We start from the raw sequence: 121,896 nt of genomic DNA, 5'->3' as shown, positions 1-121,896 counted from the left end.
CGGTACAATGTATTATGTGATGAATTGCGCTCAAAACAAGCGATGCTATGAAAAGATGCAGTTTAGGCTACAGGGTGATGAAAGTGCACGGTTATTAGCTTGATGCTCCTTTCCAATAAATACAGAGGGACTTTGTTTGTATGCTAGTGACATGATGATCGGTGCTTAGATGCCAATTAACAAATAAAATTGATCTTTCTCTTCTCAATTTCATCATTTAACCTAACCTGTCCAGCAGTGTTGTAGTACTCTCGAGTCCGGTCTCGAGACCACGTGTTGAGTGTCTTGGTCTTGTCTGTGTCTCGAATACATTTTGATTGGGTCTTGACTTTGTCTCGAACAATGAGGATTGGACCATGAGGACTAGTAATTTCTTCCTGAGACCAGCGGAGGAGAAAACTCATACTTATTAATCCCTGTTCAGTCAACACATAAAACTGATTTGCCAGGCCAAATACACGCTTCTTTCATGACACATTTATAAAGTATGGTTCATACTTTACTCATAACATTCCTGTACTTTATTTGTTGAAAGATACCCTCAAACCTTGCCACCCTTGTGGAAATTGTCTTACTCCACTAGTATGAGAGACTGAACAAAACATTTTTTTGTCATGCACTAACTAAGGGAAGAGCGCTGGTTGCTTTAGTGATAATTTGTTGAGTGGCTCTCTATTTCTCAGCATGCATTTTTTTAAACCAATTTGAATGCCTAAAGAATCCATATCTACATTTTATTTTATTGTGGTGGCGATCTGACTTAATTACAATCATGGTATTGACTGTCTCGCTTTAGGTAGTCTCAAACTCAACAGTGCTGTCCAGTGTCCACTTGATAAGCGAACTGTTGTATAGAGTGCATGAGCAAACCAGCAAATTAGCCTTTTATTACAACAGTTTGTGTGACAAAATTATCGGTAGAGTGGAAAATGCAATGTACACAGAATTTTATTCGCAACAATCAGCCAGATGGAAACACACCTCTATTGGAGAAATGCTCATATTTTTATGCAGGTTTTATAATATTCTCATTAAAATCTGTCGCGAATTGGATGGAAACCTAGGTAGAAACAGTCACTCAATTAGTTTACAGTATGTAAAAAAATGGTTGGTAGGTTAGTTTAACCAACCATCTAAACTTCGAATTACCGACCGGACATCCTATTAACATGTTGTAATGACCTGACTAGATATTAACATGTTGTAATGACCTGACTAGATCATAAAGAAACAATTGTCCAGACAGAGGTTTGAGTTTACGAATTGACGGTTTATTAAACCAACTTTACACAGCCTACTGTTTGGCCGTAGCCCACGCCAAATAAATGAAAGATAACCCACAAGTTAATCGTGACCTTCTCTTGTGAAGCCCAGACGTAGGAGAGAGAACAAAGGCTAAACCTGGTCTTAACTTCCAATGCTCCATCCCCCTGCCCAACCCCCCTCCACGCCACTCCGCCAACCGCCAGGATGCCTGGCATCAGAACATTCCAGGCATTCCCGTGATTGGCAGATAGCAGGTTGATTGGCATGTCGGACCCTGGGAACACTGGGTACTGGTAAGTACAACACAATCACCTACTAGCCTAACACAAAACACACAGCTGTCTGTGCGGGTCGCTTCAATGTGTATAATGGCAGGAATGGGAATAATTGCAGGAAATTTGCTGTAGAACTGCATGATATTTGTTTTAAAATGCACTTTTGTTTTAAAAGTTGCTTTGTTATTGTTTCAACTGCTGATTGGCGCTTTAAAGGGGGCTCAGACAATGGGCCTGATTCACAAACAGAAAAGAAACGTAGAAAAACGTTTTAACATATTTTTTTATCATTGACTTTCTAAACTTTTCAGAATGCTAAGGAAATGCTACCTGTCTATCAAGAAACATTGTCATTCTATGACTCCTATCCAAAGGTTGATGATATCAATGTGTATGGGTTTTTGTGCTACGTTTTATCACAGTGTGGAGTGGGATACCACAGTGACTGAATATTCATGTCGCGTTGTACAAAAACTCTCAACATAATTTCTATGTTCAGAACCTTAAAAGTCAACAAGGCACCTGACACTACTGGGCAAACAAATTGCATTACAGTTTTGGTAAGTAGTTAGTTCATTATCTTTGCAAACATGGCAATATATCTCGTTATTTGTTCAATTTGGTCTTAGCCTTAGTTTTACAACTTTGATTATGAACGTGTGAAAATGTATTTTTAAAGCTTAAACATGTTCTAGGTTGCCATCTTGACTCTGCAATTAGTCCCAAACTGTACTTGGAAGTGACATAACGCTGTAATTATACAAACCAGATGTAAGAGGTTTTTGTAAGGATATGTTCCACAGTGCGTATAAACTGACATTTGGAAAAGCCATCGATCTCATTGTTAAACCCAGTAAGTAAATTCTCAATTTGCAATAATGAACATGTTAATTAGGACATTTGTGAAAATCAAAAATATGTAGGGGGATGAAAGTGTGTTAATTTGATACAAGTAGCCTATGTTACAAATGTTTTGGTAGAAAGCCTTATATTTGAGATGAGATTTGCAAACAGACTGTGAATGTGCAACAAAAGTTTTAGTTTTGGACCAAGCTCTCAGTTATCACACTATATGTTTTTGAATATTTCAAATGATTTATAACATTGCTGTGCTATTGCTGTCTCGTACCATGTCTCATGTAAAATATATTTATCTCAATGAGCCTGCGCTGGATAGATAATGGTAATGATAATCATTCAGTATTTCAGTATATTAACCACCTACATCTACCACACCAAATGGTTTTATCTTACAGAAAATACATAATGTTGGAAGTTACAAGTTGATTTGTGATGTGGGGACAGTTCTAATTTTCTTTGTCTGATCATTTAAATTACTGAAATACTTCAAGCAAACTGTCCATCAGATTACACAGAATTTTAAAAAATTCTGGATATTAAAATAAATATCAGTTAGACTATTACTGGACTATTTCGATCAGGGAAGGACAACTGCCCTTTTGAATGCTCAAGGATCAATTCTACCCCCCAAAAAAGATACATTAGTAGAATACACAAAGTGCAATTTCTAAATGTGGCTGTGAATCAGCAGTTTTTCTCTTGTTATGTCAGTCACTGATAGTCAGTCAATTAGCCCATGTCCGCTAACATTTTTTAGATTGCTAAATTAGTTTCGTGGCCACCTATCTAAACTTTTTATCATGGTCGAATCACTGGCCGTGGGACCCTCATTGATTTTGTTACTCAGTCTCACATAGATATCAATCATATTAAAAACGGCAAATATTTCTCTACACCTTATGGCAAATGTGTAGATTTGCGGAAAATCGTCTGTAAAACATTTTATTTTCCTCTTTCACCCCATGGCAAAATGAGTAGAATAACATGACATTTGTTATAAAATTGCTAAATCATTTCTCCACCACATGGAACAATGTGTTAAATTGCAGCAACTTGCTTTAAAACTGCAACATTTTCTCTACACCACATGGCAAAATGTGTAGAATTGCACAAACTGTACTCTAAAACTTGGAAAATGTATCTTTGCTGTCACAAAGATTGTTTTGCTTGCAATGTGGGTACACAGACCCACGAGCAACCGCGGTGCCATTATGATGAGTCCAGATTTTGTGTGGCCCCCATCAAAGTTGCCCATCCCTGATTTATATCATATATTTGTACCTGTTTTTTTTATATATTGTGTGACATAACATTTTTTTTGTGTTTCTGCATATTTACCAAGATGTTTAAATCAACCTAACCCTATTGTATTTTCCAGATGGAACTCCTGTCCGCCCAACACTGTCCATCCTCACCCCACTACACAAGATAGAGAATGATGACCAGCCTGAGGTGTGCCTGGCTACAGGCTTCTTTCCTAGGATTGAAAACATGAATCTCACCCTGGGGAATAATGTTACTGTCCCACGCAAAACAACCAAGGCAGCTTTATCTTCCACACGTACCTACTTCTTTGCCGGATTCTCCAAAGAGAATATCAAGCGTTGTGAGATGGATGGCGTCGTCAAGAAGCGTGTTGATGATGGTGGTTTTCCAGATGTGTCTAACGGTAATCATTTATATACAATAATATCTCACATTATTACTGTGGCTTTGACCAATGAATTAAGTAAGTATATTCATCAATGAACATCTCAATCATTCATGGAGAATGGTAAAGATGGCTGTAAATGACACGACGAGAAATAACTTTTAATAATCACTTACTGGCTTTCAGATAAGACCACGGCTACAACTGCTTCTGACAATTGCGAACATGAACGCCTCAACAATGCTACTGCCACCAACTATACCGGTTGGTGATATTTTGCTACACTAAATAAAAACATGGTGTAAAGTCAATTGTACTGCATGATGCACACATGTTTAAATTTCAGCATGTCTAAGTGTGCAAAACACTGAAATGACACAACATTTGTTTTTTACAGATTATACCAAGATGAACTTCACATCCTTGGTTGTGTATGGTTTGAGAGTGCTGTTTGCCAAAGCCGTGGCATTTAATGTGCTATTTACTGTCAAGGCCCTGGTGTTCTAGGTAAGTGAAATTAACTCTGTTTTAGTTCAGATTGTTGACATAAATTGATTAAATGACAGCTGTAAAGAAAATATATAATCTATAATAATTTGCTTAATTGCATTACAGAATAATTCGCAATTCTATTTACAGACCTATTTTCACTTGGACTCCTACTTTTCAGTTCTGCTTTGCATCCAGTTTGTGAAACCTGCCTTGTGGTTTTATCGAGAGCTTCAACAGTATTAGTATCTGACTTTTTCAGGGTTGAATGCTGCAATTCCTCTGCTTACACTTTGGAAATACTAGATACTAAATACACATGTTATGCATGTGATTGTTCGGTATTAAACATTAGGTTACATGTTATATTCCATATCATTTTATATTGTGTTATGTTATTTCTATTGACTTGTATTATATCTTTAACTGCGAGTTGTCATCAAAAGTGTATAAAGACTCCAAAAATGATTTCAAACAATAATGCAATTGTGCATTGATCAAGTTGTGTACGTGGATACTTTGCAGTTGTTTCTAAATGCACAAAACCTGTCAATAGAGAGTTTAAACCACATTTTCACCAGTACATTGAAACCATATGAACAGATAAAGATCTATAAGACACCTTGACTTCCAAGAAATGGCTCCATCAGTTACTTTATTCGCATGTGTGCTCAAGAAGTAACAATAGCGAGAAACACACATGATAGTGAGAAACACACACCTTATAATGGTTGATGAATTGTATTATGAAAATCATTTGTAATTACATGTGTGTCTAATATCAGTCAAACATTTTAGAATCGTATATATATGAGAGCTGTAAATGTATTGAAATAAACAGACACAGCTTTTTTTATTCTAATCTAAACCATTATGAACGTGAAAAGGTGGATGTCTATCAAATGACTAAAATGGTCGGAAAGTAGTAGTCAGACTCCGGTTTACCAGAAACATTTGCTTTGGACTAATCATTAGGCCTTCAGATTTAGTAGAGAAGTGCACATTTTAGAATATGAGATGATGTTGCCCTCTGCTGGTTGTAAATGTGTTTTTCTCCGTTGACATTGTGACCACTAAATCACCTGAGCTCAGTTTTTCAAAAGTTATCTGTCTGGATTTCGCCTATTGGATAGGATTAAATGCATAGAAATAGACTGACAGGAACGGGAATCCCCATTCAAGTCAACGATTTGTCCGTTCTATTCATTCTATTTCTATGTACCTAATCCTATCCGATAGGCCAAATCCAGAAAACTTTTGAAAAACTGGGCCCTGAGTATTGCTTCACTGCGTGTATCTTAATTGTATTTTCTTGATTCTTCATGTCCTCCCTCCTTGTCTCCTTCTGGTTCCTTCTCTAATGCGTTTTGAGAAGGAGGCATAGAGAGATGATGTGAGGAAAAATGTCATGCAGTATTGTTGTTTTCAGTTGTGTATCTTCTATATATGATCAATTGAACCACCGTAATACATTTTGCTTGTGAATTTGAGCTTTTTGGTGTTCAAGTGTTTTATTAAATTAATAAATCCATCATATTTTTCATGTTATTGGTACATTTTGGTGGAGATGCACATGTAGTACACATCTAGATGCCCTATGAGCCCTGGTCAAAAGTACTTCACTATATAGGGAATAGGGTTCCATTTGGGACTCAGCCTGATCTTTTCTCCATCCACATGGTCGAGTAGCCAATAACTGGTCCTCAAAACTATGGTGTTGAATGTCTCAACCTTTCCTAGGTCTACCTGATCTCTTTCAACACTGAGACTGGCACACAAGACTATGGTCTACGTCATGTAGGCCACAGGTGAGGCTTGGAATTTGTGGTCTCTTCTGTGGAGCAATAGGCCAGTAGGTCAAAAGTATGTACATTATATATCTGATATCCTGATCATTTCCTGCAAGACAAAGAAGTATGATAAAGAGAAGTATAAATGAGTCCTGAATGGAAGAACATGCCGGTATTCAGCAAAGAGCACACAAAGACTTAAAGGTACTTTATTTAATGACAGTTATCCAAAGATCATATAGCAAATATTACACATTCATTTGAAACACAGTTTAGAGGTGCAAGTGTATGTATGTAAGGCAATGTAAATAATGGTGGATTGGTGACACAAACTGTATTTCTTTTGGAGAGTTTTGCAGTGTGAGAGCTTTTCCTCAGCCAAGGACTTCATTTCTCAAAGGAACAGAAGAGCTGCAGTCATGTAAGTGCAACAAGAGATTTATGTAGTTATGTAGAGGTCTTGTAGGTGGAATATATGAAAATCACTAAGTGGATATTTACACCATCTTATACTTACATGTGCACATTGCAAGATATAATACTATAAATGATGCATTGAAACAAAATGATGCATTGTGAAGTATTGTACAGTATGTTATTGAACCACATTAATATTGCTCTGATTATCTGAAGTTTTTAAGTTTTTGTTTTTCAATTCTTGTATGTGACTAAAATACTGACTGAGATTGCTTGGTATATCTTGAATAATGCCTTTGACTTGACCCTAAAACTGTTTTGTTGACCCTGTAGTGAAGAAGAGGATTTGTGTACAGGAGTGTAGCACTGTGGTCGGCTGGCTCTAACAATAAGCTGATTTTGGGATCTGGAGTGAATGTCATTGTGCAATCCCGTAAGTATTACTTATTGTTTTCAATATTGTGTAATTTCTCAGCTATGTGTTGCAACAGTGGAGAATATAGCTCTCTCTGAAATTCATTTTACGTTATTGGGAATAAACTGTTTGTTAAAATCTGCTCTTCTGCTCAATGTTTAATACTTACTACTTAAACATTTTCAGTTTTAATTTCATAACACATTTAGATTTTCCTTTTCCATGAGACTTTTCTTTTCTAAGCGGATTTGGAAATGGTCCATTGTCAGTACAGAGTTATTGTCCTGGTCTGTATCTCAGTGTGAATGCTCAGGGGGCAGGAAAGATACATTTTGGGAATGGAATCAAAATGATTGTGGGAACACGTAAGTTTAATATTTTTTTGCTTAATCCTAAAAAGTCAACAAAACTGTGTGTGTTCATACATTTTTCATATATATTTGTTTTAAATATATTTTCCCGTTGGTTAAGATGAGCTTAATAGTGAAAAGTGAATTCAAATTGTGACTAAAAATATGTAGTCAGGAAGTCAAGGCAAATCAGGTTATTAAGTGAGCAAAAATATTCTGTCACAAGTGAAAACATTTATTTTGCACATGGGACTCAACTGTTTGTAGAGAAAGCTGAGATTGTTTAACATCACTAAGCTAGTAGCCTAAGCTAACTACAGTGTTGGCTTTTGTGGATAAAGGGCAGAATATCTATAAAGTTGTTTTGTTGAGTTATTTCAAGATATATCTGAGAATGAGTTAAAAAAATGCATTGTCTCATGAAGTATTACAATATTGAATAGGTGCACAACAAACTGCTGTAATTGTACTGCAGTTTAACACTGTGTGACTACTGGAACAACAGGAAAATTAATATTTGGTAGTGGAACCAAACTGTTCATAAATACTGGTAGGTGATGTATCCATCATCATCATTTAAACGTATTTGTATCTTTTTAGCATTGATTTAATACCGAATCAGTTTGGACAGGTTCAGATTGTAACTTTCAACTGTTTTATGCTGAGATGAGGTGACCTATGCATTTGGAGTTTTTATACTGGTGTGTCAGGCTGTGTGAATGATGCTGGTACAAAGATAATTTTTGGGAGAGGCACAAGGCTACTAGTATTAAGTGGTAAGTACAGTTTACTTCAGACAGAAGGTCAAACTGCCTTTTTGAATAATATCATGCAGTCCTTGTTCAGTATTTTCATGGTTTTGTATGTCTATAGGCATGTAAGAAAGGAAAAGAGGCTTTCATATGGTGTTGCTCAGAGGTTTGTGTGAAGTTCTACATAGATATAAGGACAGATATTAAGGTTTCATCATGGCATTATGAAATAAGTTTGTTTGTGGTAACTTTATTAGGCTTAGCTGATAAAGAATGCCAATTCATACAGTAGAATGTAGCAAAATGCATTATAATATTACTGAAAAGCTGATTTGGAAATGGTCATTTTTAGTACAGAGTAATTGTCATGGTCTGTATCTCAGTGTGAATTCCCAGGGGGGAGTAAAACTTATTTTTGGGAGTGGAACAAAAATGATTGTGGAGACACGTAAGTTTAATATATTTCTCGCTAAAATACTGAATTAAATGTATTCCCAACAGTAAAATATATGGTATTATTTGGATTTAACCCCAAAAACTCAGTTAGTAATGTTCTCTTAAAAAGTTAACAAAACTCTGTGTTCCTACGTTTTACCTTTTTGGATGTTGTTTCCATTGGGTAACCAGAACTTAATAGTGAGAAGTTACTTAAAATAGTGACTTAAAATGTCTAGTCAGGAAGTCTGGGGAAATCGGGTTTTTAGTGAGCAAGAATACACTGTGTGACAAGAACAAGTGACAAAATTACTTTTGCACGCGGGACTCAACTGTTTGTCGAGAAAGGTGAGATTATTTAAAGTATAACGTCACTGGGACTTTTACTTAACAACTACCGTAATTAAATACACAGTGAGATACACAAATTAGGTAACAGTAGCCTAAACTAACTACAGTGTTGGCTTTGTGTGGATAAAGGGCAGAACATCTATTCAAATAACAACCTAAAGTTTGTTTGTTGAGTGATTTCAAGATATATCTGAGAATGAGATAAAAATGCATTGTCTCGTCTGAAGACTTACAATATTATATAAGTGCACAACAAACTGCTGTAATTGTACTGCAGTTTAATGCTGTGTGACTACTGGGGCAGCAGGAAAACTTGTGTTTGGTAGTGGAGCCAAACTTTTCATAAATACTGGTAGGTGATGTATCCATGATCATAATTGCAACTTATTTTTATATATTTTTGTACTGATTTTATACGGAATCAGTTTGGACAGGTTCAGATTGTATTTTTTAACTGTTTTCTGCTGAGATGAGGTGACCTATGCATTGGGAGTTTATATACTGGTGTGTCAGGCTGTGTGAATGATGCCGGTACAAAGATCATTTTTGGGAGAGGCACAAGGCTGCTAGTACTAAGCAGTAAGTACAGTTTGCTTTAGAAAGAAAGTCAAAGTGCCTTTTTGAGTAAAATGTTCAGGATTTTCATGGTTTTGCATGTCTATAAAGCATGTGAAGAAAAGAAGCTTTGATATGATGTTGCTCAGAGGTTTGTGTGAAGTTCTACGTAGGAATAAGGACAGAAATGAAGGCTTAATTATGGCATTATGAAATAAGTCTGTGTGGTGTAGCTTCATGATGACTGTAGGCTTACATGATCAAGTATGCTAATTGAGACAGAGTAATGTGACAAAATGCATTACAATATTGGTGGTACGAGTGGATTATTTACCATTTACTGTAATTGACCTTGTTAGAATGATTACATATTGGCAATTGGTGTACCCTCTAACACATTTACATGTTAGAGTATTTGGTAAGGTGTGTAGCTCAGTGTGACTGCCCAGGGGGGATACAAGCTTATTTTTGGAAGTGGAACTAAAGTGATTGTACAGACACGTAAGTAAAATCTGTAATTCACTGTAAATATACTGTACATGAAGTAGAGGGAGTTAATTTTTTTTTTAAACATCACACTATTTTAAAGCACTATTCCATTATTTTGTCTTGTTCGAATTCGGCATCTGGTTTTTAACTGGTAACAAAATACTGTGTGACGAGGGAATAGTAACAGGCTTATCTTTGGAAATGGAACCCAACTGTTAGTTGAATCTGGTAAGTAAAACAAAATACTGTGTGAGGGAATAGTAACAGGCTTATCTTTGGAAATGGAACCCAACTGTTAGTTGAATCTGGTAAGTAAAACAAAATACTGTGTATTTCTATAACTTCCTAAGAAGTTGTTCATGAGAAATAAGGACATTTAGAAAATGAAAAGAAGACCATCTAGTAAAGCATGTTGTAAATGTATTGCAATCTACCACTGTGTGTCTATCTCTGGAGGGAAGCTTACATTTGGAACAGGAACAAAGCTAATAATTGAGACAAGTAAGAACCTATATTCATTAATAGATTTTTTTGATATCTTTAAATGTCCGTTGGATTTTAAACTAGAAACAAATATCTCCCTATAATGAGTTTATAACAGAATCAAAAAGTCTTCTTGGTAAGGGGTTATGCCTGTATTCATTCCAATCATTTGATGAATTGATATACAGAGAGAGCATCAATTGAATTGTTTATTTTGTTCAAAGTGGGTGCTGCAACTACTGAGCTCTGGTGTCAACCCCAGCAATTCAGATTTTAGGGGTGCAGTTGAGCTATTTGTATATGTGCTTGAACCAGTGAAATTAGTCAAACAAACGTTTTTACCTTATATAATATCTAAGAAAGAGAGATTTACATTTTTCATGAGAAAACATGTCAATATGGCATTCTTGATTATGTAATGATTATGTAATCAATTGGAAGGAATTGACCTACAACAGGCTAAAATAAACTTAAAACATTGCTATTAGTGAATATCATGATATCTATATTAGTTGTTATATTCTTCATTCAATCTCAATTTCTTGAATACAAACTATGAGCAGCTTTTCAGCGTAGACAGTGTACAGTTTATGTTGTGTGGATTCATGTTGTGTGACAACTGGAGGTGGTTTTGGCAAATTTATCTTTGGGACAGGCACCAGATTACTTATTGAATCCAGTAAGTTCATACATTTTCCCCCTTCACTCAGTCATCAGTATTAAAATGCATTTAATATTTGAAAATTGTAGTGAAATATTAGTTTATACTAGGCCTATATAAAAGAGGCTGAAATAGATTTGAATATACTGAAAGAAAGAGGTAGCTATTGCAACGATCAATAAGCAACGATCTATAAGCAAAATCCCTTCCCAACTGGCACACATGAAATAGATTCAATTGAATTTTTATGAAAGCAAATTGTGCCCGGGATATTTTTCAAAACAAAATAACTACCCCAAAAACATAGATTATGTCAAAATATGCTTCAATGTGTTGTGCTTCAATTAGAATCAGATAGTCAGTCAATCAAAACGGTGTGTTTAAAAATCACTCCATTATTAATTGCTATAGTATATACCACTGTGTGTCATATGGGAATACATTCATACTTGGTCAAGGAACAAAGCTGATCATTCACTCAAGTAAGTTAAAATTCATTAATAATATGACATTAATCATTGTGTCATTTAAGAATACAATAACATAAGCAAAATACAAAAACTAACCATATAACAGTGTTTTCACTGTATGTGAATATTGATTATGATGCGTTAGAAGCTCTGCTGTTGGGGTTCTGCTGTTTTTGTTAAGCCTTTAGTTAGTGTGTGAATACTGGCGGACAAAAGCTGATCTTTGGAAGTGGAACAACAGTTTTTGTGCAATCAAGTAAGATTTAAAACAGATATTAATACAGTAGCTCATACTTATACCAATCCTTCACCTTAAAATGATGTTCCAGTCTGACCACGTATATATGTTGTAAAATGATAGTATTACTCCCAAAGAATTCTAAATGCAATATCTTACATTTTCCCTTGAGATAGTTATAGAAATAAGCTTCCCAAATGTTCTCCAAAGAGGACCTCTACAAGTGGCATTGATCATTATCCTGATGAAATGCTGTAGAATATGGTTTAATAGATATGTTACGTCATTGAAATAAGATCACAGATCCACAATTCAGATAAAGACAAAATAATCATACTTTTTTTGACTATTTTCAAGGTATTATTTCAGTGAATCGTCCACTTATTTATTAGAAGACATTCTAGGTTTATGCTATGTGGGTTCTTGATGTGTGACTGGTGCAGCCAACAAAATCATCTTTGGGACAGGCACAAAAGTAATAGTTAACTCAAGTAAGTTCATTTTCAATATTGTGCCAAAGATTATTTGGACAATTCACACCATGAGGTAATTAATTAAAATGCAAAACAGACATTTAGACCTTAAAAGTTATCCAAAAAGTGCCAAATTAGTCTTTAAGTTGTCTTTCTGTTGAGTGATTCACACAGTTTCAATTGACTATATACAAGGTATTGTTTCACTGAACAAATCAATTCCCTAGCAGATGAGAGCAAAATTTTGCTAAGAGGTTTTTGTAATGTGGGTTCTTGTTGTGTGAATACGGGTGGATTCAAAATCATCTTTGGGACAGGCACAAAATTAATAGTGAACTCAAGTAAGTGATATATTTTTTTATCAGTCCATAGTTTTGTAAACTAATGCATAACAAGTTAGTGTATGCAAACTGATAGAATTATTCAACCAAAATGTAAAGACCATTTGTGTCCGAAGTTGTGACCATGAGTAATTGCTAAGGAATATAACACTGTGTGACAAGCACCAACAAGGTCATATTCGGTCAAGGAATAAAGCTGACTATTAACTCACGTAAGTGCAAATCAATTTAAAGGATTAATCATGGTTGTGCAATTTAACAAGTGTGCAACCTTTCACATTATAAAAACAATATAATGTTAGTATTTATTAGTGGTATTTGGAAGTAGAACAACAGTGTTACGGATAACCAGATTCTCAACTTCAGAAAGACAAAATAATCAGGCAAAATCATTATTGGGGGGGAATCTAAACTGTGTAAGAGTTTCAGTGTATTTTCCAGTGAAATGCTCTTAGCCTTATAAGAAGAACTTGTAGTTTGCTAAATGGTTTATGTAATGTGGGTTCATGTTGTGTGACTACTGGTGGAGTCAACAAAATCATCTTTGGGAAAGGCACAAAATTAAAAGTTGATTCAAGTAAGTTCATTAAATTAATCACATTAGTGACTAAATCCTTAAAGTGGCCTATTTACATAGATTTACACATGCAGACACCAATTACAGTACAGTAACATGTTACATAGTACTACAGATTTTATACCTGTTCGTTTTTTGTGCTAATTAATAATGTGCTATTTGTTTTTATTCCAACTATCAGTAGTCAGTCAGAGTTGGGGCCGATTACACTTCATTCCAGTCAATTCAGGTGGTAAAATAAAATGTCAGATCAATAATTAAAAAATCATATTTGAAAATAAATATCCCTTTTAATTTATTGAATTGTAATTTACATTAATTTCCTTAATTGACTGAATTTACCTCATTCTTGTAAGCAAAGCCCCTGTACAGTTTATGTCATATGGATTCATACTGTGTGACTACTGGAGGTGGTAACAAGATTGTCTTTGGGACAGGCACAAGATTAATAATTGAATCCAGTAAGTAAATTATTTTTTTGTGTCATTGTGCCAATAATCACTGTCTAAAAACTGTACAAGATTCAACAGATTTAACACAAGTTAGGATAAATACCTGGCTATTGCATGATCGAGGTTAATAAAAAATAAAAAAAATCCATGATGTTGTAAACTAATGTAAAACAAGTCCATGTATGCAAACTGAGAGATTTAATTAACCAAAATCTAAAGACCATTTGTGTCCAAAGTTGTGTCCATGAGTAATTGCTAAGATGTCTAGCACTGTGTGACAAGTGCGAACAAACTCATATTCGGTCAAGGAATAAAGTTGACTATTGACTCACGTAAGTGCAAATGCAATTTAGTAAAATATTGGATTAATCATGGTTGTGCAACCTTTCACATCATTACAACTATTGTATATGAATATTTATTAGTGATATTTGGAAGTAGAACAACATTGTTACGGATAACCAGATTCTCAACTTCAGATAAAGACAAAATAATCACCCAAATATTATTTGAATGTAACAAAAAGCACTGTAGTTCCAGCTTTTTAGTTGTATATTGTTGCAGCTCACTAAGATCTGTCTTGTTATTGTGTAAGAAAAGGTCCTTCATAGATATTGTTTAAGGCAGATGCATTGTGTGACTCTGTCAAGCAGTAAAGCAATCTTTGGAACAGGGACCATACTAATTATTGAAACCAGTAAGTATTACATCATTTGTCTAGTGCCCCAAACATGCAGAAAATAAGTAGTCCAATTAACCAAGTCATTGTTTAATCTGAAAACAACATCATATGAGTGATTAGTAACAGTAAGGCTCATATTATGAAGTAGTTAATGGGAAATACTGTGATTACAAGTCAAATGTTGAGTTAAGGATCCATAAATCAAAGTACTTTTGCTTTATAGTTTATGTGCTGTTGGTTCATGTTGTGTGACTACTGGAGGTGGCCAAAGTAAAATGATCTTTGGGACAGGCACACAATTAATAGTTGACTCAAGTAAGTTCATTTTTAATATTGTTTTAATATTGGGGAAAACAATTCAAATCTGAGTTGATATACCATAAAATAGCCTACTCAATTTTATCGCATCCACATAGCATATTGATTGAATGTCCAATATTACTCATATACTGTAATTGGAACAAAAGTTACTTGTAGTTCTAGCTCTGTTTTTAAAATGACATATTGGTGAAGCTGACTAAGATCTGGGCTGTTGCTGTGTCCGAAAATTTGGATCAGTGACCAAACTGATTATTAAACCAGTTACATTGAGAATAGCTTTTGACCACAAAACACGTAGAAAGAAAATAGTTAGTGTCTTATCCCTTTGGTCCAACAAGCCAGATCATTGTTTAATAGTATTGATATTGTTGCATAGTTTCTCATATAATGAGGCAGTTTATGGTAAATAATGTGATTACACAGAAACAGACAAACAATGTTGGCAATAAAGATGAATAATTGATATCATATCCATATCTTAAAAGAGACATTTTCAAAGTGATCCAAATATGTATGAAATCAAAAAGAAATCCAAGTCCATCGTACCTATGTTAAACTGATCCGCACAGTATTTGTCCTAATGTTTTCAGTCTGATTCACAGTGAACTAATTTCCCACTATTTAGAAGATGAATTAGTCTTATGCTAAAAGGTTTATGTACTGTGAGTTCATGTTGTGTGACTAGTGGTGGATTCAACCAAATCATCTTTGGAACAGGCACAAAACTAATAGTTGATTCGAGTAAGTTTGTATTTCAAAATTATTTTGGGGGGGCAAAAAATCTAAACTGTGTAAGAGTTTCAGTGTATTTTCCAGTTAAATGCTCTTAGCCTTATAAGATGAACTAGTCTCTTGTTAAAGGTTTATGTAATGTGGGTTCATGTTGTGTGACTACTAGTGGAGTCAACAAAATCATCTTTGGGAAAGGCACAAAATTAATAATTGACTCAAGTAAGTTCATTAAATGAATCACATTAGTGACTAAATCCTTAAAGTGGCCTATTTACATAGATTTACACATGCAGACACCAATTACAGTACAGTAACATGTTAAAAGGCTTAAAAAGTGGTCTATTTACATTGTACTACAGGTGTTATACCTGTTTGTTCTTTTGTGCTAATTGATCGTGTGCTATGATGTTTTTATTCCAACTACGAGTAGTTAAAGTCAGAGTTGGGGGCCGATTTCATTATAGTCAATTCAGGTAGTAAAACTACATTTCAGATCAAGAGTTCAAAAATCATAGTTTTATGATTAAAATTATTAAATGGTCATTTACTTTCATTTCCTGAATTGACTGAATTGACCCAATTCTTGTAAGCATAGACCCTGTACAGTTTATGTCATGTGGAATCATGCTGTGTGACTACTGGAGCTGGTGACAAGATTATCTTTGGGAAAGGCACAAGATTAATAATTCAATCCAGTAAGTTAATACGTTTTTTTGTGTGCATTGTGCCAATAATCACAGTCTGAATGTTAGACTAGATTCAATAGATTTAACAGAATATTTTAACTTCTTGTGGCTATTGAATGATTACTTAGATTTTTTTTAGTGAGTTTGTAGTCTTGAAAACTAAAGTAAAAAAAAGTTCATGCATACAAACTGATAGATTTAGTCAACCAAAATGTAAAGACCATTTATGTACATGAGTAATTGTTAAGGTGTCAAGCACTGTGTGACAAGTGGGAGCAAAGTCATATTCGGTCAAGGAACAAAGCTGACCATTGACTCACGTAAGTGCAAATGCAATGTAAAAGATTGGATTAATCATGGTTGTGCAATTTAACAAGTGTGTAACCCTTCACATTATGAAAATGATATTATATGAACAGGTATTAGTGATATATGGAAGTAGAACAACAGTGTTTACAGATTCTCAACGTATCTATTGTTGCAGCTCACTAATATCTGTCTTGTTATTGTGTAAGAAAAGGTCCTTCATAGATATTGTTCAAGGCAGATGCATTGTCTGAGTTAAACAAGCAGAAAGGTAATCTTTGGAACAGGGACCAAACCAGTTTTTGAAACCAGTAAGTATTACATCAATAGCTCCCCAAACATACAGAAAAATAATAGTTAGTGACATTGCCATGTCTCTTTGGTACAACAAAGAAAGTCATTGTCTCATCTTACTGATATGGTAACAGAGGCTCACAACAAGAAGTACTTACTGGAATAAAAAATATTACAAAAAATCTGACTTAAAGAATCCGGAGATCAAAGTAGTTTATGTAATGTAGGTTCGTGTTGTGTGACTACTGGTGGCCTCGATAAAATCATCTTTGGGACAGGCACAAAATTAATAGTTGACTCAAGTAAGTTTGTTTTTTTATATCAATTTAATGTTGAGGTAAAAAAAAATCTAAACTGTGTACATGTTCAGTATATTTGTCAGTGTAGTATTTTCACCATTATTAAACTTTGAACTAGAGTAGTCTTTTGTCAAAAGGTTTATGTAATGTGGGTTCTAGTTGTGTGACTACTGATGGCCGAAAAATCATCTTTGGATCAGGCACACAATTAATAGTTGACTCAAGTAAGTTCATTAAATTCAATATTCATGTAATGTAAGGGGAATGGGTCAAAGTTGAGTGTCAACTCAAATATATTAACTTTACTGCACATACATTGTCAATTATTTTAGGATCGCTGTCAATTTATAATATTTGTAAATATTACTGGGAAATAATGTACAAATCAAATGTTGAGTTGAAGGGTCGATCCATAAATCAAAGTACTTTTGCTTTAAGGTTTATGTGCTGTTAGTTCATGTTGTGTGACTACTGGTGGTGGCAACAGTAAAATGATCTTTGGGACAGGCACACAATTAATAGTTGACTCAAGTAAGTCCATTTAATTAAATATTTATGTGATGTTGGTAGAATGGAACAAAGTTTAATGTCAATTTAAGCAAGTGCATAAGTAAGATAGTGGTGTTAATCGTCATAAATGTCGTGTGTTTTATGAAACAAATTATATTAAATATTGCTCTAGGTAAGGTTGAGAATTAGTTAACTAGGTTGATCTCGTCAACTCTTGAAAAATACATTTTCTGTAGATCAATCAATAAACAATATTTGAATTGTCAATCTTCTAAACTAATATTGGATGTAGATGGAAGAGTGATTCAATATGTAATTGGTTTAATCCGGAGACTTCATTTTTATATACCTAACATTATTTAAACAATTTAATCTTTATTACAGTATCCATGCTGCCATACAATTACTTTTTGGTTAAGGCACTAGCATTGTGTGACTGACTCTGGACTGAAGAAGGTCATTTTTGGAACAGGAATTGAATTGATCATTGAAACCAGTGAGTAACTCCTGACCTCGGTCGATTCTGTCAATCACAGATGACATAATACTTCAGGCTAATGATTTATGGCAATGTTAAATGAACTCAATGTGTTTTAAAGGGAAATGATCAACAACCTAAATGAGTTTGATTGAAAAACAGTAGCCTACTTCACAAACATTTTAAAGTAAGATATTTATGAGTGGTCCCAATCCCAGTGTTTGTGTTATGTAATATGTTACTGTATGAATGTTGGGACACGAAGACTGATCTTTGGCAGTGGAACAACAATGTCAATGCAATCTAGGAAGGAACTACATTTCACTCACCAAATTTCTGAAAATACTTTTACTTTACAGAAATAAATAGTTGAATCTGATCTGTTTCTTACAATAAGAATCAAATACTATCATACTTTCTAAATCCTTGTCTGTGACAAGCCCTGGATTTTAAACTTATTACACTAAATTGGTGAAAATGGTTATTGGTCAGGCTTGTTGTATTGTGTGACTGCATCTGGAATCCAGAAAATCCTATTTGGATCTGGAACTAAACTGATCATTGAGACAAGTGAGTGTTTCTAGCTGATTATACACGGGAGATACTGTATATACTTTCTATTATAAAAAATAACTACTATACTAAAAATAACTACTACTATAATATGTTTATACTGTATATTTACAGTGCAGACACCTATATAATCAATGTAATCCAACCAAGCCACCATGATTATGTTGTCTCCTTTGTAATACAATTTTGTTTAAATTAGATAGTACCAGTAATTGCTAAGATATGCAACAATGTGTGACTTATGGAGACAACAAAGTTATATTTGGACTTGGCACAAAGATTATGTTTTTTTCCAGTAAGTATTCCAAATATATTCCAAGTACATAACATTTTCAAAAAGGATTGCAAAAAAACCTCAAAGTTGCCAGTGTTTTTTGATCGGCTATGTGTGAATGATGGAATATGGAGTCTGATCTTTGGAAGTGGAACACTATATATAGAATCTAGTAAGACAATCTTTTACCATTTCCATCAAAAGAATATCAATTTGTTTAAAGTCTTGTTTGTTACACAAACATTCAATATGATTTAGATATGGTTACTGTAAATGTCCTCATATACACTAGAAAGCATGCAATCCTCAAATTCAACACAATCAACTCTCAACATTCCTTGCTTTCTAATGTAATATGATGTACGATGTCTGTTAAGACATTTTTTTCATGCATGAAATGTTTCTAAACAAATCGACAAACAAAATAGTAAAACCTTTAGTAACAAATGAAATGGAAATGATTATGTAGATGCATTTATGGATGTTTTAGAAACTACCACACAATTCTAATCTGAAGTATATTATGAAGCAGGTTATTGTTGAGGTCTAATTCAATGTGTGATTACTAACAACCAGAAAGTCATATTTGGAGCAGGAACTAAATTGGTAATTGAAACAAGTGAGTATTTATATATATATATATACACACACATTCATTTGACAGCAGAAACAAACCTTTATTAGGTTCATTTGTAATGATGCAGTGGGTATTGAACATTTCAAATGATGTGAATGATGGATAGAACTTAATCTACTTTGGGCAGGTTACTAAAGTTATTGTTCAGCCAGGTTGAAATGATATTATCTTTATCAGAAATTAGTGAGAGTATTGACAATCTTGATAAAATATATATGGAAAATAAATCTTATTGTAGGCCTATAATCAAATGGTCAGTCAAATCATGTTAACGGGTAGGGTTCTTGTAATGAGGCCATTGGCTGTGTGAATACTGGATATAAGATAACATTTGGAGTTGGAACCCAACTAATTATACAATCAAGTAAGTTCATGAAAATGTATCAAACAATCAATGAACTTTTATTATATTCAATAAATTGATTTACAGATCATTAAATTGTTAATGTTGTTCGAAAGTGGTGCTGTAACTACTGAGCTCTGGTGTCAACCCCAGCATTTTCAGATGTTACAATTCTGGGGGTGCAGTTGAGCTAAAATCTACACTATGTGTACTTCAGCCAGTAAAATAAGTCAAACAAGCTTTGTTACTTCATATAATACAATCAAAGAGAAACGTCTATATTTTTACCATGAGAAAACATGTCAATATGGCATTCTTGATTAAGTCATCTTTTTTTGTTATGAATTTACATAAAAAGGGCTGTAATAGGCTCAGAACATAGCTGGTAGTGAATATCATTACATCTATATTAGTTATTATATTGTTGAATACAAACTATGAGCAGCTTTTCAACATAGACAGTGTACAGTTTATGTTGTGTGGATTCATGTTGTGTGACAACTGGAGGTAGTTATGGCAAGGCTATCTTTGGGACAGGCACCAGATTACTTATTGAATCCAGTAAGTTCATACATTTTCCCCCTTCACTCAATTATCAGTATCAAAATGCATTTAATATTCGGTGGATTTAACATTTTAGTGAAATATTAGGTTATTGTAATTAATATATTATGCTAAAGAGTGAGAAATATATTTTAGTATATAATGAAAGACAGGTAGCTATTGCAACGATCAATAAGTCCACCATCTTCACCATAGTTAGCTGTGGTAGGCTGTTTCTGTATGGATATATAACAGTGTGTGACTGTGGGACAGAAGTTGGTGTTTGGAAAAAGAATAAAGTAAAACTGTATCAACAGGTAAGCAAAATCCCTTCCCAACTGGCACACATTAAATAGATTCAATTACATTTTTATGATAGTAAATTGTGCCTGGGATATTTTTAAAAACCAATAAACGACCACAAAAACATATATTTTGTCAAAATGTGTTTCAATATGTTGCTTTAATAAGAGTCAGATAGTCAGTCAAAAGTGTGTGTTTTAAAGTTCTCCATTAGCAATTGCTAGGGTATCTAACACTGTGTGTAATACGGGAATAAATTCATACTTGGTCAAGGAACAGAGCTGATCATTGACTCAAGTAAGTGAAATACATGTTAAAAGATGAATAATTCTGTTGTTGGATCATTTAATTAAGAATACAATAACATAGAATAATACAATAACAAACCATATAACAGTGTTTTCACTGTATGTGAATATTGATTAGAAGCTCTGCTGTTGGGGGTCTGCTGTTTTTGTTAAGCCTTTAGTTAGTGTGTGAATACTGGAACACGAACGCTGATCTTTGGAAGTGGAACAACAGTTTTTGTGCAATCAAGTAAGATTTAAAACAGATATTAATACTGTTGCTCATATTTGACTAATCCTTCAATTTAAAATGATATCTCAGTCTGACCTCTTACCTGTATGTGTTGTGAACTGGTATTATTACCCCCAAATAATTCTAATTGCAAAATATTACATTTTCCGTTGTAAGAACGATCTGAATAAGCTTTCCAAATAGTATCCAAAAAGGACCTCTAGAAGTGGCATTGTTTATTATTCTGTGGACATGAATCCATTGATCATTATCTTGATATAATGCTGCAGAATATGGTTTAATAGATATCTTACATCATTGCAAGTAGATTACAGATCTGCAATTTAGATAAAGACAAAATAATTATACTTTCGACTATTTTCAAGGTATTATTTCAGTGACTCGTCCACTTATTAGAAGACATTCTAGGTTTATGCTATGTGGGTTCTTGATGTGTGACTAGTGGAGCCAACAAAATCATCTTTGGGACAGGCACAAAAGTAATAGTTAACTCAAGTAAGTTCATTTTCAATATTGGGTTAAAGAACTTTAGGACAACTCACACCATGAGGTAGTTTGAATTTAAATTAAATGTTTTAAACAGACATTTATGTTTAAAAAGTGATTTGAAAAAGTGCAAAATGAGTCTTTATAAATCAACAGTTTTTCTGTTGAATGATCTACACAGTTTTAATTGAGTATATTCAAGGTATTATTTCAGTGAAGAAATCAAGTCTCTAGCAGATGAGAACACTGTTTTTGCTAAGCGATTTATGTAATGCACATTCAACATTACTAAGATGGAAAGAAAGTTACTTGTAGTTCCAGCTGTGTATATAAAATGACATGTTGTTGATCTGGGCTGTTGCTGTGTCAGGAAAGGTCCTTCATGGTTTTTGTTCAAGTCAAAAAGGAGGCAAATATGAGGCAATAAGGATGGATATACAATTAATTTTAGATTCATATCTTAAAAGAGCAATTTTCAAAGTGACCCAAATGTGTACAATATCTACCAAATCCAAATATACATGACAAAGACCAGAACAGTAATAAACAAGAACAACATACGATATTTGATTAAATTCAAAATACAAATAAAATAGGAGTTATGCATAGGAATGACACTATTTACACACTTCATATATACACCCAAATAGTATTTGAATGATGTAACAAAAGCACTGTAGTTCCAGCTTGGTTTAGTTGTATATTGTTGCAGCTCACTAAGATCTGTCTTGTTATTGTGTAAGAAAAGGTCCTTCATAGATATTGTTCAAGGCAGATGCATTGTGTGACTCAAGCAAGTGGGAAAGTCATCTTTGGAACAGGGACCAAACTAGTTATTGAAACCAGTAAGTATTACATCAATAATTTGTCTTTAGCGCCACAAAACATGCTGAAAATTAGTAGTTAGTGACATTGCCATGTCCCTTCGGTCCAACACACCAAGTCATGTTTTCATCTTATTGATATGGTAACATAAAGGCTCACAACAAGATGTACTTACTGGGAAATAATGTGATTCCAAATCAAATGTTGTGTTAAAGGATCCATATATCAAAGTTACTTTGCTTTATAGTTAATGTACTGTGGATTCATGTTGTGTGACTACTGTTAGCAATGATAAAATCATCTTTGGGACAGGCACAAAATTAATAGTTGACTCAAGTAAGTTCACTTTTTATATCTATTTCACCTTGAGGAAAGAAATCTAAACTGTGTACAAGTTCAGTACGTTTTTCAGTGTAGTATTTTCACCATTATTAAAATAGGAAAAGATTTATGCAATTTGAGTTCTAGTTGTGTGACTGATGGCTGAAAAATCATCTTTGGATCAGGCACAACATTTATAGTTGACTCAAGTAAGTTAATTTAATTCAATATTTATGTAATGTAAGGGGAATGGAACAAAGTTGAGTGTGAACTCAAGTAAAGTCACATTACTGCACATACATTGTCAATTATTTTAGGATTGCTGCCAATTTATAATATTTGTAAATATTACTGGGAAATAATGTACAAATCAAATGTTGAGTTGAAGGAGCCGTAAATCAAAGTACTTTTGCTTTATAGTTTATGTGCTGTTGGTTCATGTTGTGTGACTACTGGAGGTGGCCAAAGTAAAATGATCTTTGGGACAGGCACACAATTAATAGTTGACTCAAGTAAGTTCATTTTTAATATTGTTTTAATATTGTTTTATATAGTTTCAGTGTGTTTTTCCAGCTAAATTTCACCATTATTAGAGGATGAACTAGTCTTTTGCCAAAAGGTTCATGTAATAATGAGTTCTAGTTGTGTGACTGATGGCCTAAAAATAATGTTTGGATCAGGTACAAAATGAATTGTTGACTCAAGTAAAGTCCATTTAATTCAAGTATTTAAGTAATGTTGGTAAAATGGAACAAAGTTTCATGTCAATTTAAGCACGTGCAGAAATAAGGTAGGGGTCATAAATGTAGTGCATGTTATGAATGTCTGACAGTAATTGCAAAAACATAACACAATTAAGAGTGACGAACATGGTCTCTCTGTGCTCGTTTTTGTTGAGCCTGTTTTTAGTGTGTGAATGATGGAGTGGGAAAGCTCATCTTTGGCAGTGGAACATCACTATCTGTAGAGACAAGTAAGAAACAAAACATATTATATCTTACCTTACGTGGGGTTGAAATGTATTTATTTCCTCAACTCTTGAAAAATACATATACTGTAGATCAATCAGTCAACATGATTACTATGACAATTAAAATAATCTTCTTAACACATTTTGGACGGAGACTGAAGAGTGATTCAGTATCTAATTGGTTTAATCGAGTTACATTTTTATATACCTAAGATTCTTGAGACAACTGAAGCATTACTACATGTATGTATCCTGCGAACGAGTCATTTTTGGTTAAGGCCCAAGCATTGTGTGACTGACTCTGGAATAAGGAAGGTCATTTTTGGAACAGGAATTGAATTGATCATTGAAACCAGTGAGTAATTCCTGACCTTGTTTGATTCACAAAAGATTTATGGCAATGTTAAGTGAATTCAATGTGTCTGAAAGAAATATATCAACAACCCAAATTATTTTGACTTAAAAACAGTATCCTACTTCACAAATATGTTCAAGTTAAACATTGATGAGTGGCCCCAACCCACTATAGTGAAAAAGGGTTTCTGTTGTGTCATATATTACTGTGTGAATGATGGGACTCAAAGACTGATCTTTGGAAGTGGAACCACACTGTCAATACAATCTAGTAAGGAACCTAATTTCACTCAACATTTACAATTTCTGAATTATCTTTACTTAACAGAAGTAATATTTGTCTTATAACAGCAATCAAATACAACCATGGTTTCCAAATCAATGATCAAATCTAAGATTTAGATTATGTGAAAAGACCTTCATTTTAAACTGATTATACTAAATTGGTGGAAATTGTTATTGGTCACACAATATCATAGTGTGACTGCATCGGGAATCCAGAAAGTCCCACTTGGATCTGGAACTAAACTGTTAATTGAGATACGTTCATTAAAACAATCAGCACTCAATTCCTTGTTTTCTAATGTAATACGATGTCTGTTAATAAATCTTTTCTTGCGTTGAATGTTTCTAAACAAATTGACCAACTAAATAGTATAGTGATACATTTACCCACGGTCCAAACATATTTATAGTAATACATTTAGTGACCATTTATATGGACATTATTCTGTTGATGCATTTAAGGATGTTCTATAAGCTATCACACAATTACAACCTGGAGTAGCTTGTGGAGTAGGTTATTGTTGAGTAATAATTCAATGTGTGAATGCTAACAACCAGAAAGTCATATTTGGAGAAGGAAGTAAATTGATAATTGAAACAAGTGAGTATTTTAAAAATAGATATATGTAAATGAATTTGACAGAAGCCACAAACCTTTATTTAGTTTATTTGGTATGATGCAGTGGGTATCCAAACTTTCAAATGATGTGAATGATGGACGTAACAAAATCTACTTTGGGTTGGGCTCAAAAGTTATTGTTCAGCCAGGTTAAATTGTATTATCTTTATCATAAATTAGTCAAGCATTGAAAGTATCAACAATCTTGACAAAATGTATATGGAAAATAAATCTTATTGTAGGCCTATAATCAAATGGTCAGTCGAATCATGTTAATGGGTAGGGTTCTTGTAATGAGACCATTGGCTGTGTGAATACTGGATATAAGATAACATTTGGAGTTGGAACCCAACTAATTGTACAATCAAGTAAGTTGATGAAAATGTACAAAAAAAACCTTTATTACATTCAACAAGTTGATATACAGAGCGTCAAATTGTTCATTTTGTTCGAAGTGGGTGCTGTAAACCAAAGCATTTTCAGATGCATTTCAATTTTGGGGGTGCAGTTGAGCTAATTCTACAGTATGTGTACTTCAGCCAGTAAAATATATCATTCAAGCTTTGTTACTTCATATAATACAATCAAATAGAAAGGTATATTTTTTGTCATGAGAAAACATTTCAATATTGCATTCCTGATTATGTAGTGATTATATTTTTTATGAATTTGCCTAAAACAGGCTGTAATAGACTCAGAACATAGCTATTAGTGAATATCATTACATCTATATTAGTTATTATTTTCTTCATTCAACCTCAATTTGTTGAATACAAACAATGAGCAGCTTTTCAACATAGACAGTGTACAGTTTATGTTGTGTGGATTCATGTTGTGTGACATCTGGAGTTGGTTATGGCAAACTTATCTTTGGGACAGCCACCAGATTACTTATTGAATCCAGTAAGTTCATACAGTTCCCCCGTCTCTCAATTATCAGTGTCAAAATGCATTTAATATTCGGTGGATTTAACATTTAAGTGAAATATTAGGTTATTGCAATTAATATATTATGCAAAAGAGGGAGAAATGCACTTTTGTATATGCTGAAAGACAGAGGTAGCTATTGCAACGATCAATAAGTCCACCATGAACACCATCGTTAGCTGTGGTAGGCTGTTTCTGTATGGATATCTAACAGTGTGTGACTGTGGGACAGAAGTTAGTGTTTGGAAAAGGAATAAAGTTAACTGTATCAACAGGTAAGCTATATTCCTTCCCAACTTGTACACATGAAATAGATTCAATTACATTTTTATGATAGTAAATTGTGCCTGAGATAAAAACAGATATCAGGTCAAGATGTGTTTCAATATGTTGTGCTTTAATAAGAGTCAGATAGTCAAAACTATGTGTTTTAAAGTTCTCCAGGATTAATTGCTAAGGTATCTAACACTGTGTGTCATATGGGAATAAATTCATACTTGGTCAAGGAACAAAGCTGATCATTGACTCAAGTAAGTGAAAAAACATTAAAATATGAATCATAGTTGGATCATTTAGTTAAGAATACAATAACATAGAAGAATACAATAACAAACAATATAACAGTGTTTTCACTGTATGTGAATATTGATTATGATGCGTTAGAAGCTCTGCTGTTGGGGCTCTGCTGTTTCTGTTAAGCCTTTAGTTAGTGTGTGAATGCTGGCGGACAAAAGCTGATCTTTGGAAGTGGAACAACAGTTTTTGTTCAATCAAGTAAGATTTAAAACAGATATTAATACTGTAGCTCATACTTATACCAATCCTTCACCTTAAAATGATGTCTCAGTCTGACCACTTACCTGTATGTGTTGTAAACTGGTATTGTTACTTCTAAAGTATTCTAATTGCATTCTCTTACATTTCCCTTGTAAGAATGAGATGAACAAGCCTTCCAAATGTTCTCCAAAGAGGACCTCTAGAAGTGGCATTGGTTATTATTCAATGGAACTTAATCCATTGATCATTATCTTGATAGAATGCTGTAGAATATGGTTTAATAGGTATCTTACATCATTAGAAGTAGATAACAGATCCACAATTTAGATAAAGACAAAATAATCATGCATTGGACTATTTTCAAGTTATTATTTCAGTGACTCGTCCACTTATTAGAAGACATTTTAGGTTTATGCTATGTGGGTTCTTGATGTGTGACTGGTGCAGCCAACAAAATCATCTTTGGGACAGGCACAAAAGTAATAGTTAACTCAAGTAAGTTCATTTTCAATATTGGGTTAAAGAACTTTAGGACAACTCACACCATGAGGTAGTTTGAATTGAAATTAAATGTTTTAAACAGACATTTATGTTTAAAAAGTGATTTGAAAAAGTGCCAAATTAATCAAATCAAATCAAATTGATTTATATAGCCCTTCGTACATCAGCTGATATCTCAAAGTGCTGTACAGAAACCCAGCCTAAAAAAATTAGTCTTTATAAATCGACAGTTTTTCCGTTGAAAGATCTACACAGTTTTAATTGAATATATTCACGATATTATTTCAGTGAAGAAATCAAGTCTCTAGCAGATGAGAACACTGTTTTTGCTAAGCGATTTATGTAATCCACATTCAACATTACTACGATGGAAAGAAAGTTACTTGTAGTTCCAGCTGTGTATATAAAATGACATGTTGTTGAAGCTGACTAAGATCTGGGCTGTTGCTGTGTCAGAAAAGGTCCTTCATAATTTTTGTTCAAGTCAAAAAGGAGGCAAATATGAGGCAATAAGGATGGATATACCATTTATTTTAGATTCATATCTTAAAAGAGCAGTTTTCAAAGTGACCCAAATGTGTACAATATCTACCAAATCCAAATATACATGACAAAGACCAGAACAGTAATAAACAATAACAAGATAAGATATTATATTCAATAAAATAAAAAATAAAAATAAGAGTTATATATAGGAAAGACACCAAGAGACAACAAAAACACTATTTACACATTCATATTCTTATATACAGTACAGTTCAAATAAATCTTTAGAAAGATGAGAGGCACTGTAATACCTGTTTTCTGTGCCAATTAACTCTGAGATATTTGTTTTTATTCCAACAAGGATGAATCAAAATCGGAGTTGTGGCTGAATACATTTCATGATAATCAATTCAGGGAAAACAGTTTAGTTTACGTAATGTGAATTCATACTGTGTGACTGTTGGAGGTGGTTCCAAGATTACCTTTGGGACAGGCACAAGATTAATACTCAAATCCAGTAAGTTCATTCTTTTCTGTGCATTGTGCCATTCACCGTTTAAATGTACTAGATTGAACAGATTTAAGTTAGGATAAATACATGGGTATTGAATGAGCGAGGTTCATTTTGTTTTTAATGAGTCCATAGTGCTCTGCACTAATGTAAAACAAGTGAATTTAAGCAAACTGATTGAATTCGTCAACCAAATACAAGCTGGTTCTTCATGAGTAATTGATAAGTGATCTAACACTGTGTGACAAGTGCGAAAAAAACGTATATTCGGTCAAGGAATAAAGGTGACTAATTGACTCACGTAAGTGTGCAACATAACATTATAAAAACATAAGCAGGACTACTAATGTTGATCATACTGGAATTGGAACAACAGTATTTACGTATAACCAGTTCCTCAACTGAAAATCAAGACAAAATAATCACCCAAATATTATTTGAATGTAACAAAAAGCACTGTAGTTCCAGCTTGGTTTAGTTGTATATTGTTGCAGCTCACTAAGATCTGTCTTGTTATTGTGTAAGAAAAGGTCCTTCATAGATATTGTTCAAGGCAGATGCATTGTGTGACTCAAGCAAGTAGCAAAGTCATCTTTGGAACAGGGACCAAACTAATTATTGAAACCAGTAAGTATTACATCAATAATTTGTCTTTAATTTGTCCCTTTGGTCCAATACACCAAGTCATTTTTTCATCTTATTGATATGGTAACATAAAGGCTCACAACAAGATGTACTTACTGGGAAATAATGTGATTCCAAATCAAATGTTGAGTTGAAGGATCCATAAATCAAAGTATTTTATAGTTAATGTACTGTGGGTTCATGTTGTGTGACTACTGGTGGCAATGTTAAACTTATCTTTGGGAGAGGCACACAATTAATAGTTGACTCAAGTAAGTTCATTTTTAAAAATCTTGCTCTAATATTGTTGAAATCAATTACTGTGTACAAGTTTCAGTGTGTTTTTCCGTTCAAGTTTAGCATTATTAGAGGATGAACTAGTCTATTGCCAGAAGGTTAATGTAATGTGAGTTCTAGTCGTGTGATTGCTGATGGCCTAAAAATGATCTTTGGATCAGGAACAACATTGATAGTCAACTCAAGTAAGTTAATTTAATAAAACTTATACGTCATGTTGGGGAAATGGAACAAAGTTGAAATGTCAACTCAAGTTAATGCACAAACTGCACGTACAAATGCACAATCTACACATACACATACATTGTCAATCCTTTTTAGGATAGCTACCAAATTGATAGTATTTGCAAACATTTCTGCATCAGTTATCCATAACACCACAGACTATGTAGTAGCTATTAATCTACATGAGAAAAACTGCATAGGTTTAATATAGAAACAGAAGCTACGCTGCTGACTTACATTTCTAAGTTATGGTAACTCAGATAATCAATTTGAGTTAATATAAATGAAGCAATTTATACTTTCAAGTTTAAATATATGAAACATGACAGTGATAGTTCTTGCTCAGCCTGTTTTTAGTGTGTGTATGCTGGAGGAGGAAAGTTCATCTTTGGCAGTGGAACATCACTGTTTGTAAAAACAAGTAAGAATCCATGTTGAAATGTCTTTATTTAGGCTTTGATTCAAAATACCTACAGTAGGGTTGCAGAAGACAACTAAAACAGCAATTTATTCTTAGCATTAAATACGCAATTACAAAGAGTGGACGTTAAAATGATGTCTGAGAAAAATACTAGTTGATAGTAGTTTTTCTATTCCGACCAGTTCAGTGTCATTTGAAATATATTATTAATTCACCAATCCTGACAATCCATATTAGTAATCATGTATTTGCTTACTGGTAAATATCAAACATTGTGTGACTTTGGAGTCAACAGAGTTGTGTTTGGGCATGGGACAATGTTGACGGTCAATTCATGCAAGTGCATAAATAAGTAACTGGTGTGGATCATCATAAATGTATTGCGTTTTAAGAATGGCTTTCAGTATTCACACAAAAAATACATGATGAATGAAATAGCAATAACACAATTAAGAGTAGTTGCTACTTGGTAACTCCGGTCTCTCTGTGATCATTTTTGTTGAGCCTGTTTTTAGTGTGTGAATGATGGAGTGAGAAAGCTCATCTTTGGGAGTGGAACATCACTATCTGTAGAGACAAGTAAGACAAAAAATATGAAATCAATCAACAGTTAAATTTTTTTTTTGTTGTCCTATTTGCCTCCATTTTGCCTTGATAAATAATTATGAAGGACCTTTCCTGACACAGCAACAGCCCAGATCTTAGTCAGCTTCAACAGCATGTCATTTTATATACAAAGCAAGAACTATAAGTAACTTTCATCTCATCTAAGTCATGTTGAACTTTCAATCAATAGGCTATGTTGATGCGATACCAATGAGTAGGCTACTTTACACATTGGACATAGGCTGAAGAGTGATTATATATGCAATTGGTTTGATTCAGAGATTTCGTTTTGATATACTTAACGTTATTACAGTATAAAGGCTGCAAACAATACATTTTTAGTTAAGCCCCAATCATTGTGTGACTGACTCAGGACTGGGGAAGGTCATTTTTGGAGCAGGAATTGAATTGATCATTGAAACCAGTGAGTAATTCCTGACCTTGGTAGATTCTGTCAATCACAGATGACATAATATTTTAGGCTGATGATTTATGGCAATGATAATTGAACTCAATGTGTTGGAAGGGAAAATATCAATAACCCCAAAACAGTACCCACTTCACAAACATTTTTAAGTTAAATATTTACGAGTGGTCCTAACCCCTTTAGTGAAACAGTGTTTATGTTATGTCATATGTTACTGTGTGAATGATGGGACAGGAAGACTGATCTTTGGAAGGGGAACCACACTGTCAATACAATCTAGTAAGGAACTTAATTTAACTCACTATTTCAATTTTCTGAAATCTTTACTTAGAAGAAGCAAATTGTTGAATCTGATACTTACATTTTTTAAAACCTTTATTTAACTAGGCAAGTCAGTTTAGAACATTCTTATTTTCAATGGCAGCCTAGGGAACAGTGGGTTAACTGCCTTGGTCAGGAGCAGAATGATAGATTTTTACCTTGTCAGCTCAGGGATTCGATCTCGCAATGTTTTGGTTACTAGCCCAACACTCTAACCACTAGGCTACCTGCCACCCCAGGTTTCCCCAGGTAGCCTAATAGGAATCAAATAGAACCATAGATTCTAGATTCTGTGAAAAACTCCTCATTTTAATCTGAATTAATAGTTACTAAATTGGTGAAAATTGTTATTGGTCAGGCTTGTTGTATAGTGTGGAACACAGAAATTCCTATTTTGATCTGGAACTAAACTATTCATTGAGACAAGTGAATGCTTCTAGCTGATTATACACGGGAGATACTGTATATACTTTCTATTGTAAAAAAGAACACAAATTATACCCCACTACTATAATATGTGTTTATACTGTATATTTACAGTGCAGACACCCAAATAATCAATGTAATCCAAGCAAACTGCCATCATGTTGTGTTATAAACTGTAGATCAGTTATATTATCTCCTTTGTAATACATTGTAATACATACGTTGTTAAAATTGCATAATAACTTCTACCAGTCATTGCTAAGAGGTGCAACACTGTGACTTGTGGAGACAAACACATATATTTTGACTTGGCACAAAGATGATATGTACAAAAAAGGAATGCAAAAACTATCTTTCACTTCTTCCAACAAGAGAAAGTCAATACTCTAAAATGCTTGTTTGATACACAATCCGTCAACAGTATTTCGATATGGTTGATGTAAATGTCCTCGTGGGCTCAATTCCTTGCTTTCTAAAGCAATTCAGTGTTTTCATTAAAAGTTTCAAGAAATGTTCAAACTAAATAGGCCTCTGATCTGATATATTTACCCACTGTCTAAACACTTATAACAATACATTTAGTAACCATTTATATGGAAATGATGCTGCAGATGCATTTATGGATGCTCTTTGAACCATCACACAATTACAACCTGGAGTAGGTTCTTGTTGAGTACTAATTCAATGTGTGAATGATAACAACTGGAAAGTCACATTTGGAGCAGGAACTAAATTGATCATCGAAAAAAGTGAGTCTTTTTTTAATTAAACATTCATTTGACAGCAGCAACAAACCTTTGTTTATTACTTATTAAAAAACATAAGTATTACAACTTTTTCAATGTGTGAATGATAGATGGGTCAACATCTACTTTGGGATGGGCTGATTGTAATATGCAGTTGTATTACTTTTATCATAATTTGGTAAAGCAATGAGCATGTCAACTTGACAAAACAGATATTGAAAATGCATCTTAATGATCAAATGTTCAATCATGTCATGTTAACAGATTAGGTTTTTGTAATGAGGCCATTGTCTGTGTGAATGCTGGATATAAGATCATATTTGGAGTTGGAACCCAACTAATTGTACAAGCAAGTAAGTTGAAAAAAAAGAATTGATGCTAGTACCTTCACTGATTTCATTTGTCGAAAAGGGTTTTCACATGAGCATTTTTTTACTTTTAATTGATTTGTGATAAGTTAAAAGGATAGTGAAAAAAGAAAATAAGATAAAGATCAAAACTTGTTAAAATGACCAAATGAAACTATTATCAAGTATAATGACAATATATGATGTACAATTATGTACGATTAATATCTATTATGTACGATTAATAACTTTGAAACTTTAATTGTAGGCGAGAACAAAGCCTTTAAGCCTTTGAGTGTAAACTGAAATATTCAACCCTTGACTGATTAATGAATCAATTAGTGAAGAACCTCATCCAAATATATGCATTTTTGAGAATGGCAGAGCACAGAAGTGCTTTAATGGGAAAAGCTGGTCCATTCACATTGTACAAGAGGGTTTATGTACTGGAGAAAAGTATTGTGTGAATTCTGTAAATGACAAAATAACCTTTGGGAGCGGCACAAAATTGATAATTGATTCAAGTAAGTTAGTTTATTTTACTAGTAATACTTTTATAGTACTTGGTATTTCAAAATATCAACATTATTTTAATTGTCAATCTTCTAAACAAATATTGGATGCAGGCTAAAGATTGATTCAATATCTAATTGGTTTAATATAGTCAAGGAATAAAGCTGATCATTAACTCAAGTAAGTAAAAACACATTTTAAATGGTAAGATCAATCATAGTTGAGTCATTTAAGAATACAATAAGAAGAATACAACAACAAATGATACAACAGTGTTTTCACTGTATGTGAATATTGATTATGATGCGTTAGAAGCTCTGCTGTTGGGGGTCTCCTGTTTTTGTTAAGCCTTTAGTTAGTGTGTGAATACTGGCGGACAAAAGCTGATCTTTGGAAGTGGAACAACAGTTTTTGTGGAATCAAGTAAGATTTAAAAGAAGATATTAATACTGTTGCTCATACTTATACCAATCCTTCACTTTAAAATAGCCTCAGTCTGACTACTTACAGTACATATATGTGTTGTAAACTGGTATAATTAAGCCCAAGGAGTTCTAAATGCTATGTCTTACAGCTTCCTAAATGTTCTCCAAAGAGGACCTCTGGAAGTGGCATTGATTATTTTTCTGTGAACATGAATCCAAATCAAATCAAATGTTATTGGTCGCATACACATATTTAGCAGATGTTATTGTGGGTGTAGTGAAATGCTTGTCCTAGCTCCAACAGTGACTTAATATCTAACAATACACTTACAAAAATTAAATAATGGAATTAATAAATATGTAAATAATGTGTTATCATTATGATGAAATGCTGCAGAATATGGTTTAATAGATATCTTACATCATTGCAAGTAGATTACAGATCTGCAATTCAGATAAAGACAAAATAATCATACTTTTGACTATTTTCAAGGTATTATTTCAGTGAATCGTCCACTTATTAGAAGACATTCTAGGTTTATGCTATGTGGGTTCTTGATGTGTTACTGGTGCAGCCAACAAAATCATCTTTGGGACAGGCACAAAAGTAATAGTTAACTCAAGTAAGTTCATTTTCAATATTGTGTTAAAGATCGTTTGGACAAATTAAATCATTAGGTAATTAATTGAAATGCAAAAGGATTCAGATTTGAAAAGTGATCCAAAAGTGTAAAATCAGTCTTTTAAAAATGGTACCAAAATCAAACTTTCTGTTGAGTGTTCCACATAGTTGTAACTGACTATATACAAGGTATTGTTTCAGCGAAGAAATCAATTCAATAGCAGATGAGGACATTATTTTACTAAGAGGTTTATGTAATGTGGGTTCTTGTTGTGTGAATACGAATGGATTCAAAATCATCTTTGGGACAGGCACAAAATTAATAGTTAACTCAAGTAAGTTAATTTTCAATTCAAATCCATTTAGGAGGGTAGTCTGAACTGAGGTGAAGTACCCTAAAATAGCCTACTCTATGGTATCGCATCAACATAAACTTTCAATCAATAGGCTAACATGACTTAGATGAGATGACAGTTACTTGTAGTTCTAGCTTTATGCTTAAAATGACATGTGGTTGAAGCTGACAGAAAAGATCTGTGTCAGAAAAGGTAGTTATTCATAGTTATTGTTCAAGGCGAAAAGGAGGCAAATAGGACAAATATGAGGCAATACGGATGAATATACAATTGATGTCAAATCCATATCTTAAAGTGCCATTTAAAAGTGACCCAAATGTGTATAAAATCATGTCAAACTGATCCACACAGTGTTACCATTTACAGTCTGTTTCGCAGTGATTCAACAAAATCCTTTTTGGAACAGGCACTAAATTGACCGCTGATTTGAGTAAGTTCATAAAACAATTATCTAAACTGTCTAAAGAGTTTCAGTGTTTTTTTTCAGTGAAATGCTCTTAGCCTTAGAACATGTACTAGTATTTTGCTAAAAGGTTTATGTCATGTGGGTACATGTTGTGTGACTGCTGATGGATTCAACAAAATCATCTTTGGGACAGGCACAAAATTAATAGTTTACTCAAGTAAGTTCATAACTTAAAATATATATATATATATATTTGAAATGTGGCCTGTTTACATAGTATTTACACAGGTAGACACCAATTACAGTGTAGTAACATGTTGTTGCATGGTACTTTAGCTGTTACACCTGTTATTTGTTTGAGCCAATTAATACTGTGCTATCATCTTTTATTTAAACTATGAGTAGCCAGAATCAGACGTGGGGCCCATTTCATTTCGATCAGTTGAGGTACTAAAATAAAATTCCATATCAAGAGTTGAAAAATCGAAAATTGAAAACTAATGTCCCTTCTAAAAGATTGGATTGTAACTTAAATACATCTCCTGAATTGGTCAAATTGACTCTAACTTGTCAACATAGAGCCTGTACAGTTTATGTAATGTGAATTCATACTGTGTGACGACTGGAGGTGGTTACAAGATTGTCTTTGGGACAGGCACAAGATTAATAATTAAATCCAGTAAGTAAAAAAAAAAAGTTCTAAATATTGTACTAGATTCAACAGATCACAAGATGTTAAATTAAGATAAATACATGGCTATCGAATGATCCAGGTAATTCCATTTTTGAATGAGTGCCATAGTGTTGTGCACTTACGTAAACCAAGTCAATGTATGCAATCTGATATATTTATATACGTAGTACTCTATGAGTAATTGCTAAGGGATCTAGCACAGTGTGACAAGTGCGAACAAACTCGTATTCGGTCAAGGAATAAAGCTGACTGTTGACACACGTAAGTGCAAATGCAAAGATTGGATTAATCATGGTTCTGCAACATAACATTATGAAAACGTATGAATATTGGAATGAACGGAGCAATTGTATATAAAACAAGATTAACTAGTCTTTTGTCCCAAGGCTTATGTAATGTGGCTTCTAGTTGTGTGGCTACTGATGGCCGAAAAATCATCTTTGGATCAGGCACAAAATTAATTGTTGACTCAAGTTAGTTCAATTATTTCAATACTAATGTAGTGTTGGAGAAATGGAACAAAGTTGACTGACGATTCACATACAAATGCACAAACTACACACTGTCACATATTTTAGCTGCCAATTTATAATATGTGCCAAAAACAGATAGTAATACTGTATCTCATATATCCATAACCCCACTAACTACTCATATGTAGCATCTGGTAATCTGCACTGTAAAAACTGCATTGCTTCAACGTAAAAACAGAAGTTACCTGGCTGTCTAAATGTTTAAGTTGTCAATTCGGGGGAACCAAGTTAAGTTGACAAAACTAGGTCATAAAGTACTAGTGACATAATATACAAGTTCATCCAACTTAACATTAAGACAAGTTCAACTAGCTAAAACATTTACAGTGATAGGTTTTGCTCAGCCTGTTTTTAGTGTGTGTATGTTGGAGGAGGAAAGATCATCTTTGGCAGTGGAACATCGCTGTTTGTAGAAAGAAGTAAGGAACATGTTGAAATGCAATTTAGTTGATGTGGCTTTGAATTGAAAGACTTACCGTAGGACTGCGTAAGACAACCGAAGCATTAAATAGGCAATTACAAGTTGAGTGTCATTTGAAATATAGACTTAATTCTCACATCGTGACAATCCAAATTCCTAATCATGTATTTGCTTAGATAACAAACACTGTGTGACTGTTGGGGTCAGAGTTGTTTTTGGGCAGGGAACAAAGTTGACGGTCAATCCAAGTAAGTGCATAAACAAGATAGTGATGTGGATGATCATAAACGTATTGCATTTTATGAATGACTGTCAGTATTTGCACACAAAAAATAACTGATCAATTATCGATAACTCCATTAAGAGTAGTCGCTACATGGTCACTCTGTGATGGTTTTTGTTTAACTATTTTTAGAGTGGGAATGTTGGAGTGGGAAAGCTTGTCTTTGGGAGTGGAACATGACTATTTGTAGAGACAAGTATAGCATCAAATCTAGGCTTAGGTATTAGGATTAATTGATTTGCTAGCTTGATCGCATTGACCGTGGCGCAACTGTAGATTGTGGAAGTCAACATTCTGTTGACTGTCATAATGCATGTCTGGTGCCAACAATTGCTGAGACACCAAATGTACTTTAATCAAGAGTGAGCAAAGTCATCAAATTAGTTTGTTTTAAAAAATCCATTAAAAAATTACTGCATTATCTTACAATTAAAACATTGATGAGTGTACCAACCCCAAACATTGTGAAATCGTGTTTCTGTTATGCCATATGTTACTGTTTGAATGATGGAACTCGAGGATTGAACTTTGGAACTGGAACAACACTGTCAATACAATCTAGTAAGGAGACAAATGTCATGTATTTCAAATTTATGGAAATGTTAATTTAGAAGAAACACTGGCTCGAAGTCCATATACATCTATATTTAGTGGAATTTGAAATTTTCCTTGAAATAGGAATCTAATACAACCATGCTTCCCAAATCCATGTCCAACTCAAAAATGTTGAATCTGTGACAAGTCATTTGTTTTTAACTGATTACTAAATTGGGGAAGATGGTTATTGGTCAGGCTTGATGTATTGTGTGACTGCGTCTGGAATCCAGAAATTCCTATTTGGATCTGGAACTAAACTGATCATTGAGACAAGTGAGTGCTTCTAGCTGATTATACACATAATATATTTGATATGCTTTGTCTTGTCCAAAATATCACCAATTATAGTATCCCACTACTAGCATGTATGTTTTACATGTTTAAAGTCTAGACACCCAAAGATGAATCAATGTACTCTTAATTGGACAATATTCCAAAGAAACTACTATAATTAGTAAGTCACTAATCCTTTGTGATACAGTTTGTTTAAATGACATAATAACTTGAACCAGTAATTGCTAAGAGATGCAACATTGTGACTTATGAAGCCAACTCATTTATATTTGGACTTGGCACAAAGATTACTGTTTATTCCAGTAAGTATTCCAAACAGAATCAACTGAACATCAAAAAGATATACAACAATGGAATGTAAAAATGCACAAAGGTGGTCAGTGTTTTTTTGATTGGCCATACTTACTGTGTGAATGATGGAACGTGGAAGCTGATCTTTGGAGGTGGAACACATCTAAATGTACAATCTAGTAAGACCATCTTTCACCTCTTTCGCAAAGAGCCTGATGATTCTTAAAAGCCATGTTAGTTAGGTAAACATTTAGGATAATAGTATTTGCACATGGTTGATGTAAATGTCTTCATAGACACTCTAGAAAGCGTGCAATCTCAAAATCTTCTAAAGGAGATATATGAACAGGGAAAAGTAAGAATCAAAACAATCAACACTCAATTCGTTGCTCTTTAAAGCGATACAAAGAATGATATCTGTTAAGAAATACAACTTTTCATTAAATATGTTTAAAAAAAATAGTCAAACAAAATAGAATAGTGATCTGAACTATCACACAATTATAACCTGGAATAGATTGTGGAGCAGGTTATTGTTGAGTACTAATACAATGTGTGAATAGTAACAACCGTAAAGTCATATTTGGAGCAGGAACAAAATTGATAATTGAAACAAGTGAGTATTTTTTCTAATACTATGAATTTGTCAGCAGCAAAAAAACTTTTGTTGGTTCATTTGTTGTGATGCAGCTGGCATGTAAACTTTCAAATTATGTGAACAATGGATGGAATAAAATCTACTTTGGTGCGGGCATAAAAGTTATTATTCAGCCAGGTTGTAACTGACAAACAAAATAGGATAGTGATCTGATATTTTTACTCACTGTCCAAGCAAATTTAGTATAATACTTTTAGTAGCTATTTATCTGGAAATTATTCTATAGATGCATTTATTGATGTTCGATAAACCATCATACAATTATAACCTGGAGTAAACTGTGGAGTAAGTTATTGTTGAATACTAATTCAATGTGTGAATGTTAATAACTGGAAAGTAATATTTGGAGCAGGAACTAAATTGATAATTGAATCAAGTGAGTATTTTTCAAACAAGTATAACTTGACAGCAGCAACAAACAATTTGTTGGTTTATTTGTTACAATGCATTCAGTTTTCACATTTTCAAATTATGTGAATGATATATGGAACAAAGTCTACTTTGGGCTGGGAACTTGTTCAGCCAGGTTAAAATTGTATGACATTTATCAGAAATAAATGAAGCAGTGAGAGTATTGACAATCTTGATAAAATATATATGGAAAATAAATCTTACTGTATATGGAAAATAAATCTTACTGCCTATGATCAAATGGTTAGTCAAATCATGTCAGCAGGTAAGGTTTTTGTCATGAGGCCATTGCCTGTGTGAATACTGGAAATAAGATCATATTTGGAGTCGGAACCCAACTAATTATACAAGCAAGTAAGTTGATGAAAAGTATGCAAAATTACTTGTTTCAAACATTTTATAAGGTTCAATAAATTGTGATTTAGGATTTTCACATGAACTGTTTCTCTTAATTAATGCATTAGGTTAAACGGATAGGGAAAATAGAGATCTCCAAATCATAAGAAAAAAACATGTTAAAATGACAAAGTAAAACATATAATGGAATTAGCCTTTTTGTCTTTGAGTATGAACACAAATATTCAATACTACTTTTAAGTGTAAAACATAGCTTACTAAGTTAGTGAACCACCTCATACAGCATTTCTACATGTTTGAGAATGTGTTTTTATGGGAAACATTATCCCATTGGTGTTGTTAAGGAAGGTTTATGCAATGGGGCAAAGTGTTGTGTGAATTCTGGATATGGCAAAATAACATTTGGGAGCGGCACAAAATTGATAATAGATTCAAGTAAGTTAATTGACTAGAAATACTATTATTTTATATTTCAAGATGCGATATTTCAATAAAGGCAGTTCCTTATTGGGGGATAACTGTGTTACTCTTACTATGCAATTATAAAGTAATCACTAAATTACTATTTAACAACATGTTAATGATATGATATGCTGTTACTAGTGCACTTACATTGTTACTACAGAAGTGTTACCAAATCCAGTTGAAAAAACGATTAGAAGATTAATCATAACTATTGATCGAATGAGGTTTCTTGTTCACATCTCTAAACTACTAGATCTTTAAATCATACATTTTCAGTTTGGAATTTCCGTTAAACAGCTATCATTGTTGGGTTGTTTTTGCAACCAGAGATATCATTGTGTGAATAACAACTTAAACAAAATAACATTCGGATCTGGATCAAAAGTTGTCGTCTTGTCGAGTAAGTGCAATATCAACATAGCAATAAGTAATACTAGCTACTGTATATTTGTACTGTCTAAACCCATTCATATTTAATATTATATCACTAGATATCAGTAGACTACACACTGTACAGCATTGTAAGCAACAAATGTATATATCAATGAATAATTTAAATATTGTAGACCTCCAACCATTAACCAATACGTATCAGACCCAAATCATTATTATCATGTTCCTGATAGTAATACCTTGAAGTCACAGAGAAAGTATACATGAAAAGTATACATGAAGTCTGAGTTATTTTGACAAATACTAATGCCAAATCTCTTTGAACTTTACAAATACTATAATACAATTATTATATTAATATCAGTGTATTTCGCACATTTTCTTCTGTAGGACATATCTTATAAGTAGATCTTTAAAATATTAAGTTGCAGTTAAGTATTTAAGTTTTTGCAAACTGACATATCATTGTGTGAATACCAACAATATCAAAATCATATTTGGATTTGGTACAAAACTTGTTGTGCTGTCAAGTAAGTGTATATTAAAATAAGTATAACATTTTAAGTAATAAACCTTAATATGTTTAGTTTTATATGACATTTCATCAGACTACAGTGTCGTTGTCAATAGATTTAAACATTTAAATAAATATCGTAGTTTTGCAATCGCACCACTTCAAAATATGATACTTTTTTAGATACAAAACTATTTTTATATGTTAAATCTTTGAAAATCTCTTTATTACATTTAACTACAGTTTTCTTTGATGAAGCTAGACAAAGAAACCATTATTGCTCACAGTTAATGCACTGTGTGACTGGAACAGGAATCAATAAACATATTTTTGGACCTGGAGTAAAGATCCCTATTGAGGCCAGTACTACATTTCAAACATACTATGTAAAACCTTACTCTTAGGTGATAATGTTGGGGAAATGGAACAAAGTTGAATGTCAACTCAAGTAAATGCACAAACTACACATGCACATACTTTAGGCAATTATTTTAGGATAGCTGCCAATGTATGTTATTTGCAAACATTGCTGCATCAAATAGCCATAACACCACAGACTATGTAGTATCTAGTAATCTGCACTGTAAAAACTTAATTGGTTCAAAATAAAAATAGAAGTTATACAGAAGTTATATGTGTTTAAGTCATGGCAACTCAGAGAATAAAGTTGAGTTGGAAAAACTAGATAATTCATATTTTTAAGTTGAAATATACATAAAAATAACAGTCATAGTTTTGCCCCACCTATTTGCTCAGCCTCCTCTGGGAGGAGGAAAATATTTGGCAGTGGAACATCGCTGTTTGTAGAAACAAATAAGAAATCATGTTGAAATGTATTTAATTAGTTGATGTGGCTTTGGTTTGAAAGACCATACAGTAGGGTTGCAGAAGACAACTAAAGCAACATTGCATACCTGGCATAAAATAGGCAATTGCAAAGGGTGGATGTTAAAATTATATCTGAGAAACCAGTTTATACTAGTTTTTATATGCTGACAAGTTTAGTGTCATTTAAAATATATACTAAATTCACCAATCCTGACAGTCTAAAATCCTAATCATGTATTTGCTTACATATCAAACACTGTGTGACTGTCGGAGTCAACAGAGTTGTGTTTGGGCAGGGAACCAAGTTGACGGTCAATTCAAGTAAGTGCATAAACAAGATAGTGGTGTAGATCATCATAAATGTATTGCCTTTTAAGAATGGTCGTCAGTATCAATTACATCATTAAAAGTGATCACTCCATGGTAACTCTGGTCTCTCTGTGATCGTTTTTGCTGAGACAGTTTTTAGTGTGTGAATGTTGGAGTGGGAAAGCTCATCTTTGGGAGTGGAACATCACTATCTGTAGAGACAAGTAAGAAACAATGTGGGGTTCAGATTTGTTGATTTAATAGGTTGGTCTCAAGTTTTGAAAAATAATTATACTGCAGCTCAATCAGTCAACAATATTTTAATTGTCAACCTTCGAAACAAATATTGGACGTAGACTGAAGTGATTCAATATCTAATTGGTTTAACCCAGAGACTTCATTTTTATATACCTAACTTACTGAAACAATTGAAGCTTTATTACAGTATGCATGCTGCAAAAAAACAAACATTTTTGGTTAAGGCCCAAGCAATGTGGGACTGACTCTGGACTGAGGAAGGTCATTTTTGGTTAAGGCCCAAGCAATGTGGGACTGACTCTGGACTGAGGAAGGTCATTTTTGGTTAAGGCCCAAGCAATGTGGGACTGACTCTGGACTGAGGAAGGTCATTTTTGGTTAAGGTCCAAGCAATGTGGGACTGACTCTGGACTGAGGAAGGTCATTTTTGGTTAAGGCCCAAGCAATGTGGGACTGACTCTGGACTGAGGAAGGTCATTTTTGGTTAAGGCCCAAGCAATGTGGGACTGACTCTGGACTGAGGAAGGTCATTTTTGGTTAAGGCCCAAGCAATGTGGGACTGACTCTGGACTGAGGAAGGTCATTTTTGGTTAAGGCCCAAGCAATGTGGGACTGACTCTGGACTGAGGAAGGTCATTTTTGGAAAAGGAATTCAATTGATCATTGAAACCAGTGAGTAATTCCTGACCTTTTGTTGATTCTGTTAATCACAGATGACATAATACTTCAGGGGGATGATTTATGGCAATGTTAAGTGGACTCATTGTGTTGGAAGGGAAAATATCAATGATCCAAATTAGTTTGATTAAAAGCAGTATCCCACATGACAAACGTTTTTTAAAGTTAGACATTGATGAGTGGTCCCAACCCCTACATTGAATCAGTGTTTCTGTTATGTCATATGTTACTGTGTGAATGATGGGACACGAAGACTGATCTTTGGAAGGGGAACCACTCTGTCAGTACCATCTAGTAAGGAACGAAATTTCACTCACCATTTAACATTTCAGAAAATTGGAATCAAATACAACCGTTGTTTCCAAATCAATGTCCAAGTCAAAGATTTTGATTCTGTGGAAAGTCCTGCATTTTAAACTGATTACACTAAATTGGGGGAGATGGTTATATTTACCTTGTCTTGTCAAAAATAACATAATAACAAATTATTCTATCCCACTAGTATAACACATGTTGATAGCATTTTCCTCCACTCAAAAATGAATATAATATTTGAAAATAATCGAACCAAACTACTATTATTTTGTACTATAATTTGTAAATCACTAATGTGAACTCATTTGTAGTACATTTTGTTTAAATGAGAAAATACACTAACTTGCGGCAGTAATTGCTAAGAGATGCAACACAGTGTGACTTACGGAGCCAACAAACTTATATTTGGACTTGGCACAAAGATTACAGTTTATTCCAGTAAGTATTACAAATAAATTCCAAGTACATTCAAAAATGCATTCAAAAAGGCTTGTTTGTTACAAAAACATTCAACATTATTTAGATATGTTTACCGTAAATGTCCTCATAGACACTCTATAAAACAGGCCGTCTTTTAAATCAAAACAATGGAAACTTAAATTCTGGTTTTCTAATGTAATACGGTGGATGATGTCTGTTAAGAAATTATTTCTTGAATTCATATTTCTAAACAAATTGACAAACAAAATATGATAGTGATCAAATATATTTACTCTATTGTCCAAACACATTTAAAAAATACATTTAGTACCCATTTACATGGACATTCTTCTGTAGGTGCATTTATGGATGTTCTATAAGCTATCACACAATTTAAACCTGGAATAGGTTGTGGGGTACGTTATTGCTGAGTACTAATACAATGTGTGAATGCTAACAACCGGAAAGTCATATTTGGAGTAGGAACTAAATTGATCATTGAAATAAGTGAGTATTATATATATATATATTGATTTGACAGCAGCAACAAACCTTTATAAGGTTTACTTGTTAAGATGCATTGGGTCTTCACATTTTCAAATTATGGATGAATGATGGATGGAACAAAGTCTACTTTCGGCAGGACACACCATTTATTTTTCAGCCAGGTTAAAATGTAATTACCTTTATCAGAAATAAGTTAAGCAGTGAGAGTTTTGACAATCTTGCCAAACTTGCCAAAATAATCTTGCCAAAATAAATCTTATTGTATGCCTATAATCAAATGGTCAGTCAAATCATGTTAATGGGTAGGGTTCTTGTAATGAGGCCATTGTCTGTGTGAATACTGGATATAAGATAACATTTGGAGTTGGAACCCAACTAATTATACAAGCAAGTAAGTTGATTAAAAATTCGAAAAAAAATACTTTGTTCAAACATTTTATTGGGTTCAATAGATTGTGGGTTAGGATTTTCATGTTAGCAGTTTGACTCTTAATTGATACATTAGGTTAAAATGATAGTGAATATAGAGATTTCCAAATTTTAATAAAATACATGTTTAAATGATGAAGTAAAACATATAATGGAATATTTTGACAAAATAACAACTGTTAGTTACACTTGACAGGTTTAAAACATCAATTGTATGTTAGGACCACGCCTTTACATATTTTAGTATTAACACAAATCTTCAATACTACTTCAAAGTGCTAAATATTGCTTAACAATTTTGAGAACTACCTCGTACATTTGTGAACTACCTCGTACATTTTGAGAATGTGAGAACTCGTGTTTTCACGGGGAAAGTTATCCCATTGGATATGGCATAATAACCTTTGTCAGTGTCACAAAATTGATAATAGAACAAAACTTGCTCTCTGGAACAAAACTTGTTGTCTTTTCGAGTAAGCTCTATATCTACATAGTAGTAACTAATACTAGATGCGTTTGTACTGTATTGTTTGACCAGATTCATATTTGATACTATATCACTAGATATCAGTATCACACATCATTGTTACCAAACACATTTCTATAACTGAATCTATTGCCATTCAACTATTCATGTTGGCCACCTACCATTCACCAATACATATCAGACCCAAATCAATGTTATCATGTTGCTGATAATGAAATGTGAAATCTCTTTTAAAATGGCTAATTCTAATTATGACGTAATGATATATTAATATACTTTTAATTGTAGTATGTTCTTCTCCAGAGCATATCTAATAAGTAGATCTTCAAAACATTACATTAGAACACTCCCAGATAGTCCTAGCTAGATTCTTGCTTGAGAAACTGCACTTTGCTAAGAAACTATTTATGTTTCTTTTTGACCACTTTAACATTCTTGATTGTTACCCAGAAGTGATTTGATATCGAGATAAAAACGGCTGCATCTGACCTTTAATTGATGTAACATAATTCTTTATTTGAAATGTTCTGCATTTAATTGATTCATTATAGGTTAAACGAATAGTAAGATAGAAAATAAGATAAAGATCAAAACGGGTTAAAATGACCAAATGAAACTAGTAGATTATAATGACATTATAAGAAGTTAAGAACTATTGCGTACAGTTCATGAGTTCAAAAATGTAGTTGTGGGTGAGAACAAAGCCATTAAGTCTTTGATTGTGAGGAACAAAATTAATAATTGATTCAAGTAAGTCCATTTACTAGTAATACTTTATTATTATTCGGTATTTCAAGATTTGGTATTTCAATAAAGGCAGTTCCTTGTTGTGGGGTAAACAAAATATTGTTGGGTTGTTTCTGCAATCCGACATATCATTGTGTGAATAACAACTTCAACAAAATCAATTTTGGTCGTGGAACAAAATGTGTTGTTCTGTCGAGTAAGTGCAGTACCTACATAGTATTATGTAATACTATTTACATTTGTACTACGTTGTTTAAACAATTCACATTTGATCATTTAACGGAGACTATACACTATACAACATTGCAAGCGACACATTTCTATAACTCCATTAACAATTCAGCTATTCATGTAGGCCGCTTATCATTAACCAACATGCATCCGACTCAGATGAATTTTTATCATGTTATTGATAGCCAAATTAAGGATGTGTGAAACTAGACATGAAGTCTGAGCAGATCTAAACTTATTTTGACCGATACTCAATCAGTAACGTGAGAACCTCAGTCTTGAAATGCTAAATCTCTGAACTTTGCAAATTCTAAGAGGAAACTGTACATAGAATTTGAAGTAAAATCGAGTTGTTTGTTTTTGTAATGAGGCCAATGTCTGTGTGACAAGTGGATTCAAAATATCATTTGGAAATGGCATCCAACTAATTGTGCATTCAAGTAAGTTTATAATGTGTCTACGATAGTAGTAGCAGCTGTAGTAGTAGCAGCAATAAATATTATAGAAAATATATCTTAAAAATGATGTATTGGTAACTTGGTAACATTTTACATTTAACTTACTACTATATCTGTGAAGTAGGGCTGTAGTACCTAATAATGATTATTGGTAGACATTTACACCTCATCGTTATTATAAGAATTACAATACATATAACTACAAAACACACCATATTAACAATTTGGTTTCACCTTCCATTGTTATGTTTTTGTATGAGAATAAGTTATTGTGTGAATGAGTATCAGAAGATCACATTTGGTTCAGGAACCAAAATGTTCATTATGACAAGTAAGTGTAAAATGTCGGATCTTATCCAATTTGTAAGCTATTAGTTTTGGGTAAAAAGTATTTCTAAGAAAATTAAAAAATCATCTGAAAGTGGTGTAACAGTAGATCACAGTACAGTACTTTAGATAAACATTATAAACATATTGCTCACTGGCTAAAATGACAAATAAATATTGTCAATTGCAATCTTGCCACAAAAAATAGCTATTACTTGAAATACTAAACTACTTCGTATATACATTCAGTGAATTGAACATATTTACATATAATTTAGAATTGATCAAAAATTGAATGTATATATTAATCTTTATTTAAATTACGCTACAGATTTAATTTGATGTAGCTAGGTAATGATAAATGGTATTGCTCACAGCTAATGCACTGTGAGTGACTGGAACAGGAATCAATAAACTTGTTTTTGGACCTGCGGTAAAGATCACTATTGAGGCCAGTAAGTACTACATTTGAAAGATCCTATGTAAAATCTTACTCTTACGTGATTGAAATGATTCAGTATTATTACAAACAAAGTATTTCTGCTTAGATCACCAAAGGTTTGTGATGTCTGTCTGAATCCTAATTTGAAATCATGGGGCATGACATGAATTTTCAGTAAATTCTCCCATTAAATCAATGCATGATTAATTCAATATCCTAACTTTTGTGCGTTTATCTATAAGTTAAGATGCAGCCCCTAGTGGTCATATAGGAACAGATAAAGTGTAAAAACTGGAGATAGCTACCTTGAATGCCACTTCATAAAGAAACCTGACAATTAGGCCAGGAGTTAAAGACATAAATCTGACACTGACCTTGTTAAGGGTGTACAGTATATGTTTGATATAATTGATGTTCGGGGTATATAATTCGCCAACATGATTTGGTTATTTTCCCGTAAGAAATCTGTTACAGAAAGGAAAACAGGTTTTTGTGGGTAGGTCCATGTCTGGGACAATCTTTGGGTAAGGGATTACACTTTTTCTTAAAAAAACGAATGAAAAGGATAAGGTAGCGTACATTAGAACAGCCAATGTGACAGCTAGCTTGATAACTGTCTCATTATGGAGTGGAACTACAGGTGGTTCAATTAAATGTGGAATCCGCATATTCACAGCATAAGGCTAAAGTAGTTATTCTAAACATTCTTGCAAATGAGATATAATGGTTTTGAGTTGTATAATCGGAACTTGGTTGACTGGCCAACTACCACCATTTTGCCAATATCAGTGTCCATGTTGTATTTTTTGAAAAATTTGTTAGATCAGTTCATTTTTTAAATGCTTAGACATAGTTAACCGATGTAACATCATTCTTTATTCGACATGCTTTGCATTGTCATGATGCCACTATTTTGAATCCAACCAAGGTATTAGAAATGGAGGCCCAAGTTCTTAATAAATGTTTATTTTTGTGTTTTACAGGAGAGAAACATGACCCATCTTACTACAGTTTGAAGTCAAGAAATACCACAGCTTGCCTGGCTACAGATTTCAGCGCACACAATGCTACTACGCACTTGGAATCCTTCAACAAGACAGAGGCCACCAGAGTGAATGGGGACAGCTACTACAGCCAGGTTGCCCTCGGAGAAAATTGCACTGAAGGTACGTTTCAGATGATGCCAAATCACAGCATATTACCATATGTATGTGCACTCATTGTGAACATCATTTGTGTAGATTAAGATGACAATTACAAATGTTGCCACTAACCATACTGTATGATATACTTAACGATTTATTTTCTCTATTTGCCAGGAGGTGGTTCAGAGAAATGTGAAGCAAACTGGTATTTTGACACAGGTACATATCAGAGCATTTACTCTCTTCATTTGTGATATGATCAAACGTCTCAAAAAAAATATCACCCTATTTGGCACTTGTTACTTATAATATAAGATATTGATCACTATGGTATTTCCATTTCTAGATGCAAAGATCAATTTCCTATCCCTGACCATTCTGGGCCTGAGAATTCTGTTCCTGAAGACCATCGTTTTCAACGTGCTGATGACTCTTCGACTGTGGATGAGTTAGAGTGAGTTCATAGTTGCACAGTTTCTCTTTACAACTCAATCTGCAAGGCATAACATAGTTTTGTGATTGAATATTTTTATGGAAAGGTATATTGTGAACAAGACAAAGCCTTGTTTTCAAAGACTGATATTTAGCATGACACTTAACTCTGAGCATGTGTATGTGTATATCATGCACTAATTTGTTTTATTTATTTATATATTTTCAGAAGATGTCCATCAGTCCCTCAAAGACAACACAAGAAATCCTTCCCAGAAGAACTATTGAATTGAATTGTAATTACATTCTCACTGTAGAAAGTAGATTGCACTCATTGGAATCTCTTGATTGTCTGGAATGTCAAATACATCACTATCCTCCCAGACAGACATTGGTTCAAATTAAGAATCCAGCATTGATTTGCAGAAAACATGTCTGTTGAAGGATTTGTAAACATGCTCTTCAAGTCATAAATATGATATTATAATTTGCTTAACTGTATATATATATTTCTCTCCAACTGTTGTGACTTGTGATAGTACATCAAAATGTTTTTGATTCTGCGCTCTCTTTGCTTGAAATGTCATGAACCTCAATTTGTATTATTCTTTAGAGTAAATATATATAGCTAAATGTAACGGAAATATATAAGAAACTGTTCCTTTTTGTATATTGATTTAAAAAACAGTCTTTGTAAAGTGTTTTGTTTTGATGAAAATATTAATTAAATAAATACATTATATGGAGTTATTTGTTTTGCCTAAAGTTTGTAATTTATATTCAAAGTTGATTACATTTATATTAGTTGATTACATTTATATTACATTTATAACATACTATATTAGTTTCAAAAAAATCCTCCAAGTCATTTCCTTCATTCCTTCATGAGTATACCTCATACAGTGCCTTGCGAAAGTATTCGGCCCCCTTGAACTTTGCGACCTTTTGCCACATTTCAGGCTTCAAACATAAAGATATAAAACAGTATTTTTTTGTGAAGAATCAACAACAAGTGGGACACAATCATGAAGTGGAACAACATTTATTGGATATTTCAAACTTTTTTAACAAATCAAAAACTGAAAAATTGGGCGTGCAAAATTATTCAGCCCCCTTAAGTTAATACTTTGTAGCGCCACCTTTTGCTGCGATTACAGCTGTAAGTCGCTTGGGGTATGTCTCTATCAGTTTTGCACATCGAGAGACTGAACTTTTTTCCCATTCCTCCTTGCAAAACAGCTCGAGCTCAGTGAGGTTGGATGGAGAGCATTTGTGAACAGCAGTTTTCAGTTCTTTCCACAGATTCTCGATTGGATTCAGGTCTGGACTTTGACTTGGCCATTCTAACACCTGGATATGTTTATTTTTGAACCATTCCATTGTAGATTTTGCTTTATGTTTTGGATCATTGTCTTGTTGGAAGACAAATCTCAGTCCCAGTCTCAGGTCTTTTGCAGACTCCATCAGGTTTTCTTCCAGAATGGTCCTGTATTTGGCTCCATCCATCTTCCCATCAATTTTAACCATCTTCCCGGTCCCTGCTGAAGAAAAGCAGGTCCAAACCATGATGCTGCCACCACCATGTTTGACAGTGGGGATGGTGTGTTCAGGGTGATGAGCTGTGTTGCTTTTACGCCAAACATAACGTTTTGCATTGTTGCCAAAAAGTTCAACTTTGGTTTCATCTGACCAGAGCACCTTCTTCCACATGTTTGGTGTGTCTCCCAGGTGGCTTGTGGCAAACTTTAAACAACACTTTTTATGGATATCTTTAAGAAATGGCTTTCTTCTTGCCACTCTTCCATAAAGGCCAGATTTGTGCAATATACGACTGATTGTTGTCCTATGGACAGAGTCTCCCACCTCAGCTGTAGATCTCTGCAGTTCATCCAGAGTGATCATGGGCCTCTTGGCTGCATCTCTGATCAGTCTTCTCCTTGTATGAGCTGAAAGTTTAAAGGGACGGCCAGGTCTTGGTAGATTTGCAGTGGTCTGATACTCCTTCCATTTCAATATTATCGCTTGCACAGTGCTCCTTGGGATGTTTAAAGCTTGGGAAATCTTTTTGTATCCAAATCCGGCTTTAAACTTCTTCACAACAGTATCTCGGACCTGCCTGGTGTGTTCCTTGTTCTTCATGATGCTCTCTGCGCTTTTAACGGACCTCTGAGACTATCACAGTGCAGGTGCATTTATACGGAGACTTGATTACACACAGGTGGATTGTATTTATCATCATTAGTAATTTAGGTCAACATTGGATCATTCAGAGATCCTCACTGAACTTCTGGAGAGAGTTTGCTGCACTGAAAGTAAAGGGGCTGAATAATTTTGCACGCCCAATTTTTCAGTTTTTGATTTGTTAAAAAAGTTTGAAATATCCAATAAATGTCGTTCCACTTCATGATTGTGTCCCACTTGTTGTTGATTCTTCACAAAAAAATACAGTTTTATATCTTTATGTTTGAAGCCTGAAATGTGGCAAAAGGTCGCAAAGTTCAAGGGGGCCGAATACTTTCGCAAGGCACTGTAATTCCTATTAATCAGTCAACACATGTCTGAATGTTTTAGAGACCCACCTAATGTGCTAATCTAATGTTCATTAATAAGCTATTATAAATGCTTTATAAATACGCTTTTATTGCTTTTAACATGTTACTCTAGTCTAGATGTTTATAAATGCAAGAATACCCATTTATTAACAGCACATACACTACGTATTTATATTGACAAATGTGCATATAATAAACAAGTTATTTTACAATTATAGGATTATAATAACTTTTAGATACTTTTATGAATCAAATGGTTTTATTGTTGAATTTGTAGACGAAGAACTAAACCCCATGTTGATTTGATACAGTATGTGTCAGGTTTTCCAGGGTATACCAACAAAGGCGGTATGAATGGAAAGTTAAACACATTGCTGGCAGCTGCCTCTGCTAAGCCTGTAAGCTTAATAAATATATCCACAACCCAAATCCCCACCACCTGTTTTCCATTAAAAGAAAACACGTACATTTCCTTTGTTTTGTTTTACATTGTCAAATCACATTTAATTTTATTAGTCACATGCGCTGAATGCAACAGGTGTAGACCTTACAGTGAAATGCTTACTTACTAGCCCCTAACTAACAATACGGATAAGAATAAGAAATAAAAGTAACAAGTAATTAAAGTGCAGCAGTAAAATAACAACAGCAAGACTATATACAGGGGGGTACCGGTACAGAGTCAATGTGCGGGGCCACCGGTCAGTTGAGGTAATATGTACATGTAGGTAGGGTTATTAAAGTGACTATGCATAGATGATAACAACAGAGAGTAGCAGTGGTGTAAAAGACGGGGGGTCAATGCATAAAGTCTGGGTAGTCATTTGATTAGATGTTCAGGAGTCTTATGGCTTGGGGGTAGAAGCTGTTCAGGAGCCTCTTGGACCTAGACTTGGTGCTCCAGTACCGCTTGCCGTGCGGTAGCAGAGAGAACAGTCTATGACTAGGCTGGTTGGAGTCTTTGACCATTTTTAGGGCCTTCCTCTGACACCGCCTGGTATAGAGGTCCTGGATGGCAGGAAGCTTGGCCCCAGTGATGTACTGGGCCATGCGCACTACCCTTTGTAGTGCCTTGCGGTCGGAGGCCGAGCAGTTGCCGTACCAAACTGTGATGCAACCAGTCAGGATGTTCTCGATAGTACAGCTGTAGAACCTTTTGAGGATATGAGGACCCATGCCACATCTTTTCAGTCTCCTGAGGGGGAATAGGTTTTATCGTGCCCTCTTCACGACTGTCTTGGTGTGCTTGGACCATGTTGGTGATGTGGACAACTTGAAGCTCTCAACCTGCTTCACTGCAGCCCTGTCGATGAGAATGGGGACGTGCTCGGTTCTCTTTTTCCTGTAGTCCACAATCATCTCACGTTGAGGGAGAGGTAGTTGTCCTGGCACCACATGGCCAGGTCTCTGACCTCCTCTATATAGGCTGTCTAGTAGTTGTCAGTGATCAGGCCTACCACTGTTGTGTCAACGGCAAACTTAATGATCGTGTTGGTGCCGTGCCTGGCCATGCAGTCAAGAGTGAACAGGGAGTACAGGAGGGGACTGAGCATGCACCCCTGAGGGTCCCCTGTGTTGAGGATCAGCATGGTGGATGTGTTGTTACCCACCCTTAACACCTGGGGGTGGCCCGTCAAGAAGTCAAGGATCCAGTTGCAGAGGGAGGTGTTTAGTCCCAGGGTCCTTAGCTTATTGATGAGCTTTGAGGGCACTATGGTGTTGAACGCTGAGCTGTAGTCAATGAATAGCATTCTCACATACAGTTGAAGTCGGAAGTTTACATACAGCTTAGCCAAATACATTTAAACTCAGTTTTCACAATTCCTGACACTTAATCCTAGTAAAAATTCCCCGTCTTAGGTCAGTTAGGATCACTACTTTATTTTAAAGAATGTGAAATGTCAGATTAATAGTAGAGAGAATGATTTATTTCAGCTTTTATTTCTTTCATCACATTCCCAGTGGGACAGAAGTTTACATACACTCAAGGTTTGTAGGCCTCCTTGCTCGCACACGCTTTTTCAGTTCTGCCCACAAATGTTCTATAGGATTGAGGTCAGGGCTTTGTGATGGCCACTCCAATACCTTGACTTTGTTGTCCTTAAGCCATTTTGCCACAACTTTGGAAGTATGCTTGGGGCCATTGTCCATTTGGAAGACCCATTTGTGACCAATCTTTAACTTCCTGACTGATGTCTTGAGATGTTGCTGTAATATATCCACATAATTTTCCCTTCCTCATGAGGCCATCTATTTTATGAAGTGCACCAGTCCCTCCTGCAGCAAAGCACTCATACAACATGATGCTGCCACCCCCGTGCTTCACGGTTGGGATGGTGTTCTTCGGCATGCAAGCCTCCCCCTTTTCCTCCAAACATAACGATGGTCATTATGGCCAAACAGTTCTATCAGCCCAGAGGACATTTCTCCAAAAAGTACGATCTTTGTCCCCATGTGCAGTTGCAAACCGTAGTCTGGATTTTTTATGGTGGTTTTGGAGCAGTGGCTTCTTCCTTTCTGAGAGGCCTTTCAGGTTATGTCAATATAGGACTCGTTTTACTGTGGATATAGATACTTTTGTACCTGTTTCCTCCAGCATCTTCACAAGGTCCTTTGCCGCTGTTCTGAGACTGATTTGCACTTTTTGCACCAAAGTACGTTCATCTCTAGAAGACAGAATGCGTCTCCTTCCTGAGTGGTATGACGACTGCGTGGTCCCATGGTGTTTATACTTGCGTACTATTGTTTGTACAGATGAACGTGGTACCTTCAGGCATTTTGAAATTGCTCCCAAGGATGAACCAGACTTGTGGAGGTCTACAATTTGTTTTCTGAGGCTGATTTCTTTTGATTTTGCCATGATATCAAGCAGAGAGGCACTGAGTTTGAAGGCAGGCCTTGAAATACATCCACAGGTACACCTCCAATTGACTCAAATGATGTCAATTAGCCTATCAGAAGCTTCTAAAGCCATGACATAATTTTCTGGAATTTTCCGAGCTATTTAATGGCACAGTCAACTTAGTGTATGTAAACTTCTGACCCACTGGAGTTGTGATACATTGATTATAAGTGAAATAATCTGTCTGTAAATAATTGGTGGAAAAATGACTTGTGTCATGCACAAAGTAGATGTCCTAACTGACTTGCCAAAACTGTTGTTTGTTAACAAGAAATTTGTGGAGTGGTTGAAAAACAAGTTTTAATGAATCCAACATAAGTGTATGTAAACTTCCGACTTCAACTGTAGGTGTTCCTTTTGTCCAGGTGGGAAAGGGCAGTGTGAAGTGCAATAGAGATTGTTTTTTTTGATTAACCAAATTTGACTCTGTGTATTTAACTAATATGAGGACATTTACTAGTCTCTAGACTGTTTGTATTTGTATATATTATGGATCCCCATTGGCAGCAGCTGCTCTTCCTGGGGTCCAGCAAAATTTGACAGTTATATACAATAAAAAAACAGATTTCACAGCACATGAAGTATGTGCCCTCATGCCACTACTATCACATATCTACAACACAAAATCCATTTGTACGTGTCTTCATAGTGCGTATGTTATCATGTTTTTGTGTATGTGTGTGCCTGTGTGTGTCTCTCTTCACAGTCCCGCTGTTCCATAAGGTGTATTTGTATCTGTTTTTTTAAATCAGATTTTCTACTTGCATGAGTTACTTGATGTGGACTATAATTCCATGTATTCATGGCTTTATATAGTACAGTACTGTGCACCTCCCATAGTCTGTTCTGGACTGAAAAACAGCTTCTATCTCAAGGCCATCAGACTGTTAAACACTTTAATAATGGGAAAATTGATGTAAAAATGTATCACTAGCCACTTTAAACATCTTTATGTAATACATGTATCACTAGCCACTTTAAACAATGCCACTTTTATATGTTACATACCCTACATTACTCATATCATATGTATATACTGTACTGGATACCATCTACTGCATCTTGCCTATGCCGTTCTGTACCATCACTCATTCATATATTTTTATGTACATATTCTTCATCCCTTTACACTTGTAAGGTAGTTGGTGTGAAATTGTTAGGTTAGATTAATCGTTGGTTATTACGGCATTGTCGGAACTAGAAGCACAAGCATTTCACTACACTCACATTAACATCTGCAAACCATGTGTATGTGACAAATAAAATTTGATTTGATTTGACTTGGGGACTGTGAAGAGACCACTGGTGGAATATTTTGTTGGTATGCATGGGTGTCTGAGCTGTGTACTAGTAGTTTAAACAGACAGCTCGGTTGGTTCAACATGACAATACTTCTCACAAATACAATTTGTACTAATATGCATGTCAATCTCTCCTGGCTCAAAGTAGAGGGGAGATTGATATGCATATTATTAATGTTAGCTCTCTGTGTACATTTTAGGGCCAGCCGTGCTGCCCTGTTCTGGGCCAGTCGTGACCACACGACTGGACAGAAGTCCAGGAGCGACAAAACTAGGGCCTGTCGGACCTGCCTTTTTCCTGCCTTTTTGATAGCATTGTTAGGAAAGCAGAACAGCACTTTATTATGGACATACCTCTCCCGATCTTAGCTACAGTTGCATCAATATATTTTGACCATGACAGTATACAATCCAGGGTTACACCAAGCAGTTTAGTCTCCTCAACTTGTTACATTTCCACATTATATACTGCAAGATTTAGTTAAGGTTTAAGGTTTAGTGAATGATGTGTCCCAAATATAATGCTTTTAGTTTTTGAAATATTTAGGACAAACTTATTTCTTGCCACCCATTCTGAAACTGATTGCAGCTCTTTGTTGAATGTTGCAGTTGTTTCACTTGCTGTGGTAGCTGACATGTATAGTGTTGCGTCATAAGCATATATAGACACACAGGCTTTACTCGGAGCCAGTGGCAGGTCATTAGTAAAGATTTTTTTTAAAATAAAGGTGCCTAGATTGCTGCCCTGGGGAATGCCTGCCTCTACCTGGATTATGTTGGAGAGGCTTCCATAAAAGAACACCCTTTGTGATTTCATAATTCATAAATCAAAGCCCTCTGTAACATACTTGCATACAGAATTACCAGTGTTTTGCAGTTTGGCTTCCAGAATTATATTCAGCATTATTAATACTGTAGTTCAATATACATTGCCTTGCAAAAGTATTCAGAACCCTTACATTTCTTCTTTTTTTTTGCCAACAATATACAAAAAATACTCTGTAATGTCAATGTACAAGACACATTCTAGTATAGTCTTTGCATAAGTATTCAGCTCCCTGAGTCAATACGTGTTAGAAACACCTTTGGCATCGATTACAGTTTTGAGTATTTAAGAGTTTTGCACTCCTAGACTGTGCAATATTTGCACATTGTTCTTTAAAAACATATTCAAGCTCTGTCAAGATGTTGGGGATCATGGCTAAACAGCTATTTTCAAGTCTTTCCATAGATTCTTAAACATATTTAAGACAATACTGTAACTTGGGCACTTAGAAACGTTCACTGTCTTCTTGGTACGCAACTCCATTGTAGATTTGGCCTGGTGTTAGGTGAATTCACCTTATTGTCCTGCTGAAAGGTGTATTCCTCTCCCAGTCCCTGGTCTAAAGCAGACTGAAGCAGGTTTTCCTCTAGGATTTGACCTGTCAAGCATACCCCTACCATGATTCAGCCACCACCATGCTTAGAAATAAGGAGGCTGTTATTCAAACATAGTTTGAAATGTTATTCCTTTGCTGTATTTGTTGTTGTTGCAGTATTACTTTAGTGTCATGCTGCATACAAGCTGAATGTTTTGGAATATGTATATTCTGTATATTGTATTCTTCTTTCACTCTGTCACTTAAAGTCATTATTTTGGAGTCACTACAACACTGTTTTCTCCCATCACAGCCATTGAACTCTGTAGCTGTTTGAAATCACCATTAGCCTCATGGTAACAGTCCTGAGCAGTTTCATTCCTGTCCTGCAGTTCAGTTCAGCAATGCGACTGTATCTTTGATCTTTGATGTGGTTTAATACGTAATTCACAGCATAATTATTATCTTGACCATGCTTAAAGATATATTCAATGTCCGATTTGTTTTTGTTACCCATTTACCAATCACTGCCCTTCTTCAGGAGGCTTTCAAAAAGCCCCCTGGTTTTTGTAGTTGAATCTGTGCTTGAAATTCAATAATTGACTAAGGGACCTTACAGATGTTGTGTGTATGGGGTACAGAGGAAGGGTTAGTCATTCAACAATCATGTCAACCCCCTATTATTTCACACAAAGTGAGTCCATGTAATTAACATTTTAGTCCAATGTTTATTCTGAACTAATTTGGGCTTGCCTAAACAAAGGGTTAGGGTTAGGGTTAGGGGGGGGTCTGAATACTTTTTGCAAGGCGCTATGTGTACCGATAATCTGCTAAATTAATGTAAATCGAATAGTTTCTAGTTGAAGCAGGTCAGATGATTTCCCTCATCCTATGGCCTCCAGTTTACCGACTGGGCTGTGTATCAAGTGGCAAAAGTGTTTCTTAACTGTATCTTAAGACAAGCTTTTTCTCATTCTTTTGATTCAAAGTTGATATGTTTTCTGCCATTTCATTAATCCCTCTAATCATCTATTTAATATTCCACAGCACAATGTAACTACTGATTGATTGATTGGTTAATTTGGGAATAATGCTCTGAGCACAACCCAGGGAACAACACAAATTTCCCTTGTCTCCAAGGTGATCCTAGATGGATTACACACAAAACAGACAAAACACAAGAAAACAACAGTAATCCCTACAGTACAAAACAGCCAAGTAGCTGTCAGGAAAATGGAGGTGAATGCATTGAAGGTAAGAGTCTGATGGGTGTATCACTACTGCAATGCCAAATCACAGTACATTTCAGTATGTGCGCTAAGTGTGTATATGAATATGTCAATTATGAATGTTGCAGCTAACCATACAACATACTTAACTATTTATTTGTTCTTTTTGCCAGGAGGTGGTTCAGAGAAATGTGAAGCAAACTGGTATTTTGACACAGGTACATATCAAAGCATTTACTCTCTTCATTTGTGATATGATCAAACGTCTCCAAAAAAGATCACCCTATTTGGCACTTGTTGCTTATAATATAAGATATTGATCACTATGGTATTTCCATTTCTAGATGCAAAGATCCATTTCCTATCCCTGACCATTCTGGGCCTTGAGAATTCTGTTCCTGAAGACCATCGTTTTCAACGTGCTGATGACTCTTCGACTGTGGATGAGTTAGAGTGAGTTCATAGTTGCACAGTTTCTCTTTACAACTCAATCTGCAAGGCATAACATGGTTTTGTGATTGAATATTTTCATGCAAAGGTATATTGTGAACAAGCCAATGCCTTGTAGATGTGTATTTGTATGTCATGCGTTAATATGTTTGTTTATTTTCTATTTTCAGAAGCTATACATCAGTCCCTCAAAGACAACACAATAAATCTTTCCCAGAAGAACTATTGATTTGACTACTGACCACGTCTCATCATGCTTTGCCAGAATAAAATACAAATATTGATGAACTGTAAATACTTCAGTCAATTGCATTGTAATTACATTCTGGATGTAGGAAGTTTTACTCATACAAATTTCTTAATATTTTGGACTACCAACTAAATGACTGTCCTCACAGACACATTGTTGGAAACAAAGAATCTGAAGAATTCTACTAAATATTCATGAAATAAATTAATTATGTGGAAAAAAAATTCTCCTTGAAGACTTCAAATCTTACTCAAGTCTGTCTGCTCCCACACACAAAGAAGAAAGTGGAAAAAGCCTTGATTTTAAATTCAAACTGTTATACCTGTTTGTGGAACTTTGTGTGGATGGCTGCCTAGAATCAAGTACATGTGATCTACAGTAAATATATTCATCTCAATCATTCATCACTCAGTCATAAGTCTAAAGCAAATATGTGCTGAGGGCAATTAGAACTGTCTGTATACTAAAATACTAATGTATAAATGCTTTATACATAAAAATACATGCTTACAATGTTCATATTTTGTAATGTATACAGTAGATGTTTATGAATTCAATAAATCCCATTTCATAGTAGCATATATAGTGTACATACTTTATGAATAATAGTAATAATACATTGTACTCAAGGTTTATTAAGGACAGTTACATTATATAGTTCCATCAGTCAAGTTGTTTTCATGTTAAGTTTGTAGACACCCAATTTTTGCACAGCACTAAGAACTAAACCCCAAGTTGATTTAGTCATTATATGTGTCAGGCTTTCCAGGGTCTACCAAGAAGGCTGTGTGAATGGAAAGTTAAACACATGTCTGGCAGCTGCCTCTGCTAAGCCTGTGAGCTCCATAAATATATCCACAACCCACATCCACACCACCTGTTTTCCATCCAAATAAAACCACTTACATTTCCTTTGTTTTGTTTTACATTGTCATCCTGTATTGTTTTAATTGATTACTCAGCTGGTACACTGTAACATTTGAGTCTGTGTATTTAACATACGAGGATATTTACCGTCTCTAGACTATTAAGATTTCACATTTAAAGCCCTATGTAACATGCTTGCATAATGAATTATCTGTGTTTTACAATTTTGCTTCCAGCATTATCTTCAGGATTATTCCTACTGTAGTTCAAAATATGTGCCATAAATCTTCTACATTAAAGCATATTGAATAGTTTTGAGTAGAAGCAGGTCAGATGAATTCCCTCATCCCATGGCCTACACTTTACCGACTGGGCTGTGTATCCAGTGGCAATAGTTTACTTTTACGTATCTCAAGACATAAGCTTTTGCTCTTGATTAAAAATACATTTTCTTTCTGCAATTGATTTAATCCGTTTAATCATCTTTTTAATATTCCACAGCGCACTGTAAGTACTGATTCCACAGCGCACTGTAAGTACTGATTCCACAGCGCACTGTAAGTACTGATTCCACAGCGCACTGTAAGTACTGATTCCACAGCGCACTGTAAGTACTGATTCCACAGCGCACTGTAAGTACTGATTCCACAGCGCACTGTAAGTACTGATTCCACAGCGCACTGTAAGTACTGATTCCACAGCGCACTGTAAGTACTGATTCCACAGCGCACTGTAAGTACTGATTCCACAGCGCACTGTAAGTACTGATTCCACAGCGCACTGTAAGTACTGATTCCACAGCGCACTGTAAGTACTGATTCATAGATTGATTTTGAAATATGCTCTGAGTACAACCCAGGGGATAACACAAATTTGACTTGTCTCCAACGTGGTCCCTGATGGAATACACACAATACAGACAAAACACAAGTAAACAACAGTAATGCCTACAGTACAAAACAGCCAAGTAGCCCTTATGGGAAATGGAGGCGAATGCATTGAAGGTAAGAATCTGATGTGCGTATCACTACCGCAATGGCAAATCACAGTACATTTCAGTATGTGCACTGTGTTTACTAATATGAAAATGAAAAGTGTCGCAGCTAACCATACAACATACTTAACTATTTATTTTCTCTATTTGCCAGGAGGTGGTTCAGATAGAGTTCTTAAGGTTCTTAAGACCATCGTTTTCAACGTGCTGATGACTTTATCTGTGGATAAGTTAGAGTGAGTTCATAGTTGTACCGTTTCTCTTTACAACTGAATCTGCAAGGCAGAACATGGTTTGTGATTGTTCAGAATATTGTTAGTGAAAGGTATATTGTGAACAAGACAATGCCTTGTTTTCCAAGACAGATATTTAACATGACACTTACCACTGTAGATGTGTATTTGTATATCATGCATTTATATTGTTAGTTTTATTGATATATTTTCAGAAAATGCCCATCAGTCCTTCAAAGACAACACAATAAATTATTTCCAGAAGACCTATTGATTTGACAATTGACCACTTCTCATCATGCTTTGCCAGAGTAAAAAACTATATTTGTGAATTGTAAATACTGTAGCCAGTTGCATTGTTATTACATTCTAGAGGTCTGAAGCTCTTTAAGTTTTATTCATAAGAATTTGTTAATTCTTTGGACTGCCAGTTAAATCACTGTCCTCACAGACACAGATTGGTGGAAACAAAGAATCCAAATAATTTTTAAAATATTAATGAAATAAATTAATTTTATGGAATATTTTTCTCTCCTGATGTCTTCAAATCTTACTCAAGTCTGTCTGCTCCCACACACAAAGAAGAAAGTGGAAAAAGCCTTCATTTTAAATTCAAACTGTTATACCTGTTTGTGGAACTTTGTGTGGGTGGCTGCCTAGAATCAAGTACATGCGATCTACAGTAAATATATTAATCTCAATCATTCATCACTCAGTCATAAGTCTAAAGCAAAATATGTGCTGAGGGCAATTAAAACTGTCTGAGACATGCTTATGTACTAAAATACTAATGTATAAATGCTTTATACATAAAAATACATGCTTACAATGCTCATATTTTGTAATGTATACAGTAGATGTTTATGAATTCAATCAATCCCATTTCATAGTAGCATATATAGTGTACATACTTTATGAATAATAGGAATAATACATTGTACTCAAGGTTTAATAAGGACAGTTACAATATATAGTTCCATCAGTCAAGTTGTTTTCATGTTAAGTTTGTAGACACCCAATTTTTGCACAGCACTAAGAACTAAACCCCAAGTTGATTTAGTCATTATATGTGTCAGGCTTTCCAGGGTCTACCAAGAAGGCTGTGTGAATGGAAAGTTAAACACATGGCTGGCAGCTGCCTCTGCTAAGCCTGTGAGCTCCATAAATATATCCACAACCCACATCCACACCACCTGTTTTCCATCCAAATAAAACCACTTACATTTCCTTTGTTTTGTTTTACATTGTCATCCTGTATTGTTTTAATTGATTACTCAGCTGGTACACTGTAACATTTGAGTCTGTGTATTTAACTTACATGAGGATATTTACCGTCTCTAGACTAAGATTTCATAATTAATGCCCTATGTAACATGCTTGCATAATGAATGACCTGAGTTTTACAATTTTGCCTCCAGCATTATCTTCAGGATTATTCCTACCGTAGTTCAAAATATGTGCCATAAATCTTCTAAATTAAAGCATATTAAATAGTTTTGAGTAGAATCAGTTCAGATGAATTCCCTCATCCCATGGCCTCCACTTTACCGACTGGGCTGTGTATCCAGTGGCAATAGTTTACTTTTATGTATCTTAAGACGTAAGCTTTTGCTCATCCTTTTGATTCAAGGTATGTTTAATTCCTGACATTACTTTAATCCCTTTAATCATCTATTTAATATTCCCCTGCACACTGTAACTACTGATTGATTGATTGATTGATTTGGGTATAATGCTCTGAGTACAACACAGGGATAACACAAAACTCACTTTTCTCCAACTTGGTCCCCGATGGATTACACACAAAACAGACAAAAAAACAAGAAAACAACAGTAATCCCCACAGTACAAAATAGCATCATACACCATAGAATAACTAAATAACTAAAAAAGTAAAGATTCAGTCAACCTATCCTAATATCTTTATTTGTCCTCCTGGACTCTAAAGGAATTATACATCAATAAATCTATGTCCTTATCAATAAAACTATAATACTAAGATGGCCTTAAGGCCAGACCTCTGCCTGTACCTTTCTCTTGTAGCAGAGGCATAAATGCCTGTCATTGACACTAAGTGATACTCAACTTTCTCCAAAGAGCTCTGACCTGTCCTGGGACAATTGAATAGGCAGTGGGAGGCTATTCATTTACATTTAACAGGCACTCTTATCCAGAGCGACTTTTACAGGAGCAATTAGGTCTAAGTGCCTTGCTCAAGGGCACATCAACAGATTTCTCACCTAGTCGGCCCAGGGATTCAAACCAGTGACCTTTCGGTTACTGCCCCAAAGCTCTTACCTGCTAAGCTACCTTCCACCTATTCCACAACAGAACACCAGTGTAGAAGAACAAGTCTCACTATTGACCCTTGGTACCTTACAGCTGTGCATGCTGGCTCTTGTGTTATGGACAGGAATATGAACCATAGCTATCTGTGAGCCTAAGTAGTCAGAAGCAGTACCACTAAGATGCTTATACTTAAACAATAAGGCCCAAGGGGGTCTTATTACGTCGTGCCTAAGAACAGCCCTTAGCTGTGGTATATTGGCCTTATATCAGAAAACCCTGAGGTGCCTTAATGTTATCATAAACTGGTTACCAACGTAATTAGAACAGTAAAAATACATGTTTTGTCATACCTATGGCATACTGTCTGAAATACCACATCTGTCAGCCAATCAGCATTCAGGGCTTGAACCACCCAGTTTATATGGTTACGCTACAGCTGTTCCACCCTGAGCTATATGGCAACAGACCCACTGCTAAGAATGAATTTCCTCCAACATGTGTTCTGGAGGGTACATTTAGCAGATATCTAATGACGTTGTTTTGCACAACCTGCATCTTATTCTTTCATTTTGTCGTCAGCCCACTGTTCCACGCAGATCAGGCATAGTCAAAATGACACTGTATCCGTGTTGTCAGTTTTTTTGTATTTTGATGTAAAACTGATTTGTTCTGCGGTAGAGAAATATGAGTTTACTGGCACTCTTGGATATAACTCCACAAGCATAGATCTGTGAGTGACAGATCACAGACTCCAACTCCCTACCAAGTATCTCTTCAATCTGTGAGGTATCCTTCCCGGACAACAGCAACACAGAGTCATCAGCATATAGTAGTAGTTAGCGTTTTACTGCTGCTGGCATGTCATTAACATAAATAAGAAACAAAAGAGGCCCAAGTAATCTCCTTAGCCTCTAATAGGGTCCCATCAACATCCCAGACCTGGGATCTCCTTGTAAGGTCACAGGCCTGGGATCCCCTTGTAAGGTCACAGGCCTGGGATCCCCCTGTAAGGTACGACCTAAACCAATTCACAGCGGTTTTGTTTAGTCCCATACACAGTTTAAACATCAGTAAAGGCATGGTCTACGGTGTCAAAGGCTTTGTGAAGGTCAAGCATTACCATGCAAGTATAATGTCCTTTCTCATTTTCCAATCTGATGTGATAAAAGAAATGAGTAAGGCATGTGTCTGTAGATTTGGCTGCGCAGAACCCTGACTGGTATTCATACAGTAGGTTATGCTGAATGAGATACTCCTCAACCTGATCATAAAGAACCTTTCAAAGACCTTGGATATTGTGGTCAGAATTGAGACAGACCTGTAGTTCCCTACCTCAGATCTACAATTCTTCTTGGTTTATAGACAGGTTTACAATGTGGGTAATGGTTTTGTAGGTGACACCTGTACTATCTTTCAAGAATCTGGCTGGGATCTGATCCAGGCCAGTTGACTTGTTTGCACACAATGAGAACATCATTTTGTTACCTTCTCCTCTGATACAGACACGGTCTCAAATTTGTAATTTACAAATGTTGTACAGTAGGTAGTTTAGAAACTGGTGGGGTAACAATAGTTGTAAAAAATGTATTAAAATGCCCAACTGTTTTCAGTTGTTCAAAGCAGATTCCATTGTCTGTATCTATACCATTAAAACAGGATTTTGTTTTACATCTTCTTGATGAGTCCAGATCTTGAGGAACTTTACAGAGTTTTTTGGGGTGATGTACATTTTCATTGAGAGCATCCACATAATACTGGGACTTTGCATTCTGAATCTCATGGCTAGCTTGATTTATACTGTAAACATATATTTCATAGTCTGCCTGCAGATTTGACTTCTTAAACTACGCCTCTTCTGTTAAGATGACAAAATAGTCTCTATTGTGAAATTGTTTTGAAATTGTGCAAGCCTCAACAGGTACTGTTGGGCGGCAGGGTATCCTAGTGGTTAGAGCATTGGACTAGTAACCGGAATGTTGCAAGTTCAAACCCCCGAGCTGACAAGGTACAAATCTGTTGTTCTGCTCCTGAACAGGCAGTTAACCCACTGTTCCTAGGCCGTCATTGAAAATAAGAATTTGTTCTTAACTGACTTGCCTAGTTAAATAAAGGTTAAAAAAAAAAAACTATAAAAGTTATCACTATTCATAATTATTATAACAGTTTCCTGTTTTGGTGCTTTGTTTGGCCATGTGTACTCTGTAGCACTACAATGACACTGTAAATGCTGTGCTAACCTATGAATGAACCTACACACACTGACCCATCAACTTAGTTTTGCACCAACAAAGCTATTATGCAACTGTATCGTTCTTTGCAAATTCTAATTGTATTGATGAAAACACCCTAATGACCCGAGAGCATTCATAACCTGGTGAACATCATAACTGTTCTAACATTAAACACTGGTAAACTATGGAGGCAGATTTTATTTTCTGAAACCACTAAGTTGTTTAGTCTCTGTGCTGATTTACAGCTCAAAATGGGTAGGTGGGGTGGAATAACATTGGGGTTGGGTTTTGCATGATTATTTCCACGGGATGTGGTCTCAGTATTGAGCTGTGTAAAATGGTCTGATGCTGGCTGACTGCGTCAGAGGCGTATGTGGTTGTTTCCACCTCAAGCTGTGCCTGTGACAGGATGTGTGTGTGGGCGTTGACAGAAAATGAGGGCAAAGCATGCTTTGCAACGCATCGAGAAGAGTGTGCATAAGGTCTGCAAACGTGGTCGAGGGGGTATCAGCATGGAAAATAGATCACACCCTCAATTATACAATCACATGCTTGCTTTGATGTATTTTATTGTCAATATATAATAAGTCATGTTATTAACATTGAGACATGAAGACACCACAGAAAAACGTAGACAAAGACACAAGAAGATGAACATATGATAAGACCTTTCAAAACACTAAGTTAGATGTTGCATACATCTCCAGTACATATATTATATATATGTCCTGCACAATATTCTTGCTTGATTTCAGGGTCCGGCAATACTGGAAGCAGAATGGAAATCACAAAGGGTTATGGTTCCGGTTAGTGTTGATCCGGGGTGTTGACACGAAGTTAGAGTTAGGGTTAGGGTGAGAGGTAGGTTTAGTGTTGATCCGGGGTGTGGATATGAAGCTAGGGTTAGGGTTAAGATTAGGATTAGGGTTAGGTTGAGGGTTAGGTTTATTCTTGATCTGGGGTGTGGACATTGAAGCTAGGGTTATGGCTAGGGTTAGGGTTGAGCCGGGGTGTGGACATGAAACTTGGGTTAGCCCTGGCCTATATTATATATTGTTGTACACATTTTAGTAATGAATACAGTTGACTCTGCCTGCATGCACTTTGGAAAACCACAATCTGTTCATATAAAATAAATGCAAATTGTTAACACAAGAAGCACAAACAAAATATGCAATTGTGACCTAAAAGGGTTAAAACATATATATGTATATTCTGTTTGGTGCGGAAATTATACTACACAGACACCTGTAAAGTGTTGGCATGGCGCATGCGTCATTTAAAGGAATGGGAGCAAATTGATGAGTCTCTACTGACACCTATTGACTCTCACTAGTAACTTACCCTTGAAAATATAAGCCATGTCAAGGTTTCACCTTGTTGGGCAGAATGTTGAACACTAGATGGAACTATTGTATCATTATTATACATAGAAAGTCTAGAGGAGGAGCACAGACAAAGAAGATCTGTCATATAACTGATCAGGAGGCAGAGAGAACATCTCATTGGTTGTGGCTGAAGAGTGAGAAGCAGTGGACGAGCCAACGGGCTCACTTGGGCCTAATCAACCCGTCCTTCAGAAGGGGTAGTGGGGAGCTCATGTAGGATAAGTAGTACCTCACCTGAAGATCAGCCAGGAGCTGCAGAAATGGCTGTTTGTGGGTAAATATTTAGGAAAAACCTAGCTACGTACACTTGCTTGCCTTATTTAAACGTTGAGGAAGTTATGAGAATGACAAAGGTGAATTATCATTCTAATGTCTATTTTTTTGCATAAATAACTAATTGCCAATTACACACTATTGTATGCTGTGCACATTTCAATTTATGGAACACTAAATCCTCACACAAATTATGAAACATTACAACATGACAATGTGTGAAATGTAACTAGTTTTCATATCTTGTGACCTGGACTAGAATGTAGCGGTCTCTGTCTAAAATCACTATTGTCATCCATTTAGCATTCTTACAGTTTTGTTGCACATATATACATAGTCGGCTACTTGCAACTATTGTATGATACCTCTTTGTAGTATGTGTAAATCATTCAAACACGTATTAGACTTGCAAACCAATGTAAACCCCTCTTCCATTAGGTTACACAACAGTCTCCATTGTGAAATTGTCGTTGCAATTGTGCAAGCCTCAAAAAGGGACTGTAGAACTATAAAAGTTATGACTATTTATCAGTATTATTATTATTATTACGATTATTATAGCAGTTGCCTGTATTGGTGCTTTATTTGGCTTTCTATGTGTAGTCTGTAACACTGTAACTTGACAGTACTTGCTGTGCTAACATATTAACCTACCAACACTGACCCATCAACTTAGTTTTACACCACCAAAGCTATTATAAATATGCAACTGTATCGTTCTTTGCAAATGTAAATTGTATTGATGAAAACACCTTAATGAGCCAAGAGAATTCATAACCTGGTGAACATCATAACTGTTCTAACTTTAAACACTGGTAACCTATGGAGGAAGATTTCATTAATATATTAGCTTTATTTGTATATTTTCAGGTGTTCATCAGCTCTTCGAAGACAACAGTTGTCCTTTCCAGAATAACCCAAAGGACATTCAGCCAACTTGACACAACTGTGGAAAGCATTGGAATCAACATGGACCAGCATCCCTGTCGAACACTTTTGACACCTTGTAGATTCCATGCCCCGATGAATTGAGGCTGTTCGAAGGGCAAAATGGGGTGCAACTCAATATTAGGAAGGTGTTCATAATGTTCTTGTACACTCAGTGTAGAGTTAAAAGAAAATGTTAGATATTTTTACAAATACATTGTTTTCAATGTTGAGTTTGTAGACTGCACAACACTAACAACTAACCCCTAAATTGATTTATTCATGATACAGAGCCTTCAGAAAGTATTCATACCCCTCAGCCTTTCCACAGAGCTTCTTTTGTTGGCACTCCAATATGTCCCATAAACATCACAATTGGTCCTTTTGTTCGATTAATTCCATCCATATATATCCAAAATGTCAATTTCTTTGGCGCGTTTGATCCAGAAAAAAACAGCTTCCAAAATGCGCAACGTCACTACAAAATATTTCAAAAGTTGCCTATAAACTTTGCCAAAATATTTCAAACTACTTTTGTAATACAACTTTAGGTATTTTTAAACGTTAATAATCGATCAAATTGATGACGGGTCTATCTGTGTTCAATACAGGAAGACAACAAACCAAGCTACTTTTCAAGTCTTGCGCAACTCTCAACAGTGTTACACAGTTCCTAGTTGGCCCTACTTCTTCATTGCACAAATGAATAACCTCAACCAAATTCCAAAGACTGGTGACATCCAGTGGAAGCGGTAGGAACTGAAAACAAGTTCATATCGTTTGCCAATGAGATCTCAGTGAACAGACAGATACCTCAAAAAGAAAATCTAAACGGTTAGTCCTCGGGGTTTTGCCTGCTACATAAGTTCTGTTATACTCACAGACATGATTCAAACAGTTTTAGAAACTTCAGAGTGTTTCCTATCCAAATATACTAATATTATGCATATATTATATTCTTGGCATGAGTAGCAGGAAGTTGAAATTGGGCACAATATTTATTCAAAAGTGAAAATGCTGCCCCCTATACCATAAGAAGTTAAAAAATAAAATAAAATACAAATCTAATTAATAACATATTAAAAGCTGAAATCTCTTGAGTCAATAAGCATTAAACATCTTTGTTGTGACAAGCCTAAATAAGTTCAGGAGTAGAAATTTGCTAAACAAGTCACACAATAAGTTGCATGGACTCACTTTGTGTGCAATAAGAGTGGTTAACATGATTTTTTATTGACTACCTCATCACTGGTCTGTAAGGTCCCTGAGTTGAGAAGTGAATTTCAAACGCAGATTCAACCAAAAAAACAGGGAGGTTTTCCAATGCCTTGTAAAGAAGGGCACCTATTGGTAGATGAAAAATTAAAGCAGACATTGAATATCCCTTTGAGCATGGTGAAGTTATTGATGACACTTTGGATGGTGTATCAATAATCCGAGTCACTACAAAGGTACAGGCGTCCTTCCTAATCCAGTTGCCGGAGAGGAAGGAAACTGCTCAGGGATTTTACCATGAGGTCAATGGTGACTTTAAAACAGTTACTGAGTTTAATTGCTGTGATAGGAGAAAACTGAGGATGGATCACCAACAACCAGGTACTAAAGTAATACTGCAAAAAAATGAAAAGCAACTCACCTTGTCCTGAATACAAAGTGTTATGTTTGGGGCTAATCCAATACAACAGATTACTGAGTACACCTCTCCATATTTTCAAGCATAGTTGTAGCTGCATCATGTTATGTGATGCTTGTAATCATTAAGGACTGGGTAGTTTTTCAGGATAAAAAAGAAACGGAATGGAGATAAGCACAGGCACAATCCTAGAGGAAAACCTGATTCAGTCTGCTTTCTACCAGACACTGGGAGATTAAGACAATAACCACAAGAAGTCAGTGAATGTTCCTGAGTGGCCGTGTAACAGTTGTCACTTAAATCTGCTTGAAAATCTATGGCAAGACTTGAAAATAGTTGTCTAGCAATGATCAACAACCACTCTGACAGAGCTTGAAGAATTAAAAAAATAATAATGGGCTAATATTGTACAATCCTGGTGTGCAAAGCTCTTAGAGAGCAATAAGGCTGTAACACAACACAATGTGGAATAAGTCATGGTGTATGAATACTTTTGAAGGAACTGTATGTGTCAGGCTTTCCAGGGAATACCAATAAGGCTGTATGAATGGAAAGTTAAACATATAGCTGGCAGCTGCCTCTGCTAAACCTGTGAGCGCCATAAAAAAAAACACAACCCACATCAACACCATCTGTTTTCCATTGAAATAAAACCACTTGATTCTCCCTTTCTTTGTTTTGTTTTACTGTGTCATCCTGTATTGCAGGGATCATCAACTAGATTCAGCCGCAGGCCAATTTGTTCTTGAGCGGATGGTCGGGGGGCTGGAACATACTTACTAATCATTTGTAGACTGGAAATTGACCGCAAGAATGCCAAACAGATATAATGTTTGAATAAAACATAATAATTTAAATCCTTGCTTACATTCGTATACAATCACGTCTCTCTATGATGCTTGGGAATACTTGGGAACATATTTCATCAATTAAAATCACTTGTAGCTGATATCCTTTATTTGTGCCTTTTATGTCAAACAATTAACATTTAAAAAAGTATACAATAAATGAAAAAAATCTGAAAACTTGGGGGGCCAAATAAAACCACCCGCAGGCCAAATTTGGCTTGCAGGCCGCCAGCTAGGGAACCCTGCTATATTGTTTTAATTGATTATCTAGCTACTGCATTATGATGTAACATTCTGTGAATGTAGAGGTTGCCCGGAAATTACTTCAGCTTCGGCAAGACTCCCGCAGTGTGGCAGACTATGCAGTGGATTTCCGTACGTTGGCAGCTGAGAGTGCCTGGAACCCAGAAGCGCTATTCGACATGTTCCTGCATGGAGTATCGGCGGAAGTAAAGGACGAGCTTGCAGCCCAGGAACTACCGACAGATCTCGACTCGCTCATCGCCTTGACCATTCGGATCGATGGGCAACTAAGGAAGGAGAGGAGATTCGATTTCACTCGCCCACCCAAGGATTACACATTGCCTCCGAGGCATCCCGGAGGTCCCCGATGTCTCCGTTGCCGAGAGAACACGAGGCTACCCTAGTTCCCACGAGAGTCTCCGAAGTCTGCCATTTCACCCCTTCCCAAGCCAAAGCAACAGAGCTAGGCTTCACACTAAGAGTTGCCTGTATTGCGGGACTACCGGTAATTTCCTCTCCACCTGTCCACTAAAAGACCAGGCTCACCGGTAGGAGCGAGTACTCTGGTGGGCTTTTTCTCTCCCCTTACTCACACCCCTTTTCATGCCATTATGCTGTGGGGGAACCAGTCGAAATCTCTCCAGTTACTCATTGACTCTGCGGCTGATGAGAGCTTTATGGACGCTACCCTGGCATCCGAGCTGGGCATCCTCACTCAGCCCCTTTCCATTCCCATGGATTTTAGAGCCTGGACGGGCACTTAATTGGCCGGGTCACCCACAATACCACTCCCATCAACCTACGTGTGTCAGGGAACCACAGCGAGATGATCCAATTTCTGCTCATTAAGTCTCCTCAGGTTCCTGTGATATTGGGATTATCTTGGCTCCAGCAACACAATTACCTTATTGACCGGTCTGCTGGTGCCATCATGGGCTGGAGCCCATTCTGCCACGCTCATTGCCTGAAGTCAGCGCAGCCTGCCTGGGGGCTTGGAAGTTTCCCCGGACCTCTCTGCCATCCCCGTGGGGTACCAGGACCTCTGGGAGGTGTCCAGTAAGGCCCGTACCACTTCACTTCCGCCACACCAACCCTATGACTGTGGGATCGACCTTCTCCCAGGCACCACTCCGCCCCGGGGACGACTGTACTCTGTCGGGTCTGGAGACCAAGGCTATGGAGACCTACAGTACATTGAGGACTCCCTAGCTGCAGGGTTCATCCGTCCTTCTGCCTCTCCCGCCAGCACAGGGTTATTCTTTGTGGAGAAGGACAAAACCCTACGCCCGTGCAACAAATACCAGGGCCTCATCGACATCATGGTGAAGAACCGTTATCTGCTACCACTCAAGGGGGCCACCGTGTTCTCCAAGCTGGACCAACGGAAGGCCTACTACCTGGTGCGGCTACGGGAGGGGGATGAGTGGAAGACTGCCTCCAACATGGCCAGCAGTCACTATGAGTATCTGGTCATGCCATTTGGCCTTACCAACGCCCCCACTGTGTTCTCCATGACATGTTGAACCAGTTTGTCTTCCTCTACCTCAACGACATCCTTGTCTTCTCCCGCTCCGCCCAAGAACGCATGCTACACAAAAAAAAGAACCAGTGCTTTGAGAATGCAGAGAAGTGCCAATTCCATCGCTCCACCATCCCCTTCCTGGGTTACATCATCACTGCAGGGAGTGTACAGATGGATCCAGGGAAGGTGAGAGCGGTGGTGGATTGGCCCCAGCCTACGTCTAGGATGCATCTGCAACGTTTCCTGGTATTCACCAACTTTATCACCACTTTATCCGGGGTTACAGCACCCTGGCTTCCCCCCTGTCTGCACTCACCTCTCCCAAGGTTCCGTTTATGTGGTCCCCAGCTACTGACCGGGCATTCCGGGATCTCTAACACCATTTCACCACAGCTTCCATCTTGGTTCATCCTGACCCGTCCCGCCAGTTCGTGGTGGAGGCCGATGCTTCAGATGTCGGAGTGGGGGCTGTCCTGTCCCAGTGTTCTGCCCTGGAACTCAAGTTACATCCCTGTGCCTTCTTCTCCCATCGCCTCAACGCCATGAAGAGGAACTACAATGTGGTAAATCATGAGCTTCTCGTAGTGAGGAGTGGAGGCACTGGTTTGAGTGGGCGGAACATCCGTTCATTGTGTGGACCGACCACAAGAACCCGAGACCATCCTTCCCACCTTGTGCCTGGCGACGGCACTCAACTGGGGAATAGGGAAACAGGTTTGTGAAGCGCAGCATTACCAGCCAAACGCCGGGGGGGAGGGGGGGGGCAGATAACTGGATGTTGGTCCGCTCCTCTGTCCTGGAGTGGGTCCACTCCTCCAGGCTTGCCACCCGGGCTCCCGTCTGACCCTGACCTTTGTGCGACAATGCTTTTGTTGGCCTACCATGGTTCCTGACATCTCAATGTTCCTCATCGCATGCACAATCTGTGCGCAGAATAAGACTCCTCAGCAAGCTCCAGCTGGTCTCCTTCAATCTCTGCCTGTTCCTCACTGTCCCTGGTCTCACATATTCCTGGACTTTGTCACGGGTCTCCCCCCCCCCCCCGTCTGATGGCAACACTGCCATCCTGGCTGTAGTGGACCGGTTTTCCAAGCCACCCACTTCCTTCCTCTCCCCGAGCTACCCTCTGCCAAAGAGATGGCTAAACTCATGGTGCAGCACGTCTTCCGGATCCATGGACTCCTACTAGACATGGTGTCCGACCGGGGTCCTCAGTTCTCATCCCGGTTCTGGAAGGCTTTCTGCACACTCATTGGGTCGTCAGCCAGCCTGTCCTCCGGATTCCACCCCCAGTCCAACAGCCAGTCGGAGCGAGCCAACCAAGACCTGGAGCCAGCTACTAGTATGGGTCGAATACTTCCGCAACACCCTTCCTTGCTCTGCCACGGGTCTCTCACCCTTTGAGTGTTCCTTGGGTTATCAGGCCCCGCTCTTCCCCGAGCAGATGTTTGTCCGCCCCTGTCGTTGTACCTGGAAGAGAGCCCGTTTGGCCCTTCTCAAGACCACCTCCAGTTATTGATCTCTGGCAGAAGGTATGGCTGTCCACCTGGGATCTGCCCCCCCGGGTGGAGTCTGCAAAGTTTCTGCCCGGTTTGTTGGCCCTTTCCCCATCTCCCAGGTCATTAGCCCCTCTGCTGTTCGTCTTCTGTTGGCCCGTACCCTCCGTATACATCCCACTTTTCATGTGTCTAGAATCAAACCCATGTCTTACAGCCCTTTGTCTCCTTTCTCCTGTATTTATACCTGTGTTCTCTGTTTGTCTGTTGCCAGTTTGTTTTGTTCTTCAAGCCTACCAGCGTTTTCCCCCTTGCCCCTGTATGTTTCTAGTTCCTGTTTTCTAGTTTTCCCGGTTTCCCTGCCATTCTACCTAGGGACCCTGAGCCTGCCAGCCATTCTGTACCTTGTCACACCACACTGGATTACTGACCTCTGCCTGCCCTTGACCTGCCCTCTGTTCTAGTAATACACCTTTGTTACTTCGACACTGTCTGAATCTGGTTCTTCCGTAAAATGTTATGTTAGCATAATTCAGGGGACCCCGAAACTGGAGTGGATGGTTTGGCCTGCGCTAAAGCTTGGTTAGGTGCAGTCTCGGGGCTGGCATAGGGGTAGAGGAGTGGTGCTTGGTGGATAGAAATGGAGCTAGAGCACTGGTGGATGGTGAGTACTCTAAAAGTGACTGCACTATCACGTAATTTGTGTCTGTACCTTTGTTGGGACCAATGTGCTGCTGCCTGAAAGGCGCTACTTTTGAATGGGAAACCTGTAGGTGATAGAACGTTTAATATTATGTAGTAATGTTCACTCAAGATGTGCATATTGCCTGACATCCATCCATTTTGTGTTGTCAGTTACTTACTGCTTAGTGTCTGGGTTTGGGGATGAAGTTTGAAGTTTGTAAATTGACAGACCCGTTTCATCATCCCCACTGGAAATGTCTGAGTTTTGAGCACATGTTCAATGATTTGTTTGAGGTGTATGGCTTGTATCAGTTTGAGGTAGGTCTTGGTTGTGTGTCGGGTAGAAAGTGCTGTGTTGTGTGTTTTGCTTTAGTGTGTGTGTTTGTCTCCCCCTCCTGGGAAAGGTGTCTAAAACAGTGAATCTATTAATAAGCATATTTAATCCAGCTAATGTTCAATCACATACAAATAACATTTGCTGGATTATGCTTACAGCCTTCTGTGTAGGATAAAAGCTGGTGAAAGGGGTATTAGCACAGGTGGATGTTAAAAACAACTTGACTGTTGTACTGTGGAAGTGGTGAAGTTTTTTGTTGTTGAGTTTATAGACTAATTTGATCCTTTTTGTGTTTGCTGGGAGTGACCCAGGTAGTTTGTGTTGTCCTTTGTCTTCTTGATTTCTGGATTGTCTTCTTAGGTTATTGTTTTAGGTTGTTGGTTGGGTTGCACAAGTCAATAGCAACTTTCTGTCCTGTTTCTATTTTGTACATCATACTGGTCTGGAGAGGGTGAGAGAACATGAAAGGCAGAGAGTTCAGAGGGGTCACCCATGACAGTTCAACAACAGGAAGAAGAAAATTGTTGATAAAGTGCTGAGGGTAAGCAAGTTTAATTTTAAAACAAATGTTATATAATACAATCATAAAAAAGACAAAAATAGAATGAGCAAATAAAAAACATTATTTTTTATTGAGCTTCCTTAGGTTAGGATAAGGGTTACGGTTAGGGTTAAGGTTAGGGCTAGGGTTAGGATAAGGTTAAGGTTAGGGCTAGGGTTAGGGGATGGTTTAAGGTTAGGGTTAGGGTTACGTTTAGGGCTTGGGTTAGGATAAGGGTTAAGGTTAGGGCTAGGGTTAGAGTACGGGTTAAGGTTAGGGCTAGGGTTAGGATAAGGGTTACGGTTAGGGCTAGGGTTAGGGCTAGGGTTAAGGTTAAGGTTAGGACCAGGGTTAGGGTAAGGTTTAAGGTTAGGGGTAGCGTTAGGGTGAATGTTAAGTTTAGAGTTAGGATAAGAATTAGCATAAGGGTTAGGGCTTGGTTAGTAGATAGTTGAAATGTTACTGTAGAACATCTACAGATGGACTATTCTGATAAGGTGTTAACGTTATTGGTGCTTTATTTGGCAATGTGTACTCTGTACACTATAATTGTGCTAACACCTTAATTGACCTACACACAAGAACACATCAACTTTGTTTTGCACCAACAATACTATAATATAACTGTATCACTCTTTCAAATTAGAATTGTATTGATAAAACATATTGGTGAGCCAAAAGCATTCAGTCAAGCCTGGTTAACAATCATCATCGTTATAACTTTAAACACAGGTAAAATTGTGAAGGCAGATTTCATTTTCTGAAACCACAAAGTTGTTTAGTCTCTGTGCTGATTTACAGCCCAAAATGGGTAGGTGGGGTGGAATAACATTGGGGTTTAATTTTGCATGATTATTTCCTCGGGATGTGGTCTCAGTATTGAGCTGTGTGAAATGGGCTGATGCTGGCTGACTGTGTCAGAGGAGACTGTGGTTGTTTCACCTCAAGCAGTGCCTGTGACAGGATGTGTGTGTGGGGGTTGACAGAAAGCGAGGGCAAGCATGCTTTGCAACGCATCGAGAAGAGCGTGCATGAGGTGGGGCGTCTGCAAACGTGGCCGAGGGGGTATCTGCGTGAGAAAAGAGATCACAACCTCAATTATACAAACACATGCTTGCTTTGATGTATTTCATTGTCAATATGTCATAAGTCATGTTATTAACATTGAGATGAACACATTGCAGAAAAACTGGGGACAAAGACACAAAAAGATGGACATATGATAAGACTTTTCAAAACACTGAGTTAGATGTTTGTGTGCAACATCTCACTTTTATGTTGATCCTGTAACATATATACACTGAGTGTACAAAACAGGAACACCTTCCTAACATTGAGTGGCACCCCCTTTTGCCCTCAGAAGAGCCTCAATTCGTTGGGGCATGGACTCAACAAGGTGTCAAATGTTCCACAGGGATGCTGGCCCTTGTTGACTCCAATGCTTCCCACGGTTGTGTCAAGTTGGCTGGATGTCCTTTGGGTGGTGGACCATTCTTGATACACACGGGAAACGTGAAAAACCCAGCAGCGTTGCAGTTCTTGACACACTCAAACCAGTGCGCCTGGCACCTACTAACGTTACCCCATTCAAAGGCACTTAAATATTTTGTCTTGCCCATTCATCCTCTGAATAACATACATACACAATCCATGTCTCAATTGTCTCAAGCCTTAAAAATCCTTCATTAATCTGTCTTCTCCTCTTCATCTACACTGATTGAAGTGGATGTATCAGGTGACATCAATAAGGGATCATAGCTTTCACCTGGATTCACCTGGTCAGTCTATGTCATGGAAAGAGCAGGTGTTCCTAATGTTTTGTACATGATAAAAGAGGTCACACTCAATTACGCAAATGCATGCTTGCTTTGATGTATTTTTATTGTCAATATATCATAAATCATGTTAAAAACATTGAGACGTGTAGCTAGGGTTATGGCTAGGTTGATCTGGGATGTGGACGTGTAGCTAGGGTTATGGCTAGGTTGATCTGGGATGTGGACGTGAAGCTAGGGTTATGGCTAGGTTGATCTGGGATGTGGACGTGAAGCTAGGGTTATGGCTAGGTTGATCTGGGATGTGGACGTGTAGCTAGGGTTATGGCTAGGTTGATCTGGGATGTGGACGTGTAGCTAGGGTTATGGCTAGGTTGATCTGGGATGTGGACGTGAAGCTAGGGTTATGGCTAGGTTGATCTGGGATGTGGACGTGAAGCTAGGGTTATGGCTAGGTTGATCTGGGATGTGGATGTGTAGCTAGGGTTATGGCTAGGTTGATCTGGGATGTGGACGTGTAGCTAGGGTTATGGCTAGGTTGATCTGGGAGGTGGACGTGAAGCTAGGGTTATGGCTAGGTTGATCTGGGATGTGGACGTGAAGCTAGGGTTATGGCTAGGTTGATCTGGGATGTGGACGTGAAGCTAGGGTTATGGCTAGGGATAGGGTTTGAGCTGCGGTGTGGACATGAAGCTTGGGTTAGCCCTGGCCTACATTATACAGTATATTGTTGTACACAATTTAGTCATAAATACAGTTGACTCTGCTTGCATGCACTTTGGAAAACCACAGTTTCCCCACCAAACAAAATATGCAATTGTGTCAAGAAAGGTTTAAAACATAATTAAAACATAATGAATGTATACTCTGTTTGGTGGGGAAATTATACAACATAGACACCTGTAGTGTTGACATGCTGCATGCATAATGTAAAGGAATAGGAGGAAATTGATGAGTCTCTACTGACACCTATTGACTCTCACTCGGAACTTGCCCTTGAAAACTTGCTCAAGCAATTTCTAGGTTTCACCTTGTTGGGCAGAATGTTGAACACTAGATGGAACTATTGTATAATTATTATTATAAGAATACATGGCCTTTAAGGCCAGATCGTTCTTCAAGAGGTAGAGAGAGAGAGAGAGAGAGAGAGAGAGAGAGAGCGAGAGAGATAGAGGGAGGGAGAAACAGGGAAAGAGAGAGGATTGAAACAGCAGGTCTGGGACAAGGTGGCACGTCCTGTGAAAAGGTCAGGATTCCACAGCTGCATTCAGAACAGCAGAAACTGGATCAGCAGCACGACATGGTAGCATGTCCAGTGAACAGGTCAGAGTTCCATAACCGCAGGAAGTAGTTTGGGGGTGGCGATACTGGATATTTTTCTCCGTAGACCAAAAAAAACTGGATCAGCATCACGACCAAAGCAGCACTAAGGTCTAGGAGCATGAGGAGCGATGCAGAGTCTGACGCCCCTAAGAGGTAATTTACCACCCTTACGAGTGTGGTCTTAGTACTATGATGGGGTCTAGAATCAGACTGATCGTTTCATATACATTATTCAGGAAGGCAGACTCAGGACAGGTGAGTTTTGGAGAAGTATGGATATTCAAAGGAGGAGTCCGTAATTCATTTTCTAATGACCAAGATCTTTTCGTCAAAGAAGTTTATGAATTCATCACTGAAGTGAAGGCCATCCTCACTTGGGGAATGCTGCTTTTTAGTTAGCTTGGTGACAGTATCAAAAATGTATGTTGGATTATTTTTTATTCTCAATCAGGTTGGAAAAATAAATAGGCTGATGAAGCAGCAGTGAGGGCTTTTCAAGTGGGAGCATGGTACTGTTTTTCCAAGCTAATTGGAAGGCTTCCATCTGGTAAGGCATCTTGGAATCTTCGGGTTGTCTGAGAATTTCTAGCGCGGCTTTTGATAATCCTTGTTTGGGGTCTAAACAAATGATTTGCTGCAATTGCAAACGTAATAAGATGGTGGTCCAATAGTCAAGGATTATGAGGAAAAACATTTAGATCTACAATATCTATTCCATGGCACATATCTAGATCCAGGGTATGACTGTGTAAATGCGTAGGACACATGTTGGACAAAACCCACTGAGTCGATGATGGGTTCGAAAAGCCTTTTGGAGTGGTACTGTGGACTTCTCCATGTGAATATTGAAGTCACCAAAAATGTGAATGTTATCTGCCATGACTACAAGGTCCGATAGGAATTCTGGGAACTCAGTGAGGAACGCTGTATACGGCCCAGGAGGCCTGTAAACCGCAGCTATAAAGAGTGATTGAGTAGGCTGCATATATTTCATGACTAGAACCTCAAAACACGAATAATACAGTCATTTTTTATGAAAGCATTTGCTGTCATAAATGTTAGCAACAACTCCGCCTTTGCGGGATGCGTGGGGGATATGGTCACTAGTACAACCAGGAGGAGAGGGCTTATTTAACGCAGTAAATTCATCAGGTTTAAGCCACGTTTCAGTCAGGCCAATCACATCAAGTTTATGATCAGTGATTAGTTCATTGACTATGACTGCCTTGGGAATGAGGGATTTAACATTAAGTAGTCCTATTTTGAGGTGTGAAGTAATATCACAATCTCTTTAATGACAGGAATGGACGAGGTCTTTATTCCAGTTAGATTTCTAATGCGAACACTGCCATGTTTAGTTTTGCCCAACCTAGATTGAGGCACAGACAAGGTCTCAATGGGGAAAACTGAGCTGACTGCACTGACTGTGCTAGGGGCTAACAGCCTGATGCCTGGCATGCACCCTATTTCATTGTGGCTCTAGAGGAGTTAGAGCCCTGTCTATGTTGATAGATACGATGAGAGCACCCCTCCAGCTAGGATGGAGTCCGTTACACCTCAGCAGGCCAGGTTTGGTCCTGTTTGTGGGTGAGTCCCAGAAAGAGGGTCAATAATCTACAAATTCATCCTTCAGGAGGGGCAGAGAACAGTTCTCAACCAGCAATTGAGCTGTGCGAATCTACTGTAGGGCTTATCACTCCCCCTAACTGCGAAGGGGCCAGAGACAATTACTCAATGCCAACACATCTTTTTAGTTAAGTTATACGCTGAAGCTATGTTGTGCTTGGTGACCTCTGACTGTTTCATCCTAACATCGTTGGTGCCAACGTGGATAAAAATATCCCTATAGTCTCTACACTCATAAGTTTTAGCCTCATTTTAAGATTAGCCTTTTACTTAGGTAGCCCTGCCCCCTGGTGAACAATGTATCGCTGGATGATTATTTTTAAATCTAAGATTGAAGGTAATGCTGTCGACACTGACAGGTGGAGAAGAGACCTGAGAAGGCCCGTGCTCTGACTTCGACTCGTTGCTTAGTGGGGAAAATCGGTTGAAAGTTTCTATTGGCTGACTGAGAGACACTCATTATGCATACTGACAGAATTCTGCTATTTATTCCATAAGCCGTAAGAAAATTGTCCGGCTGCAGGGACAGTGGGGGGGAGTAATACCACTACCTGTACTTACTCGTGGCACAGACGCTGTTTCATCCTTTCCTACACTTAAATTGCCCTTGCCTAACGATTGCATCTGAAGACGGGCTTGCAACTCGGCTTTCCTCAGTATAAGGCGACAGTTCTCCTGCATATTATGAGTACAGCGACTGCAATGAGAAGGCTTAATGTTACTTAGCTTAGCTGATGGAGGTCCTGCAGATCCACATCCAGATAAATCGTCTGGGGTGAGAAATTGAATGAAAAAAGGACAAAACGAAGAAGTTGATAAACTATCCATTAAACTATCTATTCGTTGGTAAACTATCTACTACCTATTCTCTAATCACCCCTCTCCATCTCTCTCTATTCTCTCTCTCTCCCTCCCTTCCTCCTTCTCTGTCCCTATATTTGCCTTCCTCTGCCTCTCTCTCTACTTCCTCTTTATCCCCCTCCTTCTCTTCTCTCTCTCTCCTTCTTTCACCCCTTCTCCCTTTTTTCACCTGATAACTCTCTCTCTCTCTCTCTCTCTCTCTCTCTCTCTCTCTCTCTCTCTCTCTCTCTCTCTTCCTTTCCTCTCTCCTCTCTCCCACCCCCACCTCTCGCTCCTATTGCCGACCTCTACAGACTGGATATGGATGCATAGAAGTAAATTCAATACATTGCATTCAAGGAAAAAAAGTAGGTGATAAAGCTGCAATAGGTACATTTATGAAAGTCTCACAGACAGACATGCAGAGAGACAAAGGGTTTGACATTGAAAAACCGACATGACATCATTGAAAATCATAAATCTGGTATGTTTTTGCAAAAATATAGGTCTCCAGAACTTGACACTTATGTGGCTACTTTGCATTCAATAGGGTGAAGATTAGTGTCACAATATCTATGCCTAGAGACAGACATCACAGACTTGATGCTTAAGTTACTACATTCTATTCAATGGGGGAAGATTAGTGTCACAATATGAACTCCTAGAGATAAGCATCAGAGACAAAACACCTAAGTTAATTATTGCATTCAATGAATGCATAGATTAGATGCATAGATTAGACTTGATGCACAGATTAGATAAAAATAAAAATATGACAAGACAACCATAAGAACTGAGGACATAACAATACTCAAACAGATAGATAATCACACACACGATACAACACATTTGGAAAAGACAGTTATCAGCAATGCCATGGTGTTCTCCAATACAAAAATAAATAAGGACAAAACATTGTTAGCTTACATTCCATGGCATAGGGAGCAGTTTGCATTTATAATAACATACACTATATATGCAAAACTATGTGGACACCCCTTTAAATTAGTGGATTCGGCTATTTCTGCCACACCTGTTGCTGACAGGTGTTTAAAATCGAGCACCCCGCCATGCAATCTCCATAGACAAACATTGGCAGTAGAATGTCCTTACTGAAGAGCTCAGTGACTTTCAACCTGGCACCATCATAGGATGCCACCTCTCCAAGTCAGTTCATGAAATATCTGCCCTGCTAGAGCTGCCCCGGTCAACTGCAAGTGCTGTTATTGTGAAGTGGAAACATCTAGAAGCAACAATGGCTCAGCCGTGAAGTGGTAGGCCACACAAACTTACAGGAACAGGACCACCGAGTGCTGAACACTCACTCCTCGGTTGCAACACTTACTAGTGAGTTCCAAACTGTCTCTGGAAGCAACGTCAGCACAATAACTGTTCTTCAGAAGCTTTATGAAATGGGTTTTCAAGGTAGAGCAGCCACACACAAGCCTAAGATCACCATGCGCAATGCCAAGCGTCAGCAGGAGTGGTATAAAGCTTGCAGCCATTGGACTCTAGAGCAGTGGAAACGCGTTCTCTGGAGTGATGAATCATGCTTCACCATCTGGCACTCTGATGGACTAATCTGGGTTTGGAGGATGTCAGGAGAACGCTTCCTGCTCGCTAGGCCCCTTAGTTCCAGTGAAGGGAAATCTTAACGCTACAGCATACAATTACATTCTAGACAATTCTGTGCTTCCAACTTTGTGGCAACAGATTGGGGAAGGTCCTTTCCTGTTTCAGCATGACAATGCCCCCGTGCACAAAGCGAGGAAGCAATGGCTAAGCTACAGGACTGTTTCGATAGCACATACTGGAATATGCTTTGGGATTCATTCGATGGCATTGAGGACTATACTATATCAGTCACCAGCTTCATTAATAAGTGCACCGACGACGTCGTCCCCACAGTGACCGTACGTACATATCCCAACCAGAAGCCATGAATTACAGGAAACATCCTCACTGAGCTAAAGGCCAGAGTTTCCATTTTCAAAGAGCAGGACACTAACCTGGACGCTTATAAGAAATATCGCTACACCCTCTGACTAAACATCAAACAGGCATAGCGTCAATACAGGATTACCAGGACACACTCAGAGCATGCGCTGACCAGTTGGTAAGTTTTTTCACTGACATTTTCAACCTCTCCCTGACCCACTAAGTAATACCTACATGTTTCAAGCAGACCAACATAGTCGCTTGTGCCCAAGAACACCAAGGTAACCCGCCTAAATGACTACTGCCCTGTAGCACTCACATTTGTAGCCATAAAATGATTTGAAAGGCTGGTCATGGCTCACATTAACACCATCATCTCAGAAACCCTGGCCCACAACAATTTGCATACCAACCCAACAGATCCACAGATGACGCTCTCTATTGCACTCCACACTGCCCTTTCCCGCATGGACAAAAGGAACAACTATGTGAGAATGCTGTTCATTGACTAGAGCTCAGCGTTGAACACCATAGTGCCCTTAAAGCTCATCACTAAGCTTAGGATCCTGGGACTGTACACCCTCTGCAACTGGAAGGTGGTAAGGATAGGCAACAACACATCCGCGAACGCTGATGCTCAACACGGGGAAACACTCAGGGGTGCGTGCTTAGTCCCCTTCTGTACTCCCTGTTCACCTATGACTGCATGGCCACGCATGACTCCAAAACCATCATTAAGTTTGCAGATGACACAATGGTGGTAGGCCTGATCACCAACAACAATGAGACAGCCTACAGGGAAGAGGTCAGAGACCTGGCAGTGAGTAAGATAAAGGAGCTGATCGTGGACTGCAGGAAAAGGAGGATCAAGCACACCCCCATTCACATTGACAGAGCTGTAGTGGAGCCGGTCGAGAGCTTCAAGTTCCTTAGTGTCCACATCACTAAGAACCTATCATGGTCCACACATGCCAAGACAGTCGTAAAGAGGGCACAAAAATGCCTATTCCCCTTCAGAAAGCTGAAAAGATTTGGCATGGGACCTCAGATTCTCAAAAAGTTATACAGTTGCACCATCGAGAGCATCGTGGCTGGTTGCGTCACCGCTTGGTATTGAAACTTCTCGGCATCTGACCGCGAGGCATTTTAGAGGGTACTGTGTACAGCCCAGTACATCACTGGTGCCGAGCTTCCAGCCACCCAGGACCTCTATACTAGGCGGTGTCAGAGGAAGGCCCTAAAAATTGTCAAAGACTCCAGCCACCAAAGTCATTGACTGTTCTCTCTGCTACCGCACGGTAAGCTGTACCAGAGCGCCAAGTCAGGGACCAAAAGGCTTCCTAACAGCTTCTACCCCCAAGCCATAAGACTGTTGAACAGTTAATCAAATGGCTACCCGGACTATTTGCATTGACCCCGTTTATATTATTATTTATTATAATTCTTTGCACTGACTCTCTTGTACAGGCTCAATGTACACTCCCTGGACTCTAACCACACACTCACACATACTACACTGATACCCCAATACACACACACATGCACACCCACAAAACACACACACACATTCCTTTACAATCTTCACATACACTGCAGCTAATCTCTGTTTATTGTCTATGCATCGTCAATTTACCCCTACCTATATGTACATATTACCTGAATTACCTCGACTAACCTGTACCCCCGCACATTGACTCGGTACCTCCCTCTTGAAATGAGTTATACGTATATTTTCTCAGGTTTATTGTTCCATATACATTTGTATATTTTTCTGTTTATATCGTTTGAAGAAAGTATTATCTGGAGAAGGAAGATGAATGAATGGAAAGACTGCTAAATCATTTATTAATGTGACTTTTCCATGGATTGAAAGATGATTGCCTTTCCATGGTTGCAATATTTATCAATATATTTCAATGTCGCTTCTGAATATATTTTAACAAGTTTGTTCATGTTTTCAGGTAAACGTATTCCAGTAACATTTACCTGCCTGTCTGTCCATGTAATTGGTACACTACATAGTAGTACAAAGTTGGAGTTTTTTTTAAGATCCAAGTTGAAATACTAAGCACTTATCATAATTTGGTTTCAGACTGGACAGATTGGCAAAATCTTTTAATCTTATTGGGCAGCAAGAGGACAGAGATGGTAAGTGATATTTTCTGCATAGGTATCATGCAGACTGTGTTGAAGTAACAATGTTTATTACAACAACAGGGGCAGGCAAACGACAGGTCAAGGCAGGCAGGGGTCGGTAATCCAGAGTAGAGGCAAAGACACTGGACGACAGGCAAGCTCTGGGTCAGGGGCAGGCAGAGTGGTCAGGCAGGCGGGCTCAGAGTGAGGACAGGCAAAGGTCAAAAACCAGGAGGGTGAGAAAAGAGAGACTGGGGAAAAGCAGGAGCTGATTAACAAAAGGCTGGTTGACTTGACAAACAAGACGGACTGGCAACAGACAAACAGAGAACACAGGTATAAGTACCCAGGGGATAATGGGGAAGATGGACGACACCTAGAGGGGGTGGAGACAAGTATAAGGACAGGTGAAAGAGATCAGGGCGTGACAATAGGTATAACTCTTGGTCATAAAACCATACATGTCTAATCATTCGATCTCTGTTATTTCTCACCTTTATAGCCAGTATTTAAATTCAAATTAAAAATAGATACTTGTGAGAGTGAGCAACCCTCTCTCACTGCTCTTGATAGTATCCATTATTTATGTTCTGGTATAAGACCTTTACCCATTTCATGAAGGACTCGCCAAAGGTAAAGTATTTCAGACATGCATTTAAGAAGTCCCATCTGTGTCACGGATCCCCCTGGTACTGCTGCTCATTCTGTTCTGGAGGTCGACGTCACCGGCCTTCTTCGCTGCACTGAACTGTGTCATTACGCACACCTGGTTCCAATTCATCACTGATTGTGTTTGTATAAATGTGCACTTTGTTTTCCCCATTGAGCTGTTGATTATTGTTCCCATGCCCGTTGGTTGTATGAATACCTATGCATTGTCTCAGCCTGTCCTGCGTGTTTTGTGCATTGTGTATTATGGCTCTTGTTCCATGTTGTTCTACGAGGTTTACACTCGCTCTTTAGTTTGAGTACATCCCAGTGTTTTGTATACATGTTTGTTTTGGATGTATTAAAAGCCCAGATGATGTATTCTTGCGCCTGTCTCCAAATCCTTTACACCAGCGTGACAATCTGTTCAAATCAAATGGCTTTTGAAAATGTACAATAAATATAAGGCCCAGTTTATTTGCTTTATCATAATAATGAATCATTTCAGTAAGATGGCGCTGACAGATATGGCAGCTCTGCTTCTAGGTCCAAAGCAACTTTGCAGTATTTACTTTTTTGTATGTTATTTCTTACATTATTAGCCCAGAATTATTTTGTGTTATTACATGCATCACCGGGGGCACACAGCCTGCCCTCTAGGACCCCAAGGACATCAACCACTCGAGCCACGGCCTGTTAACGCCGCTATCATCCAGAAGGTGAGGTCAGTACAGGTGTATCAAAGCTGGGACCAAGAGACTGAAAAACAGCTTCTATCTCAAGGCCATCAGACGGTTAAATAGCCATCACTAGCCGGCTTCCACTCGGTGACGCAACCATGCACCTTAGAGGTCACTGCCCTATATACATAGACTTGGAATCACTGGCCACTTTAATAATGGAACACTCTTCACTTAAATAATGTTTACATACTGCTTTACTCATTTCACATGTATATACTCTATTCTATTCTTCTGTCTTGCTTTTAGACTTGTGTGTATTGTTGTGAATTGTTAGATACTACTGCACTGTTGGAGCTAGGAACACAAGCATTTCGCTACACCCGCAATAACATCTGCTAAATATGCCTATGTGCCAAATACAATTAGATTTGATTTGAATCATTCTGATACTAACTCCTATGAATCTCCCTGCCAAGAAACCAGTTTGACCTATAGATGACACCCCCAACCCTCGGTTGAATAAGTCTCTACCTCTCTTTGTTTTCCATTGAGTAATTGTAACGTTGTAATTAAATCTTTAGAATAATTGTCAATTTGGTGGTTTAGAGCGATAATTTCCTCTGTTAAAAGCTGTTCCTCTGCCAGAAACCTGTTTTTTCTCCAAGAGGAATGTTTTATCACATGTCCCCTGAAGGCGAATTTGTTGGCGTCCCATACAATAATGCTGATCAGCTGTGTCTGTATTGTGATTAAATCATTTAATTATGAAATGTTTGGTGTTATTAATACAATTCACATCCTCCAGAAAGGATTGGTTAAACTTAGACAGGCAGTGTCGCGATGTGTGTAGGGGGGTTATGGAAAGCCACTGTCTGGTTATGTCTGACTCCTTTGGGTTTCCATATAAAGTGGAGAAAAAATACACCGGTTCCTACAACACAGAAGCAAGACATGAGGTAACTCATTTTCCACTTAGACAAACATATTCAGTCAGCACAGAAGAAGCATGCTACTACACAAGAGGTAAAGCTCAACTAATCCAACAGGTATTTGAGGGGAATCCTACAAGATGATTTCAGGGAGAATGGCGTGATCGATTACTCAGGAAGTTCCACAGAGCATCAAGGAAGCTGCAACTCTTTTGAAAAGGTACGATTGAAACAATTTAGCTGGTTGGTTTTTTAGCTAAATCTTGCTTTAGAGTGTGGGGCGCTGTCCATGGTGCTGTTGGAGCGCGGAGAGATTTATTGCCATTGAACCTGTCACTTTTATGTTTATTGTGGTATAGCGTGATATAAGCATAGTTCAATATAATTTCGATGCAAGAACCCAATTGACTCCCCTGGGTATGGCTACATATTGGTAAGTTTCATCATAGAAATAGATCCTACATTCTATGGTTTCCTTGGTAGCATATTGGTTTCCATTTCTGTAAATGGAACTGTTTGCATTGGAGACGTGTTTTTGTATGCTGGCATTGCTTCATTTATTACTTGGGTCGAATTTGATTCACAGACGGGTATTGTACCATATCACAACGTGTTGTTGAACTCATGAGCGAGCGGCATGATTTTCCATTTTTTAAGCGGGCCTGTTTTAGGCCTATTTATTTGGCAAGACAGCTGTGCATGAATGCATCTCACTGTAGTAGGCTGTAGGCTATGTTTTAGTTATTTGGATCTCCATTCACCTTTTGTTTACTGCATTTGTTTACTGTTAATGTAACTAGCCTAAATATAGATTGTGTCATGCCTTTCTCAATCTGACATTTTTTTTTATTGTCCTACTACTTGGTACCGCTGTTTTGCTCTGTTCCATTTGTTCGCATTCGCAGTTATGTCGGTATTCTAAGCCAAACTGCTATTCAGTATTTTTATTTGCATGCATGAATAATTATGCTACTAATTTCAACATTAAGTTTGCATTATTTTGATAAGACAGATGTATGTACGGCTGCATTCACATAGCTGAATGTAATAGGTGAATTGCCATACCCATCTTGAAGCTTAGTCATTACCAAAACGGCTTAGCTGTTGGTCGCTGCCCATTTGCTGATACAGCTCAGCAGAGATAGGCTACAGATTTCAAAAGCACTCAATGATCCCGGAGTCTCTATATTTGAACTTTATTTTTTATTGTGGAATAGCATGATTATATAAACAAAATTCAATATAACTCCAATGCAAGAACCCCGTTTTTTGGGGCCCCACAGTGATTTCAACTGCCCCCTTTGTCACTTTATGCTGGGGTCAGGTCTGGCTCCTGAACATGTACAGCATGAGCTTAATGCATTTGGACCCACCTGTGGCCATAGGATGCCACCTAGTGGCCTTTTATAAACACTACAGAGCACATTTTTTTTCATTCTGGTAGAGTTTGCAGCTTTCTGTGGGAGAAGAGACCACCACAGAATCAAAAATAAAAAAAACTTAAAGTATCAATCAAACAAAACAAGTACAAAGTAAAGGTAGAAGAAAATGATGAGTGCCAATATCGGCAAACCAAGTGCATTAAGGGGAGGGGAGTAAGTGCTATAGAAGCCTCCCTTATATTTAAAAAGAAACCACCTTCCCACATCTTAAAGTATCATACAAATAAAAGGAACAACACACACTAACGATCCAAGCAAAGTATTTATTGCAATTACCGCATGGAACAGTCAAATTATTCCAATATTACCGCATATATCTGTCCGATCACCGCACTACAAGAAGAGAGCTTGCAATTTTAACCAATCACCACACTTTTACAGCATACAAACTTTATCCCTCGTCAGGGCATGAGATGGACACTACATTTGGAACTGAACCTATGCATGAGGTGACCAGTAATTATGTAAATGTTATCCCATTTGTCACCACATACTCTCAGTCTTCTCTGAAGTTTAATTCTGTAGTGAATGGTCATTTCAACAATTCAGAGTAAAATATATCGGCGAAACAAACATTTGAAAGATATGCTGGTACACTCTGGATTCAAGGATAAGCTGGTACAGAGTGGATCACATTTTAAACAAGTAAAGTGCATTCAGAACAAAGTGTCAGGTTCAGGGGTTACAGTATGGGAGGTTTTTCAACTGAAGACTACCAACATTGTATATTGTAATTAATACCTACAATATGGAAAACAGGAACTCCTTGGAAGCCAGACTCAAACAACACCTAAATAATATATGGAAAGTCTATCACAACCACACTATACACACATTATAGATCTCATATAGTAACACAACTAAGCATAGGAGGGTTGGAATCCAACCAAGGGAGGTCATTAACACAGAGACAGACTAAGGAGCATTTTTGGATGAAAAAATTAAGTACTATTGATCCCACAGGTCTGAATGAGAAGTATTTGAGAAAGGCATGGCCACATAATAGCATCTGTCTATATCTGCTGGACATTTTTGAGAAGACAGGTGGACTGGTCGTTTTTTTTTGCATTTAGACAGAGGTAAATAGACCAGATCTTGGTCCTACCCGTAACCCTAACCTTAACCAAACTCTTAACCCTAACCTTAAGCCTAACTTTAACCATACCCTTAACCCTACCCTTAACCTAACCCTAACCCTAACCCTAACCTAAAACCTTAAACCCAACCCTAACCTTAACCCTAACCTTAACCAAACCCTTAACCCTAACCTTAACCCTAACCTAATTTGAACCAATTTTTAAATGAAATATTGTTTTTCATGTGAGGAGTGTCTGTATAGCTTTTTCTGAGGGTACTTTTGATTTCTGTCAAGGAAGCTGAGCTCTCATGATGGTTACCTGAGTCCCACTTACTGTAGTTAGGCAACACTAAAGGGTAACATTGTACAACCTTGTAGATATAATTTAATCTATATAACAGACCTGGTTCTTCTCTCTTTGCAGTGTAGTGCTACCTCCCATTTCAAATGAAATATATTCCTGTTCTAACAGAGGTCAGCTCTGTGTTTCCATATCTGATGGTTAGGGTTAGAATTTGGGATGCATAACTGATCCTAGTTGTGCCTAATCTTCTTCTATCCTTGTTATACTGTACTCAGTCCCTCCAGGATTTTGGGATTCTGTAATAATTTTTTTTGTGCAAAATCAACAATTTTCTGCATATTATGTAAGGACAAATTTGACCAATCACCACGCTATTAACACATAAAACAGTCAAATCATCCAAATATTCCCGCATATAACTGTCCAATCACTGCACTACGAATCACCGCACTTTGACCACATACAAACATTTTCCCTCTGAAATTACAATGCAAAACGTCCTTATTGCCGCAGCAAAATAAGGAATTTTGGCCCGCAACTATCACAAAACAACTGGAGGGACATCGGTAACAAAGCGTAATTCAATTGTTTCCAGCAGCACAGTTACAGTCACCAACATTGGATAACATGAAAAAGACAGACCAGCTCTGCTTGGGTGAGTAAAATGGTCAGAGTGGGGTGTTCTCTCATTGGGACGGGAGGTAGTCTAGTGGTTAGAGAGTTGGCCCAGTAACCGAAAGGTTGCTGGATGGAATCCCTGAGCTGACAAGGTCAAAATGACAGCCTACCAGGGAACAGTGGGTTAACTGCCTTGTTCAGAGGCAGAACGACAGATTTTTACCTTGTCAGCTCAGGGACAATGGAAGAAATCTCTGGGGACAAAGGTATATTTTAAGCCTACTGACACACACGCCTTGATACATAAGACTAGTTATTACCCTAAACACACATACAGGGGACTTATAAAGTCTCAACTGATAAGATTCACGCTTTTTCAGTTCTGCCCACAAATTTTCTATGGGATTGAGGTCAGGGCTTTGTGATGGCCACTCCAATTCCTTGACTTTGTTGTCCTTAAGCCATTTTGCCACAACTTTTGAAGTATGTTTGGGGTCATTGTCCATTTGGAACACTCAGTTGTGACCAAGCTTTACCTTCCTGACTGATGTCTTGAGATGTTGCTTCAATATATCCACATCATTTTCCCTTCCTCATGATACAATCTATTTTGTGAAGTGCACCAGTCCCTCCTGCAGCAAAGCACCCCCACAACATGATGCTGCCACCCCCGTGCTTCACGGTTGGGATGGTGTTCTTCGGCTTGCAAGCCTCCCCCTTTTTCCTCCAAACATAACGATGGTCATTATGGCCTAACAGTTCTATTTTTGTTTTATCAACCAGAGGACAACGGCACAACGACTCTCCCCTATTTGACATTGAAAGTGTATGTGTATGTATTGATATGTAGGCTATTTGTGTCTTTTTTAAGACTTATTTTGAATTGATATTGTTCTGTTCTTGAGCTGTTCTTGTCTATTAATGTTCTGTATTATGTCATGTTTCATGTTTTGTGTTGGACCCCAGGAAGAGTAGCTGCTGCTTTTGCAACAGCTAATGGCGATCCTAATAAAATACCAAATACCACTTCCGTACACATGGAAAAGAGTGGCTATCAATTGCAGGCCTCGAGTCGGGTGGGGTGGTACATTGGCCTCAGAAAGGTGGTTGATAAAAAGGTTTGGAACTTCCTCCCACCGGCCTTAATGAGATAGAATGAAGTCCCTCTTTGGACTTTACTCCAACTAGAACCCTTAACATTTCTCACCCAGTACAGTATCCTTGGGAGGAGATGAGCCTAACTGACCCATTACCAAAGCGTCTCTTTCGTAATATTTATTTATTTATAAATGCTTTGCTTTGATCTTTAGTGTGTAGTTCCTTTTATTTGTATGATACTTTAAGGTGGTTTCTTTTCAAATATAAGGGAGGTTTTGTTTGCATGTACTACCCTTTCCTTAATGCACTTGATTTGTTCATATTATAACTTATAACTTATTTATTTATTATTATTATTATATTTCTTTAAGGGTCTAGATATTTAGAGGTTTCAATTCGGTGGTGGTCTCTCACAACAAAAAGGCCTTATATTGGGCTTTATTTCCACAGCTCCTGATGGGCCCGGCTCCACAAGTGGACCAAGGGGACTTAGATCCTTCAGTTCAAACTTTATCCCCCTCAGTTTTAGTTTTATGTCTATATATAAAAATAAGTTCAAATGATTGAGTGACAGGTTGGCACAAAACAGAACTATATCCCCTGCGCTGTGTCAGCACAATGGACAGGGCGCACCGCGATGTGTGTAAGGGGGCTATGGAAACCCACTGGGTGGTGGTTATGTATGACTACTTTGGGTTCCCAAAAACTAGTGGGAAAAACCTCACACTTTCCAATAAAACAGAAGTAACACTCGAGGCTACAAGGTTGCTGAAGGCGGTAACGGACCCTGGCTTCCACCATGGTGCACAGAATTCCTAGTCTCCTCGAACCAAAAAAAAATGACTCCAGGCAAAAGCAATGGATCTTTACACTGGAGTCAAAGTGGTCCGCAAAGTGGTGCGTTGGAGTGCGTCGAGAAGCTGAGGTTTGACAGCGAGTTGGAAGCCAATGTTATGTAAGTACAAATGCGTGGTGGACAGTACAGTAGACCAGCAGGATAGAGGAGAAGAGACTGAGTGTAAAATACTATTCTTCAGCACGTTGGATGCTGCCATTGGTGAAATATCAGAAAGATTCCGCAAACGCAACAGCCAACTGGTGGAGGCCCTATTGTGCCCTTGACCCAGAGAGCCATGACTTTCTACATGTGAAAAAGGTGAAACCACTGCTGGATTTAAGCAATGCAGATTTTGTGAAAGTTGAGTTCAGTGTCGCTTGCCAGTTTTTGCAGACTGAAATGTTTACTGCACTGAAACATGGACTGAATTTTGGGGAGTCCACAGTCACATGCGAGAACTAAGTTCCCACATTGACAAATGTGTTCAGTCGGCACACAAGAAGCATGCTGATGACTCAGGAAGTTCCACAGAGCATCAAGGAAGCTGCAACTCTTATGAAAAGGTAAGATTGAAACAATCTAGCTGGTTGGTTTGTATCAAAATCTTGCTTAGTGTGTAGGGCGCTGTCCATGGTGCTGATAGAGTGCAGCGAGACTTCGTGCCATTGAACCTGTCACTTCTTGGTCAAAATAACGTTTTAAACTTTTATGTTTATTGTGGTATAGCATGATATAAGCAGAATTCTAATTCCAATGCAATAACCCAAATGACACCCTGGGCAATGTTCCCTCTAATTTCTGGGGGCACTGGGCAAATTTTTAAGTCTTGTGAACAGAAACTTGAATGTTGTTTGAATTTTGTGCAACTTCCGGCTCACGTTTACAGTGAACACTGAGGCTGTACCCTTACAGTTTTATACTGTACCCTTACATTTTTATTCAGTAGCCAATAGGTTATTGTGGCTATTTGAGCATAATGTAGGCCTGCCAACAAAACCAATGGAACATTTTCACATGGAAGTAGCTTTGGATTTCTATGATGTAGCCTATAGTAGCCTATATGTGGGGCTTGACATTAATATTTTTTTACTTGGTCTGTAACACCATGGGTCAATTAGGTGACTGTATATGGCATTGTATTGTGTTGTTTGATTTAAGAAACCACTTTACAAAATAACAATTATTATTACCATACAGATAATCAGACAATATAGGCTACTCCTCTGCCTATTGTCTTATTTGCATATTCAAGCCTGTTTCAAAATACAACACTGCCCCTTTAATCAAGACATAAGCTTTTTACCTGAATCGCTTTTCAAAAACAGCTTTAAACGTAGCCTACACGTTTTGTGCTCTTGTAGGAAGCAGTAACTCCTCATTTTCTGACCTATACTTATCTATTACTGAACACAAATATAAATGCAACAATTTAAACAATTTTATTCAGTTACAGTTCATCTAAGGAAATTTGTCAATTGAAATGAATACATTAGGCCCTAATCTATGGATTTCACATGACTGGGCAGCCATGGGTGGGTATGGGAGGGCATAGACCCACCCACTTGGGTGCCAGGCCCACATACTGGGGAGCCAGGCCCAGCCAATCAATTGGACATACTGCCAAATGAGCTAAAATGAAATTGGAGGCAGCATATGGTACAGAAATGAACATTCAATTATCTGGCAACAGCTCTGGTGTCTGCAGTCAGCATTCCAATTGCACACTCCTGCAAAACTTGAGAGTGACCTTTAGTTAGTGTTAGGGTTAGGTAAGGGTACTGAGGTATGCTACCCGCCAGGGGGACAGGGTGCACAGCACATAACGACTTGACCAACTCATTTTATAAACCTCTAGTTAAAAGAGAACACTTCTACAAGCTGTTATTAAGGAGTGTATGTGCGGGGTCCCACAGAAAGCTCCACACTCCTACCAGAATCAATAAAGAGTGCTCTGTAGTGTTTATAAAAGGCCACTAGATGGCCACAGGTGCATCCAAATGAATAAAGGTCTTATATTGGGCTTTATTTTCACAACTCCTGAAGTACAATATGATACTTGTTCAGGAATTGTGAGCCCAATATAATACCTTTTTTTGGGAGAAGAGACCACTACAGAATCAAAACGTCAAAATATCTAGACCCTTAAATTAATATATAATAAATTATAATAAAAATAAACAAGTATCATAATTCAAAAGTCATAACTGCTAATATGAATGAATCAAGTGCATTTACATTTACATTTACATTTAAGTCATTTAGCAGACGCTCTTATCCAGAGCGACTTACAAATTGGTGCGTTCACCTTAAGACATCCAGTGGAACAGCCACTTTACAATAGTGCATCTAAATCTTTTAAGGGGGTGAGAAGGATTACTTTATCCTATCCTAGGTATTCCTGAAAGAGGTGGGGTTTCAGGTGTCTCCGGAAGGTGGTGATTGACTCCGCTGTCCTGGCGTCGTGAAGGAGTTTGTTCCACCATTGGGGGGCCAGAGCAGCGAACAGTTTTGACTGGGCTGCGCGGGAACTGTACTTCCTCAGTGGTAGGGAGGCGAGCAGGCCAGAGGTGGATGAACGCAGTGCCCTTGTTTGGGTGTAGGTCCTGATCAGAGCCTGGAGGTACTGAGGTGCCGTTCCCCTCACAGCTCCGTAGGCATGCACCATGGTCTTGTAGCGGATGCGAGCTTCAACTGGAAGCCAGTGGAGAGAGCGGAGGAGCGGGGTGACGTGAGAGAACTTGGGAAGGTTGAACACCAGACGGGCTGTGGCGTTCTGGATGAGTTGTAGGGGTTTAATGGCACAGGCAGGGAGCCCAGCCAACAGCGAGTTGCAGTAATCCAGACGGGAGATGACAAGTGCCTGGATTAGGACCTGCGCTGCTTCCTGTGTGAGGCAGGGTCGTACTCTGCGGATGTTGTAGAGCATGAACCTACAGGAACGGGCCACCGCCTTGATGTTAGTTGAGAACGACAGGGTGTTGTCCAGGATCACGCCAGGTTCTTAGCGCTCTGGGAGGAGGACACAATGGAGTTGTCAACCGTGATGGCGAGATCATGGAACGGGCAGTCCTTCCCCGGGAGGGGAAGGGAGTAAGTGCAATAGAAGCCTCCCTTATATTTCAAAAGAAACCACCTTCCCACATCTTAAAGTATCATTCAAATAAACGGAACAACACACACTAAAGATCCAAGCAAAGTATTTATAAATAAAAAAATAAAGAAAAAAGCTTCAGTAGTGGGTCTGTTAGGGTTAGGGTCCTCTCCTCCCATGGATACTGTGCTAGGTTATAAATGTTAAGTTAAGGCTTCCGGTTGGAATAAAGTCCAAAGAATGACTTCATTCAATCTCATTAAGGCCGGTGGTCTGTCATCTTGTCAGATCTCCCTGCGTGATAGATGTGTTGCTGTAACCTTTGAGAAATTTGTTTTTTAGTTTCCCTGATGTACAGTTTGTTACACTTTTGACATTGTATCACATAAACCAGGTTGGATGACTCCAGCTGAAAGATTTGGCAGACTGGCGCCCCAATCCTGTTTGTTTTTTTATAATGTACTTGATAGACCCGAGGTGGGGATTGATCGGCCGTTTCCCACCATCCAGAGAGGTATTCACAACGTCATCTTTAAGATTATATTCTTTCCTAACTCTGAGATAAGTTTAAAATATGCAACAGTAAAACAATATTCTGTGTCTCCTAGAAGTGTGCCTTCACTATAGAATTAAGCTGCATTGAAGTTGTGGAGAAGGTAGTGACAAACGATACGACACTCAACAGTATCGGCCTGGGTAGGAAGTTCCCCATGATGGAGGTCTCCACCATCTCCACCATGTGCACTGCCGCCTTTACTGAGCGGAGAAATCTCTTGGTGTAACCTCTTGGTCTGAGTGCTTTGAAGAGTACCTGTGTTGCTACTTCAACATCCTCTGCTCTTGTACATATTCTGTTGAATGTTATCAGTTGAGACTTTATAAGTCCCCTGTATGTGTGTTTAGAGTAACTAGTCTTATGTATCAAGGCGTGTGTGTCAGTAAGCTTAAAATATACCTTTGTCCCCAAGAGATTTCTCCCATTGTTCCTCGGCATCAGAAATACCTAAGTGTCAAGAAATTATATGGTAGGTATATATATATTGTAGGTATATATTGTTGGTTTTATTTAACTTTGATGGGGGATTCCCATTCAGTGTCTATAAAACTCTCAAAATCCACCACTGGCTGGCACCAAATCCCAAAGATATCATCTACATATCGGATGTATAGGGAGGGTAGCTTCCTGCACTTGGAAAGGACAGTATGCTCCCAATCAGCCATGTACATTGGCATAAGCGGGAGCAAACGTTTTACCCATCGCAGTACCCGAAACCTGCATATAACGTTTTGAATCAAACTCAAAATCAACCACGGCTCAAGGAGAGAGAGGATAGCCTCACCTGGCAAATTTGGGTCTAGGTATTTTTGAAAGATTTCTGTGACTGCTTTCAGGCCTAACTGAGTGTCAATGTTAATATATAACGAATCTACACTGAACAAAAACATGAACGCAAAGTTTAAAGTTTTGGTCCCATGTTTCATGAGCAGAAATACAAGATCACAGAAATGATCAGACAAGCTTTTTTCTCTAAAATGCTGTGCACAAATTTGTTTACATCCCTGTTAGTGAGCATTTCTCCTTTGCCAAGATAAGTGTGGCATATCAAGAAGCTGATTAAACAGCATGATCATTACACAGGTGCACATAGTGCTGGGGACAAGAAAAGGCCACACTAAAATGTGCAGTTTTGAAGTGTGCATTTGGCATGCTGACTCTAGGAATGTCCATCAGAGCTGTTGCCAAATAATATGATTTTAATTTCTCTACCATGAGCCTCATCCAACGTCGTTTTAGAGAATTTGGTATTTTGTATAGCGTTGTGTGGGCGAGTGGTTTGCTGATGTCAACGTTGGGAACAGAGTGCCCTATGGTGGCGGTGAATTTAATTTGATCTATTGCATTTTGAATGCACACAAATACTGTGACGATGTCCTTAGGCACGTTGTGAGGCCCATTTCTTTTTAAAGGTGTCTGTGATTCCCAGTCATGTGAAATTCATAGATTAGGACCTAATGGATTTATTTCAATTGACTAATTTCCTTATATGAAGTGTAACTCAGTAAAACATTAGGCATTGTTTCAAGTTGCGTTTATATTTTTGTTCAGTATACGTCAACAGAGAAAAGCATTGTTCCAGGGGGAAAATCTAAATCTCAATGTTTTTTTTACAAGCTCATAGGTGGGTTTGACATAACTGATATAAAGGGATTTTTAGAAAGGAGTCAATATACTCTGCCACACTACATGACTCGCTGCCGCAATACGAATCGATTGGTCGACCAGTGGGAACCTCATATGGGACCGTCCATGTACTAGGATCCTTGTGTATTTAACTTAAGATAAATAATTTTCTGGCTCTCGGTGGGTCAGGACCATAAAAAGAATACCTGTGTTTAGAGGAGATATACTTTTCCTTATACAATTCCCCTATAATTGCACAAATCCTTTGACTATGATTGGTGTTAAAACAATTCTAATTAAATTATTACATGAAATCATACTCTACCTTTAACCACAATGTATTTAAATATGCATTGGTTTGTAATGAAAAAGAATGCTATTAAACATTTGCCTTTAAAGTATAACTTTTTAACACATTTGTATTTAAAGGATAACTTTTTAATGTATATAAACAAAGTGCATATAAATCTAACCATTCAAAACGAATACAATCTGGACAGCATAATAGAATATTGCGCCATATCAAAGAAAAAAAAAAATCTATTTGCAAAACTGCAGCATCCCACAAATTGAAATAAATGTAAAAAAGAAGGATGCAATTACACATGTGCATTTAAAGTATAACTTTGTTAATGTATATAAACAAAGTGCATATAAATGTAACAATTCAAATCGAATACAATCTGAACAACATAATAATAGAATATTGCACCATATCAAAGAAAAATAAGTAACAATGTGCAAAACTGCAGCATCCCACTTAAAATATTAAACTGGTCCTTCTTTTCTCTCTCTTCTTTATTGCCATGTTATAACCAGCAGCACACAGCAATGCTGACCATATTTTTCTTTTATGAGAGATTTGCATACAGAAATGCAAGATGCCTCCCTTTCGAGGGGCTGATGCGGTTTCTTCTCTCAGTAATTATTTATCCCGTTTTCGAGAAGACCCTCTCAAAGGGAACGGATGTAGCCACTATGCAGTCTCCTTGTCATGACTTTAGTAAGCCGTGGGTAGACAGAGGCCTTGTTCTTCCACCAGCTCAGAGGATCTGCAAATAAGGATCGGACCTCCATTATGGCATCTGCTGAGGGATTCCTTCGTGCTGCATCCCCAGTTGCTCTCTCATCAAACAGCATCCAAACAGCAGACGTTTGTGGCACTACTGCTGGTGCTTCTGCTCCATCTGATCCCTCTTCTTCCTGTTACCCTGGTGCCTGAGCCAGCTGACTGCTTGGGCTGTCCCTCTCTACTGCTGAGGTTATTCTTTGAAGAGCCTCATCAATCGCTCTGGCATCACTGAAGGCTAACTTCTTAAACCTGGGGTCAGGTTTGTACAGCAGTTTCTGATGTGATTATATTCCATTCTGTGGAACTTTCTGTCCATTGGTGAACATAGGGTGTCCATCAACTCTGTCACATGTCCTGTGGTTACATTTGCTTCTCTCTGGCGGCTGGCTGTGATTCGCTGCAGACCCTTACACAGGAGTATCATTTTTGAGGCTGTCACATAGCTGAAAAGAGAAAACAGTAACTTATTAGTTCAGGTTCATGTTTTGTCTACTGATAGTACAGTCTCATCTACTGCTCATATACATACAGTGCCTTGCAAAAGTATTCGGCCCCCTTGAACTTTGCGACCTTTTGCCACATTTCAGGCTTCAAACATAAAGATATAAAACTGTATTTTTTTGTGAAGAATCAACAACAAGTGGGACACAATCATGAAGTGGAACGACATTTATTGGATATTTCAAACTTTTTTAACAAATCAAAAACTGAAAAATTGGGCGTGCAAAATTATTCAGCCCCCTTAAGTTAATACTTTGTAGCGCCACCTTTTGCTGCGATTACAGCTGTAAGTCGCTTGCGGTATGTCTCTATCAGTTTTGCACATCGAGAGACTGAATTTTTTTTCCCATTCCTCCTTGCAAAACAGCTCGAGCTCAGTGAGGTTGGATGGAGAGCATTTGTGAACAGCAGTTTTCAGTTCTTTCCACAGATTCTCGATTGGATTCAGGTCTGGACTTTGACTTGGCCATTCTAACACCTGGATATGTTTATTTTTGAACCATTCCATTGTAGATTTTGCTTTATGATTTGGATCATTGTCTTGTTGGAAGACAAATCTCCGTCCCAGTCTCAGGTCTTTTTCAGACTCCATCAGGTTTTCTTCCAGAATGGTCCTGTATTTGGCTCCATCCATCTTCCCATCAATTTTAACCATCTTCCCTGTCCCTGCTGAAGAAAAGCAGGCCCAAACCATGATGCTGCCACCACCATGTTTGACAGTGGGGATGGTGCGTTCAGGGTGATGAGCTGTGTTGCTTTTACGCCAAACATAACGTTTTGCATTGTTGCCAAAAAGTTCAATTTTGGTTTCATCTGACCAGAGCACCTTCTTCCACATGTTTGGTGTGTCTCCCAGGTGGCTTGTGGCAAACTTTAAACGACACTTTTTATGGATATCTTTAAGAAATGGCTTTCTTCTTGCCACTCTTCCATAAAGGCCAGATTTGTGCAATATACTACTGATTGTTGTCCTATGGACAGAGTCTCCCACCTCAGCTGTAGATCTCTGCAGTTCATCCAGAGTGATCATGGGCCTCTTGGCTGCATCTCTGATCAGTCTTCTCCTTGTATGAGCTGAAAGTTTAGAGGGACGGCCAGGTCTTGGTAGATTTGCAGTGGTCTGATACTCCTTCCATTTCAATATTATCGCTTGCACAGTGCTCCTTGGGATGTTTAAAGCTTGGGAAATCTTTTTGTATCCAAATCCGGCTTTAAACTTCTTCACAACAGTATCTCGGACCTGCCTGGTGTGTTCCTTGTTCTTCATGATGCTCTCTGCGCTTTTAACGGACCTCTGAGACTATCACAGTGCAGGTGCATTTATACGGAGACTTGATTACACACAGGTGGATTGTATTTATCATCATTAGTCATTTAGGTCAACATTGGATCATTCAGAGATCCTCACTGAACTTCTGGAGAGAGTTTGCTGCACTGAAAGTAAAGGGGCACGCCCAATTTTTCAGTTTTTGATTTGTTAAAAATGTTTGAAATATCCAATAAATGTCGTTCCACTTCATGATTGTGTCCCACTTGTTGTTGATTCTTCACAAAAAAATACAGTTTTATATCTTTATGTTTGAAGCCTGAAATGTGGCAAAAGGTCGCAAAGTTAGATTTGGCTCCTCTGATATCCTTTCTGGGATAGGGGGCAGTATTTTCACGCCCGGATGAAAAGCATGCCCAAAGTAAACAACCTGCTACTTAAGCCCAGAAGCTAGGATATGCATATTATTACTAGATTTGGATAGAAAACACTCTGAAGTTTGTAAAACTGTTTGAATAATGTATGTGAGTATAACAGAACTAATTTGGCAGGGGAAACCCTGAGCACAATCCATTCAGGGATTTTTTTTTTAGGTCATTCTGTTTTCCATTCAGTTTCTATGGCAAGCCCGTTTTAATAGAAATATACTTGCAGTTCCTATGGCTTCCACTAGATGTCAACAGTCTTTAGAAATTGGTTGATGTTTTTCCTTTGAGAAATAAAAAAGTAGCCCTTTCCTTTCTGGGTGTATAGCAAAGTGTACTGTTTTGTTTGGGGCGCGTGACCTGGAGCTCGCTCCATTTTCATTTGATCCGTTATTGAACACAGTTTATCCCGTTTTAAATTTGATCGATTATTTATGTTTTAAGTAACCACTTGTTGTTCGCCTATTGAAATTGTTTGCCTATTGAAATACATAGCTAGCCAGCTACTTAACCTCTTACCTCTACCTGGGACGCTTGCGTCCCAACTAGAGCTCTGGAAATGCAAATGTGCTACGCTAAATGCTAATAGTATTAGTTAAAACTCAAAAGTTCATTAAAATACACATGCAGGGTATCAAATTAAAGCTACACTCGTTGTGAATCCAGGCAACAAGTCAGATTTTTAAAATGCTTTTCGGCGACAGCATGAGAAGCTATTATCTGATAGCATGCACCAATACACTACAACAGAAAAGCACAGCAGGGGACGTAAACAAAATAATTAGCATTTCGGCGTTACACAAACCGCACAATAAAATAGAAAACAGTCATTACCTTTCACCATCTTCTTTGTTGGCACTCCTAGATGTCCCATAAACACTATTGGGTCTTTATTTCGATTAAATCGGGCCATATAAAGCCAAGATATCGTTATATGTAGACTGTGTGATAAACGAAAAAAACAGCGATTTCACAACGTAACGTCATTTTTTAAAATTCAAAAAGTAGACGATAAACTTTCACAAAACACTTCGAAATACGTTTGTAATGCTACTTTAGGTATTAGTAAACGTTAATAAGCGATAAAATTCATCCGTAGGCGATGTACATATCATTAGCTGTCGTCTTGGAAAAAATTTCAGGAGAGAGCTCTTCCGGAATGATCTGGGCGGAGACCGGAGGTACGTCGTGCCCCTCTTTCGGTTCAACCAAGAATCAAAGAGGATTAAATTCACAAGATACTCGACTACATGGGGATGCTGTGGGAGTTGAATGCTCGGTCTTATCTAATTCGGCTCACTGTTAACAATTGCTGGAAGTGGCGCAAGGATATTTATTTCCATTTTCTGTGATCAGGTTTTCCTGCGCTTTCTGATGTAACGCACGTTATGTAATAGCCACAGTCGTGATTTAACCAGTTTTAAAAACGTCCGAGGGTTTCCTATACACACATTCTAACCATATGAACGTACTATATTCCTGGCATGAGTAGCAGGGCGCTGAAATGTTGCGCGATTTTTAACAAAATGTTCAAAAAAGTAGAGGGTAGGATCAACTAGTTAACCCTGTTGCCCAAAGCTAACGTTATAAGCAGCCAGCTAGCTTCATCTGGCTAGTGAGGCTCGACTGGACCGAGTAGTGATAGGTCGCTCCTGAACGAGTCGGCTCTAAGAGCCTGCTCGCATATCTTCTTAGGGATCAAATCCCGTTAACGGGATCGATATGACAACATCCGGTGAAATGGCAGAGTGCCAAATTCAAATAAAATTATTAGAACTTATTATTAGAATTTAACTTTCAGAAAATCACAAGTGCAATACACCAAAATAAAGCCTAACTTCTTATTAATTCAGCCACCGTGTCAGATTTCAAAAAGGCTTTACAGCAAAAGCAAACCATGCTATTCTCTGAGGACAGCACCCAGTCATACAAACACATGACAATCATATTTCAACCCGCCAGGCGCGACACAAAACTCAGAAATAACGATATAATTCATGCCTTACCTTAGAAGATCTTCCTCTGTTGGCACTCCAATAAGTCCCATAAACATCACAAATGGTCCTTTTGTTCGATAAATTCCGTCGTTATATCTCCAAAATGTCCATTTATTTGGTGTGTTTGATTCAGAAAAACACCGGTTCCAACTCGCCCAACATGCCTACAAATTATCTAATAAGTTACTTGTCCAAACTTTGTCCAAACATTTCAAACAACTTTCATAATCCAACTTTAGGTATTTTACCTAGCTAATACTTACTCACAAGGATTCCTAAATCATTGTTAAGGATAATGAAAATGACTGCAGTTTCTAAGGGTCATTGTTTTCAGGCTGATTGTGTTGGTGCTAGCTAGGTACCAAGCTAAAGCTAGCTAGCTACCCCAGAAGTTGCTGTCGAACAAATAATGCCTTATTACCAATCACGGTATTGTAAACACGTTCGTGGCCAGTGTGTGCTTGTTTGCAGACTTTTTTTATTTGCAGCTTTGACAGTGCTACTGATAGTGGTGGTGTTTGCCTTACATGTGCAAATTCACATAATCGTTATTTGAAGCTTCTCGTTTTGCAAAACGTACCCTATTGACACTTCTATGCTGAAACCATGCTGGAAAAACAGAAGCATATGCTGAATACCTCATACCTATGGTAAAATATGGTGGTGGACCTTTGATGTTAAGGGGCTATTTTGCTTCAACTGTTCGGTATCAGGTCAATGGCATCATAAGCTTTAACAAGTACCAGGACATTTTAGCCAAAAACCTGGTTGCCTCTGCCAGGATGGTGAAACTTGGCCGCAAGTGGATCTTCCAGCAAGACAATTAACCCAAGCACTAATCAAAATCAACTAAGAAATGGGTAATTGACCACAAAAACAACATTTTGTAATGGCCATCTCAGTCACCTGTAGTTTGAATTGAAGAGGGCATCCCATAATAGCAGATGAAGGATATCAAGTATCTGGAAAGATTCTGTATGGAGGAATTGTCTAAGATCCCCCCCAAGTGTTCTCCAATCTCATAAAATATTTTAGAAAAAAGCTGTATCGGTATTTATTAATTTACATTTGAGTTTTACCCAGAATGATTTACAGGAGCAATTAAGGTTAATAAGTGCCACCTTTGGGTGGCTGACCATTCTTGAAACACATGGGAAACTGGTGAGCGTGAAAAACCCAGCAGCATTGCAGTTCTTGACACAAATCGGTGCGCCTGGCACCTAATACCTTACCCTGTTCAAAGGGACTTAAATATTTTGTCTTGCCTATTCATCCTCTGAATGGCGCACATACACAATCACTGTCTCAATTGTCTCAAGGTTTAAAAATCCTTCTTTAACCTGTCTCCTCCCCTTCTTCTACACTGAATGATTGAAGTGGATTTAACAAGTGAAATCAATAAGGGATCATATCTTTCACCTGGATTCACCTGATCAGTCTGTCATTGAAAGAGTAGGTGTTCTTAATGTTTTGTACACTCAGTGTAGCTCTGTATTTGTCTTTTTGTATAATACAGTATTTTTTGCTTATCTTTATCAAGGGGGCAAATATTTATGGACTTGACCAGAACAGTGTAAGAGCCTTTTATGTTTGTCTGGTCAATTACCAGTCACTTAACCTCATCCTAAGGCTATTGCGCGCTGGGATTGAGATACCCCAGTCAGAGGACTAAACCACTGAGCAGTCATGTCCATAATAATTTGCACCCTTGATAAAGATCAGCAACATGACTGTACATGTTGAGAGTAATTATGTCACATAATGCATGTATATTGTATGTAGAGGATGTGAATAGGGGTTCTGAGTGTATCAGAATAGGAATATATATCAAACTGACAGAATCTGTCAATGATCAAATCAAATTAAGGACAGGTGAAACATTGGATTCATGAACTTTATTTACAGGAGACATTGACATAATTATTTAATGCAAAGTAAGGGTTAGGCACAAGTTCAAACAAAAACTAGATACATTCCTGTTGATGTGGTCCCTGCTGAGGTTTTTGTACAGTGTGTGTAGGTTTCCTGTCACTGTGGGCCTCACAGCACAGTAGTACAGAGCAGAGTCTGTCACTACAGCAGAGGAGATCTCCAGATCCACACGGTTTTTCTCTTCGTTCAGTTTTGCAGATATTCGAGTGTTCAGAGGATCTGCTTTATTTATAAACCCTGAACCCAAGATGTACAGGAGGAACTCTGGCCTTTGTGCTGTGTCCTGTCGATACCAATAGAATTCATCTCCAGCAGTAGCTGTTCTGGAGTAGTTGTAAGACAGGGTAACAGGGGTTCCCTCTAAACAGTAATCTTCTTTCTTGAGTGGAGTGAGGTCCTCACTACTGACACCTGCATAGAGAATGGTTTTAATACACACACACTTAATTGTTCATGAAAATATACTGAAATTGAATTTAATTGAAATTTGGCTAGTATGGCAATACATTTTATGGAAATGTACTGTATCACAAACCCATAAATATGGTCAGGAACAATACTGAATACAGCAACTGCATCTTAGATGAAGAGAAACAAACAGAAAGAAAGATCTAAGCAGCCTCCTGTTTTAAATGTTCTATGCTGCTGTTCAACTGCTGTTCAACTCATCCTCTACCATAAGTCCCTCCCCTTAACATACAGTAAGTATGTTACTTAAGTATGTCATACAAGATATCGGTTTCCTCCCATGGTTCTTGACAGGTTTTCGTTCAGCGTGTCAGAGTTTCCTGTCACTGTGGTCTTCATTGCACAGTAGTAAACAGCAGTCTGTCACATCAGGAGAAGGGATCTTCAGATCCACAAGTTTGTCCACTTTATCAATGGAAACTGTCAGAATAGGATGTGATGTACAAGAGGAATTCTGGTTTGGATCTGGGATGTTGGCGGAACCACTGTAGATTGTAGACAGTGCCATCATATTTGCAGAAGAGATGGACATTCCTTCCCTCCTGAACAAGCTCTTCTGTATTCGCAGGGTTTATTGAATCCCCAAAACTTTTTCCTGCAAAAATATTTCAAATAACATCTGTAACTGTACAACTGTGCAGTTGTAACTGATATTTACAAATTATTAATGTGCAATTACCATGTTTTTGTGTTGTTCATTCACTGTAAGATTAAATTAAAACGTTTCAATCCATATAATTACTCACCTAAAAAAGATGGAAAGAGAATAAATGAGAAGAACACCATCAATTGTCAGACATTATTAATTCTAATCAGACAGGTTTTTTACATGGACGGTACATTGGAGATGATATAAGCCAAGTACTGGAAACAATAGAACACTATAAAAAACCTGTGCAACCATGCCTGCTATTCATAGCTGACTGGAGTTTATATATAAATGCCCCGAACATTTCAATTTTGGAGAATCTCTTATAAAATTGGTTAAAATCATGTATAATAACCCTAGTTGTAAAATAGTAAATAATGGCTACCTCTCAGAAAGTTTTAAACTGTCAAGAGGAGTATAACATGGTTGTCCAGTATCGACATATCTATTTTTTTATGGGCATCGAAATGTGAGCTATTAAAATCAAATCGAACAATAATATCAAGGGATTAGAAATCTAGGGCTTAAAAACAAGTGTGCCATTGTTCGCTGAAGATTCATGTTTTCTTTTAAATCCATAACTTGGATCCCTCCACAGCCTCATAGAGGATCTAGATATTTTTTCTAACCTCTCTGAATTACAACCAAATTATGATAAATGTACTATATTAGGTATTGGATCACAAAACAATACAACTTTAACATTAACATGTAGTTTACCAATAAAATGGTCTAATGGTGAAGTGGATATACTCAGTTTACATATCCCAAAATAAATACATGATCTCACTCCTATACCTTTTAATATAAAGTTAGCAAAAATAGATATGATCTTGCTACCATGGAAAGGTAAATACCTATATATTTGTGGAAAAATCACCCTGATTAAGTCATATCCCAGTTTACCTATTTGCTTATGGTCTTGCCTACACCTAGAGAACAGTTAATTTTTTATTATTTGAGAAAAAAATATTCAAATCAAAAGGGCCTATTTATAGGCCTGATATGATTAAATGTTAAAGCACTTGACCTCTCACTAAAGGCTTCAGTCAGACAAAAGTTATACTTACATCCAAACTGGTTCTCTAGCAAATTAGTAAGAATGTCTGACCCCAAGTTCAATAATTACAACGTCTCACTTTCAGTTTTTTGAGAAGGGAATCATCTCCCAAATATTGCTATTTTTCAATTTAATCCACCAGAAAAGACAGAACAAATAATACAACAAATATTGTGGTTAAACTCAAATATACTATGGAAATGTCTGCTCTACCCAAAATTACAAGTAACTAATTGAAGCATTAGGGCATAAATGGAAGAGGAAAGTGGAAGGAGGAAAAAGTAAGGAACTTTACTGTCGGCCCTGCATTAATTAAAGACCATAATTGGTTAAAGAAAATTGTAATAATTAAAAAGTACACTAGTTTCATAGATAGTTGAAAAATAGTTGGGAAGAGATTTTAGACGTACCGATACGAACTATTATGAACTAATAGGCAAAACGACACCGGATTCAAAACGTAGAATTTGTCAATGTAGATTACTATACAAAATTATTGCAACCAATAGAATGTTATTTGTATGGGGGATACAACCATCCCAGCTCAGACAGAATCATTCATTTATTTATTTTGGTACTGTCCATATGTTTTTGGTCACAGGTCCAGGAATGGCTGAAGAATTGTAATATTTACCTGGAGCTAACTCTGTGCAGAGAGCAATACTGGGTGATCCGAAAAGTCAAAGTCAATCGATCAATAATATAATAATACTTCAGCAAAAATGATAATTTTCTATTTACAATCTGTAGAAACAATGAGAATAGAACGGTTCAGAACGTTTGTGAAACATCACACAGTTGAAACATGTATGGTAAATAGAAATGCAATATGGATGGTGTTAAGAGACAGATGGGAGGGTTTGAATGGAGCTGAAGGTTGGGACAAATAAAACATTATATTAAAGATAACTCATGTAAAACAGACTGTGTCCGTAAAAAAAGGTATATGGGTTAAGATTTTTTGTGAAAGAGGACAGTTTGAAAGATATGGGAAATAGAAATGAAACCGGATGGACATCAGAAATATATGGGAGAGGTTGAGGTTAGAGGAAGGACAAGAGTTATATAGTATGTTTAAGCTGGATGTCACACCCTGACCATAGTTTGCTTTGTATGTTTCTATGTTTTGTTTGGTCAGGGTGTGATCTGAGTGGGCATTCTATGTTGTGTGTCTAGTTTGTCTGTTTCTGTGTTTGGCCTGATATGGTTCTCAATCAGAGGCAGGTGTTAGTCATTGTCTCTGATTGGGAACCATATTTAGGTAGCCTGTTTGGTGTTGGGGTTTGTAGATGATTGTTCCTGTCTTTGTGTTTGTTGCACCAGATAGGGTTGTTTCGTTTTTTTTCTTCACGTTTCTTATTTTGTTACATTGTTCAAGTTATCATTTTTATTAAAGATGTATAAAAATAACGACGCTGCATTTTGGTCCGCCTCTCCTTCCCAGGAAGAATTCTGTGACACTGGAAGTAGAGGCCTAAGCGTTGTTGTTCACTAGTTTACTCCAATTAGAGGATGGGTGGTAGGGTTAGAAAGTAATAAAGGAAATACATATATATATTTTTAAATGTATGTGTGTATGTGTATATATGTATGTACATTACCAGTCAAAGTCTGGACACACCTACTCATTCCAGGGTGTTTCTTTATTTGTTTGACTATTTTCTATATTGTGGAATAATAGTGAAGACATCAAAACTATAAAATAACACATATGAAACCATGTAGTAACCAAAAAAGTGTTAAACAAATCAACATGTATTTTATATTTCAGATTCTTCAAAGTAGCCAACCTTTGCCTTGATGACAGCTTTGCATACTCTTGACATTGTGATGCAAACAATTGCATTGATGGAAGCTACAATCTATCAGCAATATTAAAGCTGATCTACCTCCTACATTTAAAAAAAAAAAAATGTTTAAGAAACATCTTGCTAGACCTTTGAGAAACAGACAGACAGACAGACAGACAGCAGTGAAAGACCTGACCGACTAACTAACGAACAATAAAATCCCATAAGCTTTATGTGGATCTTTGATTATACAGCCCCTCCTCTTGACACCAAAGTGAAATGTTTTCTGTTATGGCTTTTATTCTACAGTATATTGTGTGTTGTCAGGTTTTTGTACAGTGTTTCCTGTCACTGTGGGCCTCAGAGCACAGTAGTACAGAGCAGAGTCTGTCACTTCAGCAGAGGAGATCTCCAGATCCACACGGGTCTTCTCATCATTTAGTTTAACAGACAGTCGAGGATGGGTCGATTCATTATGTGTCTTTAACCCTCCTTCAGTGATGAGGAGCAGGAATTCTGGTTTTGATCTGGGGTATTGTTGATACCACAGTAAAGAATCACTACCGTAAGAGCCAGTGTAGTTGCAGGATAAAGTAATCCCACCACCCTCAAAAACACGCTCTTCAGTTGTGGCTGATATTATTACCTCCTCATAACTGCTACCTGAAATAAATAATGTTAAACATGTTTTGAATAAATCATATTGCTATTCATGTTCTGTAAATGCTATATAGACATGTGTTTGCAATCCAAAACTGCAATGCAAAACCTGTGCACTTACCAATGAACACTGAAAAAAGCAGAATTGTGTAAAACATCTTCATGGGGTCTGAATGACTGTCTTCATGCGCTGTCAGGTAAGAGTGTATCACTATCCTCTCCTCAAACATATTGTAGACTACATACTGTAATGTTAAAGCACTCATTGACTATGTAGCTCCACCTCTCTACAGTATAGTTTGTTGTGTATTTGAGTTCAACTGTCTTTCTGGGTTGGATTGCTGCTAAATGTCATCTTCATGATTTTGCTGTAGTTCTGAAAATAGATAATTTAGCTCATGACTGCCAGGCCCATTCGCTCCTGGGCCGCATGGAAAGGATAAATAATTTATTTTGTATTTTTTTAAATCTCTACAATAAATTAATTATTATGTACAAGTATAGGTAATTACTTTGAACTGTCACGCCCAAGAACAGTTTACAGATTTGGAACTTGAGTAATGCGCTCGCAGCGTGTTCATCACGGTCTGCATGAACTTTGTACCTGCTAGATACGTTAGCTGACGTGAAGAAAACGTGAACAAGAAGGACAAAAGCAACTCTTGAAATCCAACAAACGTGGCTGCACTGAGAGTGTCATACTTAGTGGCTAGCAGTATTGCTAAGGCCAAGAAATCTTTCACAATTAGCGAGGAGATGATTTTACCTGCTGCTAAGGACATTTACCTTGAACTCTTAGGAGAGGCTGCCGCTAAAAAGATAGCACAGGTTCCTCTTTTGGCTACCACCGTTACTAGGCGAATTGATGGAATAACGGAGGACGTTGAGGCACAATTGTTAGAGCGGCTTAACGAGTCACTGTGGTATGCAATCCAGATTGATGAATCTACCGATGTCGACAACAAGGAAATACTGCTTGTTTATGTGCAATATATATTTCAGGATTATGTGCATGAGGATATGTTGTGTTCACTGTCCCTGCCGACTAACACAACGACTGCAGAACTATTCAAGTCTTTGGATGATTACATGTCAGGAAAATTGTATTGGTCATTCTGTGTTGGGTTATGCACGGATGGGGCTATGACGGTGGCTTTAAAAGTATGTTTAAGATAATGTCATCTCTGCCGACCTTCTGGATTAAAATCAAGGCTGAATATCCTGTGATAGCCACAAAAGCACTGAAAACGTTGCTTCCATTTCCAAACTCCTATGTCTGTGAAGCAGGGTTTTCCGCAATGACGGCAACAAAAACGAAATTACGGAGGAGACTGGACATAAGGAACACCCTGTCTCCCATCACCCCTAGATGGGACCCCTAGATGGGACCTCAAGATGGGGGTGGGGGTGTTCCACGATGCCTGATGGGGGGGGGGGGGGGGGGGGGCAAGTGAAAAAGTTTTGCTGTAAGGAAGTAAAACAACACAACAAATGTTCTTCATTCTGTATTTATTCAGACTAGTACAGTATCTTAGATATATTTTAGATTTTAGATTCTTCAAAGTAGCCACCCTTTTCCTTGATGACAACTTTGCACATTCTTGGCATACTATCAACCAGCTTCACCTGGAATGTTTTTCCAACATCCTTGAAGTAGTTCCCACATATGCTAAGCACTTGTTGGCTGCTTTTCCTTCACTCTGTGGACCAACTCATCCCAAACCATCTCAGTTGGGTTGAGGTTGAGTGATTTTGGAGACCCGGTCATCTGACGCAGCACTCCATCATTCTCCTTCTTGGTCAAATAGCCCTTACACAGCCTGGAGGTGTGTTGTGTCAGTGTCCTGTTGAAAAACAAATGATAGTCCTACTATGCGCAAACCAGATGGGATGGCGAATCGTTGCAAAACGCTGTGGTATCCATGCTGGTTAAATGTCTTGAATTGTAGATAAATCACCGAGATTCTCACCAGCAAAGCACCATCACACCTCCTCCTCCACGTTTCACGGTGGGAACCACACATGCAGAGATCATCCATTCACCTACTCTGCGTCTCACAAAGACACAGTTGTTGGGACCAAAAATCTCATATTTGGACTCATCAGAACAAAGGACACGTTTTCCACTGGTCTAATGTCCATTGCTCGTGTTTCTTGGCCAAAGCAATTCTCTTCTTCTTATTGGTGTCCTTTAGTAGTGGTTTCTTTGCATCAATTCGACCATGAAGGCCTGATTCACGCAGTCTCCCCTGAACAGTTGATGTTGAGATGTGCATGTCACTTGAACTCTGTGAAGCATTTATTTGGGCTGCAATTTCTGAGGGTGGTAACTCTAATGAACTTATCCTCTGCAGCAGAGGTAACTCTGGGTCTTCCTTTCCTGTGGCGGTCCTCATGAGAGACAGTTTCATCATAGTGCTTGATGGTTTTTGTGACTGCACTTGAAGAAACATTCCATGTTCTTGAAATTTTCCAGATTGACTGACCTTTATGTGTTGAAGTAATGATGGACTGTTGTTTCTCTTGCTTATTTGAGCTGTTCTTGCCATAATATGGCCTTGGTCTTTTACCAAATAGGGCTATCTTCTGTATACCACCCCTACCTTGTCACAACACAACTGATTGGCTCAAGCGCATTAAGGAAATACCTTTTTTTTTAATAACAAGGATCACCTGTTAATAAAAATGCATTCCAGGTGACTACCTCATGAAGCTGGTTGAGAGAATGCCAAGAGTGTGCAAAGGTGTCATCAAGGCAAATGGTGGCTACTTTGAAGAATCGGTTACTACATGATTCCATATGTGTTATTTCATAGTTTAATGTTTTCACTATTATTCTACAATGTAGAAAATTGTAAAAAATATATAGAAAAACCCTTGAATGAGTAGGTGTGTCCAATCAATTTAATACCATTTAGTGATACTCAAATCTGAAGTATAATTGTATTTTTGACAACTTTGAAATACATTCTGGTGTTTAAATTAAAACTGTCAAATTGAATCCAGCACTCACCAACAAGGACTGAGAGGAGGAGAACTGATGAAACCAGCAACATAGTTAATATATACAGTATCAAAACGACTCTGACACAACACAGGCAGAGTTGAATATCTCTCTGCAGCAATCGTTCAGTCTTGATGATTTGAAAAAATGTTGTAGCTCCACGTACTGCCAAAGATCGGGGTGGTGATGGGGTGTGTTTATATGTGCCCATGTTTAATGTACATCGTAGGATTTAAGTATTTATATACATCTACATCTACATTATACATCTCGGTTTATCCAAGATGGCGTAGCAGTCGAACGTGTGTTTTGTCTTGTCCCGTCCTGTATAGTGTAAATATAGTTTTTCCTCGTTTTTTTTTTTTTTTTTTTTTCTGTATATATTTCGTACATATTTTAATCTCACTTTCCAACTACAGGCTGAATATACTCTCCTGCAACCCGCATCACCCAATGTGGTACGGATCTGCTTTTTCTATACTTTAGAATCGGAACCCTCATCAGAAGCTAGCCGCTAACTAGCTACTAGCTAGCCACTGCTAGCGGTCTTCAACGCTAACTAGGACACCAGCGCGACATCTACCCAAAGCATATCAGACTGCTTTTTCTCTACAACATCTCCGGATTCCTACCGCAAGCTCTGAACCTTTATACCGGATCATCGTAAATAGCTAGCTGCAATCCGAGTGGCTACTCCTGGCTAACGTCTCTGTCCCAGAGCAAGCACCAGTTAGCCTGGAGCTAGCCTCGAGCTAAGCCCATCTCCCGACTAGCCGAAGAGGTCCAAAAATACCTAATTTGCCAATTGGCCTGGACCCTCTACTGACCCTCTACTGCCGACACGGAGCCCCGCCGATCCATCACGACTGGTCCGCCGACATCGTCCGAGGGGGTTTCAACAGGCTTTTCCGCTGCGACATCGCCAAAGATCCATCTGCTGGCCAAGGCCCGCGAGCTTTCTGAATCGCTGTATCTCCAGCTCACCGCATGAAGAGGAATAAACAGACTCACCCCATCGCGACGTCCCCCCAAAGGTTAACTCTCTAGCCCTCGCTATCTCCATGCTTGCTAATTCGGCCTGCTAACGGCTAGCTTGTCAAGCTCCGGTCCGCTAACTGCTACCTTGTCTAGCTCGGGCCTACGAACTGTTAGCTTGTTAGCACAGGCCTGCTAACCGTCTGAACCACCGCGTCCCAATCACTCTCTGACCCCATTTACTTTCTATCTCTTTTTGATTATTAATTTGTTTATACCTTCCGGAAACCTGCCTCACCCAATGTGATACGGAATCGCTATTACTTTTACTCTTATTTTTATTTTTATGACACACTCAAGAACCTCCAGACGCTAACCAGCTACAAGCTAGTTAGTCATTGTTAGTTTAAAAAAAAACCTGGATAACACTCGCCAGCCCAGCCCCCCTGCCCATCCACCGCTGCCCCCTGGACACTGATCTCTTGGCTACATAGCTGACGCACGCTGGACTGTCCATTAATCACGGTACTCCTTTCTGCTTGTTTGTCTTACCTGTCGGCCCCGTTGCCTAGTCAACGCCATTTTACCTGCTGTTTGTTGTGCTAGCGGATTAGCCTCGCCTACTGTTTTTAGCTAGCTTTCCAAATTCAACACCTGTGATTACTGTATGCCTCGCTGTATGTCTCTCTCAGATGTCAATATGCCTTGTATACTGTTGTTCAGGTTAGTTATAATTGTTTTAGTTCACAATGGAGCCCCTAGACCCACTCTGCATACCCCTGTTAGCTCCTTTGTCCCACCTCCCACACATGCGGTGACCTCACCCATTACAACCAGCATGTCCAGAGATACAACCTGTCTCATCATCACCCAGTGCCTGGGCTTACCTCCGCTGTACCCGCACCCCACCATACCCCTGTCTGCGCATTATGCCCTGAATATATTCTACCATGCCCAGAAACCTGCTCCTCTTATCCTCTGCCCCCAACGCTCTAGGCGACCAGTTTTGATAGCCTTTAGCCGCACCCTCATACTACTCCTTCTCTGTTCCGCGGGTGATGTGGAGGTAAACCCAGGCCCTGCATGTCCCCAGGTACCCTCATTTGTTGACTTCTGTGATCGAAAAAGCCTTGGTTTTTTGCATGTCAACATCAGAAGCCTCCTCCCTAAGTTTGTTTTACTCGCTGCTTTAGCACACTCTGCTAACCCTGATGTCCTTGCCGTGTCTGAATCCTGGCTCAGGAAGGCCACCAAAAATTCAGAGATTTCCATACCCAACTATAACATCTTCCGTCAAGATAGAACTACCAAAGGGGGCGGAGTTGCAGTCTACTGCAGAGATAGCCTGCAAAGTAATGTCATACTTTCCAGGTCCATACCCAAACAGTTCGAACTACTAATTTAGAAAATTACCCTCTCCAGAAATAAGTCTCTCACTGTTGCCGCCTGCTACCGGCCACCCTCAGCTCCCAGCTGTGCCCTGGACACCATTTGTGAATTGATCGCCCCCCATCTAGCTTCAGAGTTTGTTCTGTTAGGTGACCTAAACTGGGATATGCTTAACACCCCGGCAGTCCTACAATGTAAGCTAGATGCCCTCAATCTCACTCAAATCATCAAGGAACCCACCAGGTACAACCCTAACTCTGTAAACAAGGGCACCCTCATAGACGTCATCCTGACCAACTGGCCCTCCAAATACACCTCCGCTGTCTTCAACCAGGATCTCAGCGATCACTGCCTCATTGCCTGTATCCGCCATGGAGCCGCAGTCAAACGACCACCCCTCATCACTGTCAAACGCTCCCTAAAACACTTCTGTGAGCAGGCCTTTCTAATCGACCTGGCCCGGGTATCCTGGAAGGACATTGACCTCATCCCGTCAGTTGAGGATGCCTGGTCATTCTTCAAAAGTAACTTCCTCACCATTTTAGATAAGCATGCTCCGTTCAAAAAATGCAGAACCAAGAACAGATTCAGCCCTTGGTTCACTCCAGACCTGACTGCCCTCGACCAGCACAAAAACATCCTGTGGCGGACTGCAATAGCATCGAATAGCCCCCGTGATATGCAACTGTTCAGGGAAGTCAGGAACCAATACACGCAGTCAGTCAGGAAAGCTAAGGCCAGCTTCTTCAGGCAGAAGTTTGCATCCTGTAGCTCCAACTCCAAAAAGTTCTGGGACACTGTGAAGTCCATGGAGAACAAGAGCACCTCCTCCCAGCTGCCCACTGCACTGAGGCTAGGTAACACGGTCTCCACCGATAAATCCACGATTATCGAAAGCTTCAATAAGCACTTCTCAACGGCTGGCCATGCCTTCCGCCTGGCTACTCCAACCTCGGCCAACAGCTCCCCCCCGCAGCTCCTCGCCCAAGCCTCTCCAGGTTCTCCTTTACCCAAATCCAGATAGCAGATGTTCTGAAAGAGCTGCAAAACCTAGACCCGTACAAATCAGCTGGGCTTGACAATCTGGACCCTCTATTTCTGAAACTATCTGCCGCCATTGTCGCAACCCCTATTACCAGCCTGTTCAACCTCTCTTTCATATCGTCTGAGATCCCCAAGGATTGAAAGCTGCCGCAGTCATCCCCTCTTCAAAGGGGGAGACACCCTGGACCCAAACTGCTATAGACCTATATCCATCCTGCCCTGCCTATCTAAGGTCTTGAAAGCCAAGTCAACAAACAGGTCACTGACCATCTCGAATCCCACCGTACCTTCTCCGCTGTGCAATCTGGTTTCCGAGCCGGTCATGGGTGCACCTCAGCCACGCTCAAGGTACTAAACGATATCATAACCGCCATCGATAAAAGACAGTACTGTGCAGCCGTCTTCATCGACCTCGCCAAGGCTTTCGACTCTGTCAATCACCATATTCTTATCGGCAGACTCAATAGCCTCGGTTTCTCGGATGACTGCCTTGCCTGGTTCACCAATTACTTTGCAGACAGAGTTCAGTGTGTCAAATCGGAGGGCATGCTGTCCGGTCCTCTGGCAGTCTCTATGGGGGTGCCACAGGGTTCAATTCTCGGGCCGACTCTTTTCTCTGTATATATCAATGATGTTGCTCTTGCTGCGGGCGATTCCCTGATCCACCTCTACGCAGACGACACCATTCTATATACTTTCGGCCCGTCATTGGACACTGTGCTATCTAACCTCCAAACGAGCTTCAATGCCATACAGCACTCATTCCGTGGCCTCCAACTGCTCTTAAACGCGAGTAAAACCAAATGCATGCTTTTCAACCGATCGCTGCCTGCACCCGCATGCCCGACTAGCATCACCACCCTGGATGGTTCCGACCTTGAATATGTGGACATCTATAAGTACCTAGGTGTCTGGCTAGACTGCAAACTCTCCTTCCAGACTCACATCAAACATCTCCAATCGAAAATCAAATCAAGAGTCGGCTTTCTATTCCGCAACAAAGCCTCCTTCACTCACGCCGCCAAGCTTACCCTAGTAAAACTGACTATCCTACCGATCCTCGATTTCGGCGATGTCATCTACAAAATGGCTTCCAACACTCTACTCAGCAAACTGGATGCAGTCTATCATAGTGCCATCCGTTTTGTCACCAAAGCACCTTATACCACCCACCACTGCGACTTGTATGCTCTAGTCGGCTGGCCCTCGCTACATATTCGTCGCCAGACCCACTGGCTCCAGGTCATCTACAAGTCCATGCTAGGTAAAGCTCCGCCTTATCTCAGTTCACTGGTCACGATGGCAACACCCATCCGTAGCACACGCTCCAGCAGGTGTATCTCACTGATCATCCCTAAAGCCAACACCTCATTTGGCCGCCTTTCGTTCCAGTACTCTGCTGCCTGTAACTGGAACGAACTGCAAAAATCGCTGAAGTTGGAGACTTTTATCTCCCTCACCAACTTCAAACATCAGCTATCCGAGCAGCTAACCGATCGCTGCAGCTGTACATAGTCTATTGGTAAATAGCCCACCCATTTTCACCTACCTCATTCCAATACTGTTTTTATACTGTTTTTTTTATTTATTTATTTACTTTTCTGCTCTTTTGCACACCAATATCTCTACCTGTACATGACCATCTGATCATTTATCACCCCAGTGTTAATCTGCAAAATTGTATTATTCGCCTACCTCCTCATGCCTTTTGCACACATTGTATATAGACTGCCCATTTTTTTTTTTTTCTTTTCTTTTTTTTTTCTACTGTGTTATTGACTTGTTAATTGTTTACTCCATGTGTAACTCTGTGTTGTCTGTTCACACTGCTATGCTTTATCTTGGCCAGGTCGCAGTTGCAAATGAGAACTTGTTCTCAACTAGCCTACCTGGTTAAATAAAGGTGAAATAAAATAAAATAAAAAATTTAACAATACCACTCCTTATATGTTGTACTGTATTATGAAGAAAAAGGTTTTGAAATTAATAATTGATCTAGACGTGAATTTAGGGTTATGTTATGGCTATGGTTAGGGTTAATCCGGGGTGTGAACATGAAACTAGGGTTAGGGTTTGGGTTATGGTTAGGGTTAGGGTTAAGCTTAGGGTTGATCCAGGATGTAGACATGAAGCTAGGGTTAAGGTTAGGTTTAGGGTTATGGCTAAAGTTAGGATTGATCTGGGGTGTGGACATGAAGCTCGGGTTAGTATTAGGGCTAGGGTTCTGGCTAGGACAGAAGGGCTCTATTCAGGGATCTTTTCAATCAGATACACTTTAGCCAACATCCTCATAGTTGTTGTTTTGGCGGTACCAGAGGTGGAACTGTGTATCTCTCCCTGTAGCAACGTTTCAGTCTTGATGATTGGAGAAAATGTTGAAGCTCCATCTACTGCCAAAGACAGGGTAAGGGTTAGAATTGTAATTCATAACCTAATATTATGAAAATGCTCTGAGAACAGGTTAGGCTTTGTGACAATGATCAAGAGCTCACAAATTTGACAGGTCCAACGCAGTTACACCTCCGACACGGCAAGTGCTTGATCTGGTTGAATCGAGGCCTTAGTGTTTTGGACAAAGTCATTCATGTGCCTGTTGATAACTTTCTCCCCTCAGTCAGATGTTCTAGGTTTTTGCACAGTGTTTCTGGGTTTCCTGTCACTGTGGGCCTCAGTGCACAGTAGTACATGGCCGAGTCTGTCACATGAGCAGAGGATATCACCAGATCCACACGTTTAGCTTTTTTGTCATGATTTAGGCTGAACCCCGGTGTATTATCCATATACTCATTAAGCAGTAACTGTGGTGCTGATTTGGGATATTGTCGATACCATTGAAGAGTGTCACCAGAGGTGTAGTTACAAGAGAGAGTAACTCTATCCCTTTCTGAAGACACTTCTACATCAGTGTAGGGTATTAAAACCTGTTCAGAACTGAGACCTGTAAAACATAAAATATATATTATATTTAATACTTTAAACCCACATGGAAGATTTAATTAATTCCAAATGCAGTGTAAAGATAAAACATGGAACATAATGTCATCCATTGTCTTTATATTATTTGTTTTGAAAAATAAATACACCTTAACATAATCACACTCAGTTTAAATGAAAATGTAATTACTTACCTATCAAGTCAAAGAAGAGTAATAGTGAACAGAACAACATTGTGGATGGCAGGATGTGTAGAAGAAGCACCAGCTGCTGATGAAAAGCACAGCATCAACTGGCTATAATCTACATGGTAGTATCATGTCTTATCTTGAGGATTCATAATCTAAACCCGAGGTTTATACTCTAGCTCCCCCTACTGACAATGTAGAATCAAAGATGTTTCATATACATTTGATTCATTTTTTTTGTACAGTGTTTCTCAGTTTCCTGTCAATGTGGGCTCCACAGTACAGTAGTACAGAGCAGAGTCTCTCACTTCAACAGAGGAGATCTCCAGATCTGTACAGGTCTTCTCTTTGTTCAGTTTAACAGTGAGGTGAGAGTGTGGAGGTTTAGCTCTCACTACAGTCCTAGAGGCTGGATGAAGAGGAGGAAATGGGGAACTGATCCTGTATACTGTTTATTCGACAGTACACTGTATGCCGAGGAGCAGTAGCAGGAAAGCTGAATATCACTGCCCTCCTCTCCATACACTTTATGTTGGTTTGGCTGGATGGTCTGCTGAAAACTGACAAATGCAATTGACCCATTTCAGCTTCATCACCAACTATTTCTTGCCTTGAATGCTATGTATTGACATATGGGTCAAATAAATTGAAGCGTATCTTTTGAGAGAGAGAGAGACTCATTGAATGCAACGCATTCACTTTGGAATCATGTCTCTGACTCTTATTTTTAAGGCTTCAATATTGTGAGACTAATCTTACCCCTGCTGGATGCAATGTATTCACATAAGCTTCATGTTATTTGACGCATATCTTTTTGCTAAAACGGACGCTTCTCTGCTGATACCAGGCTGGAAAAACAGAAGCATATGCTGAGTACCTCATACCTATGGTCTTTTATGGTGGTGGATCTTTGATGTTATATGGCTATTTCATTTCAACTGTTCGGCATCAGGTCAACGACATCATGAACTTTAGTAAGTGCATTTTAGCCAAAAACCTGTTTGCCTTTGCCAGGGGGCTGAAACTTGGCCGCAAGTGGATCTTCCAGCAACAGAATAACCCCAAGCACTAATCAAAATCCACTAAGAACATTTTGCAATGGCCATCTCAGTCTCCTGTGGTTTGATTTGAAGAGGGCTGTCCATAATAGCAGACAAAGGATATCAAGGATCTGGAAAGGTTCTGTATGGAGAAATAGTCTAAGATAACTCCCAGTGTGGTCTCAAATCTCATGAAACATTTTAGAAAAAGTTTGTGTCGTTTTTAAAATATTTATTTTGATTACATTTGAGTAATTTTGCAGAAGCTCTTATCCAGAATGACTTACAGGAGCAATTAAGGTGAATTACCTTGCTCATGGGAATATCAACAGATTTTTCTTAGGCTAACCTTTCGGTTACTGGCCCGACGCTCTTAAACACTAGGCTACTTACCGCCCCCCTGGCAAGGGAAGTATTGAAAACAGGGGTGGCAATAATTTTAACCGTATCATTTCAAGATTTGTTTCATTCCTTGTTAAACAACATCTCTTTCTCTGAACAATTTTATTAGTATAACGTAATAATTTAACATTTTTGGTTAAGCATACATAATACACTGAGTATATTAAACATTAGGAATATCTTCCTAATATTGAGTTGCACCGCCTCACTTTTGCCCTCAGAACAGCATCAATTTGTTGGGGCATGGACTCTACAAGGTGTCGAAAGCGTTCCACAGGGATGCTGGCCCTTGTTGACTCCAATGCTCCCCACAGTTGTGTCAAATTGGCTGGATGTTGTCAGGAGTTCAACTAGGGGTCATGATAGGGGCTGTACCAAATGTTTGATGTATTATAATAATTGATTATGCTTATGTTGTATTATAATAGAAGGGGAGGGGTTATCCACCTAGCTATGGATTTCATAGACATGGTAGAGAGAAAAGAATGAAAGAGATACTGCCTGGTGATAATTGACAGGTTTACCAGGTGGATGGAACCATCCCACTACCAACTGTTATGCACGAACAGTTGCAAAATTGATAATTAGGGAAATATACTCAGGTTTGGAGTGCCTGAGGTTTGTCTGCAGACAATGGGACCCATCTCAAAGAAGATGTGGTTACCCAAATGGCCAAAATGATGGGCACCGACCAGAAGTTTGTGTCCATCTATCAACCGCGGAATAACGAGAGTTACTGAGGGCTAATAAGACCACGAAAGGCTTCCTTGTTAAACTATGTCATTCCACAGGAATGGGGGCGGTATTTCATTATTGGATAAAAAACGTTCCCGTTTTAAGCACGATATTTTGTCACGAAAAGATGCTCGACTATGCATATAATTGACAGTGTTGGAAAGAAAACACTCTGACGTTTCCAAAACTGCAAAGATATTGTCT

At 38.0% G+C, this 121,896-nt stretch overlaps 1 protein-coding gene, 2 long non-coding RNA genes and 1 gene segment (V, D, J or C); all 4 read left to right on the top strand.

Moving 5' to 3' along the window:
* Positions 1-1,601: 1,601 nt before the first annotated feature.
* LOC135565688 (uncharacterized) lies at positions 1,602-7,173 on the top strand. Of its 4 annotated transcripts, XR_010461789.1 has the most exons (8): positions 1,603-2,101; positions 2,237-2,394; positions 3,781-4,071; positions 4,240-4,317; positions 4,451-4,560; positions 6,283-6,350; positions 6,449-6,753; positions 7,083-7,173. XR_010461789.1 is itself a non-coding variant. In XM_065013411.1 (6 exons), exons 2-5 carry the CDS (start codon positions 2,334-2,336, stop codon positions 4,558-4,560), a joined length of 540 nt encoding a protein of 179 aa, XP_064869483.1. In that variant the 5' UTR covers positions 1,602-2,101; positions 2,237-2,333; the 3' UTR covers positions 4,724-6,085. The 4 variants fall into 4 exon arrangements, 2 of the variants coding, with proteins under 2 accessions (XP_064869483.1, XP_064869482.1); XR_010461788.1 differs by having other exon boundaries at positions 6,283-6,753; XM_065013411.1 differs by lacking the exons at positions 6,283-6,350; positions 6,449-6,753; positions 7,083-7,173 and adding an exon at positions 4,724-6,085 and having other exon boundaries at positions 1,602-2,101.
* A 1,510-nt stretch (positions 7,174-8,683) lies between these two features.
* On the top strand, positions 8,684-49,806 carry LOC115114400 (T-cell receptor alpha chain constant-like). The segment is given in 5 exon segments: positions 8,684-8,714; positions 48,467-48,649; positions 48,803-48,847; positions 48,975-49,082; positions 49,290-49,806. Coding segments are annotated over 4 exon segments (351 nt in total).
* An 8,178-nt stretch (positions 49,807-57,984) lies between these two features.
* Positions 57,985-60,128, top strand: LOC115113933 (uncharacterized). Its single transcript, XR_010461852.1, has 4 exons — positions 57,985-58,430; positions 58,579-58,623; positions 58,750-58,858; positions 59,026-60,128. It is a non-coding gene; the product is annotated as an uncharacterized LOC115113933 (long non-coding RNA).
* Positions 60,129-67,111: 6,983 nt separating this feature from the next.
* Positions 67,112-70,606, top strand: LOC135565687 (uncharacterized). The gene is made up of 2 exons (XR_010461787.1): positions 67,112-67,381; positions 68,251-70,606. It is a non-coding gene; the product is annotated as an uncharacterized LOC135565687 (long non-coding RNA).
* Positions 70,607-121,896: the final 51,290 nt, after the last annotated feature.

This window comes from Oncorhynchus nerka, linkage group LG9b (genome assembly GCF_034236695.1).
Source record: "Oncorhynchus nerka isolate Pitt River linkage group LG9b, Oner_Uvic_2.0, whole genome shotgun sequence".
Classification (NCBI taxonomy): Eukaryota; Metazoa; Chordata; class Actinopteri; order Salmoniformes; family Salmonidae; genus Oncorhynchus; species Oncorhynchus nerka.
Note: the sequence above shows the minus strand (reverse complement) of the source record. Positions and strands in the feature narration are given on the sequence as shown.

What these genes read in the sequence shown, in the direction of transcription:
- LOC135565688 (XM_065013411.1), top strand. Translation starts at nt 2,334, where the DNA reads ATGTTCCACAGTGCGTATAAACTGACATTTGGAAAAGCCATCGATCTC. An exon ending in TTTTCCAGATGTGTCTAACG is followed by an intron (nt 4,072 to 4,239) that starts GTAATCATTTAT and finishes ACTGGCTTTCAG; the next exon opens with ATAAGACCACGGCTACAACT. An exon ending in TACTGCCACCAACTATACCG is followed by an intron (nt 4,318 to 4,450) that starts GTTGGTGATATT and finishes TGTTTTTTACAG; the next exon opens with ATTATACCAAGATGAACTTC.